Source organism: Salvelinus fontinalis, chromosome 8 (assembly GCF_029448725.1).
Source record: "Salvelinus fontinalis isolate EN_2023a chromosome 8, ASM2944872v1, whole genome shotgun sequence".
NCBI classification, from domain to species: Eukaryota; Metazoa; Chordata; class Actinopteri; order Salmoniformes; family Salmonidae; genus Salvelinus; species Salvelinus fontinalis.
In genome coordinates, this window is record NC_074672.1 from 12,526,691 (window position 1) to 12,648,586 (window position 121,896).

At 41.3% G+C, this 121,896-nt stretch overlaps 7 protein-coding genes across 13 annotated transcripts; all 7 read left to right on the forward strand.

The window, feature by feature from the left end:
• The first annotated feature begins 1,176 nt into the window (after nt 1-1,176).
• Nucleotides 1,177-5,914, forward strand: LOC129860306 (homeobox protein Hox-C10a-like). Its single transcript, XM_055930629.1, has 2 exons — nt 1,177-2,045; nt 4,128-5,914. Exons 1-2 carry the CDS (start codon nt 1,298-1,300, stop codon nt 4,403-4,405), a joined length of 1,026 nt encoding a protein of 341 aa, XP_055786604.1. The 5' UTR covers nt 1,177-1,297; the 3' UTR covers nt 4,406-5,914.
• A 7,967-nt stretch (nt 5,915-13,881) lies between these two features.
• On the forward strand, nt 13,882-16,407 carry hoxc9a (homeobox C9a). The gene is made up of 2 exons (XM_055930631.1): nt 13,882-14,467; nt 15,518-16,407. Exons 1-2 carry the CDS (start codon nt 13,897-13,899, stop codon nt 15,763-15,765), a joined length of 819 nt encoding a protein of 272 aa, XP_055786606.1. The 5' UTR covers nt 13,882-13,896; the 3' UTR covers nt 15,766-16,407.
• A 4,033-nt stretch (nt 16,408-20,440) lies between these two features.
• Nucleotides 20,441-24,044, forward strand: hoxc8a (homeobox C8a). The gene is made up of 2 exons (XM_055930632.1): nt 20,441-21,187; nt 22,348-24,044. Exons 1-2 carry the CDS (start codon nt 20,752-20,754, stop codon nt 22,689-22,691), a joined length of 780 nt encoding a protein of 259 aa, XP_055786607.1. The 5' UTR covers nt 20,441-20,751; the 3' UTR covers nt 22,692-24,044.
• Nucleotides 24,045-39,052: 15,008 nt separating this feature from the next.
• hoxc5a (homeobox C5a) lies at nt 39,053-98,515 on the forward strand. Of its 7 annotated transcripts, none has more exons than XM_055931104.1 (5): nt 39,053-39,517; nt 56,028-56,076; nt 85,670-85,738; nt 94,229-94,916; nt 96,480-98,515. In XM_055931104.1, the coding sequence occupies exons 4-5, from the start codon at nt 94,466-94,468 to the stop codon at nt 97,193-97,195; spliced, it is 1,167 nt and encodes a 388-aa protein (XP_055787079.1). In that variant the 5' UTR covers nt 39,053-39,517; nt 56,028-56,076; nt 85,670-85,738; nt 94,229-94,465; the 3' UTR covers nt 97,196-98,515. The 7 variants fall into 7 exon arrangements, with proteins under 7 accessions (XP_055787079.1, XP_055787078.1, XP_055787082.1 ...); XM_055931102.1 differs by lacking the exon at nt 39,053-39,517 and adding an exon at nt 52,841-52,998; XM_055931106.1 differs by lacking the exons at nt 39,053-39,517; nt 85,670-85,738 and adding an exon at nt 52,841-52,998 and having other exon boundaries at nt 94,229-94,374; nt 94,552-94,916.
• LOC129860579 (homeobox protein Hox-C6a-like) lies at nt 45,506-47,618 on the forward strand. Its single transcript, XM_055931110.1, has 2 exons — nt 45,506-46,152; nt 46,634-47,618. The coding sequence occupies exons 1-2, from the start codon at nt 45,744-45,746 to the stop codon at nt 46,939-46,941; spliced, it is 717 nt and encodes a 238-aa protein (XP_055787085.1). The 5' UTR covers nt 45,506-45,743; the 3' UTR covers nt 46,942-47,618.
• LOC129860578 (homeobox protein Hox-C4-like) lies at nt 60,614-62,758 on the forward strand. Its single transcript, XM_055931109.1, has 2 exons — nt 60,614-61,254; nt 61,795-62,758. The coding sequence occupies exons 1-2, from the start codon at nt 60,813-60,815 to the stop codon at nt 62,160-62,162; spliced, it is 810 nt and encodes a 269-aa protein (XP_055787084.1). The 5' UTR covers nt 60,614-60,812; the 3' UTR covers nt 62,163-62,758.
• Nucleotides 98,516-105,575: 7,060 nt separating the features above from the next.
• LOC129860309 (homeobox protein Hox-A1-like) lies at nt 105,576-109,968 on the forward strand. The gene is made up of 2 exons (XM_055930633.1): nt 105,576-105,873; nt 109,186-109,968. Exon 2 carries the CDS (start codon nt 109,191-109,193, stop codon nt 109,545-109,547), a length of 357 nt encoding a protein of 118 aa, XP_055786608.1. The 5' UTR covers nt 105,576-105,873; nt 109,186-109,190; the 3' UTR covers nt 109,548-109,968.
• Nucleotides 109,969-121,896: the final 11,928 nt, after the last annotated feature.

The following is a 121,896-nucleotide window of genomic DNA, read 5'->3' on the forward strand; positions in this document are numbered from 1 at the left end:
GAAATGTAAAAACGCACACAGAAATGTCTGCTTAATTTGTTAATGACATGGAATTATCTACATTGAATTACACTCGATATTTGTCAGAAAATTGGGAGTAATTGTATCTTCAATAACAACTTACACGAGGCATAGGCCCGTGTATATTTTTCTCCCTCATGTTGAAGTCACGCCTGCATTGATATGAATGAAATAGCCTAATACCCACCAGTTGGAATGGGGAAAAAGGACCCGAACTATAATAGCCTAATCCTTCTTATAATTTTGAACGTAAAGAGAAAGGTATGTTTTCCACCAACCATTCTGTATAGGCCCATGATAAATTGTAGACGCATCTTAGAAACCCTATTCAATTTAATCTTCTAACTTTTGGTGATTGTTTTTTGTAACTAGGTCTAATATATATATATATCCTGAAACGATCTGCTCACATCAACACTGGTTGAACTTAAAAACAAAACACTGAGTAGTAGCCTACAGGCCTTTAATACAGTAAAACATATCAAATAAACTATATGCTGTGTTACTAGAATATACATAAAATGCGTAAAACGCTCTTGAAAAACAAATAATTGAAGTAAAACACACTTTGGCATACTCAAACTGGTTAACCTTTTAAATAGATTTTAGTCAAGCCAATGGTCTTATGCAACTGCTCTTGCCACAACAGCTACAGTGATTTGACAGAGGCCTGTCGGTTGGTCTATGCAAATAGTCTAAAGTTTTACCTCTTATGAAAAACAGTTTGCCAAACAAACGTAGGCCTAACCGAGAGTGGTGCTGATATACTCTACGCGACCATTGGTTTATTCCTGAATCTATTGACGAGTACTTAGAAGTGGCATCTAGCGAGTTCCAATAAATAATCATATTCAGCGAACTATTTTCTCTGTCTTGTTTTAATGTTAGTCTGTCTTAACATTATTATTTTTTTAACTAGATTTCATTCCGGTTTTACCCAAGTAAGTGATTGTAAAATATTTATCTACCCCTTTGTTCACTTCTCCCATGGCTGTCTTTACACAAAGCTCTCCGCTAGAGAGCGCCCTTGCACCGTCTAAAAGCCCCTTTGCTTACCAACTTGACCACGGTGACGTCACCCCAGCCTGGCGCCTCAAGGCCACTTCCACACCGCTATTGGTCTGAAAATCACATGACATGGAGCTCCAAGAATCCATAATTATGTTGCTGATATTTTTGGCCCCCAAAATATGTCAGCTTCCAACTGTCCTTATTCTCATCCAGAAAACCTTTACTACAGGAACAGAAACGGGGGGAAAAAACAACAATACAAATAATGTCATGCCAGGATAACATGGCTGCCGGTCATTTCCTCATGGATTCTTTGATGGGAGGATCATCTTCCTATAGATGCGAAGGCTACTCCAACAGCAACCCTGGAATGTACATCCACCCGGCTGCATCTGAGTATGGATGCTCAATGATGAGACATTTTGGAGTAGTTGGATCGAAAAAAGACGAGGTTCCTCTGAGCAGCCACCCTCTCGGCTCCTACCAAGATGCGCCTTACCTGTCATCCCAACTGGGCACATGGACCTCGGCTTCCAAAACTAACAGGGACGAGCAACCTGTTGCCCAGTCCAGTTTACAACCGTGTTCGTTTCCAACCGATAACGTCAAAGAGGAGGCGTTCTGTTGTCTGTATCAGGGTGACAGTAGCAGCAGGGCTAATAAGGACACTACAGAGTCGGCTACTTACATCCGGCTTGGGAACAATAGTAGCAGCCAGACCGACCAAATCGTTGTCTCGGCGGCGTCCGAATGTTATGGAGGAGAGAAGCAGGTATACCCCAGAGGGAGCAGGGGACAGCGAAAAGAGCAGGTCGGGGCAGGCTTTGCTTCTTTGGACCAGGTGACGACATCTGTTGAATCACCCAGAGAATCAACGGTTAAAATGAGCAAATCTACCCAGGAGACAGTCAGCGAGGAAATGCGCAACGAAGAGGACAAACAGGGAAAGAGCATGAAAGAGGAAAGTGCAAAGACTGACAGTTGTTCTGATAACTCCGACAGCGAATTGAAAGGTAACCCAAAAAGCCCCCCTCTTCTCTCCTGTCTCTCTCTCTCACACACACACACACATACTTAAAAACGTACCATAAAACAGTTGTGAGATACAATGTGGCAATTTAAAAAATGGTGTACTAAAAATGGTGTACTAAAAATGGTCTCCTCTGCATGCATGAGCTAAGCTTCAGTGGGCGTTTTGACATTCTGCAATTGTGTATGCTATATCTACTGTACACTCTTGGAAAAAAAGGTTCTGGGTAAAAAAGGTTTTTATGCTTGTTTCATATATGGCACCCCTTAAGGTTCTATATAGAACCGTAATTGGTTCCATATAGAACCCTATATCGAACCCAAGGATTCTATATGGAACCAATTTTGATTCAGCGAAGAAGAACCCCTGGGGCTCTGATCAAAGCACCCTACAAGAGGGTTCTGTACAGAACCTTAAGGGGTGCCATATATGAAGCAAGCAATATAATCCTTTTTGGTTCCATCCAGAACATTTGGAGACATTCTGAACAAGCATTTAATGGTCTAGCCTAGCTGGGGTTACTGTGGCGACGTCATTTATCACCTTTCTATTAATGTGAGAATGTGAGATGGGCAGTTATCATTGAAGTAAACACGTTCACACACGCTCATAACGCATAACGCGCGTGCAGATCAAACAGATTGACCAGACGAATACACACACACAGACACTACATGGGACATTTAAAATGTAGAAAGAAGGCCTAACCATTTGCAACAACTTAATTTGACTCACCATAACGGTGTAAATATATACGTTAGGCTATATTCTACGTTATATAAAGCAGAATACAGCTTAGGTTATACATCACGTCTTAATTTCGATAATGACTGTTTTTTTGGTAAAATAGTGTACGATAGACGCAGTCTGAAATAGCGTCCACGAAATTGTCTTTCCTTGAATTTTAAACTATTATATCTTGTTTTATTTATATGATAATCATCTTGCATATAAAATACATTTTCTTATAATAACAATGGGGTTTAGCTAGCTTTAACGTCATGCTAGTTAATATATTCCCTTTTCCCCCGGACAATGTTGTGTGTATCCAAAATTATTAAAAAGAAAGGTAAAGGTATTATTAACGAATCATCAACGTGATATTGTTATGAATATTATTCTTGTTATTATTATTAATACTACTAATAATACATTGCTTGGTTACGTTGTGTATTTGTATTAGCTAACGCTATGGAATTCAGTTTCGTAGAGTTCAAGTTTGCCAAAAATGAATTTCTATTTGGGCCAACGTGCATGAAAGAAATGTTTTATTTATGCTGCTGCAAAATGTTAAACTATCCCTCGTTTGTCTTATAAAACCGTTAGTCAGTCCAGTCTCGGCTACATATTTTGGGGTAGAGCTATATTTGTATGCGCCACACAAAATACTACTTTCAACCGCCACAATGTAGCCACCTAACATTTCATATTTGGCCAGCCTTTGGGAAGAAAATAAAACCACCAATAATCGAGAGATGACACTATTATATTCTGCTCAACACACACATCAATCGTTTCAAAATGTTGGAAATATTTACGCCTAAGAAAATCTAAGCTGGGAAGTAACCATGCATGTTATCCGTGTATCCTTGAATATACGTAATCAAGTACGGGCTATGCAGCTATTTCAAATCTCTCTCCAGTTTCCATGTAGGTTAGCCTCAAACCACAATAAGGCTATAATGGCTGTGTTTAGGGCTATAGGAGAGTAATACAAGTGGGTCGGATGTAGAATTGCTGCCAAACGAATAGGCCTATACATTATGCTCCATCATTCATCAAGTCTTTTTTTTGTTGCATCTTCGTTCAAAGCGATCGAAGAAAGTCAACAAAAATAGATGATTTTTGAACCCATGTATTTATAGAGCGCGTGGACATTTGATTCAAGATCAAGAACTTGAATGTGCATTCGAAATAAAGATTATCAAAGACAGTCCAGACATTGCGGTGCGGCAGTGCAGACCTGACGCAGACCAATTGGAACGCAAAAGGCCTGATATAGACTGTCTTGAACATGGAAGTAGTCCTTCAGTATGCTCACCTTTTCCATGTTTTATGTCTACAGATGATTTTACACTGGAAAATGCTCCAGGAAACTGGTTAAAAGCCAAAAGTGGACGGAAGAAGAGATGCCCGTACACAAAGCATCAGACGCTCGAGCTGGAAAAGGAATTCTTATATAACATGTACCTGTCTCGCGAGCGCCGCCTGGAGATCAGTAAGAGTATCGATCTGACCGATAGACAGGTCAAGATCTGGTTCCAGAACCGAAGGATGAAACTCAAGAAACTCAATAAGGAATGTCGTGGACGGGATCATATGGCAGTCCACAACTTCACTTAAAATTATATTATCTATAAAACCATTCCATATACACCCAAACACACGCACACACACACACACACACACACACACACACACACACACACACACACACACACACACACACACACACACACACACACAGTGTGCCTTCATACAAGGACAATATTTCAACGATGCCCAAGAGTACATTACTTTATCAAGGAGGGACTTGGTTTCGGGTCAGCAGTTGAATTTGCCTTTCAACACATGAACATTGAATAGAGGTGCCGGTTGCCCTGCCATATGAAGCAACATAGAACTGCTGGAAGTGCTGGAATGAAAACAGACTTTGTTTGTTTTGGAATGTTCCCTCATTCCGTTGCTTCATCTTGTTGTCTTTAGTTTAGTTGCTTTTGCTATGTAGGCTATGATAGGCTATTCTCACTGTTTGCATGCACATTGTTGCTTGCGTCATATAAGACCCGTTGACGATTCCTAAAGGAAAACCGGTCCAATAGAATAAAGGAGGGGATTTGAAATGAAATATATAACATATAGCTTGTCCTTCCCCTTATTATCATGTTAGCACTCTGAGAAAGGAAAAGACAGAGGGAAAGAGAGAGAGAGGCTGCATATGAGAGTGGGAAGATCATGGCCGTTTTAATAGAAGAGGTTGGTTTAAATGTTATCCAGGTGACCACAGTAAGTCAAGGTCATAAAATTATTATGTCAGGACCGTCTCGTGGTGGAAGCATGAGCTCGGGGTGGATTTTATGATCTGCAAATATAATGTGCTAGCTGGCTGCTGCAGTAAAGATGCATCGTTTAAACGTGTGTGGAGGAGAGGGCTAGGCTAGTCTACACAGTGGAGAGTGTCTGCTATGTACTGGATTCACCAACGCGCTCGACGGGCTCGCTCTGCTATGTAGCCTGCCGCCTACTTATTTGACGATACAGGACTGTTATCTCGTCAAGAAACGAAAGGGATGGATGATAAACAACAATAACAGAAACCTCAAAGACAGCTTGAATAAATAAGGACCACCACGACAGAGTGTCTCCGGGGAAATTCAAGGTAGGACACAAATAGGTACGTATTATTAACTCAGCTGTGATTTTTGAGATGTCACGCCTGTCTGCCGGTTGGTTTGCCAGTGGAGCTTGTTTGACAGCGCTCTCGAGCATGCGAGATGGGATGGGTTGTCTGATTAAACCAATTGATTTGACGTTCTTCTTTTGGGAACATTTTGAGCATTTTGAACCAGACATTGGTTTTGTTATTGCTGTGTTGATATCGATTATGTATAGTATGTCTAAATAGTTTCCCCTTTATTAGTTGGGCAATTTCAGACACGATTTGTTATTATTCTGCGGTTTAACAGTAAGCTATTTCAATGTCCTAATTTGCTGTCGATTCTCAATGTTGTACACAATTAGCCTATTTAGGATGACAGTGACAATGATATAATACATTCGGATGAACGATTCCTATTTGTTTCATTATGCTGGTAATAGCTATGTTATGGTTGACAGACAATAAAATCCTTACCTGGCTTTGAGTGTTTTGCTGTTTGTTTGTCTCCCTTCCCGATGGAACACCCCATCTTGCGCAGCTGAAGCGTGGTTTAGGTAGTTTCATGTTGTTGGGATTCGCTTCCTGGCTCCGCAACAAGAAACTGCCTTGATTACGTCAGTTCGTCTTCATCAAGGGCGACACTTTCCGTTCAATTACACCCTAGACTCTGACTGAAGTCCTCGCAAATGGCATTGTAAATGAACTGGAGCTGTAATAGCCGGGACGGAGATTTTTTCTCTCCGGCTCTCGTGTTTGTGACGGGCTGTAAAACGTACTTTAGATTCTCATAGAGAGAATGGGTTGTAAACAACATGGGGTAGACGTTAGACCTCTTTCGTTGCCTTTTCATTTTGTTACTGGTTTCTTCTTAGGTTTCCCTGATGATGCTTTGTTTGGTTTTCATTTTGTTCATCATAATATGACGAGCATATCCTTCACATATGAAGAGTGAATCGAGCTGTAGGCCAGTTAGCAACATTGCCAAATATTAATTGAATGTGTTTTTTTATTTCCCCTCAAATGTGTACAATGTTATTGGCCTTAAAGTCGATATGAAATCTGGAAATAAGGTATGTTGTCGCCATGTAGGCTATTCAACCCTCTTCTGTATTGAAGTTGAACACAGACCAGTATTTCTCTGATTGTGGCACGTGTGCGATTGGGCTCACTGAACGGACCTTTGAATATCCCTCTAGTTTTGTTGACCTATAATGCATTTGCAACCTCTTCGGATCAAGCGGAAATGGCTCCATCGTCAAATTATATTTCAGATGACACTTTTGATTGTTTCCGTTTCCTTAACTTTCTCAAATGATAACGATCTGATCCATGAAACTAGGTTAACCAAGGTCCACATGGCCCAAATGACAAGACGTGGCCGAGGAAAATCAACTGTTTGTTGTATTTATAGTACACAACACAATTCTTTCACGTTTGGTCAAGAACGTTTTTTAATGTGGCACAGTCAAAGTCCCCTCTCTTCCATTGGAGAGCATGTGTTGATATTTACTCGCCATTTTGCCTTGTTGTTATATCAACCCCCTTCTCACAACAGTCAGTGCATGTAACAGAGACAGTCTGGAATCCAAAGTCATTTTCATTCAGTTCAGTGAAAAGATGTCTCGCTCTGGAATGCAACACTGACAAATAATTTACAGCACTCGAATTGACACCCAGAGGAAACACTCATTGCTTGGACACTGAGACTGTGCGAATTCGTACTAGTGCACAATTACGCACAGCAATTACGCACGAACACGTAACCAGGTATTTTTAATAAAGGTTCACATTACTTGGCTAATTTTGCCTCTTTTGTAGACAGGTTATAATTTATCGTATTATCTAATAGGAATTGCCATTGCAAATAGTATGTTGTCATAAAGTGAAGAATTGCATTTGAACAACGCATTTGACCATCTTAAAAGAGGTGGGGCGCGGAAGAAGAAAAGAAGGGAATGGCTAAGCTATTGGATAAATTTGTCACTTTAACGCAAGGCTTCACAGTCCAGTATCTGTATGTCTGCAGTGTAAACTGAGCTGCTTTATTATCTTCATAAAGGCGAAGTCATTGTCACCACCATCCGGGTGTTTAAGTATATGTATAATGCAGGCAAATATAAATAAGGCTGGTTCATCAAGAAACTGTGTCGCGAGACCGCGCATAGACTACACCCATGTTCCATCCCTGGCTAGCGCTGATAGCTGTGTCATGGTGAAACACAATGTGTGCATGATTACTGCTATATCTAAACAGGCGTGCCCGGAGGTATCTGATACCGGATGCGAGCATTTGCAGAGGGCCTATATTATGACACAACAATCAAATCAAATGTTATTGGTCGAGTACACATATTTTGCAGATATTATCCCAGGTGCAGCAAAAGGATCGTTTCTAGCTCCAACAGCGCAGTAATACATAACAATAGAAAGCAACACACACAAATCCCCCCAAAATGTAAAGAAAGAAATGAAGAAATATCAGAACGAGCAATGTCAGAGTCCGGGATATATAGAGATACACACTATATGAATAGAAAAGGTGTATACAGCAGTAGTTATATTATTATGAGTCTTGACTAGAATACAGGATATACATAAGAAATGGGTAAACAGTATGTAAACATAAATGGTGCAGCACAGTGGCAAGTATACTAGTCTTTGCGTGTGTGTGTCCGTGCATAACCTATAAATTGTACCGTTGCCAGTTGTTCATTTTCTGAATTGTCGCATAGCATCAGCGTTATGAAGAGTTAATACACTATAAAACACAATTAGGCCTGCACTGTAACAAAAACTGTCATTTGTATTATCAACAGTAACAAAACAAACAAAAAAAACATTTTACTGCGGCATACTCTAATTGACGGTGCATTGTGGGAAAATTGCTGTATTTCATATGGTACTGTAATTCTAGCCCACAGAATACAGGACCATATCATATCGTTGCAGCGCAAAAAACGTGTTGACCACTAGTGGGTGCATGGTATTGTTGTTTCTGGATCATTAACATATTTTGAGGCGGGCCTTGTAAGATGCTAGCTATATTTGTTAAACCCCTGATTGAGAATGCGGTATCAATTTAACTTCAATGTGGATGTAGTGCCCCATTATTTTAAATGTATAGGGGACAGATTGGAGAGGCAGCTAGTGTTAAACCTTAAATGGTCAGCCAACCTGCTTACACCAATCGCTTGTAATACAGTAAAATACTGTGAATTTCAATTAATTTCATCCATTCATTAATTTATTCATTCAGATTATGGAAGCATTTACTTTTTTAAGGTATAATACAGTACATTATAGGGTATTGTACTGTGTGTCTATACACAGTACTTGATTTGATACCGTATTTATATTACAGTAGGTGTACTGTAATATTAAATATATTATTTACAGCCACCAAGCTGCCTGTAAATTACGTTCAAATTCATGATAACCCCTCTACAGGCATGGCAGTGTCAAAAGAGGCGTTTCATTTGAATATGCATGAATAGAAACCCCTTCCATAAACTACAAGCAGGCACATTTGATTACTTCAGAAAAAAATATATTCATAATATATCGAACATCACAAAAATCTATAATAATGAACTCCACAATGCTTGTCTTTAAAATGCATTTAAAAATAAGCCATCCAGACCCATAAGCAACCAGTAGCCTATACATACCTCTCTTTCAATAGTATTCGTTTGTTATTTATTTATTTTTGTTGTATTTTGTCTATTTTTATGTGATCTGACACAGAGAGGGAAATTTGCCCAACGAAGCACTTGGCATTTCTACAAGTGGTCTGGATTTCTCGTTAATTAATGATTGAAGTGCTGCGCTGTAACGCTTTATAAACCTTTAGTCATATAAACGGTTTCAGTAAAAGCTCTTAAACTAACGACGGATCATATGATGGACTTAACGATTATAGTGCTATGAAGCTTTTGGGGAGCTCATAGGCCTACCTCATCCGTAATTTGCCTAAATTAGCTGTTGCCTGAACCATATAGCTAGCTACCTACCAGCGTTTGTTTTTGTTGAAAGATTTGCGTCTCTGTTATTTAGCAGAATAACAATATATTGTTGGCTGAATAGTTTCCAAATTTGCACCTTGGTGATTAAACATAAAGTTTTGATGGTAAGATTTTAACCTGGACTGTGTAGGCTAATTCATTTGACGATTCAAATTAGGTTTGGACTGTACAACAGAAAAAATATCCCTTGTTCAAATATGCATCATATATCAAAACAAGTATTTACTTGATGTTCCTTCATGTAGTAGGAGGGCACCGACCTGCTGTAGTAGGAACTCACTGATCACTAGTTTGTAATATGATATTTGCATAATTCGCTCGGGAATAATGTTAATTGTTATACGAGGAGAATGCAATTTTAAGGTAAAACGTCCATCTATCTAGAATTGACATGTTGAATTTAAATATTATGATTTAATATTACAATTCCTAGCTTGCACGTTTACTATTCTCCGGATTTGTATATTATTTTAGCTCCACACATTTGCACCATAGTTTCCAATAATGACCTTGATTCATATAATCTTACATAAGACGTTTAAAACCTGACGAATTATTTAGGAGTATATCGAATTAGATTTCAGATAAACATGCTTCTGCTACGTATGGCTTCTGATTATTTTGATAAACATTCATATATCAGTACTCAATGTTAGGCCTACAGCGAGTCTTCCACTAACATTTCTGAAATCTACTTTTTTGCTATTTCCCTTGGTATTTATTTGAAACTATATCATGAGCTTACGATCTTTATTATGGAGTATAGCTAGTATGTTTTGGGCATACATGTTAAACATTATCTTCGGACAAGATATTGATTGGCTGAAACATGCATGTGCAAAAAAATCTGCATTTCTAATACTCGGCTCTTGTAGCCTTTCTGAATGAAGAATTTAATCTGACTGCTAACAATATATTGCAGTCTGACCCCTCCACTGAGAGGAGAGAATCTTTGGACGCCATTGTTGTCTGCCCTTTCATCTCCTGCAGTCCTCTCCTTATAACCATGTTTGGCCAGTGAATTCCTCTGTCATTGCTCTAGCGAGACAAATATCAAACCAGCAGTTTTATCAGTTTGTAAATGTACCGTTTTAGAGCATTTCCTTATATTGCATCTCAATACCGAGAGACGTTATAAAAATGACTGGAATGTGATAGAATAACGTTGTTAGAGACACGAATAACCCCACCCTAAAGTAGGATAGACATAACATTTTCAGAAAATCTGTCAAATCAGTTAGACTCTCTTATGATTGTCGTCCGTGCACAGGTTGAATTAAACAATTGACCAATCCTAAGAAGCAGATCAAATGATAATCAAATGAATGACTGACAATGATCAAGGTTCATGGTGAAGTGCGGAAGAGTGCATTTGTGTTTTCACAACATACTCACAATAAAAGCATTGTGGCAAAATGCACAGTAAAAACGTAATCATTTGAATGAATCAACATTATAGGGTCTTTAATCAGGAGTTAGGTTAGACTATATCAGTAGGCCGACCTAATACATAGGCTACACTGGTATCATAACAATAGCTTTCGTGATATGGCTTACACGCCAATATACTATTGAAATATTCAGAGGTTTGGAATCACGGTCAGGAGCAAAAACGTAAATAACCAACCACAACTTAATATGAGAAACCAGGATACATAAATTTGATTTTTTTCTTTTTTATTATCAATAATCAACAGCACAATAAATACATCCCAAAAATACAGCAGAATAATAACAAAATAGGATTTTAAACATGCACACATTAGTCAACAATGACATAATAGTGATATTTGTCCTCTGATGTAATCATATTTGTTGTTAAATAATGCATTTCCGTTCAATCACCAATACCAATAGTAATATTTGTAGATTCATTTCATATCTGTGGGGCAAACAATACTAAACAAGACTCAAGCTACTCTGTTTTAGACATAAGTGCATATATTAAGTACATTAATGTAATTTCTACCAATGAAATGGTGAAGGACTCAACAATAGCCTATACCGTTTTCCTATATTTTGACCATAATAAAGGCTATACATGAGGAAGACGTTTGGTCAAAACGCGTTGCAGTATGCCGACCTGCTGTAATAAAACATGCTGATCTGCTCCTACCTGTGTATTTGTTTGTTCATATTATTGTGAATAGTTCCCTATAGTTTCTCTGCATCCTACTGGCCTGCCTTTTTGACTTTTCTGGTCACTTATAAAGTCGCCATATTGCCACATGGGTAAGGCTATAAAGCGTGTATTACGCATTGGTTTGAAATACAGTATTACGGATAGATATATGTGTGTCTAACATTTAATAACAGATCACGTTGTCTGTAATATTTATATTTAGGATTTAATGGGTTTAATATCAAGGGAAACCCCTAGGGGTAAAATAGGCCGATGCCCTCATTGGGTCTGAATGGTAACTGCGTATCTATTGGGAAAAAGCCAACGTTAGCGAGCACAAGGTTTATCCTATTTTATTTGAGCAAAATAGATTCTATTTGACTGTCTTGATATTCAGTTGGATCGTATTGATAATAATATATGGATAACAGTTTTGATTAATCTTAGTTTTGATTAAACATTAGTTATAACACAACCTTAAAATGCTTTTGCCCAACTTTGCAAGTCAAAAAACGCCCTTCGTCCCCACCATCCATTGTTAACTTTTACTACACAATAACTATAATTTAAACCTGCTACAAGTTCCAGACTTATTAGGTGTTTACATTTCATTGTTCAAACGCTAAGGATGCTATACAGACTACCGTACAAGGCCATGTTTTCATTGCAGGAAGTTCAAGTTATGCAATGAAATTCGATAAAGAAATGAAATAAATAATCACAATTTTATATGTCTAAGTTTCCATTCCATGATTGAATTTAACGCGAAAACGAATGACCACCCTTGATATTTTAGGTCACCAACGCAATGACTTCGAGACATCACACTACCAGCTCTTAAATTACAAAACAAGACACGGTCGAAGATGCCACCTTTAACTATTCAATAATACGATTTGAGATAATAGGCTATGTCTATTTTTATTTCGGACAACAACATTGTGGATTAGCGTTCTGTCTTAAATTCGTATTGGACAATAAAAGTTCAAATGTAATATTTTGAATATGAACGTATGTGATCTTACCATAGCATGCATTCGACGAACCATCGTCGTTAAATGTGCTTGTGGGGTCAATAATTGCAAAAACTCTGAATCAACCTTATATAGCGACTTATACAGATAGGCCTGGCTGAGATGAGAAGTACACATTCTGAAATGCACATTTTGTAGGCTATTGTTAGCCGCAGAATATACACAGACTTCTGCTCTATAGGCATAAATGGCAGCAAAAGGCTTATGCTGGGATCAGAGATCAGCTAATACCATATTAGTCGTACAAAGAAGAACGTTTATTCGTCTTGCTTCAAGCCTTCATCTCTAGCCTGATTATTCCTTGAACCAATAGCTCCTCTCCTCTGCAGCATATAGTCCCCCAGTCCCTGTCGTTGATGTCCGTCCTCAGCGTTCCAGTTTGATGGGACTTGTCCCACATGGACGGTGTTGTTTTTATGTTAAGATAGGAACTCGACTGCAGTTTTATTAACGACAAGTTTATGAACAATCAAATGGTCCTCGTAAAAATTTATTGAAGGACATAAAAACATGCACGGCCGGTCACTTGCCGAATATACGGCTGTAGTGTGCAAAGTCTCAAGCATCGTAGTAGTTTCAAGCATCCTCCTTACATCTAAAGCATACGAACTCAATTTTGGGAAAACATATCCCCATAATGCCAATTTGTAGTCCGTGCAAACTTTTTTCTTGTTCATATATTACATGGCCTGAATCACAATATCGTAGACTATCCAATATTATCCATGCGGTTCATTGTAATATAAAAAAAAGTAGAGTAACTATCTTTTCCGGATAAAAAAAAGGAATACCGTTATACAATGAAAAACGCAAAAGAATAAAACGCCTTATGTGTTTGAGAGTGAGTTTAATGATCTATTTTACTACTTAACTATGTCTATACGCGCATAAAACTGGACTGCAAAGATTACGCACACTAGACAGAGATTGATTACATCAACAAATAGTGCCTGCGATTTCAAACCTAGCCAACCTTAGTCTGTTTTACGATATATTTGACTATTTTTACTGATATTTTATCAACGTCAGGATAGAATACTGTTGAATTGACCTCTAATGCATACAGGGGAAAACATCTGAATTCTATAAGACATATATTATGTAATGCTATGATAACTCGCGCATTGATCCACTGTGCAATTTTTGTGGGGCAAAATATAATCACGTGTTGCTGAGGCAGCCAATTGCAGCTGGGGAAGCTTTGAGAAATAATTACCTGCGTTGATTGTTCTATGGGTAGATCAAAAAAAAGTACACACACTCCATATAATAATCGGATGCATGTAAAAGAGAACGGAACCATCGACATGTCGACCACGGGTCCCATAAGTAATTATTATGTGGATTCCTTGATACACCATGAAAGCGAGGATGTTCTTGCGGCTCGATTCTCGGCTCCTGGTTCGCACTCCACCGGCCCTCGTCCAACGTCCCTTATACCGGAGTGTGGTGACTATCCGTCCTGCAGCTTTTCCCCGAAACCACCCGTGTTTACTACCTCTTGGGCCCCTGTTCACTCCCAGTCCTCAGTGGTTTACCACCCATACAGCCACCAACCTCATTTAGGAACGGACTCAAGGTATGTGCGGTCATGGCTAGAGCCGATCTCGGGGACCATGTCTTTCCCTGGCTACCCAGCCAACGGCAGACACTATGGGCTGAAGCCCGACGCCTTCCAGGAGCATCGAGCCGGTGACTGCCTCGCCTCCAACGGACGCAACTACACGGATTATCTCTACTGCACCTCCGCTGACATTCGAGAAAAGAACCAAACGAACATCCCTTCTCCCGAGACCGAGCTTTTGGCTTCCGGAAAGCATAAAGACGAGAAGCCAGAATTAGACCCAAGTAAGTTCAAGCCGCTTGTTTTACAACCGGGAATGGGTGGGTTGTTTGAATGAGATTCTGTCTGTGTTAATTGCATTTGGTTTAGAGCTGGTCTATAGTGTCTCTTTCCCATAATATGCTCTTTCATTCATCTTTTCTCTCCTCAACTGAATCTTCTCTGCTCGGGGGCTACGTTGAGGAATTATAAAGAGACAAACGCTAGTAGGATTGGGCTATAAAACGACGAGCAGGTTATAAAATGGGTCTCAAAAACAAGTCTGATACTGTGGACGTTGTGAATGTATAGGGACACTGAATGTAAAATGCTCGCGTCTAAAGCAAATAGCTAGCCTATTTTATGTGCCAAATATTTCAACATTGACCATCATTTTAATCTATTTTGGTGGTCACCATGGTTTATGCTACTATTTTATGTTATGCTAGTATGCCACTATCTCCAAAAAAAAAAAAACACTACCTTGAATTAACTTTTAAAGATAATCTCAATGGGATATTATGTTGCTATATCAAGCATCAAGTATATCCAGTAAAAGTGGATATTCTCAGAAAAAACACCATGATAAATAACTATCATGGCAACACGGGAACACGTGGTGTAGCCTATGTGTTGGCTATATGTTGTCTGTTGTCATAGGCTAAACGTTTTCCATTTCAAGCCAAATTCAGGTATAACGCCAAAACAACTTGAGGAATGTTAGCAACATATTCGAGGGACTTTCACTACTGACTTGTAAAGGCTTGAACCACAGGCCGTTTTATGGGCCTATAAAGTGAATAAGCCCATTGAGTATTTTACGACGGCATTTCTCAGAAATCCAAGAAAGGGAAAAGCTGGAAGAGCATCACTAAATGTTGTAGATAGGCCTAAATGTAGCGTTTGTTGCCTACAGCATTACATTTGCTGATACACACAACTACTTTATCTGGAGATACACTCGTTTTGTACTGGAGACCCACAGGACAAGGCTATAATCTTGGGCCATTGTATGATTGTTGTTTCATTTGTCATTGCTTCAAGTTTATTGCTCACTGATAATGTGTTATTTGCAGATAACCCAGTGGCAAATTGGATTCACGCGCGTTCTACAAGGAAGAAGAGGTGCCCCTATTCAAAATACCAGACTCTCGAACTTGAAAAGGAGTTTTTGTTCAATATGTACCTTACCAGAGACCGTCGATACGAGGTGGCAAGAGTCCTCAACCTCACTGAGAGGCAGGTCAAAATATGGTTCCAGAACCGGCGGATGAAGATGAAGAAAATGAACAAGGAAAGAACCGACGCCAACAAAGAGCAATAATAAAGGAATGGTTACAAAAACGGCAATGTACAAAAACAAGCATCAGACAACAGTAAAATAACCACTATTGCCATGGACAACAACAAAGATAAACCAAAATACATTATGCTCACTTCTTAATGTTGGATTTTAGGTTGGATTTAGTTTTTGCATTAACCCCACCTTCCATGTTTGTTGCAAAATATTTTTTGTTTTATACGTTCTCCTTTATTGGTCCAGTTTTAAACGAACCCCATTCTATGAAAATAAAACGTTCTGCACTTACTTTGAAGATACATGTATGTGTTTCTTTGTATAAGGGACATTTTAATTCATGATATTTTGGACAAATTAAAAACTGCCCAGAAGTAGGCCTATAAGAAAGAGAATACTTGAATTATTTTAATTTCTTCTCTCCATAATTTATGATGTCCCTGTGAATGTTTCTTCCATGTTTGTTCATTTTCTATGCTATGGGTGTAGTAGCACATTTTATACAGAAAGAGAACATCTGCCGTCTTAACAAAATGTCTGTCTTGCGTCTATGTGGTAACGTAACCGTTTGGTGTACCTATTTGTGCATTTCATATTCAGTTAATTGTATAGGCACGTTTCATTCATTATATACGTGTAGATATAGGCCTACTCAAATATAAACATTATCACGAGGCTCTTGTGTTTTCTGTGTTTCTTTTCAGACATGTCTCCAAGTAAAACAAACGTAAATATGCATGCAATCTTACTACCAATTTAGATCCATATGTAGAAATACATATTGGAACCTAAAGCGCACATTTGTGGCGCGTAAAATAGTCAATGCATCGATAATGATGTCAACACAAAGGCAACACGAACCGCGTTTGTGTTAATCAGGAGAGAAATACCTGTAAGAAATGAAATATCCCAATTTCCCTGCACGTTGTGTGGAATATTGGAAGCAGATGGAAAGTTTCCTAATCCTCTTTCTAGTATTTGCAAGCAAATCAGAATCTTTAGGCTACCACGCTTTAGAGTGTGCCCGTAAGTGGGTTCTTTTTTCTCTCTCGAACAGATTGACGTCAGTTCGCCGACACATCAAGGTTGTTACTAAATATGATTTCACAAAACGTTTGTTTTATATTGCGTTGTTTTGATACGAATTATATTTGAATGCATCAATTTAAGGTTACCACTTGGTATGCAGAGGCCACCACATCTGTCCACAAACTACCACAGCTAGTTCGCATTGCACTGCGTAAACATCAAAGACATAGTCTATAAATCAAAATGTAGCAGTAAAATGTGTAATAGAACAAATAGGAAACAGTCATTACTCATATTTTGGACAAGAAATATACATTTATTTCGTGACAAAAACCGCAGAAGACAACTTCATATAAAAATTTGGCCAATGTGCCTGTGTCGTCACATGCCTAGCCATATGTGTCACGTGTAATAATCTATTTTCCTAAGCAAAAATACTAGCAGCTGCTAATGAAGATATTGTTATATTTTTAACCTTTAACCATGTTTTGAGGCTCCTTTGCGTGTGCGTGAAGCTAAGGAAAAAGTAGTTAGGCTAGCAGGAATTCTGAACAAATCTTGTAGCAAACGCTATAGGCATAGTTTAAACCAACTGCTTCATAAGCGAGAGAGTAATTATAATTAATGAATTGTAAGAAACATATTTCGATCCATTCGTCTTGTTTGAAAGGTAACGAAATGAAAGTTTCCTAATGTGAAAATAAATTCACGTCTGGCATTTGTTTCCTGGGTTATTGGCCTAAATTGCCTTTTTGTGATGTTGAACAATATGGACAGGATGTTGTCATTTCAAAGCCCAATCCAGTGTATTTCCGCACAGGACAAAAACGCTGAGTTTACAGCCCTGTTGGAGCTCGGTTGTTTGTCTCAAATGCAGACGAACAAAGCAAACCCGACTAACTGGCTAGACGTCTGGGCTAAATTACTTTATGGTTTTAATGGTGGGACGTTGGGTGATGGTGGACTCGTTCAAAGGGGACTTGCTACAGCTAGTTTGTCTGTTGGGCCCACCGCAAACAAGCCTGCTGCCTTCCCCCTGGGCAGGTCTCTCTGAGCACGGGAGAGTGGGCTATATGACCGCAAGAAGAGAGAAAAGCCTGTTCGTTATCTTAAAACAATCCATATGAAGAGAATGTCAAAAACTATTCTGAGTGGGTCTACTTAAGTAAAAGCAAATGCAAAATATTGGAGGCCCTATAAGGATATAGTTTATTTGACAGGTCGTAAAATACATTTTCAACACATATTTGTGGTCCTATATTGATTATGTATACGACTGCATATATTTCTCCCTCATGTAAGATACGTCGATTTGATGATAGCATGCGTGGTGCAGATGAATGTTGGTGATCGAACTCAACACTAGATGACACTGTTGACCGACTGTACTGCTATGTGCTGCTGTGCTGTGGCCTTGCGTGGTGCACAAATAGGGAGTAGGCTAGGCCAACGTCTATAGGTCTACTGATGAAATAAATGCAGCTTTCGTCATTCATCACATTTTTAAGAAAAAGGGTTGAAAGATGTTGTGATATAATTGACTGTCTCACTTGTGTAGGGATGGGTACAGAAGACATAGATTAGGACGTCGTTGAACCTTTTTATGCGCTTGTGGGGAGCCTATTGTACGCTATTTGTAGGATGGGTCAAACCAATTTCCCATTCACATATGTTATGACCTTTCACATTAGTAGAACGTATAAGCCTAATATTTGTAGTTGACTAGAGCTGGTTTGTATATATGTCAATTAAATATCATTTATTATGCGTGGCTATAAACTATTAGCAACGCACCAAGCTTTATGAATAGGAGCTAACATTAGCCGAATCGATTAGGTTGGTTCTGCATATTTGCATCAACATTGAAGGCCAATTAACATTTGGACTAACATTTGAAAACCTACCATTTTTTCACCTTAAGCGCAATTGAAATCACTTCCTAGCCACGGTTTTTATGGCAGTTGTGTGGTCTAGTTTTTCTCTGGAGAGGCGTGGACCTTGTACCATAAACCTTGTATCAGCCACCACATACTTAAGAGAGTACCGGACATTTCAGTATAAAAACAATATAGGCCTATCAGAAAAGATCTTCAAACAAGTAAAAATGAACAAACAGAGAGCGGATTTACTTCTACAATTGATTGACAAATAACAATAAAGGTTTGAATAAGCATTACCCCTAATACCGATCTAACACTAATACCAGATCCTAATAATAACTCATGATAATAATAATATGCTAATAGCTATTGTAATAATAATGTTGGCAACAGCATTTATAGGCCTACATCAGAAGCATAGTATTATAGTCCAATTGTTTATTTGTCCTTTTCAGTGCTTTTGTTGTTGAAACAGCAATCAGCATATTTATAGACTGTTGCAAGTCTGTAAATGTTCTCTGTGGGCCTTTCATATTTTACGATGACGTGTAAAAATCGTCAGTAACACCACAAAACCAACACGAGCGTGCATTCAGGGAGAGGCCATGCTACAACTAAGCTATACACAACTGAAATAAACACCGAGCTATCGATATCTCCGCTGAAATAATGAGACATCTAATGTAGTCTAATGTAACATTTTATTAACTGAACGTGGCAGATTTACTACTTTTGCTCATAGGTTTAACAGGGTCAGTAGAGTGAGTCGGGTATACAGGCCTCATTTATGTTTGCTCATGCCGGGGCCATGAAGGCCTTCTATAGTTTAAGTGCGCAAGGGACTGGTAAAGCGCTTATAGTTAGTAGGCGTATAGCTCAAGTACGAAAACTAAGCGCTAATGTTGAGCTACAAGGGTTAGACATTTGAATGGGTTTGTGATTTTGTTAAAGACGCAATTATCATTATTATTTACATTATCATTATTAAAGCCTTACACATTTGTAGTTAGTTATATGTGCTAGGCCTGGCCTACTCGTTTATAGTTATGTAGGCCTTTCTTTTTTGTTACCCTGTCATAAATAGCAGGCAGTATAGTGGGCCCTCAAGCAGTGCTATTGTGTATTTATGGTAGGCTAAGCTAACAGCTAACAGCATCCCTTTTAAACCATTATTTGATATAAGGAATGGCTCTCAAACTATATACACGAGGTTACATATGAGGACTTTAAGAACAAAGCCTTTTTTAATGTATTTGTTATATATGTGTAGCTTTACAGGGGTGGTCTGGACCAAAAATCGGCCCTAGCATTTCTAACAACCCGGACCATTCTTTTCCCTTGAGCCCCCCACATGTCCCATTTTTCTACCAGGCCCCCACACTGGCCATATTATCTTCTTTGAGGCCCCCAGTATTAGCCAGATAATGATTATTCTGCTAAAAAAATCCAAGTTAGACAGGCCCACTGGGCAAAAAAATGGTCCAGCCCATCTGGCATTTGCCTGAAATGCCAGATGGCCAGTCCGCTCTAGTAGCTCTATGTGTCATAGTAATTTGGCCACAAAGATAACTCGAGAGTTTAGCATTTTCACATGGTGATCATAGGCATCATATTGAGCTCCTTTTTCTTGTTGTAGTGGAATGGTTAGTGCAGGTTGTCTATCATGGTGTATGTACACGCTGACCGCTTGGGTAAAAGATGAGTTGGGGGGTTGTTGGGAGGGAGGATTGTGGTGGGGGTGGTTGGTTGGTTGGGTGGGAAGCTAAAAAAAAAAGAAGGAAAAAAAAGAGAAGCGCTTGTGTCTGTGTCGGCGGAGCAAGCCAGATATAACCTTAACACATATCCAAAGCACACGCCATGAGCCGGATTTGAGGCTGAAAAAAGGAAAACTACTGGAGATAGTGAGAAAAATTCGATGAGAAGAGTGTTGGAGCGCGAGAGAGCTGCCTGAGACTGTCTGTCCAAACGGGCAGCGTTTCTCCATCTAGTTCCGGTTTGTCTGTGTTCTGTGTGCGACTGGGAACCTAAACAAAAGGCTGCCACAATCCAGAACGGGGATATTCTACAACGAAGAAACCTTCCCTTGTTTAATGCAAACTAAACAATGAGCTCATATTTTGTTAACCCTCTTTTCTCCAAATACAAAGGAGGCGAATCACTGGAGCCAACTTACTACGACTGCAGATTCCCACAAAGCGTTGCCCGTAGCCACACGCTGGTCTACGGACCCGGGGCAGCTGCATCGGGCTTTCAGCACCCTTCCCATCATGTCCAGGACTTTTTTCACCATGGGACCACGGGGATCTCCAATCCTGGATACCAACAGAACCCCTGCGCGCTGGCTTGCCATGGAGACGCAACAAAATTTTATGGATATGAAGCTCTTCCGAGGCAACCGCTTTATGGTACCCAGCAAGAGGCAAGCCTCGCGCAATACCCAGACTCTAAATCCTCTAACGGCTCTAACCCCGGAGAAGGACAAGGCCACTTAAATCAGAACTCGTCTCCCAGTATTATGTTTCCTTGGATGAGACCTCACGGTTAGAATTATTTTGTGTACTTTATTTCCCATACGTGCGAGTAACTATGTGTGTTTGTGCGCCGTGTGTGTTTGTGTGCGTGTTTGTGCGTGTGCCTGCGTGCGTAAAAACAAAATAAATAATAAGGAATTGAGAATGTAGCCCTTTATATATTGCGTTTTAGTGCAGCAGAATATACAGGTCAATTGATTACATAGCTATAGCGAGTATACACTATAAACATTAGTTATGTAATCTCATATCTTAATATAAGGTAGCCTGTAATATTAACGTATAAGCTTCTAACAAACAACTTAGGTTATCATGTAATAATAACCCCCCCCCCCCCAAAAAAAAAAAAAAAAAGTTGTCTCACTTGACAGAGGTATTGGTGATAAAGATCATGTTTTTCTGGAGTATATCTGTAATGACAAAAATACAGAAATCCAGCTGAATAAAACAGTTATTTGAATGACTTGAAGTACAACTTGTCCCCATCCCCTGCCATCCTATATTAAATAGAAACCTACTATACGGAGTGCCCAAACATTGTATGACCATATTGTTACTGTAACAATAAACGATTTGTAATGCAAATATCCTACTTTGCTTCTAAACTCCACTATTCCACATGCTATTCATCTCTTCACATGTCCTTGCCCTAAACCAAGCTAATAAGATCATGTAGGGTGTGATAGAATTGATCATTTAACACATCATGGACTATCGTTTCAAGTGTTTTTAGTGTTATCTTAGAAAAATATTTTAGGCCTAAGGTACTTCCTCCGCAATCTGCGGAAGAACGTGTATCTATTGTGCGTGTGTGAGCGTGTGTGTGTGAGAGAGAGAGTGTGAGTGTGTGTGTGTGGTTGTGAGTGTGTGAATGTGTGTGTGTTTGTGTGTGTGTGTGTAGTGCAGTTACCAGTTACATAATTGAAAAAGTAAACGTTACTAAACAGATAATATTTAAATTACACTACAAAATAATAGACATATGGGAATATATTAGATTTAGTTGTTTTTCTTTGATTTTAAAATATTAATGCCACCTTCAAATTAACTCAGGAAAGTCCAGTCTGTGTTTTTCCTTAAGATGCTCAAATTACTGTAGTCCTAGTAATAATATGTTAAAGACAATATCTAAGACATATAAGCTAACCATATTTACTATTTCATTTAAGCACCAGGGAGGCGGAATGGAAGGCAAACCTACAGTCGTTACCAAACACTTGAACTGGAGAAGGAGTTTCTCTTCAATCCGTACCTTACACGCAAGCGGCGGATCGAGGTGTCCCATGCCCTGAGTCTCACCGAGAGGCAGGTCAAGATATGGTTTCAAAATCGGCGAATGAAGTGGAAAAAAGAAAACAACAAAGACAAGTTTCCGGGCCAGAGAGGAGAGGCGGATGCCGAGGCTGAGGTTGAGGAGGAGGGCAACGAGGACGGTGAAGGGGAAGAGGGGGAAGAGAAAGAAGCGGAAGAGAAAGAAGCGGAAGAGAAAGAGAAAGAGGAGACCAAGGAGTGATTTTATGGTCTTTTTATGGTTATATGGCAGAAAAAGAGAAAAAAAGAGGAACCATATAGACGATGAAAGGAGAGAAGGAGGCAGAGAGCGTCAACTTTATGGCCACTGTTTTATTAGTCAACAAGGGAAAGGGAGAAAAGATCCCACAGATATTGCTGGAATACTTATGTATGTATTTCTCCCTCTTCACGATGAGTTATATGGATGCAAATTAGTTATTTTGTAGTTTTTTTACTTTTCCTTACAACATTTACATTCGGCAATATTGCATTTAGAAAATGTATCTTTTACGTGATCTCTGTATGGGTTAAGTTTAACGCATGTTTAATGGAGTAGGCTATAGGCCACTTTAGATAATTTATTTGATAAAAATAGGATTTTATGTAATCTCCTAACAAAAGCATAGCCAAACAAATACACATAGGCAGACAGGGCAAGGTCCAACAAAACTTAACCAATGCCAACTAATCCTGTAAATAGAATTCAAATTCACAATGGACAAATAGTTGCCATTTAAAATCGTAAGCAAAATGTAACTAAACAATATTTTTAATGTTCAATGTCATGACACCAGTGTGACTTCCGAGGAAATAACATTGACTAGCAGGCCCATATGTAAAACACATTTTATTTTTCTTTTCAGTTTTTTTGTATTATACTTCATTGTCATTTGTGGTGAATAGCCAAGACAAGGATATTTAGTTCTTACTTCAGATATGATTTTGGTAGGATTACCAAGGACATGCAATCGTTTTAAATCCTTAATGAAGATGCTACCTAAACCTGGGGAAAATGCAATAGAGATTTCTAAATAGAGATTTCATATGATATTGTTTTTATAGTGTTATATTAACGTTATATTATTAAGTTATGTATTATTTACCCAATATATACCTATGCTTGTTTAAGACAATTTGTGAGTCTTAGGAAGACAAAGTTAGCTCAAAGCCAAGTAACCGATTTGGCAATATTGTACCAGGGCACTACCTACTAAAACAGAACTTTGCCTTTTACTGAATTTGTATTCCATAATAACGGCACTGCTATGTTTAGACTAAAACCTATATTTCCCCCAACAACTAAAACTGCCTATAGAAAACGGACATGACTGTGTATGATAATAATACCTGCTACAATTAGCCTACAAGGATTTAAAAAAGTAAGGCGTGTTATTTTAATGTGCTGGTGATAATAGCGTAGTTTTTTTTGCACTGAATATAATCTTTATGTACGTCTTGTTATATTATTGATGTGAACAGTATGCTCGTTTGCTGGTGTTTCTCACGTGAAAGACGGAATTGTGTATCTCCGCCATTGTTGTTAACGTAAAAATACGAATAAACAAGATGGCTCACCATCGTACCTCTTTTTTTATGGCCGTAAGAACTTGTTAACTGAATGACTGAATGACTGAGCATGTCTAGGCTACTGTTTATATGCTGTCTGTCTACGCTACAGGGCGCAACCCACCATGTACATACGGTATCTATGCCCTACAAAAGCATTTTAGATAAATGACACACGATCGATTGTTAGAGTGCCGATATCCATTAGACATTAGATCTGATGCAACTATTGACACTCATGGTAACATTTGACTTGAAGTTGCACTTGCAGCCTAGCATATTATTCTATAGTGTGCGTCGTCGACGACCAGAAGCTTCTCCGTGTCACAGGGCGACTGCAGAAGTTAGGCTATATGGAATGCAATAGGATACCACAGTTGACTTCTTTCACAGTGTAATGGTGGAAACAGACAAATCTGCACCCCATTAGTCACTGATATAATTACGACGTTGTTACATATAGTTACAATGTCATCACCACAGCCATTGAAATGATCAGTTACTATGCAGTTTGTGGCTACTCAATGTGACCCAAGTAATACAAAGATTTGATAGATTCTCAAATTGATTTAGAAATTTGTCATCGTATTTCAAATTGTTTTAAGAGATAGTTTTCCAGTACCATGTACAATCAGATTTGTTGTTTTATAGGTCTGTTGGAGACAGTCAACAATCTCAAAACAATTGTCTAATGTTATTGATATCAGTTGAAGCTGTATCAATGAGTAACGATGTCCTGTTCAAAAGCAATCATACTATTTAATGACAAGTTGACATTTAATCTTTGACGTGACCTTATATAAAGTACATCCCTGAAATGTAATTATGAGGCACAATACTAGCTTTTTTAGGATAAGGAGGGCCTCTCGTATGATTTATATAAATTCTTGTAATGAGTAAATGGTGAAGTTGGCTTCAGGGGGGATTATAATGGGCAAAGGTATGGGCCTGTTTCCCTGCACACCCTTTCTTCCCAGCCATGTTGCAGCTGCAGCAGAACATGTCATATAGTGGTTGACCATTAGGCGGTGCAAGCCAGTAGTTTGGCCAATGATGCCTATTTGTGTACATTAGTACATAACTTAAAAGAAAAGAAGAACACTTATGCTCACTGCACTTACTGAGGTTAAATATCGTCTACAGCCTCAAAGCCTTCGTCAGAGCTTTCAAATAGATAAACATTAGATACATTTACACATTCCTACAGACACTATCTATACAAAAGTATGTGGACAACCCTTCAAATTTGTGGATTCGACTATTTCAGCCACACATGTTGCTGACAGGTGCCTAAAATTGAGTGCACAGCCATGCAATCTCCATAGACAAACATTGACAGTAGAATGGCCTTACTGAAGAGCTCAGTGACTTTCAACGTGGCCCTGTCATAGGATGCCACCTTTCCAACAAGTCAGTTCGTCAAATTCCTGCCCTGCTAGAGCTGTCCGGGTCAACTGTAAGTGTAGTTATTGTGAAGTGGAAATGTCTAGCAGCAACAATGGCTCAGCCGCGAAGTGGTAGGCCACACAAGCTCACAAAACGGGACCAGCAAGTGCTGAAGCGCGTAGCTCGTAAAAATCGTCTGTTTTTGTTTGCAACACTCACTACCGAGTTCTAAACTGCCTCTGGAACAACGTCAGTACAAGAACTGTTAGTCAGGAGCTTCACTAAATGGGTTTCCATGGCCGAGCAGCCGCACACAATCCTAAGATCACCGTGTGCAATGCCAAGCATCGGCAGTAGTGGTGTAAAGTTCGCCACCATTAGACTCTAGAGCAGTGGATACGTGTTTTCTGGAGTGATGAATCCAGTGGCAGTTGGTGCCATTTAAGATGAGGGAGGACAAAAAAAAATTATTGAGCGTGTTTTACAGTACATTACAGTTTTTAATGTCCCGTTGGTAGGATATACAGTACATGCTTGTAGTTAGTCTATATTATTATCCAATGATTATACGTTGGCTAATAGGACTGATGGTAAAGGCAAATTACCCACTCCCTGTTGGTTATCTGGAGTAAATCCCTCACGTCCAACTCGTTAAAGAAAAAAATGTCTTTCAATACGAGGTGAGTAATCACTGTCCTGATTTCTAGAAGCTCTTTTCGGGTCGTTAGTGACGGTGGCAGAAACATTATGTACGAAATAAGTTACAAATAACACGAAATACACACCCATAGCACAATTAGTGAGGAGACCGTAAAACGGCAGCCTTTCTCTCCAGCGCCATCATTATTATTTTGTACATAATGTTTCTGCCACCATCTCTTATGACCGAAAAGAGTTCTATAAATCATGACAGCGATTACTCCAAGCACGCAGGGCCAGACGGATTACCAGGACGTGTACTCCAAGCATGCTCTGACCAACTGGCAAGTGTCTTTACTGACATTTTCAACCTCTCCCTGTCTGAGTCTGTAATACCAACATGTTTCAAACAGACCACCATAGGCCCTGTGCCCAAGAACACTAAGGTAACCTGCCTAAATGACCACCGACCCATAGCACTCACGTCTGTAACCATGAAGTGCTTTGAAAGGCTTGTCATGGCCCACATCAGCACCATTATCCCAGAAACCATAGACCCATATCAATTTGCATACCGCCCCAACAGATCCACAGATGATGCAATCTCTATTGCACTCCACACTGCCCTTTCACACCTGAGCAAAAGGAACACCAATGTGAGAATGCTATTCATTGACTACAGCTCAGTGTTCAATGCCATAGTACCCTCAAAGCTCATCACTAAGCTAAGGACCCTGGGACTAAACACCTCCCTCTGCAACTGGATCCTGGACTTCCTGACAGGCCGCCCCCAGGTGGTAAGGGTAGGTAACAACACATCCACCACGCAGATCCTCAAAACGGGGCCCCTCAGGGGTGCGTGCTCAGTCCCCTGCTGTACTCCATGTTCACTTATGATTGCACGGCAAGGCACGTCTCCAACACCATCATTAAGTTTTCTGATGACACAACAGTGGTAGGCCTGATCACCGACAACGATGAGACAGCCTATAGGGAGGAGGTCAGAGACCTGGCCGTGTGGTGCCAGGACAACAACCTCTCCCTCAATGTGATCAAGACTAAGGAGATGATTGTGGACTACAGGAAAAGGAGGACCGAGCATGCCCCCATTTTCATCGACGGGGCTGTAGTGGAGCAGGTTGAGAGCTTTAAGTTCCTTGGTATCCACACCAACAACAAACTATCATGGTCCAAGCACACCAAGACAATTGTGAAGAGGGCACAACAAAACCTATTCCCCCTCAGGAGACTGAAAAGATTTGGCATTGGTCCTCAGATCTTCAAAAAGTTCTACAGCTGCACCATCGAGAGCATCCTGACTGAATGCATCACTGTCTCTCAAACATCTCAAGGATGATCAATGGAAACAAGATGCAACTGAACTCAATTTCGAGTGTCATAACAAAGGGCCTGAATACTTATGTAAATGTGATATTTCATTTTTTCATGTTTAATGCATTTGCAAAAATGTCTAAAAAACTGTTTTTGCTTTTACATTATGGGTATTGTGTGCAGATTGCTGAGGAGTTGTTTTTATTTAATCAGCTTTAGAATATGGATGTAATGTAACAAAATGTGGAAAAAGGAATGTGGTCTGAATACTTTCCGAAGGCACTGTACATAAACAAACAATCGAGTTGCAGGAGATGTATCGCCACTCTCTACCCTCAGAAAAGGTCAGGTTTACAGACTGCTTCTCACCTTATGGTTATACAGACTTGTTTCTCAGAGACAGCAGTGACTTACTTCAGATTTATGTGTGACCACGTGTGGAACATTGGAATTTAGATACTAACTCTGCGTTTGGACCATTGGGTTATGGACAGGGGTGAACTGGCCTTCTGGCATTTCAGGCAAATGCCATATGGGCTGGTCCGTTTTTAGCCCAGTGGGCCTGTCAAACTTTATTTGCTGTTGTGCAAAATTATCATTAACTGGATAATAAGGGGGGCTTCAAGGAAATAATTTGGCAAGTTTTGGGGCCTTAAAGGAAAAATGGGACGGTGTGGTAGATTTTTGGTCCCAGTTCGCCCCTGGTTATGGATGACGGTCTACATGGTTCTATGAATACAGGGACCGAAGGTCCAACAGTAGGAAAGTAGTCATCTTTGGTCATCAGTGGTTCAGTACATAGAATCATAGAAAACAATAGTACTGGTTCATCAGAAACGGAAATTCTTTTTTTGCTCTGTTCCCACCCCCCCACAGACACAAACACAGACACACGCACACTACAAATTGAGAAGAGCACAGGGTCAGCCGCAGTGTAGCATGCCAGGAGCTATGTACTCCCAGGACTCAAACCTTCGGGCTACCAGCATTGTGTATGCATGGGGTGAATGGGTCATACAAACTCAGAAAAAAAAAATCCTCTCACTGTCAACTGCGTTTATTTTCAGCAAACTTAACATGTGTAAATATTTCTATGAACATAACAAGACTCAACAACTGAGACATAAGCTGATCAAGTTCCACAGACATGTGACTAACAGAAATGGAATAATGTGTCCCTGAACAAAGGGGGTCAAAATCAAAGTAACAGTAAGTATCTGGTGTGGCCACCAGCTGCATTAAGTACTGCAGTGCATCTCCTCCTCATGGATTTGCCAGTTCTTGCTGTGAGATGTTACCCCACTCTTTCACCAAGGCACCTGCAAGCTCCCGGACATTTCTGGGGGGAATGGTCCAAGCCCTCACCCTCTGATCCAACAGGTCCCAGACATACTCAATGGGATTGAGATCCGGGCTCTTCGCTGGCCATGGCAGAACACTGACATTCCTTTCTTGCAGGAAATCACGCACAGAACGAGCAGTATGGCTGGTGGCATTGTCATGCTGCAGTCATGTCAGGATGAGCCTGCAGGAAGGGTACCACATGAGGGAGGAGGATGTCTTCCCTGTAACGCACAACGTTGAGATTGCCTGCAATGACAACAAGCTCAGTCCGATGATGCTGTGACACACCGCACCAGACCATGACGGACCCTCCACCTCCAAATCGATCCCGCTCCAGAGTACAGGCCTTGGTGTAACGCTCATTCCTCCGACGATAAACGCGAATCCGCATTCCTTTTTCCACAAGCCTACAAGCCCTCAGTCCAGCCTCTCTCAGTCTGAGCACTGATGGAGGGGTTGTGCGTTCCTGGTGTAACTCGGGCAGTTGTTGTTGCCATCCTGTACCTGTCCCGCAGGTGTGATGTTCGGATGTACCGATCCTGTGCAGGTGTTGTTACATGTGGTCTGCCACCTCGAGGACGATCAGCTTTCCATCCTGTCTCCCTGTAGCGCTGTCTTAGGTGTCTTACAGTACGGACATTGCAATTTATTTCCCTGGCCACATCTGCAGTCCTCATGCCTCCTTGCAGCATGCATAAGGCACGTTCACGCAGATGAGCAGGGACCCTGGGCATCTTTCTTTTGGTGTTTTTCAGAGTCAGTAGAAAGGCCTCTTTATTGTCCTAAGTTTTCATAACTGTGACCTTAATTGTTGCCTACTAAGCTGTTAGTGTCTTAACGACCGTTCCACAGGTGCATGTTCATTAATTGTTCATGGTTCATTGAACAAGCATGGGAAACAGTGTTTAAATCCTTTACAATGAAGATCTGATAAGTTATTTGGATTTTAACGAATGATCTTTGAAAGACAGGTGTCACGATCGTGTGGCGGATTAACGGACCAAAATGCAGCTCTTGGAAAATAAGCCATCTTCTTTTATTAAACAACACGAAGATGAACACGACACAAAAACACTTTAACAAAACAACAAAACGACCGTGAAGCTACAAACGTTGTGCACAAACTTACAGGCTACTAACGTTCTTACATAGACAATTACCCACAATCAATGAGAGCCTATGGCTACCCTAAATAAGGCTCCCAATCAGAGACAACCGAAATCAGCTGTCTCTAATTGGGAACTCATTCAGGTAACCATAGACTCTCCTAGATAACTAACCAACATAGACAACTCTAGACATATACACTCAACACAAAACCATCTACTACACCCCATAACCCCTTTACCAAATAAACACCCAAAACCAACAAAACATAAACATTCCCCATGTCACACCCTGACCTAACTAAAATAATAAAGAAAACAAAGAATAATAAGGCCAGGGCGTGACATAACCCCCCCCTTGAGGCGTGAACTCCGGGCGCACCATACACAGTCTAGGGGAGGGTCTGGGTGGGCTTCCATCCACGGTGGCGGCTCCGGCTCTGGTCGCGGTCCCCACGTCACCACAGTACCTAAACACCTCCTAGGCTTCCTCCAAACGACCCCCCTCCACCTTAACCCCATTGCATTCAGGGGCAGTTCCGGACTAAGGGGCAGTACCAGGGTAGGAGGCAGTACCAGGGTCAGGGGCAGTACTAGGGTCAGGGACAGTACCAGGGTCAGGGGCAGTACCAGGGTAAGGGGCAGCTCCAGGGTAAGGGGCAGCTCCAGGGTAAGGGGCAGCTCCGGACTGAGGAATGGCAGCTCCGGACTGAGGGACTGCAGCTCCGGACTGAGGGACTGCAGCTCCGGACTGAGGGACGGCCCATGGCTGGCTGACAGATCTGGCTGCTCATGGCTGGCTAACGGATCTGGCTGCTCATAGCTGGCTAACGGATCTGGCTGCTCATGGCTGGCTGACGGATCTGGCTGCTCATGGCTGGCTGACGGATCTGGCTGCTCATGGCTAGCTGACGGATCTGGCTGCTCATGGCTAGCTGACGGATCTGGCTGCTCATGGCTAGCTGACGGATCTGGCTGCTCATGGCTAGCTGACGGATCTGGCTGCTCATGGCTAGCTGACGGATCTGGCTGCTCATGGCTAGCTGACGGATCTGGCTGCTCATGGCTAGCTGACGGATCTGGCTGCTCATGGCTGGCTGACGGATCTGGCTGCTCATGGCTGGCTGACGGATCTGGCTGCTCATGGCTGGCTGACTGATCTGGCAGATCCTGTCTGGTTGGCGACTCTGGCAGATCCTGTCTGGTTGGCGGCTCTGGCAGATCCTGTCTGGTTGGCGGCTCTGGCAGATCCTGTCTGGTTGGCGGCTCTGGCAGATCCTGTCTGACGGACGGCTCTAGCGGCTCCTGTCTGGCTGGCGGCTCTAGCGGCTCCTGTCTGGCGGACGGCTCAGTAGGCTCATGGCAGACGGGCGGCTTTGCAGGCTCATGGCAGACGGGCGGCTTTGCAGGCTCATTGCAGACGGATGGCTCAGATGGCGCTGGGGAGACGGATGGCTCAGATGGCGCTGGGGAGACGGATGGCTCAGATGGCGCTAGGGAGACGGATGGCTCAGATGGCGCTGGGGAGACGGATGGCTCAGATGGCGCTTGGCAGACGGGCAGTTCAGTCATCGCTGTGCAGACGGCAGACTCCTGCCGACTGAGGCGCACTGTAGGCCTGGTGCGTGGTGCCGGGACTGGTGGCACCGGACTGGGGACACGCATCTCAGGGCTAATGCGGGGAGCAGGAACAGGGCATACTGGACCCTGGGAGCGCACATTAGGCCTAGTGCGTGGTGCCGGAACTGGTGGTACCGGGCTGGGGACACGCATCTCAGGGCTAGTGCGGGGAGCAGGAACAGGGCATACTGGACCCTGGGGACGCACATTAGGCCTAGTGCGTGGGGCCGGAACTGGTGGTACCGGACTGGGGACACGCATCTCAGGGCTAATGCGGGGAGCAGCAACAGGACGCACAGGACTCTGGGTACACACAGGAGGCTTGGTGCGTAATTTAGGCACTGGTGGTAAAGGGCTGGAGACACGCACCATAAGGCTAGTGCGTGGAGGAGGCACTGGTTGTACTGGGCTGGGGACCGTCACAGGAGAGTTAGTACATAGGGCTAATATAGGAGGTGCAGGACTAGGGAGGCGTACAGGAGGCCTGGTTCGTGGGACTGTCCTTTCCAGACGGGTAGCACGCACATCAGGACGAGCATGGAGAGCTGACTCAGGTAACCTCACATCCCGCACACGCTCTGTCGGGCGGATCTTGTGCCTCACGCACCAACACAGCAGCTCCCTCATCTCACTCTCTTCCAACCTCCCCAATAAATCCTTAACAGTCTCTGCATCATTCCCATTGCTCCCCTCCAATCTCAGCCCGACTGGCTCAGGTTCCCTCTTAGAGGAAGCACGGGAAGCACGGGAAGTTGACGCAGTTCTCCCATCAGGACTCGCCACATTCCTCATGAGCCCCTCCCCAAGAAATTTTTGGGTATTACTCACGGGTCTCCAGCCTTGCTTCCTTGCTGCCTCCTCATATCGCCTCCTCTCGGCTTTCGCTGCCTCCAGCTCTTCACGAGGGAGGCGATATTCTCCAGGTTGAGCCCAAAGTCCCTTTCCTTCCAATTCGTCCTCCCATCTCCAGAAATCCTGTGTAGGTAGGTCCTGTTGCCGCCTTCCATGCCGCTTGGTCCTAGGGTGGGTAATTCTGTCACGATCGTGTGGCGGATTAACGGACCAAAATGCAGCTCTTGGAAAATAAGCCATCTTCTTTTATTAAACAACACGAAGATGAACACGACACAAAAACACTTTAACAAAACAACAAAACGACCGTGAAGCTACAAACGTTGTGCACAAACTTACAGGCTACTAACGTTCTTACATAGACAATTACCCACAATCAATGAGAGCCTATGGCTACCCTAAATAAGGCTCCCAATCAGAGACAACCGAAATCAGCTGTCTCTAATTGGGAACTCATTCAGGTAACCATAGACTCTCCTAGATAACTAACCAACATAGACAACTCTAGACATATACACTCAACACAAAACCATCTACTACACCCCATAACCCCTTTACCAAATAAACACCCAAAACCAACAAAACATAAACATTCCCCATGTCACACCCTGACCTAACTAAAATAATAAAGAAAACAAAGAATAATAAGGCCAGGGCGTGACAACAGGGTCCTGAAGAAGGGATGTTTATTTTTTTGCTGAGTTTAATACTGCAGCGTTGGAGACAACAACAACAACAACAGGAGAAGTCTGTTTCTCCCATATCTTGAAGGGAGATTTGATAAATATAATTTTTGTTTACTATGAGCAAATCTGTTAAGGTGTCTAATATCTTTGCTATCATACACTGTTGTTCACCTGCCTTAATCTAATTTTCTAAAAGAAAGATAAAAGCACTTTAGCAGAGCTAGGTTTTCAATTTTCTTAGCAATCTCCCCAGGCAATCGTAGGTGGTGTGACTAGAACACACACACGTACACAGACACATACACTACCGTTCAAAAGTTTGGTGTCACTTAGAAATTTCCTTGTTTTTGAAAGAAAACCACATTTTTTGTCCATTAAAATAACATCTAATTGATCAGAAATACAGTGTAGACATTGTTAATGTTGTAAATGACTATTGTAGCTGTAAACGGCTGATTTTTAATGCAATATCTACATAGGCGTATTGAGGTCCATTATCAGCAACCATCCCTCATGTGTTCCAATGGCACGTTGTGTTAGCTAATCCAAGTGTATCATTTTAAAAGGCTAATTGATCATTAGAAATTCCTTTTGCAATTATGTTAGCACAGCTGAAAACTGTTGTTTTGATTAAAGAAGCAATAAAACTGGCCTTCTTTAGACTAGTTGAGTATCTGGAGCATCAGCATTTGTGGGTTCAATTACAGGCTCAAAATGGCCAGAAACAAAGAAGTTTCTTCTGAAAGTCATCAGTCTATTCTTGTTCTGAGAAATGAAGGCTAATCCATGCAAAAAAATGCCAAGAAACTGAAGATCTCGTACAACGCTGTGTACCTCTCCCTTCACAGAACAGCGCAAACAGGCTCTAGAATATAAAGAGTAGTGGGAGGCCCCAGTGCACAACTGAGCAAGAGGACAAGTACATTGGAGTGTCTAGTTTGAGAAAGAGACTCCTCACAAGTCCTCAACTGGCAGCTTCATTAAATAGTACCTGCGCAGACACTGGACAGAAGAACTCTGCCTAGAAGGCCAGCATCCCGGAGCCCCCTCTTCACTGTTGACGTTGAGACACACACACACATCCTTTTAAAATAAAACTTTATTGTATATGTAACCAAATAACTGATTAAAACACACTGTTTTGCAATGAAGGTCTACAGTAACCTAAACAGCACCATGTGTATCCAGAGAACAATTATTTCACATCTTCCTCTGGTTATATGGACTTCAATACAAAACATAGGAGGCTTGTGATTCTCACCCCCTTTCATACCCTCACAGATTAATTATGACAACTTCCGGAGGACGTCCTCCAACCTATCCGAGCTCTTGCAGTATGAACTAACATCTGGTCCATTTAGTACTGAAAGTATAAGCTACAGCTAGCTAGCACTGCATTGCATAAAGCAGTGTTTCCCAAACTCTGTCCTGGGGACCCCAAGGGGTGCACTTTTTTGTTTTTTGCCCTGCACTACACAGCTGATTCAAATGATCAAAGCTTAATGTTGAGTTGATTATTTCAATCAGCTGTGTGGTGCTAGGGCTAAATACAAACCGATTTTGGGAAACACTGGTATAAAATGTGTTGAATAGTTGACTCAAAGAGAGAGAAAGACAATAGTTGAACAGATTTGAACAAAATAATTTGTGCCGAAATAAAGGAGATGCAGAGAGAGAGAGAAAGAGAGAGAGAGAGAGAGAGAGAGAGAGAGAGAGAGAGAAAAAGAGCTAGCTATATTTTGTTGTATTTTTATATTTTTATCTTTTTATCTTAGTTTACCATTCAATTACTTAACTAAAACAGCTCATTTAGCCTACGAATCAGTCTGATTCAAACAGAGGAATGCTATTTCTGTTAGCTAGCTTTCTATGGCTAACCAACAGGCCAACTCTTCCGAGTCAAGGTAAGCTTTCAATTTTATTAATGTATTGACATCGGGGCCCGCCGGTGTAACTGCTAAACTGCTTGCTGCACACTTACTGCGTGATTGTACACATGGATTGGATTGTGGGTTTACTAACACCAGAGATGTGCAGTATTCCTGTTACATGTATTTGAAATACGTATTTTATTTACTTTTGAGTATTTTTTATGTTGTATTACACTGGGCTAAACTACACTCAACTGTATTTTGTAACAAGATACTTTCGAAAGCTGTAATTTGAATTTTTGATATACAAATTCTTTATAGCATTTCACAGTTTTGTGGCCCCCTTTCACCCTACATTGGTCTCAAAAATCTGATGGCCCTATGGTGTGATAAGAGCTTCTACTAAATGACCTAAATGCAAATGTGCATGTAAAAATTAACAATTGCAAAGCATGCTGAGTATTACTTTAATGAGCTCTGCCCTGAAACAAGGGCAATGACAATACCCAGTGTGCTTTGCAATTGTTCATATTCACATACATTTACATTTTGGTAATATTAAAATGCAAATTACATGTATTTGAATTAAAAACAATACTTTGAAAAAGCATTTTAGATTTTATTTTGATACTCTTTAGGGTATTTTGTAGTTCTATTTTGTAATTGTAATTTGTAATCTATGCCCGTCCCTGACTAAAGCGTTAGTTCTAGTTCATTGGCCAAAAAGTTAATATGGTCACAACGATGTAGGTTGTGTAGTCGTTAGCGGTTATGGTATGAAGGTTTGGCTTGGAGAGATTTATGCGCCTGATCACAGACAGCTAGTTTGTTGTGCACTGAAGTCCACAAGCGAAGGGAAAAGGTGAGAGGAGGAGAGCACGTGGCTGCGTTGAAAGTGAACCGTGTGTGCGGTGTATTCATTCTGCTGATTCTGTTGCAAAACATTTTTTAAACAGAGGCACATGAAACGAAACGGGACCTACTTGAATTTGTCCAATAGAAACTCTTGTTTAATGATTGCACTCCAGATCAGCTAGATGCAGGCAAGAGTATGAAGGGCGGTATTGAATGGGTTACTGTCTGTCACCTTTATTACTTCAAGTTGTCTCTTGACCTGTGCACCTACGTTTTAAACTTTAATTCATAGGCTAGGTTGCAGAAACGTCATGATGGGTATAGGGAAAATGTGAGTATCATGTAGTAGCCTAAACCTATCGATGTTACATTGATCTGGGTGAATGGAATATGAATGACAGTCATCCAACATGCTGTAATAGAAAAAAGGCTCCTAAAAAATCATCTTCCCACGAACTGTCACTGACACACACACACACAAACACAGGGGTTAGTTTGGAGCTTGGGGTTTTGGCCCTTTGCTATTGTCACTTCCGTATTCCCTATTCTGCACACCCCATTGGCACACAGCTCTGCCTATGACTGTTCCACTGCAGCTTTGGTACTGTCTGCGAGGAATAGGAACCGCCCCTCTCACCAAAATGTGTTTAAGGTTTACTTTTCATAACAGAAGTACTGTTATAAGAGGTATTTGGGCATATCCTGTGGACGAGAAACCTGTCTATCTTGAACTATATGTTATATGTGGTATTTAGTTCGTCACTGTGAAGTCATAGCAGCTTTTTATTGTGACTGGAACGCTTGCTATTGGAGCAGAATACAGCCCATTAAAGTCGGCATTTCACATTGATGTAAACAAACCCCTTACACACTACACCACAGTAAATATGCAATGTGAGTCATTGGATCTATAAAATGATACAAGTTATGACTTGTTTGACATGGTTTGGAGACAATGAATTGCTTATTCCAATTAGCCATATGTTTAAATATTCGGTTCAGGTTTTTCGTTAGGGGTCAAGAAACAGGCCACAATCCTCAAAATCTATGACAGGATTTTGTAGATTTGAACTGGGGAAGTAAACCACAACCTCGATGATAGCTATTGAATCACATAAGATTACATTTTGTTTACCTTAATTAAGCGCATGTATATGCGTCAGCTCAAGAAATATTGGGTCTGAAACAGACAAAAACAACTGTTCAAAACACAAATTTTGTTCTAAAAGTTGTTCAGTCATTCAAAATACCTTTTAAACATTCTAAATGGATACTTTACGATGTATTTGCTGTGTTGATATGCTTCTGTAAATCGAAATCAACTGAAGAAGGAGGATTATATTTTAAAGTGGGCCTATAGAGTAGACTATTCTTTTTAAAGAAGATGTTTACAAAGCTGTTGCATTTCTTTCTAAGATCAAATAAAATTCTCGAATGAAACAGCTATTGATTAAACTTACACACATTTGAATTTTGAATCTATTCTCTCAAATCAGTGTCAAATCTTCTGGATTGTCCATTCCAAAAATATCACAAAAATATAGGCCTATTGGTGTCTGAATTTTTAATATCCTACTGCCTAAATGGCTAGTCCTTACGTGAAGTTATTTTAAAACTATTATTGCCTCCTTGTAGCTTATTACAAAATACAGAAAGTTTCCGTGCAATGAACAATTATCCCGAAAGCGTTGACTGACCGTGGGGCTTGTGTGTATACTTTTAACAGAGGGTTGACATTCTCGTTTAGGTTTTAGGTACCTGCTGTAAACTTTATTGGTGGTATAAACGGAGCTAGCCGTTTCCGGAAACACAGTGTTTCTCTTTTTATAGTGTGCAATGTCGACTCATCCTGCTACACGGGTACACCCAGCCCAAACTGCTACACCCAGTATGCATGGACAAGATGCAACTTGCCTCGGTGTATGTATATCATTTATTTATATCTTAATCATAGCTGTGGAATTCAAAATATGATCTATCTTTATCATATCTCATAGAGAGACTAAATGATTGCCTACTTTGTCTATGCTCAAAGACAGGATTCGACCTATTTGGAATGACAATAGGAGGACAGCACATTTGCGCATGAACTAAGCTATTACAACAGAAACATGGAAAATGTCGTAGGGCTAAAACATTGAATCGAATATTTTTCTTTTTCAAAAGGAATAGGCCTAGTAGACCTACAAAACAAACATGTTTTTCTCCGATATCAAGGCGTATTATTTTGAATAGCGCTAGTAATTTAATTGAAATGTCACAACGTCTGGGCTCGATCTCCCCTCGTCGCTCATCTTAATTCGAAACTTTTTTAAATGACAGTATCCTAATAAAAGAGATTTGGCGACACTTCTTTTGCTGAAATGTTTCTAGCCCTGTCGGATTTGCAGTTGTGCGATTTTTTGCAACGTTCTGTCTAACTTTTTCTGTTTAACTTTTGTAATTAATCTTTAAAGCTTTACCACTCATATATTATGTGTGTTGTTGGTGAATGAAAGGCTTAAATCAAACTCTTGGTGAGGGAAATCTGTAACATTTAGCCTGCTTTAAGTAGTCCTGAGAATATTAAAAACGATAGCTATTGTTTTCACACTACATAGGTCGTTGTCGAATAGCGTGGTTTCTTTCACGGTATGACGCCTATCGTTTCTCAAAGTTGCTGACAATAACTGAAGGTGAACTGTATCTATAACCACATAATTTCTATACGTTTTTTTTTCAACCGAACTCTAATAGAAATGTCCGCATGACATGAATTATAGTGTCGTCACGGTGTCCTTTCTGTAAATTAGAAGTATTGTAGGCCTGCTCATATCTTTGAAAAAATAGAGGAATCGAAAGAATTGAACATGAGCATACACATTAATTCTAGTAGGCCTATATTCTTAGTATATTGAAGATGATGATGATTGAGGCGCAAATGGACTCAAATAATCTCTCCTCACCTATTGGGATGTGTGCGTGTGTGTGCGTGCGTGCGTGTGTGTGTGTTTGTGTGTGTTATTCATGGCCAACAGTCATATTGGTGGATCGATTGAGATATTGATAGATAAAGTAACATATGCGTATGCTGTCATATCATTGCTTTCGTTTTGTTCTTTATAAAAAACAATATTTAGGCCTAGAGAATTGTATCCTCAAGAAGGAGAGAGAAATTCTAGGGTGTGCAACACATTCCTAGTTGTTTAGGGGAGAAATTTACAGCTGAGTAATAAAAGTTTACGACTCAATCCATTCAGGGATTGGTTGCAGCGAGCCACGTGGCACACCCGCTCTGTGAACATGAACTTTATGCCTTTGTCTATTCCTCGGACCTGACGTAATATCAGCAGCTCTCTCAGCAGGGGCATAGAAATGATTTCGCCAATAGTGTATTTTCCTTCAGTATAGATTATACAATAGTTTAGTTTTTAGATATGGAACGCGTTTCGTCAAGGCTCCATCCCCTTCCCGACGTGCTCCTGCATGCTTCGCGGTCAGAAATGGCTTCACCACAGTCACCGCCTATACCAGCCCCTGTCTAGAGTATACCCCAGAGGAAGAACAACCCTACGGTTGCAGAAAGAGAGATAGAGAAAGAGAAAGCAGCGGACAGTAAATGACGCGGTGTTTACATAATTGTTAAATTCAGCTTTTTGCTTTTCCATCCATTGGCAGATTTGGGGACGTTTGCTACGCTGGGTGTAGCGGTGTAGAGGTCTATTCCTCAGCATCACCCCCATACCTTTCCGATGGGCCAGCGAGCTTGCGTCACCGTCACTATAGACAACCGGGAGAACGCAGACGCGGGTAAGAAAGCGGTTCCTTCCGTGATCCTTCCTCACTGACTTGACTGTTAATGAACTGAACCGTATCTGTGAGAAGGGGGATTTGAGATGTTATGCCATACATGTTATATGGTGTCAGATATCCTAAGTGAGGGTAAAGACATTGAATATGAATGCTATTGATCAAATCAAAGTTTATTTGTCACGTGCGCCGAATACAACAGGTGTAGTAGACCTTACAGTGAAAAGCTTGATTTTGTGTAGTTTGTATGTTCGTGACCTGACCTGTAGGCTATTGTAACCTCCGTTATTTCCATAGGCCTATAGTGGGCTACTTCCAAACTTTGATAGTGCGCTGTTCAGAAAATCACTGACACACCATCTAGAATTAGATGTAATCATCAATTATTCTAAGGTGTGGTTTGTTTATCGAAGGTAGCTTGCCTTGAGTGGCTTAATAGTGTGAGATTATCCACTGGGGGCCCGCGTTGGTTTGTGCTACAGTTTTAATCTTTATTTTCCAGTCTTTCAGATTATGTATATATTACATTGAACCGTGTTTTGGGCCCTCCCCATGAGTCTAAGTGACCTTTCTTCTATGATCTATTCTAATTGCTGACTGCATATGTAATTATCTATAGGCAACATTAGTTGCAAAGAAAGATGGGTGAAAGTATATATATCTAATCAATGTGAAAAGTCAATGTTAGATCTTGTAGTATTGTACTATGTTACACGCACACGCACACACACACACAAACACACACACACACACACACACACACACACACACACACACACACACACACACACACACACACACACACACACACACACACACACACACACACACACACACACACACACACACACACACACACACACACACAAACACAATACTGTTGTTCACTGATACTAACAGTGCCCCCTTGTGCCCACCTCTTGAGAGGTTGTGTGGGGGGAGTGATGGGGTTGGTGACCGTTGGTCGGTGGTTGGTAGTTATGCAGGCTATATGCCACATTAGTGCGGAAACATTTTAATACATAAATGAAATATGCCGATAGAAAAATGTCTGAACATGTCATCGGGCTCCCGAGTGGCGCAGCATTCTAAGGCACTGCCAGAGGCGTCACTACAGACCCTGGTTCGATTCCAGGCTGTATCACAACCGGCCGTGATTGGGAGTCCCATAGGGCAGCGCACAATTGGCCCAGCGTCGTCCGGGTTCGGGTTTGGCCGGAGTAGACCGTAATTGTGAACAATCATTTGTTTTTAACTGACTTCCTTAGTTAAATAAAAATAAAAATAGTCAGGCACAAAGCTTGGAACATCGTCTGAAGTATTTCAACCTTCACGTGTGGCATGGGAACCATTTTGAATTGATGTCTGTATTGTGAGACGGCTTAAACCTGTAATTTTCTCATACAATAATGAAAACAGCTTTACACAACAAATGTAAAAAATGTAATTATATTTATTGGAGGAACACCAGCAACAGCAAACATGGTCAAAATCATAATACTAATATAACTATAAATCATAATCACAATAATCATCATGATCATATTTCACAACAACAATAATTTGCACACATAGGTCATGATCTCTACTTCAGAAATCCATGACTAACTAGCCTAGAACTTGCGCCACGATCGGATTGCTAAGGTTTACTCACGAGCTTTGTTACGCTTTATACTCGATCTTTTACGCATGAACATCATCATTGTTGGATTCGCCAATTGTGTACACTGTGGTCAATGGAACGTAGGCCCTTTCCTGTGCATATTTTGTTGAATATGGCAGACACTTGTACATCAATTTACACAGAATTAACATTGAATGCATGTGTAGTGATGGCAAAGCTGTGAAAGTGTGTGTCTGTCTGTGGGGGCGGGGTACATATTGTGTATTTAACTACTTTTTTCACTATAAGTTAGGCTATAGCCTAAAGTAAAAACATTAGCTGGCAAAAATGCATATTTGATTTTTCCAAATCACTTCAGATATTGTGTGAGGCTAATTGAAATTAGACAAAGTGAATAGGCCTGTCGCAGGTGCGTTTGAGTCGTACCAGCACCTCAACGAGATTTTGCTGCAGGTCATTGTGCGGGAACCTTTTTCCAATGGTTTCCTTTTGCACTTTGTCGTGTGGGGTGCACCTTTTGCAGCTCTTCAGGTTATCCTTGAATGAGAGAGAGAGAAAGAGATCAGTAAAATGAAACACAGAAGTCATCTACTGCCAATATGCGAAACATGTTTCACCAATCCATCGTAACTAACTTTGCACTTCAAAACCGTCGTACAATAACGAGTGACCCAACTCAATCGTAAAAATGCTACGAATTTAGGATTTTCCAGATGTAAGTTTGCAGATACATAGGCCTCTACAGACACGCAAATGAAGAAGGTAATAAATGATGATTTTTATGCTATATTGATACACATGAAAATAATGGGCATACCAAATGCCTGCGGTGTATTTTTTCCTGGGGTTTTGAAACTTGCAATAGGGCCAAGCGCTGTTCATTCAAACTTTTTAATGTCTAATAAACATTGCTATTGAATCATAAATCAATTTTACAAGAAGATATTTGCCAATTAACATGATTTACGATGTGTTATTTTTTGTTGGTCTCCTTAAACAGCCTCTGATTAGTGTAGTGCGTAACATGCATGAAGCATAGCGCCTAGACCTAATTTGTAAATTGTCCGGAAAAGGTGAACGTTATTTTATAAAAGTTTGTTCAGAGCCAGCAATGAGTATGAATTCCTCATGGTCAAGTAAGAGAAAGCTGATACGAAAAACATTGCTTCCCGACCCAGATGATCAACACATGTCCATCTCTGCTTCAAATTGTTAAACGTGGCAATCTGAACACTGTAGGCTAATGTAGCCTAGATACTATGTGTTAGCCTATGTTGTTACAGCTTCAGATATACACAAATTATAATTCAACCCAGTGCAGTGAGGGGTTAGGCTACCATTATTAGGCTTAATTGGATTGTTCTGGAATTTCTACAACTCCTGATAATAATAATATAGTGTTTGGTCAAAAATAGTCTTATTGTTAGTAGTAGTAGCAGTAGTAGTAGGCCTAGTAGTAGTAGTAGTCGTCGTAGTAGTATTCTAGTAAGCTACACGCATAGAGGTAGTCATAAAGTGCAACAGTGCAGATGTTCGTCTTCAAAGAAATTAAAGAAATACGTGCCAAACGGGCTCTTTCCTCTCTGCTTCAAAAGCTGAGATGAGCCCACGTCATTTGTCTTGAGGGCTGCCAAAACACTTATGTCTACAGCTCTTTCTCCCAGCTCGCATCACTATACCGCATACCAACAGCTCTTGTGCATTATGCAATGGAACTACCACAAACTCCACGATATGAAAGTACAAATAGTCCATAGTGGCTTTATAAACAACCATGTCAAATAAGGAATCAAACTAAGATGTTGTAGCCTACAGAGAGGCATAAAACGTGAAATACCAAATAGAGCATATAGCGTATAGTCAAATAGTCACTGTGGTTCGCTCTCAGTCATCTCATCCGTCACAGTTGACAACACGTTGAAGTACGTGATGATGATACGTTATGAATATTGCTGATTTCAGAAGCGCGCTCGGCTATATGGTTCTCATCAAGTGCTAGAAACCCATACTTATTTTTGGCTTAGTTGAGTGTCGGAGGAGAATCATAATTCTATTCGCAGAATGGGGATACAATTTATGTAGGCTGGTGAAATGTAATGTTGTGAGCATAAGGAAAGCATCTTCACTACATAGAACATTTCAAGTGAAGGATATAGGCATGGGCCTATATACCTAGTTTCTGAGAGTTATGACGCACTTTCAACTGACTTAAATGTTGTCAAATGGTTAACACCATAACACACATCTAATAATGTTTACAATTAGGCCTAGAGATTTTTAACAAATATTCCTTCTTGGTTTTCCTATTTGTGTCATTTTTGTCAGTCTGCGGATGTCACATATGGCGGCTAATCCAGTGGGGAACATTTATTGCACAACAGACGTCCTCGTCTTTCTTTCCTTCCTAACTTTTATTGCCTGTTTTAGAACCGACAACAGAAGCCCAGCAAAATAGACCTACTATGTGCAAGTTAAAGATTAGTTTTATTGTAGGCTGTATAGGCCTACGCGAAGACATCCCCTTGTCAAATACATACGTATGTCCTACATTTGTGGTTTCAATAATGTGAATTATGTAATTGTTTTCAATACTATACGTTATTACTATAGATTATTGAGAAAAAATTCAGATCTTTAGCTAATATCGTTCTCTAACCAACGTGTTGTTATCGAATAGCTTGAAGGTTGTTTGAACAATCAAATGAATCCATCTGAATTGATTTACATGTAGCTGTGTGTTGAAGCGGAAGCTAGTGGAAAAGGGTTTGCAGTAGGCTATTGTTGACTGACTTTTTCCACACATGGAGAACAAAAGCATTCAATGTGGAATATTCATTTTTGGAATAACAGTTTGGTCGAGTTTGTACCTCAAATTGAGTAGCCTACCTTATAGAAAGGAGCCCACTTTTTTTATTCAGGTTTCCATTCATTGATAAATTACTCTTGTCAGTCATTTTAGACAATAGGATATCTAACGTTTCCACAGCTGACTCACGCACGAGCATATGTCCCAGGCCTGCATAACACAACATTATAGATGTATAGCTAAAGCACTGGGTTATTTCTAAAATATCTACCTCTGTGTACGATGTACAGCATACCGTCGACACTAAAATTCCAGTACTACCATTAATCGATGTAATCATTTTGTGAAGCCAACTCACATAACTTATATTTTACGCAATTTGGCACTGATATTAAAAGTATTAGGTGAGAGTGGTCAGGTAAACAAATACCTAACTCTACATTTATAAGATGTGTTTGTATCCGTAAAGGTGTCGCCTACAATCTCAATAACAGTGCTTTGTGGATACATATCCTCTGACGTAGCCTGATCAATTCTCTACTCACGGTTGACTGCTGGGTTTTCAGGAAAAGTGTTCTAAACGGTTACCACTTAGGCTAGTAACTTCAAATACAATTGAACACTATTCTCTTTTTTTTTTTTCTTCTTCTTGCGTTTATAGTCCAACGCATTCGTTTCAGAGGCTCGGGATTTTGTCGTTATGTAGGCTATACACAGTTATTTGTTGGTGAGCTGAGAAACTTCACTTGGTTTTATTGCCCTTCACAGAAGAGACCCTAAACGCATTCTTATCACCACCGCCCTTCCCCCTAGCAATCGGAATTACCCGTTAAGAGCAGAGGCACGATAATTACCTTCAAGTCATGTAATGCTAATTCATACACGATGTAAAACATGGAAAGAATGTGAAAAATTCTTGCCCAGCAAAAACACAAGAACCAACAGAGCACGCGAGGTTTATGAGAGCCCACCACTGCATACACATCTTATACAACCTACACTGAATATGTACATAGCGGTACATTATCTTACATATTACATTGTACTCTTTATTGGCTTTCAGAATTTTCAAATATGTGCCTGCGAACTACATCGTCCTTGTGTGTAAATGTGTTATATATTTACACACACACACGCGCACACACACACACACACACGCGCACACACACACACACACACACGCCATGCCAAATAAGCAGGTAAAACAGATTTAGAGGTATCAATTTATTTATCCCATTTATAAACTTACATTAAAAAAACTAAAATGCCAATCCAGTGACAGGATTATTCTGGTTCTGGACAGCAGTTTGATATTGCAGACATATACACGTCGCTTATATATTTATATTGTCTTGTTTTCTTGCTCAGTGTGGAACGTCCAACTAACTTCATGCATGCGTTGCAATGCCCCACTAACTTAATGCATTCGTTTTCTGGCTGCATTTTTAGAGCTATAGCTGGTTAGCTAAAGCTACAGTTTCCTTGCTCTCAATTGGTGGAGAATAGTCAGCTGACATTGTCATATTGCCTCTCTCTAGCTAAGCGATCAGCTATAACACTCGGGTTTGTGAGTCTTACCGGAGATTGGAAATTAATAATATTGAAACCTCAAGCAACCGTCTATTTATACAAGCAGCGAAAGGGTGAAAGGAAGGTTTTGCAAAGGTGTGTGAGCAGCCAGCAACATATCCAGAATAAGAGAGAGGGAAAGGGGGAGCTACTGAGAGGGGAAAGTGGAGAAAAAAAGACTGATAAAGAAGTGCGGAGAGTTGAAGAAGAAGGGTTACAGGCAAGGTATGAATTCGTATTTCGCAAACCCGTCACTCTCCTGCCATTTATCCGGTGGTCAAGATGTTTTGCCAAGCGTGCCGCTAAATTCCACCACTTATGACACAGTGAGACATTTTTCGTCGTATGGGGCTGCTGTGACCCAGAATCGGATATACGCAAATCCTTTCTATTCTCCCCAAGACAATGTTGTTTTTGGGCCGAGCCGGGCATCCTATGAGTATCATGGATCTAATGTGTTTCTTCAAGACAAGGATGGGGGTCTTGCCAGTTGCAGACAAACAACAAGCATGGGACTGAATGCGCAAAACCACATTGCTCAGGAGTACAGTTTGGATCAAGCCAGAGGTGGATCGCAGGAGCAGAAAGCTAACGTCCAGATTTACCCGTGGATGCAGCGAATGAACTCTCACAGCGGTGAGTTTTACTACAACAAATAAATTAAGTAAATGAGCCAGTTTTACGATATTTCTTAGCAACAGAGCATCTTGTTTTTTATGGCCCCATAAAACATCATTGTATCGTCTCGCCCTATAGAAGGCCTCTTTTCTGAGTGTGCGTAACTATTCCAACAGTTTCCCAAAATAACTATTATATATTTAACTATTATATATTTAGTTTAAACAATTTACATAGGCTACGTATATTTTACAAACAGATTAAGTCTCATGCATGGTTTGGAGAATTGTGTTTATTTTACTGCATGCCATATGCGTTTCTACCCTGACCAGAGATAGGCTATTTTGTACACGAATTGCTCCCATCACATTGTCAGTATCTTTGTCGTGATGTCTAATCTAGATTATGGCAATTGCATCAATTTATGTCAGAACAATTCACATAATGGCTTGATATAGAAATGTAATCCAGTACATTATGATTTATTTTCTCCGCACAGGAGTTGGGTATGGGTCAGACAGACGCAGAGGACGCCAGATATACTCCCGTTACCAAACACTGGAACTGGAGAAGGAGTTCCATTTCAACCGCTATCTAACCAGACGTAGACGTATCGAAATAGCAAATGCTCTCTGTTTGACCGAACGTCAGATCAAAATTTGGTTCCAGAATCGTCGTATGAAATGGAAGAAAGAGAGCAACCTAACGTCGACGGTGACGGGAAGTGAATCGACAGGGGCCACGTTGGAGAAGGAACGAGACGGCGTGGAAGAGGAGAAAGAGGAGGGAAAGAAAGAGAAAGAATGAAAGACATTTCAAACGAAATCATGAAACTCCACTAAACTACCTAGCCATTCAAAGACCACAAACTCCCCTGCATGATATTATTCTGCTATTTGTCCCTCTCTCACAAACTCGTAGCCTTCGCGCGCGTAAAAACATGCAATATTCTAACATTCACATCATTTTCGGCTGGAAAAAGCATATAGTTAACTGATAGCTCTTTACTTCTGGTGGCATAATGTCCTTTGTCATAGTCATGCTGTTTGTGTTGTGAAATGTGAAACATTTATAATTTCCCTCCAGAATTGCCCCATTTACACTGTAAAATATATCGTTCGGATCACTTCAGTCAACTCACATAGGTCAGTGTTGGGGATGGTTTACAAACACAATAGGGCATAAGCATTCCAAATGTGAAGGAAATGCTAAGGGATACTTATTTCGTTTGTGTTAATGTACTTGAATCTTTACATTCTCATGAATCCCATCGCAATATGACTCCTGCAAATATCCTGAAAGCTCTCACGGGGTGAACTACACTACCTAAATTGTAGATATGCCTGTATATATTCTATGTATTCCCATATATACTCTGTGAGGGCTTTGTGTGCATTATGCTGCTTTAAACGGATGTTCTCTTAACGTTGCACTTACCACTGTTTAGCATAATAACCGTTTATGGTTACCCAAGACTACCTAATGAAGGGGGGGGGGGGGGGGATAATACAAGAGAAATCAATCACTTTGTTTAAGGTTGTGAATTTATGTTTTGTGTATCATTGAATAAAATGTTTTCAAAGCAGTTCCGTCCTCGTGGTATGTAATCTACAAATGACCAAGTGGACATCTGAGTGACTTTACATCATACCAATATAATCCAGGGAAGACCTACGGTCTTTTGCACAATTTGTGTGTTTGATATGTCATTTGTCAAGGTATCTCGTGTATCACAGGTAGCATACAAACCATTTACTGAATGGTTCTTGCCATGTATGAATAACCTGTTACTTGACACATTACTGTTTAAGAAAGCACCCGTATTGTTTTCAGTCATATAGCCTATCCAATTTCCAAATGAAGTTGCCACTGAAACAAATTTGTCATACAAAATAAACGTAACCACAAGCCAGGAAAGTATGATATTGTGCTATGAAGCTGATAGCTAGTAAAACATTTAGGCTATCGGCTTTGGTGACCGTTAATTCTGCGCAATACATTTTCATATAGACAATTTGGGCACGTGGACCTATATGGACTCCTGGGATGACTATAAAACTACATTTAAACCGAATTAAGACAAAGCTAAATAAAATAATGGCTCCTCGAATAGCACACAATTCTATTCTTGTTATTATTATTATTACTATTATTATTATTACTGTTATAGCCTACTATAGAGCATTTTACGTTTTTTTTTGCTTAACAATCGCGTTATGCTCAATCAGTGTTGCTCTTCATAGTGCGTCTATGGTGCACCCCGCACCCACCCTCAGCAGAGGCTGATATGCTATGTGATGCAGCAAGGCAAGGGCAGTATGGAGGGGGCATAGATGAGATGACCGCCCTGGCCTGCCCTATATCAGACACCAGATGACGCTCTTGTCTTAGAGTCTCGCCCTTTTCCTCACAAAGACCCCACCAATGTCCCCAACAGCCCACAGCACAAAGTTTACCGGACACGTTCCTCCTATTCATCAATATACCCCCGGGGTATCAAGCCAATGTATGACTGGCCAACATCAGCACGTGATCCTATTCAGATGCCCCATATTTGGGCAGTGCGCGTCGAATCAAGAAAAAACACCATTCCCCCACCTATAAATCGTGCTTATTTTTTTTTAAGGAAAGATACCCCTTGAACTTCCAAAGAGCTTCATAGAAAAAGCAATAACCAATAAAAACAACAATACAAGATTAAAATATCTAGCCCAGGCTACTCTCAGATATAATATTTAGGCTATAGGCTATTGCAGTTTTTACTTCATGAATCTCTTCTGCACCGTTTTTGTGTGTTTTGTTTTTCGTATAAGATGAGTTCCTATGTAGCAAACTCAATTTTTAAGCAGCAAACGCACGAGGCATCCTCCTGTAACGCCATGAATAGTTTAGGCAGTTATGGCTCTCTCTCTGACTTCGATCAAGCCAATTATGCCTATAACGGAGGTCTTCATGATTTCAACGGAACATTCACCTCCTCTGATGCCACTGTAAACTCTCTAAAACGAGAAGAGATGAACTCTAGCCTGCGAGGCAATACGGACACTCAATCTCCACCACGACAGTCATACTCAGCCTTGAGCTCCCGGAACTCCGTGCAGAACTGCCTCAGTGACGGTATACTGAGCAAAGGGACTGAAATGCAAATGGAGGTGGTCGAAAACCCCAGAACTACGACCGAAGAAAGCGCGATCAAAGTCGAAACTATGCAACCTGTAAAACATCAAATCCATTCGAAGAAGCACCAAGACAATCAACAGCAACCGCAGATTTTTCCCTGGATGACAAAACTACACATGATCCACGGTAAACTTATTTGTAAAATGTATTTAGCCTACTACTATTTCCCTCACTCACTCTCTCGCCTGCTATCCTGCTTTTGTCCATTCACAGTTTTTCCTCTTGAGTTTTATTGGCCAAACGCAGGAAATAATAAAACTGGCGGTCATAAATTTTGACAAAGGCATCTATTGCTCGTAAACCTGTTCTGTTACTGTGAAGAGATGATCTGCGGTTAGATTGATGGCTGCATAATTGGATAAGAGAAACAAACAATTGAAGAAAACGATGAACGAGTATTAATGTGAGTTCTGTTGGGCTGAAAGTACTTTTCGTTTCCTAACAGGTTATTTTAGTCTAAAATGAGAGTATAGGCTAGTCTAGTTGAACTCTCGGGGGGAAACCAGTGCCCTGACCTCCGTGTGAACTTTTCACCCTGGAAGCTCCAGATATAACTGCGGAAAGGTATTCATGTTGCCATGTCCAACATCCACTAGCTTCCCATTGGGATTTAGCCACTAAATATTAGCACTGCATTTAGTGCTGTGTTAAATACTTAAATTATAGTTCTGCAAGTGTTTTTGTAACAATGATCTGGATTTCTCTTAACTAGGGCAACTATTTATTTTGCCAAGAGGTATTTGAAATGAACAAGTGCCAGAATATAAACGTTTTTGCTTTCAATGAAAGCAAAAAGAGATAATTAGATAATTAGAAGAAAATTGGTTGTCATCCAGAGATGTTATCCCTTGATTTCAATTCTATTATAAAAGTTAAAAAAAGCAAAAACGAATTTAACTTGAATTTAAATCGTTTCACTTTTGGGGGTTTAGTCACAAGGCCATTTTACCATTTGTTCATTATTTGAATAGTTTTGCATTCTGTAACTCACAGGAGTCTTCATTCTCAGGTCATCCAAACCGTTTGACCTCAGGCCATTTTTTTTTAAAGTATAAGATGTATATAATGTTCGACAACTCTGGATTTTTTTCTTCAAATGTAGGCTAACACCTATTTTTTTTCTAATGCCACTTCAGAATCATCTGACGGTAAACGCTCTCGAACCAGTTACACCCGCTACCAGACTCTGGAGTTGGAGAAAGAGTTCCATTTCAACCGTTACCTCGCCCGTCGCAGGCGCATTGAGATCGCCAATACCCTCTGTCTGAACGAGAGGCAAATTAAAATTTGGTTCCAGAATCGACGTATGAAGTGGAAGAAGGATTCGAAACTGAAATCAAAGGATTCAATATAAACATGGAGTTTATGACTGATCTGGAGACGAACTGCTAAAAGAAGTGGGGCCTAAGCCTACCCTAAATAGAGAGAGAGACCATGATTTGAAACGTGAAGGCCGTGTTCAGAATCAGACCCTATTATGTGTTATGGACTATTACATTATTTGCATATTTCGTGTTTGGCACTTTATATGTGGACTTGTATTCTTTGCTTAATGGTTGTACAACATTTAAGATTAAAAAAAGATATAATAATAAAGTAATGTGTTGTCTTAATGTAAAGATTGTGTAAGGACCTTTGGAAGAATTAGGGAGAGCTGTGGACTATAAGGCCACTCCCTCTTTCATGTTAAACTCATAAATGGAATAGATACCAAATAAACATTCTATAGCCTATACCCTTAGCATTGAGATAATAATTATGATAATTTAAATGACCGATAAGCCTACTGAGGGGTACCAATGAGAACGAGGAGACTTTATCACGAAAATATTTGATTTTTCTAAATGTTTTAAAATTCATATTTGGCCAGAGTATTACACATGAAGAAGAAAAACAGACGATGTAAACAAACGGTTTACCTTTTCAATAGCAAATAGATTGTCTACACGTATAGACCAGCAAGGTCAGGGATCTGCTTGTGTTATGTCCAACCACATATTTAAGAGTTTCGTGATGGTGTTTGAGAACAGCACCCATACCAATAGGCCTAAGATTTCCATGTCCATACCCCTCAACTGAAGAACCATCGACATGCGTTTCGCAATTTCAGATGCTTGCTGATTTTGTATCTTATTGTTCACTGTAATGTCCAGAGTTGTCAACAGACGTGGAAATGTGTTGTACATGTTGTCTATTCATAGTCTCTATGTAATATCAAGACTTTGGATGATTCTACAGAACTATAGAACTACAAATATACCCTAACACTAACATTTTCCACAACGGAGATAGCAACCGTGTAGGCTACATGTTGGATTATCTGCCATATTTAGGTGCACAATAACTACAAGACCGGTTGTATAATTCATTGTCTGTTAAAGTTTGTGATTCAATCAAAACGCATACAGGTGTTGAGAGACCTATTGAATAAACTTCCCATAGCATATACCACAACATTCGTGTCGCTTTTTTTTATATCATTACATGTGTAGGCACACTTGGTATTGAAAAACAGATTCGAGTCCCCGCACCGTCTATTTAAACAATTTACAGTATCCCTGTCAAACAAACGCATGCACATAAAAGTTTAAGGCCCCAATAAAACGTTATTACTAGGTTTCCACCTTTCCACCACAGATAGGGAAATGGTCCCTGTTTTAACAGGATATAGAGGCACATAGCCAGCTGATACTAAATTCTTATGGGTTGAAATGCAGACGAACTTTCTTCTCTATAGAGGCTGGCGACCGACATACTTTGATGTTTCTATGGCCTTCTGGATCAAATGTAAAAGCTATGGTTGTGAAATGTAGGATCTTAATTTGAGCCAGTTTGCTACCGAATGAAAATAGTCCTGCGGCAACAGGAAATGTGAATTATTATGTGGAATATAATGAATGGACATTTTTGTTCAAAGTGGAAAAACAATGAACGGTTGACTTAATGTCTTTATCTCTTGTGCTTTGAGTAGATATTCATTTGATCATGTGGGTCAATATTGTAAGCTATATTGGAGCTGCAGGCTGTGTATATAGACAAAACCATACATTGAAACAAAACTATGCATTGACCTGAATTTGACCCACTGCTGGCCTAGTGACACGTGGAACTGTAATTTTAACAATAGCTTAATTAAATGTCTTAACCAAAACAATCAGGTTAACAGGGACAACAATTGTTCAGATGCCATGTCCTGTCGCAAATATCGTCTCAAATGAAAAAATTATAATTTTCACTCACCTCGCAGACAGGTAGCCTTTTTACTGCTAGGTCTATAAATGCAGCAGAGCATGGGCTGCTTTCTCAATGGCACTGTCGGGCCTAACCGTGCTACGTTAGCCTATGTAGGGCTATCAAATTCCCCTTTATGGTATCTCTTTCTTTTAGTATTTTAAAGTTTGGAAGGTTATTTATGCCAATTGCCTCTAGCGGGGCCTGTGAATGGTGCATACGGAGCACGTGGTGCCATTAAAGTGGGTTTTATGGCCTGGAAGAGCTGACAAACCCTCGATATATACACATCATATATAATCTTAACTGTCCGGAATCGCAGCTGCTGGCTCCTCTTATCCGAGGAAGAAAGGGCTGCGTGGCAGTTAGTGTGGATTACCTTGGCCCGGACTAGGCTGCCTGTAATGGCGGTGCTGTGCTCTCTCAGTCACAAATGGATCCTTAAACGCTCCAGTAAGTTTACAATATTTTTTACTTTCCAGCATGTTGTGTCAATCTATAGCGTTTCGTTTGTATTTGGTGCTGTGGTTGGGTTTGCTTGATGTTGACGCAACAGGATTTGTTTTAAAATGGTTGTGATATTCATCCCTTATTATTTGTATAGGCAATCGTTATTTTATATATCTGACTCTGTTTTCTGTTTGTTGGTCCTTAGAGGCAAAATGTATTCCAATAGATTACAAACTTGTGTCATCCATGCATGTTCCCCTTACCACTGGCAAAATGAAGCTATGAGAGTAGAGTTAGGAAAGAGAGTTCTGTTCCACTTGAGTGTGTTCTACTTATGCTACTCTTATTCATTAGGCACACACCTTTATACAGAACGGAGTATACATTTCTTTAGATAAAGGCCTACTTCACTTTGCTGCACAATGGTCAGATGCTTTATGTGTTATGTTACATAGTTGTCAGAGACTCAAGAGAGAGACTCTGTAGGTGTGTGTGTGTGTGTGTGTGTGTGTGTGTGTGTGTGTGTGTGTGTGTGTGTGTGTGTGTGTGTGTGTGTGTGTGTGTGTGTGTGTGACTGCGACTGTGCGTGTGTGTATGTGTGTGTGTGTCTGTGTTGATGTCAATAGCCTATACATAGGCAACAGCTGCTATCCAAACCATTGCAGTCAGGTTCCAGAGCTTGGTCATGTGCATAAATAACTAGTTTCTACTTGAATAAATATAACAACCCGCCTTGCAGGTTTGGCTTGTTTGGGATAGGGAAGGAGGTACTGCTGAAGCAATCATACTGATGACTCAGAGACTGAAGAGTGTGTCATCATCGTCCCTGCTCAATGCTTCCTCTGTCTTTAATATCTTTGCAGGGGGCAGCCCAATTGATGCCTGTGACGGTAGAAGTCCAGTGGATAAACGTCATCCATCCCTTAATCAATGCATGTTTGTGATTTTATATTTGTTTTTGTAGTTGAGGAATGGATTAGGTGTGGAAGGTGTGGAAAACGTTTCTGAAGCCAAACTTGATGTAGCAGAGCAACAAGTTTAGTCCCAATTGTAATATTGTATTTCCATCACTATTTACTTGGGAAAGTTGTGTGGTTGATATTGGTAAGATCCTCTGCGGCCTTGAGTTTTCCATGTTCGTGTGACCTGCCAATGAACTCTGGACCCCATGTTGTAGCTTGTAATTATGGCCCAGAGTATTTCCTGGTCAGTTCACAGAAGGGTCAAGGAGGAACTCCGGGCCCTGATGATGCAGTGAGTTGATGGGTTCATGTTGAGTATTATCCCAATAATTCCTGTTAGATGAAGAGAGGGGAAGCCAATAGGGGGTGCTATTTAACATGCTCCACCTCCATAAAGCGAATAAGGATGTTAAAGAGGGGATTCACCTGCATTATATTCATTGGAATGGAGTTCAGTTCTTCACTGTTCTTAAGCTCAGTTATTCTTTACTGTTCCGGTTCCGGTTGACTGTATTCCATCTATGATTTCACAGTGATTGGCAAATACTCATCCAATAAGAAAACCACTGTCTAGTTTAGATAATGTAAGAGTTATGAGGCATTGAGAACGTTGCCTCATTTTATTTTTTAGAGGAACCCACCTCCAGAAGCCAACAAATATGTCTCGATGAACAGAAAACTATATTATTCTTTTGTATTTGTTTGCGTACTTGACTTAATGGTTTGTTATATTGTAATATTTTCACATTATATTAATCTCACTTTATGAAATGAATTTGTTTCATTATGAGGTTGAATTAAACACAATTGAGCATGCAGGCCTATGCCATTAATTGGATTTCTTAGTGTGTTCATTTCAGTGCCAAAAACTGCCCAATGCAAGACAGATACAAAACAGACAAAAACGGGGGGGGGGGGGGGTTCAACAAAGGGTCCGAATTCCATTTGTAGAGGTTGCAAGTTCTATGATGTACAATCAAATTCGTTTATGCTTCAGGCTTGAATATACCCAATACGGTGACAAAATATTCATTTTGACAATTGAACATTATTCAGCATGGTCTGAATCGAAGTCGAGGGATTTCTATAAATAGAACTTTTGCCCAAGGAAATGCCAAAAGTATAAATCCAGTTTAACGACCCCAAACCGACCTGTCCTTAATATCTCTCCTCGGCCCCAATTCTAGAAGATCACACACTTGTTATAGCTTTTTCTGGGACATCTCACCTCAATTAGAAAATAACTGGAAGGAGGGGGATGTGAGAGAAGGGGTTGGGAGGATAAAGTGGCAATGAAAATAAAAAATGATACAACAAACAATGCAAAGTCAGGGGGATAACATTGTTGTTATTAATGGGGAAAGTTAAAGCCTAGGCCTATGTGGCTATTTAAAAAAAATATATATATATATATTGGACATTTCAGGGAGATTTCAGAGAGAAGAGAAATTGTCGTTAGAAAAAGGGGATTTATGACATATGACTTAATTCGTATCGATTGCTTTTCGATGACAAAAAAGATTGTATTTCACAGTATTTTAGCCTTTTCAAACCAGCTAATTTATTAGATAATTCCCTTTTTTTTTATTGCGACAAAGATCATTTCTAAACGAAAATGTCCATTTTGTTTTTTAGTTATGAAATTTGAAAATACTGAATGAAGGCTATCTTGACCGTCCAATGATATTACCTTCTGTTGTTTTTCAGGACTTCATAGGCTACACTTTTTTAGGGCTGTTATTAAAACCATTCCGAATAATTTGGGATGAAATAATATATATACTTTTACAGGTTTTTTATTTAGCTAGGCAAGCCAGTTAAGACCAAATTCTTATTTACAATGACGGCCTACCCCGGTCAAACCCTAATGACGCTGGACCAATTGTGCGCTGCCAAATGGGACTCCCCATCACGGCCGGTTGTGACACAGCCTGGAATCGAACCAGGGTCTGTAGTGACGCCTCTAGCACTGAAATGCAGTGCCTTAGACCACCGCGCAAATCGGGGGTTTGAACTCTAATATCTCATCCCGCTCATCATCTTGTTTCTTATTGTTATTTTATTTTGCAGACAACGAAATGAGGACCGATACAGAATGAAGGGGAGATGTACAGTATCGGTAAGTTGTTTATTATTTTTGCACAAACAATAGGCTACCTGCCCCATTCGGTCCCTTCCTGCAGAGCCAACAGAGAGGGCAGTGTTCCCTGATAATAGCCAAGCCAGTGAAATGCACTGGGCGAGGTGATATTAGCAAAAAGATGCTATTTGCTTTCATGCAAAGAAATTCGTTTTAACTAGACCTAGGCCTATGTACCCAAATTCCATTGTACAACAATTACTCTTTATTACACTATATAAACATCATAAAGATTATTTCACACGTTGGGTTCTAATTTTCTGAAAGATATCTATTTAAAACAATCATTCAGTGAAAGAACAAAGAATCTTATGTTATCCTACTATCAATGTTGTAGCCTACAGATTTGTGTTGCATGCATATCATGTGTTACAGATATGCACTATAAAAAGGGTTATTATGAATTTGACAGTAGTTTACAGGAATCTAGGTGGAAAGTACAATTCTGTATGTAATATTACAGTACACCTACTATAATATAAACAAAGTATCAAAGCAAGTACTGTGTAATGACACACAGTACATTACCGTAAAAAGTATACTGTAAAAAAGAAAATGCTACTATAATCGAAATTAATGAATGGATGAATGAATGAAATGAATTGAGGGGAGGAGATTGTATTTCACAGTATTTTACTGTAATTACAAGGGATTGGTACAAGCAGGTTGGCTGCTAAGTAAAGTGTCTACACATTACAGTAGACTAATTAATATTTTGGTTTTTATATTACGTACACTTCTAGAGGCCTTAACAACGGTTTCTAAACTGGCAGCAACTACATGGACAACAGATCAAAATGACATGGCTTAATGCTCAACCATTTAAGGTGTAAGACTGACTGCCTCTGGGGCCCTATAACCACATTGGAGTTAAATTGGTACCGCATTCTCACTCCTGGCCGCAACAAATATAGCCTCTTACAATGCACGCCTCAAAATATGGAAATGAGAAAGAAACTACATTACCATGCAACCAGACTAGTGGTCAAAAGGTTTTTAGTGCTCCAAAGATACGGTATGGTATACTGTATTCTGTGCGGTGGAATTACAGTGCCACTCGAAATACTGCAATTCTTTCCCCACCTACAACAGTTTCCCAAAATGCACCATAATTCACAGTATGCTGCAGTAAAACGTTTCAGAATATATTACTGTTGATAATACCCACAGTTACAGTATCATTTACAGTTTTCTGTTACAGTGTGCAGCCTATGTTTGTGAAAGAGAACATGCTGCAAGGTGTTCGTGTGAAGAAAAAGAAAGGTTCACAATTGTTCCCATGAACAAATGAAACATCAAATGAGTTTGCCTAAGGGCCTCATTTTTCTGTAGTTCTACATTATAACTAGTTATTGAACTAGGGGAGAGATCTGAAATCCATTTGTGGGGAGAAAGAATTCATTGCTTTTCGCTCATCAATAATCCTTGGCAGTGAACTATTGGAAGTCAAACGTGAGGGGTGAAACGCAGGTCAGGCTGTCTAACGAATATTAAAATGCGTCCACAACACTGGAGCTGGGGTGAGATGGGACCTGGGGGCGTGCACGGGCCTGTGAAGGCGGGGGCGGGGTGGTAAGAGGGAGTGCGAAAACTCTAATTTTAAACTGAGTGGTTCGAACCCTAAATGCTGATTGGCTGAAAGCTGGTATATCAGACCGTATACCATGGGTATGGCAAAACATGTATTTTTACTGCTCTAATTGTGTTGGTAAGCAGTTTAGAATAGCAATAAGGCTCTTCGGGGGTTTGTGATATGTGTCAAAGCACTCTGCGTCGCGTCGTGGGTTGAATGAATTGGCCATGTACCACACCCCCTCGGGCCTTATTGCTTAATCATATGCCGAGATTTGCCGATGCTAATGTTAGATGAGCAAGAAAGTGTCTATGTTTCTTCTTCTCTTGTCTATCCTACATGGTTACCAAGGTGATTGACGTCTTTGTAGGCCTACTTGCACCTATTCCATTCCATTTATGATATTATATTATATCTATACCATTATCCTGTTCACAAGTCATCTGAATATGTTCATCTTTTAATTGTGCATCAGTAAAAACGTGAAGATTAAATTGGCGTTTTCCAGGCTATTCGGTTGAACATACCTATTCACCATTTTAGTAGACTATTAGATTCTTGAAACAGGTCACACTCACGATACATTTTTCATCTCCGTCTTCTCATTAACTTCTAGGATGGCAGCCAGAGAGGTTACCGAGCGGTCAGTATGGTAATAGCGAGGCAGGCGAGCACAAGAAATCGTTGGGGACAATAGAAACTTATTTTTCATCTGTGCTGTCACGCCGGCGCTTTGCAGGCTACCCACCGTGCACCGTGTTTGTGTCTGAATATTCATAGTTTAGAGGAGCGACTAACCTCAAAGGCAGGCTACTCTTTTCGTGTGTGCGTGTGTGCATGTGTGTGTGTGTGTGTGTGTGTGTGTGTGTGTGTGTGTGTGTGTGTGTGTGTGTGTGTGTGTGTGTGTGTGTGTGTGTGTGTGTGTGTGTGTGTGTGTGTGTGTGTGTGTGCGTGCGTGTGTAAGCGAGAGAGAGAGAGAGATAGAGAGACAGAGAGGGCGAGAGAGAGAGACAGAGAGAGAGAGAATAGCTACTGCAAATATTTTATTGACATATTTTCACCTAACAGAATTCTGTCAGTTCAATATTTTCTTTTCATGCTACAATGGAAAATACTCATTAGTTGTCTATATGTACCCTGTAGAACCGAATTTGTGTTAATATATTACAATCGCAAGTACGTCTCTACAGGAATACATGGGCTACTGAAATCCCACGTCTGTCAAGATAATCGTCTGCTTCAACTGTCGCTTCTATTCAGTAGGTTATAGCTGCGTTGTATCACGTGTTGGCATGAATAATAGGGCACGAATAGCCATAAATCTCAGAAGAAGTCTGTGCAAAATATGTGTCTAACCTACAAACAATCTAAGATTGTCTAGAGGAAGCCCAGGCCAAGGCATTGTAAGGACGTTCAAAGGCATATATTTTGTACAGTAGGCTATCTGGAAGCAAAGGTATACTACTACAAGTCTGCCTGTACTAGTAAAACATGTAAGCAACCAGCGATCGTTTAAAGTGGACTGATTTAGGCCTACTGCGTTCTATAGCCCTATAAAACGCCTCAAACATCGTTGCCAAAAGTAATAAAAATGGCGGGCGCGCTCTCTACATAAACAAACCATAAACATCTGCCCTGCTATGTTATTTTCACCAGATCATGTTGACAAATGACTAAAAGAAGACCACTGCCTCGAATTTAGACGCTGATTAGCAAGCAGGGGATTGACCTCGTGTTCTGATCCTTCTTATGTTCTTATAATCCATCCCTGTCGTAGTAGGCTAGATTTATTCCAGATTTATTTTAAATTATTATTATTAGTTATTATTATTATTAGTCTATTAAGCCATAAAGTTCCCAGACTGATTATGTGTAGGCCTACTGTCCTGTGATTTGTGGTCTCGTGCATAATTGAAAGGATGGACTAAAAAACACTAATACATTTGGTCAACAGTTAATTACAGTATAATTGCGCCTGTAACGCATCTGTGGCAAGTGATACCACTCAAAATTGACAGCTTTATCTGCAATGATTTACTTTTCTGAACACAAAAGTGTATGGGGGTTTGTAATGGATGATGTTATTTGCTCCGCATGCTAGGGCTGATGTCAAATGAATCACCTATACACGTGCACTTAGACAGCCACTTGTGTTGAAGAAGATGAAGCCACGATGGACAAACACGTCCCTGAGACTCATTTCAGAGTAACGTAATACTGATTTGTTTACTAGTATGATCCCCATTTCATACTTGTGTAGTTTCTTATTCAAATGTATGGACCTACACATATCCAGAGAGAGAAAGAGAATGCGACGGAGAACGGTATACATTCATACTGCAATATTCAACCATAATGTCAGTGATATTGCATTATCATTAGCATCTACATAATACTATTTTAAAGCAGTGAAATGTGTTTGACAGTTTTTGAAAGTATTCAAATGCAAAGTATTGTATTTTTACTTGTACTTCAGTACACTTCGTGATGTTGTTACCTAAAAAGCGAATGTATACTGGTATACTAATATGTGTACCTCTAGTGTCCTCTGTCTTCTGATATAGATCCAGGTCTAATTTCAAAAACTCTCGCTTAATTGGAACTCGAACGTATGTACGATTTACGCGAACGTTCATGGACTGTTTGAAGGCAGCATCCGGATATTCATAGACCGGGTTGCCTTTCTTTTTGTGAATAAGGTAATCCTGCCGCTGTTTTACTTGCAGTAAGCAACCCAATTGTTATTGAGATTTTGCGTGCGATTATCCATTCACATATGTCCCTCTACCTCCATTTCTATTTCTGGATCATAATGATAATGATGATAACAATAATAATAATAGAACTATAATGACAGGGTACACTTCACATAAGAAGTGTTTGTTTTGATCAATTGCATTGGCAACACAAATGGCGTGAGAGAGAGACAGAGAGAGAGAGAGAGAGAGATGATGCCCACAATGGCGACCGAAGGTACGTTCGAAAACCTTTGGTTCCTTATCCGGGGACTACCTCTCACTCTGCTATTGGGCCGTGGGGTCACGTGGTAAAAGTAACTTTACAGGGCTGCTCGCAAGTAGGAGGGCTTTATGGAGCAGAAAAACGACAAAGCTAGAAAAATTATTTTCCACTCCAGAAATTAATGATCATGAGCTCGTATTTGATGGACTCTACCTACATTGATCCGAAATTTCCTCCATGCGAGGAATATTCACAAAACAGCTACATTCCCGACCACAGCCCCGAATATTACAGCCGCGCAAGGGACCCTGGCTCTGGTTACCAGCATCACCATCAGGAGTTATACCCTCCGCGGGCGAGCTACCAAGAGCGCCAATATAACTGTGCAAGCATCCCTGAACCTGACACGCAAAGGGGACATGGACTACCCCATACTGCGCACCTGCTTGCAGGGAAAGGGCAGCCAGCCTCATGTGAGACCCCACAGCTACCCATGTCCCCCACCACCCCACCGGCTGCATCCTCCGCCTGCAACCAAGCTACACCGGAGCATCCAAACAGCTCAGCCTCCTCCAAGCAGCCCGTGGTATACCCATGGATGAAGAAAATTCACATCAGCACTGGTAGGCAACTTGTCTCTGTGTTTGTCATTTCTCTCTCTCCACTCTCTACTCCTCTCTCCTCCTTTCCCTCCCTTTATCAGTGCCTCTAACTCCCATCTCCTTCCCAGCCCCTGCTACGATAGGGGAGAAGCTTTTGAAATGGCACAATTGAGGCGGATTTACGACTCAGCGTCGGTAATTACACCCACCATAAATTTTATAGCCGAGGTATACTCTTGGCAGCCGTATCACCATGTGGCTTCTGCTGTTATGTAGCCTATGTGCGCGATGGAGAGAAGAGGGGGAGAGATTAAACGAAAGAAAAAAGACTGCGCTTTGTAATCTTGCATTAATAATTTAGCGCATACTTGGATGTGAGTGTCCCCTAATTACAGGGAGATAGACAAGTTCTTAACTTCCCATTTAGATTATTTCTCACACCAGAACTACCATATCTAGCCATTTATTCTGCCCATTCCCATCATATATCTCAATTGAGGACACTCTTGTTTACCCCCTCCTTCCCTGCTTTTCTTTCTATTTACTTCTCCCCTTTTCCAGCGAACCCGAATTACAATGGAGCGGATTCCAAGCGGTCTAGGACAGCCTACACTCGACAGCAGGTCTTAGAATTGGAGAAGGAGTTCCACTATAACCGCTATTTAACTCGGCGGAGGCGCATTGAGATAGCTCATACATTGGTTCTCTCCGAACGACAAATCAAAATTTGGTTTCAGAACCGCAGGATGAAGTGGAAAAAAGACCATAGGCTTCCTAACACCAAAGTGAGATCCTCCACCACGGGCGTATCCTCCGGGTCCAACACAACCTCATCAACCGGCGCTGTCGCCACTTCCTCGGTCACTGGTGCCATTATTCCAAATGAACTTTCCGGAGGAGAGGATGGCGAGGATATTACAACGTTATAAGGCGAACAAAACAAACACAAAAAAACACTTCAAGAAGGGAGATAGAGAAATGACTGATTATTTATAGAATAAAAGAATCAGTCATATAGAATATATTTTGTTTTCGTAGCTATTTGTGTGGTTTCATTTAAGTCCAAAGTTATATGAAATGCATGTTGTATAGCATGGATTTCTGTGAATACCGATGGATTCTTTTTACTCGACACAGGGTTTAAGTTATTTAATGCTGAATCAAAATGATGTTTTTATGAGAAAATGTTTTGAATGAAGGGGAAAAAATGTAGGCCTACATTTGATGTAAATGTTATTGTGGGCCATTCGTTTGCCCTGCTGCCCAAGGTGAAATGCACAATTTATTTATTTCAAGCGCAACACTGGAAGAATATTATTACTATCATAGTTATTTTTGGTAAAAATGCTGGGAACATCGATCTTGCAAGGTGAATTACCTCGCGTATTTCAAAAACTGGATTTTGAATTCCAATTTAGTTTGTGGTGTTGACGTTGTGTTTAGCAGGTTATTGTAACATGCAATAAACAGAGTTTAGTGTATTTGTGATAATCATATTGGTCAATAAAACAGTGAGTGTCTACTAGTTTTTTTCTTCATGTTTGGATGGATTTCATTCATGACCAATCGAGGTCAAGTGTAATTTATTTTGATAACAGAAGCTCATCCTATGATGTGGTGGACGTTATTTCAAAATTTGATGAAAGTCACAATTGACCAAGTACTGTATTTATTTTATAGTTCAGCCTAACATAGCATTATACATTTGTTTGGAAAAGTTGTCCGTTTGCAACGTTCTCGAGGTTGGCATGTGTATCAGATTCGCCATTCATATTCCTCCTTAATTCCTAATAATCCACAATAGACCTAATCCCATAATAATCAATGATTCTATTCCAAGTAAAGGGTTATAGCCTGGCTGCATGCGTCCTATCCTACATGCTAGCTCATTAGTCTCAAGGACATTCAATTAACATGGCAAGCCATTCAACCAGGCCCTCAACCAGACTCCATCTGTAGAATAGCCTGACTTTCTGGAGCCCTGTTTCCTGCTCATTACTGAACCTAGAGCTGCACATAACTCTGCAAATCATTGTCATATTGCCAAAATATGACCAATAATAATTTGTGTTGATGGTATGGGTTGCTATTCATTCCCCTTTTGCCCCAATTACAGGTTGTTTTTCTTGTCTTCTAATAAAGTCAATAACTTGAAGTCAGATTATGAGGCCTTATCGTGGACAATAAATTATACTATAGTTTACACAATATCGTACTAGGTTCATATCTACGAGCATTGCCTCAGATTTTTCTAGAATATCTTGTAAAAAAACAAACATTAATTTGATAATAGTTTTTTATATGCATGCACATAGGCCTTCTCGATATGCAATCATTTCTACAGATATAAAATGGAATGTTAGTTTTCTGAGATTGTCATTCTAAAAATAGCCAATGTCTGTTGGGCCCTGAGACCTCCTCAGTCAAAGTGAAGAGTGTGCTTTTAAAAAGTGGCGCTCGAGCAACGTCATCGTCACCTCTGCGCTTGGTAAGTAGTCTACACTACAAAAGTATCGTGGCGCGATTTTCCATAGGCCTATATGGCAGTGTTGTGTATTTATTGTCACCATGCAACTGTAATAATACATAGGCTACTCATATTGTGCAATTGCTCTCCTGTAACCATGTCTTACACGATGAAAAAGACCGTTCAGTTAACATTTCTCCAAAAATAATTTAATTTGTGGAATAACTTTTTCTTATCCTGCTCAAAATGTGGTGTAAAAACATGCCACGTTTGAAAAGAGTGCAAGCATTTGATAGATTATTAAAATGTGTGACTTGAATAGAAATTATAAAACGGCTTGCTAGATGGGGGGCAGAAGATCACAAAGGGGAGAGGTAGTCTATTCTGAACCATCAATCTTAACGCCGCATAGTAAAATGATTTGGGACTGAATATATTAATTTGGCAACAGCCTCTCTCACAAAGAAATAAACCCAAGTCACTAACTAGCAACTTTACGAAATAAAACTATCAGGGACAAAAATGAAACTTAACACCATGCCGAATTCCAGGAGCCTTTATGCAGCTGCCAGGGCCCGTTTTCCCAAAAGCATCTTAAGGATAATTATGAACTTAGCCTTAAGATGCTTTGGGAAAACGGGCTCTTGACAGTTGAGAGAATGTGTAGCTACTCCATAGTCTCAGCATCCCTCCAATCTCTTTCTAAAACCTGTCGCCTCCATGTCGCGAGGCTGAAAAGGTACTTTATTGAAGTTTGGGACGAACCGCGAGAAGGCTGAGTTCAGTCGGAGGGCACATTTTCTGTCCCATTAGGTCCGTTTCAGCCGGGATGGCCGACCTTTGCAACCTCTGTGACCTGACTGGCTCTCTATACGTGTACCTTCTGTGTGTGCCCTCGTAGGTGGTACCCCGTCCTTACGTGGCTTCGTCAGTGCGCTGGCCTTTGTGGGTTTTTCTGCTCCGGGCCTATTGAGGGGCCGGTGGAAGGGCACCTCTGAATGTGTTGCTCTTTTGTTGCTCTCAGTGGTGACCCGAGAGTGCGGTGAACTGTCGGCCACTTCTCTTCCATTGTGTAGGACCTAGCCCTCTTGGACATCTTACACATTTGAGGGACTTCCAAGTGGTGACTTTGGAGCTTCTGATCCGATTGCATGTGAGTGTTAGGCCTACTCATGTCGAATGCATTATTAAAATGTATAGGATTCTGCATAGGAACACATTTTATATTTGTGAAAATGCATCCATCTTGGTGCGTAACAGCTTCAATATCATTACGGGTAAATGTTACTTTTGGAATAAATATTATATAGAAAAATATATAGGCTACGTTTATGTGGACATTTGCTCTTGCATTGTAGGCCTAAATTAACCATTTCATGTATTTCAATCCAAGTCATGTATTTGATTCATGCTCCCAAAAATAAAAAACGTTCTCAGGTCAGTTAATCACAAAATTAAATACATATGTTAACAGTGTGAGGCTATGAACAACCACGAACGAAAGCATTGATTTACAAAACTGATTCTGCAAGAGATCAGTCCAGACATCTAGCCTAATTTGAGCCTATATTATTTCATCTACATTTTAACACTTACCTTGATAAAGCTCAAATAATGACAATATTATACAAAAATGCACGTCTTCAACTTGTGGGCATTCATGGAGACAATGATAGGATGCTCCACCAGGATAGGACTGAATCCCCTAATATATACGATGGACGACGGTCTGAAGTGAATGGTGTCGCAGTGCACTGTGCAGGTGTGTGAAGTTATACAGGCATATGGTGAATTTTATTAGAAGCTTTTGTACCTCATGTACCTCTCTCTACAGTTCACTGATTTACTATGTACTGGTCTGTTACGATCTGTCGTCGAAGTGGGCCTATACGAATACATGAATTCAACCCTCTCACACCACGACAGCACGCATCACACTCGGTAGAGATTCTTCAACCTGTGCTGGTTAGATGTGATGTGTGTGTGAATGGGTTAAATGTAGATGTGTACATATGATCGAGAGTGGTGACTTGTAATTACACCGTTTGTAACAATATTTAGATAATTGAGGTTCAGTCGGACCTCTTAGAATTATTCGACACTGAAACAGTTTTAAAATGACTTGTGATCACAACATGTAATTAACGATTTTAGATATATGCCTATGCCTTGATTTGCCCCTAAAACATATATAAAACCTGTGCAGTTGTTGTGGTCCATGGCACAAATATGTTGTAGCAAACAGGACGCTTACACACAACAGTTCTGTAAGCGATGAACAGCTTCCACGTGCTATAGAACAGTAATTGTACCATTTATCAGCATCTACGTATAGCCACCTCACCTGACATTTTGTGCCCTGAAGATATTTGAGAATAGGGGTTGCACAGAGGTTATGTGTGACAATACGTGTATTTTCACATTGTTCAATATTATTTGAGTAAACACAAGCAGCAAAAAAAAACAACGGTATATCTGATTGTAATTTCCATTAATCGGACATAGCCCATAGGGTACTCCAATAGGCGGAGGACGTAAACATGTACAGTACACGGGCATTGAAATCAAATAGTATTGATACAGCACAGAAATTATGGAGGAAATTAACTTTTTCAAGTTATTTTCTTGTGACTTCAACAATCGAAGTTGTCCCTTCACAGACCGTAGCTGCAACCTAATGTATTTTCAACTTGATTTGAAAGCTTACTTACGAGTTGCAGCTTTCAATCAAATCTACATGTTTATGTAATTACGAAGAATGCTAGTCTGAAAGTAGATTATATAGCCAGATACTGGTAATATAAATCATTCTGAAAGTATATTATACACTATGGGTTTAAATGTAAAGCAATTACGCACTAGTTCAAATGTAATGTTTTATTTGTAGCTACAGGCTAAGACCTGTCTTTTCAGAATTTTTTTGTGTTTGTTTAATTGTTTAGCTTCGTGTATTTCAATTGGTGTGATGAATTCCCAAAAAGTAAATAAAGAATATGTTGCATTTTGTACAAATGTAGCTTATATTTTTGGAGTGTAGGCCTAATTATTTGATAACATTCCTGCAAAAGCTAAGCCACTGTGAATCTTGTCTCTTCAAAGTCTTTAGAGAATATTGAGAATGTTTCTCTCTATATGATTCCGCGGAATGCAGGCGAACATTCCACTTTGCAACATTGATTTATGGCAGGCCTCTGGCGAGGCATCTTTCTCTCTCACACTCTCTTGGCGGACGGAACCACGAAAATAAACTTGTTAAAAGAAGTGGAAATGATATATCCGACCCCCCCCGCCCCCCCCCCCTAAAAAAACAGTTATGATGATCTTTGTGGTAATATTTGTAGAATTATATTAGTAAATTACTATGGCTACAAAAACATCTCTCCCTTGTTCAAGATGAGTGTCTTCTTCAAATAATTTGTTTTTTAACGAAAGGTCTGACTCCAAACTATTGTGATGGGAATGGTGTAGTCTGCAGAGGCGTAAAGTATTTAAGTAAAAAATACTTTAAAGTACTACTTAAGTAGTTTTTTTTGTATTTGTACTTTACTATTTATATTTTTTGACAACTTTTATCTTTACTTCACTACATTCCTAAAGAAAATAATGTTATTTTTATACCATATATTCTCCCTGACACCCAAAAGTACTATTTACATTTTGAATGCTTAGCAGGACAGAAAATGGTCCAATTCTTACACTTATCAAGAGAACATCCCTAGTCATCCCTACTGCCTCTGATCTGGCGGACTCACTAATAACAAATGCTTTGTTTTTAAATGATGTCTTAGTGTTGGAGTGAGAAAATTGCGCATCAGGTTTGCTTAATATAATGCATTTTTACTTATTCCTACTTTTACTTTTACTTTTGATACTTAAGTATATTTTAGCAACTACATTTACTTTTGATACTTAAGTATATTTAAAACCAAATACTTTTAGACTTTTACTCAAGTAGTATTTTACTGGGTGACTTTCACTTTTACTTGAGTCATTTTCTATTAAGGTATCTTTACTTTTACTCAAGTATGAAAACGGAGTACTTTTTCCACCCCTGGTAGTCTGTTTATACAGCAGTCATGGCAGCTGCATAAAGGCGCTGAGTTGAAACAGGGGTCAAATCTCATGTTCCAGGGATAGGGGAAATAAGGCTGCTCACTCTCACATTGACCAGACTTAATTAAGGAGTGTGTGTCATAAACCTGTAAATCTAGTCGGTCCGTTCACCCCCAGAGGGGCAGATGCACCATGTCTGGCCTGTGTGTGTGTGTGTGTGTGTGTGTGTGTGTGTGTGTGTGTGTGTGTGTGTGTGTGTGTGTGTGTGTGTGTGTGTGTGTGTGTGTGTGTGTGTGTGTGTGTGTGTGTGTGTGTGTGTGTGTGTGTGTGTGGTGAATTGATTCTCGAATCTATTATTAATCAATTATTTACAAGTAGAAAAGTTGCCATCCAAGGCTCAATATTTAAAAAGTATAGGCACTTAAAAGTTGTCAATACAATTATGGTTATTCCTTTATAAACAACATAACATATGCTACATTTAACAGTTGTAATTAGGCCTACTGCAGTTACTTATAAAGCATTTATAGATATTAGTGTAACGTAATATAGCATTTTACCTAAGTTTCAGTCCCTGGTAGACAAGTGTCCGAGTATTGGTCTATATGAGACATGGATCAATGTCAGAGCTGGACTGAATGCACTGGACTGCTGCCTAAATGATAAGGGGAGAGTGATTAGTTGCAATAGCAAGTGAGCTACTCATAACTTCTTGTCTTCACTAGTATACCCAACAGACGTTTAATATGAATTTGATTAAACTTATTTCTCTGGACAAGTAACATACATTTCCAAGGTATTGTATAATTCTCAGCAGCCATCTGTTCTTGTCACCTCTCCAAGTCTATGCAGGTCCATTAAATGAGGTGAGAGGTTGAGGCTTTGGATAGGGTTAAAACATTCCGAATGGTTAAGTTAAGGGTTAAGGTTTGATATAGGTTTAAAATAAATCAAATAAAATGATTGTCTACCAATGGGATTGGACACACGACCATCTGATCCGAAGTCATTGGATTATGCCCATCCACCACACCTGTCCATAACACCAAGCCTATGGTAATAGCGCTCCGTGTTGCCCCTAGTGGTCGGTTTAGAAGGCATTTACCGACGTCTTCAGGACAAGTCCATCTTGAACAATCTGCCTGGGTGGACTACAAGGTTGCATTTGCTGAGTGTAGGCAAAAATGTATTTCTGTAGGATCAAAACTATGGCATTATTGCAGAACTCGATGGGTCCAGTCGCATTGTAGCAGATACAGGAATCATGAAAATATTCCAAAACAAATGTAGTCATTATTGACGCAGAGTATATTGCCCCACCTGGACATTTTAGGGAATAATGAGATTGTGATGCTCAGATGCAAAATTGTAACAGTTCACTGCAGTATACTGTGTAGGTATCATGTGTTTTGAGAAATGGAACATAACAGTTTTAGAAGTTATTTTAGCCTACTGTTGGAACGTATTGACAGAGAATAAATCCAAAAATACTACGCAAAGTAGAACTTCCATCCGTGCTAGAGATTGGAGATCATTTGGCCATGGCCCATATCCAAGTGCAGGGTGTTATTGTAACAATATCTCACTCCCAGAAGCACTCTTCTGAAAGAACTGGTTGTTCAGTTTATGGTATAGGCCCTAGAGGGAGATACAACTGAAAAGTAGTGTTTTATGTCTATATTGGACACAAACCAACATGTTAATTTACTCAAATGTTCAAGGAAATATGGGATATATGTTGGCCAAGAAAGACAAAATAGCTAGTTTCACTTTTAATCTGTCATTTTAATGGGTTATTATTGTTAGGAGTTGAAGCCAATAGCTATGGTTCAGCCTACAGCCTAAGAAAAAGCTTTTTTGGGGGTACTATATAGAACCTTTTGGACAAGATAAAAGAACCCTTTACGAAAAAAGGTTCTACAGTCCCTTACGGTAAAAGGTTCTACAGTGCCTTCAGAAAGTATTCAAACCCCTTGACTTATTCTATATTTTGTTGTGTTTCACACTGAATAAAACATTTATTCAATTGATTTTTTCCTCCCCCACTCTACAAACAATACCCCATAATGAGAAAGTGAAAACATGTTAAAGAAATATGGATTTATTCATTTACATAAGTATTCACACCCCTGAGTCAATGCATGTTAGAATCACCTTTGGTAGGACCTACAGCTGTAGGTCTTTCTGGATAAGTCTATAAGATCTTTGCACATTATTATTTTTATAATTCTTCAAGCTCTCCCTCGCCCTCCATTTGACAAATCTGACCATAATTCTATCCTCCTGATTCCTGCTTACAAGCAAAAATGAAAGGAGGAAGCACCAGTGACTCGGTCAATAAAAAAGTGGTCAGCTGAAGCAGATCCTATGCAACAGGACTGTTTTACTAGCACAGACTGGAATATGTTCTGGGATTCTTCCGATGGCATTGAGGAGTACACCACATCAGTCACTGGCTTCATCAATAAGTGCATCGATCACATCATCCCCACAGTGACTGTACGTACATACCCCAACCAGAAGCCATGGATTACAGGCAACATCCACGCTGAGCTAAAGGGTAGAGTTGCCGCTTTCAAGGAGCGGGACTCTAACCCGGAAGCTTATAAGAAATCCCGCTATGCCTTTGACGAACCATCAAACAGGCAAAGTGTCAATACAGGACTAAGATCTAATCGTACTACACTGACTCTGACGCTCGTCGGATGTGGCAGGGCTTACAAACTATTACAGACTACAAAGGGAAGCGCAGCCAAGAGCTGCCCAGTGACATGAGCCTACCAGACAAACTAAATTACTTCTATGCTCGCTTCGAGTCAAGTAACACTGAAACATGCATGAGAGCATCAGCTGTTCCGGACGACTGTGTGATCACACTCTCCGCAGCCGATGTCAGTAAGACCTTTATACATTCACAAGATTAGCAGGACGTGTACTCCAAGCATGCGCTGACCAACTGGCAAGTGTCTTCACCGACATGTTTAACCTCTCCCTGTCTGAGTCTGTAATACCAACATGTCTCAAGCAGACCACCATAGTCCCTGTGCCCAATAACACTAAGGTACAGTGGCTTACGAAAGTATTCACCCCCCTTGGCATTTTTCCTTTTTTGTTGCCTTACAACCTGGAATTAAAATAGATTTTTTGGGGGTTTGTATCATTTGATTTACACAACATGCCTACCACTTTGAAGATGCAAAATATTTTTATTGTGAAACAAAAAATAAATAAAAAATAAAAAATAATAGAAAAAACAGAAAACTTGAGCGTGCATAACTATTTAACCCCCCCCCCCCCCCCCCAAATAAATACTTGGTAGAGCTATCTTTCTCAGCAATTACAGCTGCTGGTGTACAGCAATCTTTAACCTGTCTAGGATCAGCGTGGCGCTAGCGGCACACACCCCCCCCCCCACTGAAAAACCAGTGCCGCGAAATTCAAAAAAAATATTTTTTTAAAATATTTTACTTTCACACATTAAAGTCCAATACAGCTAATGAAAGACTGTCACGTTCCTGACCTATTTATGTTAGTTGTTATGTGTGTTAGTTGGTCAGGACGTGAGGTTGGGTGGGCATTCTATGTTTTCTGTTTCTGTGTTGGTTTTGGGTTGCCTGGTATGGCTCTTAATTAGAGGCAGGTGTTTGGCGTTCCTCTAATTAAGAGTCATATTTAGGTAGGCGTTGTCACAGTGTTCGTTGGTGGTGATTGTCTCCTGTGTCAGTATGTATGTTCGTGCCACACGGGACTGTAGCGTTTGTTTGTTTCGTTTCGTTTCGATGTCGTCTGTTTCCTGTACGTGAGTTTATGTTTAGTTATGTAAGTTTATGTTCAGGTTTCGTCAACGTCGTTTTCTTGTTTTGTAGTTTTGAAAGTGTTTTGTTTCGTTTCGTGTTGCCATCGTATTTATAATAAAGATGGCTTATTTCCCAAATGCTGCGTTTTGGTCTGAAGATCCTTCTCTCCTCACCTCAACCGAGGATGAGGAGAGCGACAGCCGTTACAGAATCACCCACCACGCTAAGACCAAGCGGCAAGGGAAAACTAAACGGAGTAAGGGACAGGAGAGAAAGGAGCAATGGACATGGGATGATGTATTGGACGGAAAGGGTTGCTACACTTGGGAGGAGATCCTGGCTGGTAGGGATCGCCTCCCATGGGAACAGGTGGAGGCACTGAGGAGAGCAGAGGCTACCGGGGAGAGGAACCGGAGCTATGAGGGAACGCGTCTGGCACGGAAGCCAAAAAAGCCCGTAAGTAATTCCCAAAAATTTCTTGGGGGGGGGCTAGGAGGTAGTGGGCCAAGGGCAGGTAGGAGACCTGCGCCCACTTCTCAGGCTTATCGTGGAGAGCGGGAGTACGGGCAGGCGCCGTGTTACGCAGTAGAGCGCACGGTGTCTCCTGTACGAGTGCATAGCCCAGTGCGGGTTATTCCACCTCCCCGCACTGGTAGGGCTAGATTGGGTATTGAGCCAGGTGTCATGAGGCCGGCTCAACGCGTCTGGTCTCCAGTGCGTCTCCTCGGGCCGGCATACATGGCACCTGCCTTACGCATGGTTTCCCCGGTTCGCCTACATAGCCCGGTGCGGGTTATTCCACCTCCCCGCACTGGTCGGGCAACCGGGAGCATTCAACCAGGTAAGGTTGGGCAGGCTCAATGCTCAAGAGAGCCAGTACGCCTCCACGGTCCGGTATTTCCGGCACCACCTCCCCGCCCCAGCCTAGTACCTACAGTGTCTACACTACGCACTAGGCTACCAGTGCGTATCCTGAGCCCTGTTCCTCCTCCACGCACTCTCCCTGTAGTGCGTGTATCTAGCCCGGTGCCTCCAGTTCCGGCCCCACGCACTAAGCTACCAGTGCGTCTCCAGAGCCCTGTACAAACTGTATCTTCTCCCCCTACTAATCCTGATGTGCTTGTCCTCAGCCCGGCGTCACCAGTGCCGGTACCACGCATCGGTTATAGAGTGGGCTTTGAGAATACAGTGTGCCCTGTCCCTGCTCCCCGCACTAGTAGGAAGGTGCTTATCATTAGCACGGTGCCTCCAGTTCCGGCACCACGCACCAGGTCTACAGTGCACCGTATCCGGCCAGAGCCATCCGTCTCCCCAGCGCCATCTGAGCCATCCGTCTCCCCAGCGCCATCTGAGCCATCCGTCTCCCCAGCGCCATCTGAGCCATCCGTCTCCCCAGCGCCGTCTGAGCCATCCGTCTGCCAGGAGCCTGCAAAGCCGCCCGTCTGCCATGAGCCTGCAAAGCCGCCCGTCTGCCATGAGCCTACAGAGCCATCCGCCAGACAGGAGCCGCTAGAGCCGTCAGCCAGACAGGAGCCGCTAGAGCCGTCAGCCAGACAGGATCTGCCAGAGCCGCCAACCAGACAGGATCTGCCAGAGCCGCCAACCAGACAGGATCTGCCAGAGCCGCCAACCAGACAGGATCTGCCAGAGCCGCCAACCAGACAGGATCAGCCAGAGCCGCCAGCGAGCCATGAGCAGCCAGAGCCGTCAGAGAGCCATGAGCAGCCAGAGCCGTCAGAGAGCCATGAGCAGCCAGAGCCGTCAGAGAGCCATGAGCAGCCAGAGCCGTCAGAGAGCCATGAGCAGCCAGAGCCGTCAGAGCGCCATGAGCAGCCAGAGCCGTCAGAGCGCCATGAGCGTCGAGAGCCGTCAGCCTGCCATGAGCGTCGAGAGCCGTCAGCCTGCCATGAGCGTCGAGAGCCGTCAGCCTGCCATGAGCGTCGAGAGCCGTCAGCCTGCCATGAGCGTCGAGAGCCGTCAGCCAGCCATGAGCGTCGAGAGCCGTCAGCCAGCCATGAGCGTCGAGAGCCGTCAGCCAGCCATGAGCGTCGAGAGCCGTCAGCCAGCCATGAGCGTCGAGATTCGTCAGTCAGCCATGAGCTGCCCTTCAGCCTGAAACGGCTAGATACCCAGAACTGCCCATCAGTCCAGAGCTGTCTCTCTGTCCGGAGCTGCCTTTCAGTCCGGAGTTGCCCCTCTATCCTGATCTCCCTCTCTATCTTAATCTACCTCTATATTCTTATCTATCCCTCTGTCTTGATTTATCTCTCTGTCCCGGTGTTGTCCTTAGTAGTGATGTTATTAAGAGGATTTTGTGGGGATAAAAAGAGGGTGGACATTCTTAGAGGGAGGAAGCTAGGATGGATTATGGTGGGGTGGGGACCTCGCCCGGAGCCTGAGCCACCACCGTGGTTAGATGCCCACCCAGACCCTCCCCTAGACTTTGTGCTGGTGCGTCCGGAGTTCGCACCTTGTGGGGGGGGTAATGTCACGTTCCTGACCTATTTATGTTAGTTGTTATGTGTGTTAGTTGGTCAGGACGTGAGGTTGGGTGGGCATTCTATGTTTTCTGTTTCTGTGTTGGTTTTGGGTTGCCTGGTATGGCTCTTAATTAGAGGCAGGTGTTTGGCGTTCCTCTAATTAAGAGTCATATTTAGGTAGGCGTTGTCACAGTGTTCGTTGGTGGTGATTGTCTCCTGTGTCAGTATGTATGTTCGTGCCACACGGGACTGTAGCGTTTGTTTGTTTCGTTTCGTTTCGATGTCGTCTGTTTCCTGTACGTGAGTTTATGTTTAGTTATGTAAGTTTATGTTCAGGTTTCTGTAACGGCTGTCGCTCTCCTCATCCTCGGTTGAGGTGAGGAGAGAAGGATCTTCAGACCAAAACGCAGCATTTGGGAAATAAGCCATCTTTATTATAAATACGATGGCAACACGAAACGAAACAAAACACTTTCAAAACTACAAAACAAGAAAACGACGTTGACGAAACCTGAACATAAACTTACATAACTAAACATAAACTCACGTACAGGAAACAGACGACATCAAAACGAAACGAACGCTACAGTCCCGTGTGGCACGAACATACATACTGACACAGGAGACAATCACCACCAACGAACACTGTGACAACGCCTACCTAAATATGACTCTTAATTAGAGGAACGCCAAACACCTGCCTCTAATTAAGAGCCATACCAGGCAACCCAAAACCAACACAGAAACAGAAAACATAGAATGCCCACCCAACCTCACGTCCTGACCAACTAACACACATAACAACTAACATAAATAGGTCAGGAACGTGACAAAGACACAGATCTTGTGAATCCAGTCAACATGTCCGATTTTTAAAATGTTTTACAGGGAAGACACAATATGTAAAGATGTACATCTATTACCTAAAAACACATTAGCATAATCCACCATCTTTTATTTGTCCACCAACACCAGTAGCCATCACCAATTCGGCTAAACTAAGATATTTATAGCCCCTAACCAACAAAAAAACTCATTAGATGACAGTCTGATAACATATTTATGGTATGGGATAGGTTTTGTTAGAAAAAAGTGCATATTTCAGGTAGATGGCATAGGTTACAATTGCACCCACCGTCACAAATGGAATAGAAAAACTACTTAGAGCAACGTGTTTACCTACTTACTAATCATCAAACATTTCGTAAAAATACACAGCATACACGAATCGAAAGACACAGATCCTGTGAATACAGACAATATTTCAGATTTTCTAAGTGTCTTACAGCGAAAACACAATAAATCGTTATATTAGCATAGCACATAGCACATAGCAGCCCAGCATTGATTCTAGCCAAAGTGAGCGATAAAAGTCAACATCGCCAAAAGATATTAATTTTTTCACTAACCTTCTCAGAATTCTTCCGAGGACACTCCAGTAACATCATATTACACAATCCATATAGAGTTTGATCGCAAATGTTTATATTTAGCCACCAAAATCATGGTTAGACAATGTGAAATGTAGACAAGCTGGTCAGAAAATGTCCTTGCGCCACTTAGACAGTGATCTACTCTTATACATAAATACTCATAAACGTGACTAAAAAATATAGGGTGGACAGGGATTGATAGACAATTTAATTCTTAATACAATTGCGGAATTACATTTTTTAATTTATCCTTACTTTTCAATACAGTTTGCGCCAAGCGAAGCTACGTCAAAAAACATGGCGTCCTAAGCCACTAAAATGTTTCGACAGAAACACGATTTATCATAATAAAAATGTCCTACCTTGAGCTGTTCTTCCATCAGTATCTTGGGCAAAGGATCCTTTCTTGGGAGTAATCGTCTTTTGGTGGAAAGCTGTCCTCTTGCCATGTGGAAATGCCAACTGCGTTCGGGATGAACTGAAAAGCGTGCCCAGCTATTCACATCGTTTCAAAAATAAATGTCCCAAAATCGCACTAAACGGATATAAATTGCTATAAAACGCTTTAAATTAACTACCTTATGATGTTTTTAACTCCTATAACGAGTGAAAAGATGACCGGAGAAATATAACAGGCTAAACTAACGCTTGGAACAGGAGCGGGTCGGTGTCCAGCACGCGCGTTACGCACCAAGGAAAGACTTGCTAGCTACAGGGTTTTTTAATTTATAGGGCCTGTGAACGCGCAATCGACCCCATTGGAATCGTCATCACGTAAAGGCATCCAGGGGAAGACGTAAGAAGTGTCCGTATAGTCATAGCAATAACAGTGCCCTTTTAACTGACTTCAGAACAGTGGCCAACATTTCTGAAATCTGACTCCATGTCAGGGAAATTGCTGTAGAATGGGCTCTGTTCCACTTAGAGACAAAATTTCAACTCCTATAGAAACTATAGACTGTTTTCTATCCAATAATAATAATAATATGCATATTGTACGATCAAGGATTTTGTGGGAAGCCGTTTCAAAAATTACCCAATTAGCATAAATAGTCTAAACAGCGCCCCCATCCCCAACAGGTTAAGTCATACCACAGATTCTCAATTGGATTGAGGTCTGGGCTTTGACTAGGCCATTCCAAGACATTTAAATGTTTCCCCTTAAACCACTCAAGTGTTGCTTTACCAGTATGCTTAGGGTCATTGTCCTGCTGGAAGGTGAACCTCCATCCCAGTCTCAAATCTCTGGGAGACTGAAACAGGTTCCCCTCATGGATTTCCCTGTATTTAGCGCCATCCATCATTTCAATTCTGACCAGTTTCCCAGTCACTACTGATGGAAATGATGCTGCCACCACCATGCTTCACTGTGGGGATGAGGCTCTCGGGGTGATGAGAGGTGTTGGGTTTGCGCCAGACATAGTGTTATCCTTGATGGCCAAAAAGCTCCATTTTAGTCTCATCTGACCAGAGTACCTTCTTCCATATGTTTTGGGGGTCTCCCACATGGCTTTTGGCAAACACCAAACATGTTTGCAATTTTTTTTCTTTAAGCAATGGCTTTTTTTCTGGCTATTCTTCCGTAAAGCCCAGCTCTGTGGAGTGTACGGCTTAAAGTGGTCCTATGGACAGATGTTCCAATCTCCGCTGTGGAGCTTTACAGTTGTCTTTGGCCTCTTTGTTGCCTCTCTGATTAATGCCCTCCTTGCCTGGTTCGTGAGTTTTGGTGGGAGGCCTTCTCTTGGCAGGTTTGTTGTGGTGCCAGATACTTTCCATTTTTTAATAATGGATTTAATGGTGCTCTGTGGGATGTTTAAAGTTTCGGATATTTTCCCCGGCCTGTTTGGAGAGCTCCTTGGTCTTCATGGTGTCGCTTGCTTGGTGTTGCCCCTTGCTTAATGGTGTTGCAGACTCTGGGGCCTTTCAGAACAGGTATATATATATTGAGATCATGTGACACTTAGATTGCACACAGGTGGACTTTACTTAACTAATTATGTGACTTGTGAAGGTAATTGGTTGCACCATATCTTATTTAGGGACTTCATAGCAAAGGAGGTGAATACATACAGTGGGGAGAACAAGTATTTGATACACTGCCGATTTTGCAGGTTTTCCTACTTACAAAGCATGTAGAGGTCTGTAATTTTTATCATAGGTACACTTCACTGTGAGAGACGGAATCTAAAACAAAAATCCAGAAAATCACATTGTATGATTTTAAAGTAATTAATTTGCATTTTATTGCATAACATAAGTATTTGATACATCAGAAAAGCAGAACTTAATATTTGGTACAGAAACCTTTTTTTGCAATTACAGAGATCATACATTTCCTGTAGTTCTTGACCAGGTTTGCACACACTGCAGCAGGGATTTTGGCCCACTCCTCCATACAGACCTTCTCCAGATCCTTCAGGTTTCTGGGCTGTCACTGGACAATACGGACTTTCAGCTCCCTCCAAAGATTTTCTATTGGGTTCAGGTCTGGAGACTGGCTAGGCCACTCCAGGACCTTGAGATGCTTCTTACGGAGCCACTCCTTAGTTGCCCTGGCTGTGTGTTTCGGGTTGTTGTCATGCTGGAAGACCCAGCCATGACCCATCTTCAATGCTCTTACTGAGGGAAGGAGGTTGTTGGCCAAGATCTCGCAATACATGGCCCCATCCATCCTCCCCTCAATACGGTGCAGTCGTCCTGTCCCCTTTGCAGAAAAGCATCCCCAAAGAATGATGTTTCCACCTCCATGCTTCACGGTTGTGATGGTGTTCTTGGGATTGTACTCATCCTTCTTCTTCCTCCAAAAACGGCGAGTGGAGTTTAGACCAAAAAGCTCTATTTTTGTCTCATCAGACCACATGACCTTCTCCCATTCCTCCTCTGGATCATCCATATGGTCATTGGCAAACTTCAGACGGGCCTGGACATGCGCTGGCTTGAGCAGGGGGACCTTGCATGCGCTGCAGGATTTTAATCCATGACAGCGTAGTGTGTTACTAATGGTTTTCTTTGAGACTGTGGTCCCAGCTCCCTTCAGGTCATTGACCAGGTCCTGCCGTGTAGTTCTGGGCTGATCCCTCACCTTCCTCATGATCATTGATGCCCCACGAGGTGAAATCTTGCATGGAGCCCCAGACCGAGGATGATTGACCGTCATCTTGAACTTCTTCCATTTTCTAATAATTGCGCCAACAATTGTTGCCTTCTCACCAAGCTGCTTGCCTATTGTCCTGTAGCCCATCCCAGCCTTGTGCAGGTCTACAATTTTATCCCTGATGTCCTTACACAGCTCTCTGGTCTTGGCCATTGTGGAGAGGTTGGAGTCTGTTTTGATTGAGTGTGTGGACAGGTGTCTTTTTAAACAGGTAACGAGTTCAAACAGGTGCAGTTAATACAGGAAATGAGTGGAGAACAGGAGGGCTTCTTAAAGAAAAACTAACAGGTCTGTGAGAGCCGGAATTCTTACTGGTTGGTACGTGATCAAATACTTATGTCATGCAATAAAATGCAAATTAATTACTTAAAAATCATACAATGTGATTTTCTGGAGTTTTGTTTTAGATTCCGTCTCTCACAGTTGAAGTGTACCTATGATAAAAATTACAGACCTCTACATGCTTTGTGAGTAGGAAAACCTGCAAAATCGGCAGTGTATCAAATACTTGTTCTCCCCACTGTATGCACAAACCACTTTTCCATTTAGAATTTTTTAGAAGATTTTGAAACCAGTTATAATTTTCATTTCACTTCACCAATTTGGACTATTTTGTGTATGTCCATTACATGAAATACAAATACAAATCCATTTAAATGACAGGTTGTAATGCAAAAAATAGGGGGATGAATACTTTTGCAAGGCACTGTAACCTGCCTAAATGACCACTGATCCATACACTCATGCCTGTAGGCATGAAGAGCTTTGAAAGGCTGGTCATGGCTCACATCAACACCATTATCCCAGAAGCCAGAGACCCACTCCAACTTGCATACCACCCCAACAGATTCACAGATGATGCAATCTCTAGTGCACTCCACACTGCCTTTTCACACCTGGAAAAAAGGAACACCTATGTGAGAATGCTATACCATTGACGACAGCTCAGCGATCAACACCATAGTGCCCTCAAAGCTCATCACTAAGCTAAGGACCCTTGGACTAAGCACCTCCCTCTGCAACTGGATACTGGACTTCCTGGCAGGCCGCCCCCAGGTGGTAAGGGTAGGTAACAACACATCTGCCACGCTGATCCTCAACACGTGGGCCCCTCAGGAGTGCGTGTTCAGTCCCCTCCTGTACTCCCTGTTCACTCGTGAATGCACAACCAGGCATGACTCCAACACCATCATTAAGTTTGCCGATGACACAACAGTGGTAGGCCTGGTCATCAACAACGACGAGACAGCATATAGGGAGGAGGACAGAGATCTGACTGTGTGGTGCCAGGACAAAAACCTCTCCCTCAACGTGATTAAGACTAAGGTGATGATTGTGGACTACAGGAAAAGGAGGACCGAGCAAGCCCCCATTCTCATCGACAGGGCTGTAGTGGAGCAGGTGGAGAGCTTCAAGTTCCTTGGTGTCCACATCACCAAGACAGTCGTTAAGAGGCCACGACAAATCCCCTCAGGAGACTGAAAAGATTTGGCATGGGTACTCAGATCCTCAAAAGGTTCTAGCTGCACCATCGAGGGCATCCAGGCTGGTTGCATCACTGCCTGGTAAGGCAACTGCTCGGCCTCCGAATGCAAGGCACTACAGAGGGTAGTGCGTACAGTCCAGTACATCACTGGGGCCAAGCTTCCTGCCATCCAGGACCTCTATACCAGGTGGTGTCAGAGGAAGGCCCTAAAACTTGTCAAAGACTCCAGCCACCCTAGTCATAGACTGTTCTCTCTGCTACCACACGGCAAGCGGTACTGGAGCGTCAAGTCTAAGTCCAAGAGGCTTCTAAACAGCTTCTACCCCCAAGCCATAAGACTACTGAACTTCTAATCAAATTACATTTACATTACATTTACGTCATTTAGCAGACGCTCTTATCCAGAGCGACTTACAAATTGGAAAGTTCATACATATTCATCCTGGTCCCCCCGTGGGTATTGAACCCTGGTCCCCCCGTGGGAATTGAACCCACAACCCTGGCGTTGCAAGCGCCATGCTCTACCAACTGAGCCACACGGGACCACGGCTATCGGCAAATGGCTATCCAGACTATTTGCATTGCCTCCCACCCTCTTTTACTCTGCTGCTACTCTCTGTTATTATCTATGCTTAAGTCACTTCAATAACTCTACCTACATGTACAGTATATACAGTCTAACTCTGAAGTTTACATACACCTTAGCCAAATACATTTCAACTCAGTTTTTCACAATTCCTGACATTTAATTCTAGTAAAAATTCCCTGTCTTAGGTCAGTTAGGATCACCACTTTATTTTAAGAATGTCAAATGTCAGAATAATAGTAGAGAGAATGATTTATTTCAGTTTTTATTTCTTTCATCACATTCCCAGTGGGTCAGAAGTTTACATACACGCAAATAGTATGTGGTAGCATTGCCTTTAAATTGTTAAGTTGGGTCAAACATTTTGGGTAGCCTTCCACAAGCTTCTCACAATAAGTTGGGTGAATTTTGGCCCATTCCTCCTGACATAGCTGGTGTAACTGAATCAGGTTTGTAGACATCCTTGCTCGCACACACTTTTTCAGTTCTGCCCACAAATTTTCTATAGGATTGAGGTCAGGGCTTTGTGATGGCCACTTCAATACCTTGACTTTGTTGTCCTTAAGCCATTTTGCCATAACTCTGGAAATAAGCTTGGGGTCATTGTCCATTTGGAAGACCCATTTGAGACCAAGCTTTAACTTCCTGACTGATGTCTTGAGATGTTGCTTCAATATATCCACATAATTTTCCTCCCTCATGATGCCATCTATTTTGTGAAGTGCACCAGTCCCTCCTGCAGCAAACACCCCCACAACATGATGCTGCCACCCCTGTGCTTCACGGTTGGGATAGTGTTCTCCGGCTTGCAAGCCTCCCCCTTTTCCCCTCCAAACATAACAATGGTCATTACGGCCAAACAGTTCTATTTTGTTTCATCAGACCAGAGGAAATTTCTCCAAAAAGTGCAATTTTCGTCCCCCATGTGCATTTGCAAACCGTAGTCTGGCTTTTTTCTGGTGGTTTTGGAGCAGTGGCTTCTTCCTTGCTGAGCGGCCTTTCAGGTTATGTTGATATAGGACTAGTTTTACTGTAGATATAGATACTTTTGTATCTGTTTCCTCCAGCATCTTCACAAGGTCCTTTGCTGTTGTTCTGGGATAGATTTGCACTTTTCGGCCCACAGTACGTTCATCTCTAGGAGACAGAATGTGTCTCCTTCCTCAGCGGTATGACAGCTGCATGGTCCCATGGTGTTTATACTTGCATACTATTGTTTGTACAGATGAACGTGGTACCTTCAGGCTTTTGGAAATTTCTCCCAAGGATAAACCAGACTTGTCTACAATTTTTCTTCTGAGAACTTGGGCAGATTTCTTTAGATTTTCCCATGATGTCAAGCAGAAAGGCACTGAGTTTGAAGGTAGGCCTTGCAATACATTCACAGGTACACCTCCAATTGACTCAAATGATGTCAATTAGCCTATCAGAAGCTTCTAAAGCCATGACATCATTTTCTGGAATTTTCCAAGCTGTTTAAAGGCACAGTCAACTTAGAGTATGTAAACTTTTGACCCACTGGAATTGTGATACAGTGAATTATAAGTGAAATAATCTGTCTGTAAACAATTGTTGGAAAAATTCCTTGTGTCATGCACAAAGTAGATGTCCTAACCGACTTGTCAAAACTATAGTTTGTTAACATGAACTTTGTGGAGTGGTTGAAAAACGAGTTTTAGTGACTCCAACCTAAGTGTATGTAAACTTCCGACTTCAACTGTACTACCTCAATAACCTCGAATGACCGGTGTCCCCGCACATTGACTCTGTACCGGTACCTGTATATAGCCTCGCTATTGTTATTTTCCTGCTGCTCTTTAATTATTTGTTACGTTTATTTCTTAATTTTCTGTAGGTATTTTTCTTAAAACTGCATTGTTGGTTAAGGGCTTGTAGGTAAGCATTTCACTGTAAGGTCTATACCTGTTGTTTTCTGTGCATGTGACAAATACAATTTAATTTGATATTGTGGAGTAACTACAATGTTGTTGATCCATCCTCAGTTTTCTCCTATCACAACCATTCAACTCTGTAACTGTTTTAAAGTCACCATTGGCCTCATGTTGAAATCCCTGATAAGTTTCTTTCCTCTCTGGCAACTGAGTTTGGAAAGACGCCTGTATCTTTCTAGTGACTGGGTGTGTTAATACACCATCCACAGTGTAATTAATAACTTTACCATGCTCAAAAGGATATTCAATGTCTGTTTTCTATTTTTTTTACCCATTTACTAATTGGTGCGCTTCTTTGCGAGGCATTGGAAAACCTCCCTGGTCTTTGTGGTTGAATCTGTGTTTGAAACTCACTGCTCGACTGAGGGACCTTAAAGATAATTATATGTGTGGGGTACAGAGATGAGGTAGTCATAAAAATCTTGTTCAACTAAATTTTGGCCCAGAGTGAGTCCATGCAACCTATTATGTGACTTGTTAAGCAAACGTTTACTCCTGACAAATGGGTTGAATACTTATTGACTCATGACATTTCAGCTTTTAATTTTTAATTAATTTGCAAACATTTCTATAAACATTATTCTGCTTTGACATTATGGGATATTGCATGTAGGCCAGTGACCCATACATTTACATTTAATCCATTTTAAATTCAGCCTGTGACACAACATAATGTGGAAAAAGTCAAGGGGTGTAAACAGTTTCTGAAGCCGCTGTTGAAGGCAAGAATCTTGAGGGTTCTATCCCTACCCTAGAGTGTAATGGGGAGTTTTAGAAATGAACAGCTACCTAAAGCTAATCCAGTCACATAAAACTCTGAAATGATAGCCCTTTTAATTCCTTTTCCATTGACATGTATATCCATATTAATGATGCAGCTGCATGACTTCACCTGGTCAGAAAAATAGCTAGCTGACGTCTGACATGTTTGCTCTCTATCTATGGCAAGGGGAAGATAATCTATTTTATTCCTTGCAACATTGTTGCCGAGGTCTGAGTGGCTAACAGCAAGGTTAATACAGCCCCGTGCTGTTGCAAAATAAATGCTAGATAGAAAACAAGAGGAGATAATGTGTTTAATTAAAGCATACGCATACAAAGTTACAAACGCACAAATATCATAGCCTCACCTGTTATTGTAATGGTGAGAAGTTAGCATGTCTTGGGGTATGATATTTGTGCATCTGTAACTTTCTCACTCATAATTATTCACGATTCATTCAGGACTATCCGTAATCATGGTAGCATCCACATGAATGTAGAACTGTTTAGAAACATATTATATTCTTATTTACAATAAAAGTGACTCCAAAATGACATGAAGGGATAATCAACAACAGGCTATACGTTCTTTATACAATGGGTGGGTCTAATCCTGAATGCTGATTGGTTAAAACCGCATTCCAGCGGATGTCTATTCCACAAGTTACCTTCGGCTAAATCTATGACATTAAAATGCTTTCTCATCAGCCCAGTCAAGCTATTTATAAACTTGATCTCCATTATACAAAGCATTTAGAGACATTATCTCACATTTCTTTTTGACTAACATTTAGTTTTCAACAGCGGAGATTTGTATAAACCTTGCTGTTAGACTCTCCGACATTTGCAACATTGTTTCAATATTCAAATTCATCTCTAGCTGTCCCACAGTAATGAAGGTTTCAGGAGTCGGGATGAGACAGACAGGCAGCGTTTCTCAGCCAGTCAAAATCAGCTGGCATCATTTTTATGGATATATACTAAGAAATGTCAATTGAAAAAAGGTAAAACGAAGTACAGCTAGTTTGCAGTCTTTCCAGCTTCAGTTTGAGGTGATTGTGTTAGCTGTGTTGTTGGCTAGCTCCTCTGGACAACAGTGTCCTGATTGAGTGAGCACTTTTTCTATGCCTGGCGAAATCGCGCCTCATTAGCTCATTGTTATGGACGTATCCAAATAAATGTAACTAGAAAACAGCTGAAACAAATGCTAATGTGGCTACTTTGCTGTTATTCTGGCTGCACTTTTTGACGTGGCTAACGAGCAAGCAAGGGATAAATAAGAACGTTGCCAGCCAGTATGGCAATGAAACACTTAGAACGAATGACTGGGTCGCGTCCATAGATACAGAACAAAAAGACTGAGTGACTGGGTCGAGTCTCTAGCAACCAAACCGATAGAACGAACGACCAGTCGGCTTGGGTAGCAACCCTAGATTTGTGTCGGGACTATATTTTGTAGAAGGATGAAAAAGTATGAATACATTCCTCAAAATAACGTTTTCAATGAAAATATGTCAATCGTTATTTGAATGTCCTGGGCCTTTACTTATTTATCATTAATTTCTATTGGGCACAAAATAATCTGAAACACAACCAAAACAAAACAAAATTGCGTGCTAGGAATACGGGACCAAATACTAAACGTTTGACTACTGTAATACCTGTATGGGGGGACTATGAACAGAAAGTGCTGTAATTTCGAAACAATTCACCTGATATGGTTGAAAATACCATCAAATGAAAGCTGACAGTCTGCACTTTAACCTCAGTCATTGTATCATTTAAAATCCAAAGTGCTGGAGTACAGAGACAAAACAACAACAAAAAATGGTATTGTCATATGCACACTGTATATAAAGCCAAAGTCATATGATAAACTATAGTCTATAGTTTTATTAGAATTTGAGCACGTTTATAATCTAGCTAGCTAACTAACATAAAAAAACTAGGCTACTTTAATTAGTCCCTTTACAAGCTAGCCAGCTAACTCTTTCAAATAAAATACATTTTCGTATGCCAAATAGAGCTACGGACCCAGCCTGACATTAGCAATTAGCTAAATGTTTCTTTTAGTTCACTATTTCAGTGTGGAGTCAATTGAAGGGGCTAGCCTGTGTTTCATGAAGCCATTAGAAAGAAGACTGTTGCTGACTGAGAGGAGGCATGTATAAATTATTTAAAATAAATTATGTATAATAAGTCCTGCTTATTCAATAGCCTCGTTAATCATAAATTACTTTTAACACACTATCTGTGTTTTGCTCAGTCTGACAGTAACCCAGAACTGTCAGATCCAGAGGATCTCTCTTGTGGCTGCTGCTGACAACAACTGCAGGTAAGTTGTTCTTCCATAACATCAAAATAATTATACAGTACCAGTGAAAAGTTTGGACACACCTACTCATTAAAGGGTTTTTCTTTATTTTTACTATTTTTTACAATGTAGAATAATACTGAAGACATCTAAACTATGAAATAACACATATGGAATCATGTAGTAACCAAAAAAGTGTTAAACAAATCAAAATCTATTTTATATTTGAGATTGTTCAAAGTAGCCATCCTTTGCCTTGATTGCAGCCTTGCACAAGCTTGGAATTCTCTCAACCAGGTTGATGAGGTAATCACCTGGAATGCCTTTCAATTAACAGGTGTGCCTTGTTAACTTCTTGAGAATACAGGGGGTGCTATTTCGCATTAGCATAATTGCCTCTACAGACTAAACTGCCTCTTATTCAATTATTGCTGTTACTATATGCATATAACCATATAGCATTGGATAGAAAACAAGCTATGGTTTCTAAAACCGTTCCAATTGAGTCTCTGAGTCAAACACAGGTCATTTCACAGCACTTTCCCTGAGCCTGAAAAAGATTGCAAGATGTGTATGCTCGCTTCAAAGCTCTGCCTATATATGGTCACGCCACCTATGACCCGAATGACACTTCCTACTTCTTCCTATGGGTGTTTGGAAGACGTCAGAGGAGAAATTTTTTGTTTATCTTGTACTGACGTGAAATAAGACTTATTTCTTTAGCGTGACCGACAACTTCCGGTTTCTGAGATGCGCGTTTTCAGAGGTGGCATTGTCTTTTGTTATGCTGACGTTATGGATGAAAACTATCTCCGTGTCGAAGTTTGTTTGCTACATGTGACCATATCACCGTAATGTATGTTTTTTCAATATAGTTTAATCAGATTATTAGAATTTTTTCGGGAGTTTTGCCGTGTTCCGTTCTTTGAGTTTTTTAACTTTGGGAATTGACCGTGCCAGTCGACCAGTACCCAGGCTGAATGAAGAGGGGAGGTTGCCATTGTGAATGGATTGAACGACTCATCAGGACTAAGGACACCTTGATCAACATTCTGATGAAAGACCAGCAATAGTAAGACCCAATTTACGATGTTATTTCATATATCTGTCGTGCATGTGAACTGGTCGCGCGCGTCCAGCTGGTTTTGGCTGGCCTGGTTATGCTAATTAGCGATACATTTTGTTTTCGCTATAAAACATTTAAAAAATCTGAAATATTGTTTGGATTCACCAGATGTTGGGCTTTCAATGTCTGTACGCTGTGTATTTTTTCTGAAATGTTTTAAGACAAGTAATTAGTTATATAACGTTGGTCTCTGTAATTGTTCTAGCTGCATCAGCACTATATCAGATTGCAGCTGCAATGTAGAACTGTGATTTATACCTGAAAAATGCACATTTAAAAAAAAAAAACTATGCTATACCATAAATATGTTATCAGACTGTCATCTTATAAATTTGTTTGTTGGTTTGTGGCTATCAATATCTTAGTTTAGCCGAATTGGTGATAGCACCTGATGGAGTAAGAAACTGTTGGAGTAAGAAAATGGTGTCTTTTGCTAACGTGTTTAGCTAATAGATTTACATATTTTGTCTTCCCTGTAAAACATTTAAAAAATCTGAAATGGTGGTTTTATTCACAAGATCTGTGTCTTTCATTGGGTGTCTTGGACTTGTGATTTAATGATATTTAGATGCTACTATTTAATTGTGACGCTATGCTAGCGATGCTAATCAGTGTGTGGGGGGGGGGGGGTGCTCCCGGATCCGGGTTAGGTACTCTGTAGAGGTTAAAAGTTAATTTGTGGAATTTCTTTCCTTCTTAGCGTGTTTGAGCCAATTAGTTGTATGTGACAAGGTCGAGGTGGTATACAGAAGATAGCCCTAAAACAGCTCAAATAAGAAAAGAGAAACGACAGTCCATCGTTACTTGAAGACATAAAGGTCAGTCAATCCGGAACATTTCAAGAACTTTTAACATTTATTCAAGTACAGTCGCAAACCATCAAGCGCTATGCTGAAACTGGCTCTCATGAGAACCGCTACAGGAAAGGAGTTACCTCTGCTGAAGAGGATAAGTTCAGATAGGTAGCCTAGGTAGCCTAGTGGTTAGAGCATTTGACTTTTAACCAAAAGGTTACAAGATCAAATCCCTGAGCTGAGAAGGTAAAAAGTCTGTCGTTCTGTCCCTGAACAAGGCAGTTAACCCACTGTTGCTAGACCGTCATTGAAAATAAGAATTTGTTCTTAACTGACTTGCCTAGTTAAATAAAGGTTAAAAAATTAGAGTTACCAGCCTCAGAAATTGTAGCCCAAATAAATGCTTCACAGAGTTCAAGTAACAGACACATCTCAACATCAACTGTTCAGAGGAGTCTGTGTGAATCAGGTGTTAATGGTTGAATTTCTGCAAAGAAACCACTACTAAAGGACACCAATAAGAAAAAGAGACTTGCTTGGGCCAAGAACCAAGAGCAATGGACTTTGGGACTGGTGAAAATCTGTCCTTTGGTCTAATGAGTCCAAATTTGAGATTTTTGGTTCCAACCACCGTGTCTTTGTGAGACGCAGAGTAGGTCAACGGATGATCTCTGCATGTGTAGTTACCACCGTGAAGCATGGAGGAGGTATGATGGTGTGGGGGTGCTTTGCTGGTGACACTCTCTGTGATTTATATAGAATTCAAGGCATACTTGACCAGCATGTGGCTACCACAGCATTCTGCAGCAATACGCCATCCCATCTGGTTTGCGCTTAGTGAGACAGGACAATGACCCAACACACCTCCAGGCTGTGTAAGGGCTATTTTACCAAGAACTAGAGTGATGGAGTGCTGCATCAGATTACCTGGCCTCCACAATTACCCGACCTCAACCCAATTGAGATGGTTTGGGATGAGTTGGACGGAAAGGAAACGTGTGAAGGAAAAACAGCCAACAAGTGCTCAGCATATGTGGGAGCTCCTTCAAGACTGTTGGAAAAGCATTTAAGGTGAAGCTGGTCGAGAGTATGCCAAGAGTGTGCAAAGCTGTCATCAAGGCAAAGAGTTGCTACTTTGAAGAAGCCAAAATATAAAATATATTCTGGTTTGTTTAACACTTTTTTGGTTACTACATGATTCCATATGTGTTATTTCATAGTTTGATGTCTTCACTATTATTCTACAATGTAGAAAATGGTCAAATCTAAGAAAAACCCTTGAGTGTGTAGATGTGTCTAAACTTTTGACTGGTACTGTATGTCTGCATAGCATTTTGGCTTAATTTTGGCAGATGAACTCATGTTTTAGCTCCTTTTTTCTTCTTCTCTGTAATGAGTCATGAAGATAACCCAGTGGCTAAGGAGTTGGACCTATGGCAGGAGCTGGACCTGTGGCACGAAAGGTGGCCGGCTCGAATCCTGGGCTGGGCGCTGATTTGAAAAACGGCAGAATTTATCTGACAACTGGAGGGCTGCTGGGTTCACAGCCTCAAAACAATACCCTACTGTTGTGCCCCACACTATGCTCTCTGTCAAGGGGAGCTGCGTAAACCTGTGTTTATCTCCACTGTACAGTTGAAGTCGGAAGTTTACATACACCTTAGCCAAATACATTTAAACTCAGTTATTCACAAATAAAGACATTTAATCCTAGTAAAAATTCCCTGTCTTATGTCAGTTAGGATCACCACAGCTTCCCACAATCAGTTGGGTGGTTTTTGGCCCATTCCTCCTGACAGAGCTGTTGTAACTAAGTCAGGTTTGTAGGCCTACTTGCTTGCACACGCTTTTCAGGTCTGCCCACAAATGTTCAATACCTTGACTTTGTTGTCCTTAAGCCATTTTGCCACAACTTTGGAAATATGCTTGGGGTCATTGTTCATTTGGAAGACCCATTTGCGACCAAGCTTTAACTTCCTGACTGATGTCTTGAGATGTTGCTTCAATATATCCACATAATTTCCCTTCCTCTTGATGCCATCCATTTTGTGAAGTGCACCGGTCCCTCCTGCAGCAAAGCACCCCCACAACATAATGCTGCCACCCTCGTGCTTCACAGTTGGGATGATGTTCTTCGGCTTGCAAGCCTCCCCCTTTTTCCTCCAAACTGAACGATGGTCATTACGGCCAAACAGTTCTATTTTTGTTTCATCAGACCAGAGGACATTTCTCCAAAAAGTACGATCTTTGTCCCCATGTGCATTTGCAAACCGTAGTCTGGCTTTTTTCTGGCGGTTTTGGAGCAGTGGCTTCTTCCTTGCTGAGCGGCCTTTCAGGTTATGTCGATACAGAACTCGTTTTACTATGGATATAGATACTTTTGTACCTGTTTCCTCCAGCATCTTCACAAGGTCCTTTGCTGTTGTTCTGGGATTGATTTGCACTTTTTGCACCAAAGTACGTTCATCTCTAGGAGACAGAACGCGTCTCCTTCCTGAGTGATATTGCGGCTGCGTGATCCCATGGTGTTTATACTTGCGTACTATTGTTTGTACAGATGAACGTGGTACCTTCGGGCTTTTGGAAATTTCTCCCAAGGATAAACCAGACTTGTGGAGGTCTACAATTTTTCTTCTGAGAACTTGGGCAGATTTCTTTAGATTTTCCCATGATGTCAAGCAAAAAGGCACTGAGTTTGAAGGTAGGCCTTGCAATACATCCACAGGTACACCTCCAATTGACTCAAATGATGTCAATTAGCCTATCTGAAGCTTCTAAAGCCATGACATAATTTTCTGGAATTTTCCAAGCTGTTTAAAGGCACAGTCAATTTAGTGTATGTAAACTTCTGATCCACTGGAATTGTGATACAGTGAATTATAAGTGAAATAATCTGTCTGTAAACAATTGTTGGAAAAATTACTTGTGTCATGCACAAAGTAGATGTCCTAACTGACTTGCCAAAACTATAGTTTATTAACAAGAAATTTGTGGAGTGGTTGAAAAACGAGTTTTAATGACTCCAACCTAAGTGTATGTTAACTTCCGACTTCAACTGTATGTGTGAGGTTTGGGGGTTGAGAAGGGAGCAGGCGACACATTTTTTATGTTCACTCTAACTAATGGATATTTTATTGTATTGTATTGTAAAGAAGTCAGCCAGAGTTGACTTAGGCCATCATTCAAACGAAGTGATACCTGCCTGGCCACCAATGCATCTTTCCAAACTATGTTTGCAAATAATGACAATACATTCTAAAAACTATGCTGGTATACTTTTGTGCTTTATTTAATTGTTTATTATATTATATTCTTAGCTCAAAATATTGCAGTTTAATGGTAGTAGCCATAATTCATAAATGACACCAATGCAGGGTTCTATAAGGAACCGTTTTTTCTACGTGTATTGCATGTAAATGGCCTATTCATATAGGTCAAGACATTAGCACATGTTTTGGAAATTGACAATGTGTGTCTTCTACTTTTCCTCATGTGTGAAGTGTGCAGTGCTCAGCAAAGTCTCCGGTCCTTTCATTTCACTCTGAATTGTTTACAGAAATGTAGGGCACCGGGCCAATAAATCTCCCGCGTGCTCTGCCGAGACAGGTCCATTTGTATACACCGTTTTAACCGACAACATCCTCTGCCCATTAACGTCCTTCCACGAGCTCTCTGTCTCCTCTTCTCTGCCCGACTCGAGCTCTGTCCGCCGAAAATACATCATTGGCATGGATGCTTTTTTGTTGAGAAGAGCAGTGTAGAGAACAGTGTTTTTGGAACAAAGGGGTTAGGAATTTTGCTGCAAGTGCTAGGCCTACATGGTAGCCATGTGCTATATGCTGTGAGTTAAGATATATTGTATGTTAAAATCCTCAATCGTTACGAAACTTGTTCAATGTTTCCTCGGCTGTTTGTGTCAGCCACCAAGCCAAGAAGAAGGGCTTGACACGCAGAGGGACTGGCGCGCGCTTTTGTGCAGACAGAGAAAAATGATTTATTGCCACTTGGGCGGTTCAACCAGAGTTCACGGAGAATCGTGGTGTATGCGCACGGAGGAGCTAAATTATGTTCTTGCTGAGATAGTATATCACAGATTTTATTCTATATCCAACACAGCCCAGTGTTCAACGATTTGAAACAAAGAAAACAAACGGAATTGAATTCCTTTACTCTCGATTCTCATTTCCAGCTAAATTTAGTGCCTGACGTTACAGGTACACAATATGATGATGGTAATAATAATAATAATAATAATAATCATCATCATCATGTTATCCTTATAATTTTCCTGATCCTAATACTGTACTGAGTATGTGTAGCCTATATATCGAAATTGATCATGGGTGAGGGAAATTAAAAAGTGGATTAAATGCACATGAAGCTCAAATAGGCCTGTTGAGTTCCTTTATTACTATCTGTATCTCAGGTTGGAATGAATCGTCTCTCATTCACCGCACTCTCCAACCAAGTCATATTACATGTCGCCTAAATGGCACCAATGCGAACCCTGCTATGTGCCCACTGAATGCCTCTATCTGACAAGCTCTGTGACAGCAATTCACTGTACTCTAAATAACAAATCGTTCTTAAAACAAGAATGATTTGGGGAAAACTATTGGAAAGGTTAATTAAGGGAATGAGGAGTGTCTTCTGATAAGCTCCCTCTAATAAACGCAGTATAACTTGCCTGTTTAATTGTGCACAGTATACTAGGCATACCAGTTTCAAATGAAATGGCTAGAGGTAGCTTATTTTAATGTAGGCCTAATATTGTAAATAAATGCAAGTATGTGTTATTTTTTGTATGTGCACACGTCTTATTGTTAACGTTTAAGAGATGGTCTTCTTATTTGTCCCAATCTCCTTAATTATTCTGGAAAGGCTCTCATTCCTATGAGGCTGTGCACATTACTAGGATATGACTATGACCCATAACTCGATTTAGCTGAAATTCAAGTGGAGTATTTTGTTTATCCTGATTATCCTTGCTCTCCATGAACATTTGATGTTGTCGGAAATCCTATCTCTACCCGCGTGCTATTCTTGTTGTTCTATTATTCTAAATGATGTCCTTTAATCGTTTTAGCCTACAATATTGAGAACATGATACGCTCATGTTCATGTTCAAATAACTTATTGGAGTGAGTGTGTGACGTGTGAATGGAGGACATGAATCAGGGAGTGAGGTTACCCTTGTGGCGAGGCTAGAAGGAGGGTAAACGGAAGAGGGATTAAATCAGAGTGGTGCTGTGAAGATGCTGGGTCGTCCCGGCTAGGCGATCCAGAGTGCATCATCCATCACCGTGCTGCTGGAAGGATTCTCCTCAACAGATTTGTTGTATTATATTATAGAAATACTAGTGAAAATATATTATTGTAGGCCTAGAATCGAATCAACATTTTGAGATAATATCATCCTTAGTCCACGTCCACTTTAAAGCCACCAGAGCCCTATCTCTACATGGCTCTGTTGTAGACCATGCTCGTTTGGGTAGGGTATTTAAGGCTAGCTATATAGTCTATTTTTTATAATAATATTTACATGTTGCCTAAATATTAGTGCAACATCACACCTCCAAATTACCCTGAAGTCCACAGGCTATTGCTTTGGTGTTAGCGTTGAGTTCGTATAACGTACAGTAGCCCAGCCAGTCATTTGCCTCCCTCTTTGTCTATCCGTCCATACACACGGGTTTTATCAATCGGGAAATACTCTGTAATATAAATGTTGTTTGGCAGAGCCAAAAACACATCCACGTGGATAGTGATTAGTAATCGCAGGTAGCCAGACATTTGAGGTAAAAAATACTATTATTTTCTATATTCTTCTGTGGTCTTCTCGTTCTCTTTGTGTGGCAGTGATTGTCAAAACCCTTTGTTTGACCACTCCCATTGACTCTATTCGAATCTGTTCTAAGTCCTTTATCTAACTAGATAAGTGCACTACTAACTCGGATAGTTCCCTCGCTGAGTGTATTATCATGCAACCACTATGAACTGAATGCATATTCACAAGCAAATAGAATAAAGTAAATAGACAAAAGTAGATTTTAAGCCCAAGCTTTGAAATATCCAGAGGAATACCATTCACAGTGGTTGGTCCTCTTTTTTAATATAGTAATAACACTTCAACAAACAGCACACTCATGTTACAACAACACATTCACGGAAATTACACATTTAGTCAAATGTAATTTTTTGTATATCTTGCGATAGTATTGATATTATCCAACTAGGCTAACATATCACTTATTCAATTTTTTCCAACAAGGAGCATTTATATAACCTACCAGGAAAGTTTAAAAAACGATGCAACTTTCATTGCGCTGGATTTCCATTCGACTTCTTCCCACATCTGGTACTCTGTAAATAAAAAACTAATAGATATTTAGTTCCAAATGATGCGTTCAGTGCGTGCCTCTTTTTCTCTCTCTCTCTCCCTCTCTCTCTCTCTCTCTCTCTCTCTCTCTCTCTCTCTCTAGCTCACTCTCTCTCCCTCCATCTTCCACTCTCTCGCGTTCTAAAACTGCATACATACACTGCTAGTCCTCTCATACTTTTCATACACTAATTAGTTGTTTTCATCCATAGGTGAAGAAACCCGTGCTTTTTGCAATGCTGCCTGAAGAATCGGAGCGGGTTCCTCCAGCGCGATTAAGTTCCTTTCGGACGGTTTGCAACTCCAGCGCGCGACTATTGGAGGACGGCCCCACGTGACTTCACGGTTTACCCCTCTGGTAATATTATTCAATACAGTCTTAAAGCTTATTCAAAGTCTTTTGCATAAAGCTTTTACATTTACGTTCCTTGTAAAGCTATATATTTAACATGCAAAAGTGCATACCTTCCCAACATTCAGGGCGTACCCATAGTTCTATTTATCAGAGTGAATTTGATGAAGTGCACCCTGCTAGGTCTATGGACCAGCACCAGTCCCTTCTCCCATGTCATCTACAGGACGAACACAACACTGCAACCGAACCTGCTGGATACGGCACCGGACACAGTGAAGGAGGCCACGCGCCACAATTCCGAGAGATTCCACTCTTCCAGCGTTCAGTCACCTCTTCTGCTTGTGTCAGCTGTACGCCGTACCCGACTGACCCGTTATGGGGCACCCTGGACCCGGTGGATACCCGCCATGCCAAGGGCAAAGCAGTCGTCAGAGGCAAGAGGTGCAGTGCATCCACTTACTTCCTCTCACCGAGGCATCTCTTCCCCTGGATGAGAGAAACTCGGCATGACCTAAACCAGAGTGCATCTGACTCCAACGAATTAGGTAAATATAATATCATATTTTAATATAGTACATTGTCATAATGATGAATGTGCATATGACTGCCCATATTACCCTAGCCTATATCTGCATTTACCTAGTCTTCAAACGTATTTTTTCAGAACATGGCACACCTTATAATTTTGGTGCCAAAAGGACATTTGTGAGTTATGACTTGCTCACATATTAACATAGAAATAATAAGTATTAGGCAATAATTCTTGTTTTAACCTTTGTTGACATAATTTAGAGTTTAGATGTGACCAGAATTATGCTAGACCTACACTTTTAGAAAAAAGGGTGCTATTTAGAACCTAAAGGGGTTCTTCAGCTGTCACCACAGGAGAACCCTTTGAAGAACCCTTTTTGGTTCCAGGTAGAACTCTTTTTCACAGAGAGTTCCATGTAGAACCCTTTTTCACAGAGGGTTCTACATGGAACCCAAAAGAGTTCTACCTGTAACCAAAAAGGGTTCTACCTGGAACCAAAAATGGTTCTCCCACCCTCCTTTTCTAAGAGTGTATATACACATATATATATATTTGTGTTACATTTGAAGAAATTTGAATAATACGTTTGAACAACTCCTTATGTTAGTTCTCAATTCTATCACACACGATAATTTCCTCCTAAGTAGGTCAGATATCCAGGTGTAAACTGGGACTTTAAACCCTGAATACAATAGCTACTGACAGAATTGTTGTGGCACATCTGACACTCTGAAGGTGGTTGTTTCCAGTGGTGGTCCCAAGGCACTCTTTAAGTGATTGAGTTGACAGGTACACCACTGCCGTGTGTAGATTTGATTAATGCGTATGTAAGACGATTCCCTTAGACCAACTTTCTCAAAACACCCTCATCTGAGACAAGCTGTAACTGGTGTTATGTCTCAGACACTTGCAGTACATTATCAGCAAGGTATAGATCTGTTTCTCTCTTAGGCCCATGGGACAGGTCTCTCTTGGGTTAGTCATGAACCCAAAGCAATTGATGCAATTAAGGAGAGAAGAAAGCTTTGAAAGAAACACATGTAGCCCTTTCCTGCAGTCAATGATCAAAAGTGCCCTCTTTGGTGACATGAGTGGAATGTTATAAATATTTATCATAATTTCCTCATTAATAAAAAACTTTTTTTTTAAACAACAGAAATCCGGTGGTTTCTATGTCAAATGGTTTTGTTATATTTCAGGCTTCTGTGATGTATATAAAGTGTAATATTGGGATGCAAACTCAAAATGTAATTTATTTCAACTCTATATCTGACATGGTACAGGTGTCTTCTTTTCTTCAGTCCATAACCATGTGTGTGAGGTGTGTACTTTTGTTTCAAAGTAGAAGTGTTTAAGACTATCAAGAAACACTGTGTGACCCTGATTTAGCCCACTGCAGTAAAAGGTTAATTGACTCCAGAAAAAACACTTTATCCCAGGACACTTTACATGATGCCTATTAGGATTCCTAAGTCCCTCAGTTAAGCTTTCCCTTTTTGCGGAAGCTCGCCTGGGTGCCCGCTTGCTGACTTTTAAATGACTGCTCCTTTACATGTTCCTTTTGTCATTTCCCCAGGTGATTCAGTGTGCAGTCGTAACGAGGCTGGTGGTCTCCCAAGTAGAGGAAGAGATGGAGGGCGAGACGGAGACAGAGGTAGAGACGGAGGGAGGCGAGCGAGGACGGCGTTCACCAGTACTCAGCTAGTGGAGCTGGAAAAGGAGTTTCACTTCAGCCCCTACCTATGTCGACCACGCAGGCTGGAGATGGCTGCGGGCCTGAGGCTCACTGACCGGCAGATCAAGATCTGGTTCCAGAACCGACGCATGAAATACAAGAAGGATCATAAGGAGGACAGAGGGACAGCGACTGAGACACCGTCGCCGTCCCTCTCTACCACCACACACATGCCATCCCTCAGCCCAAGGTCCTCTGTTGGAGTTGGGTACTCAGGATTCAGAAGTGCTTGTCTGGTGAGAGGGATTCGATCTCCAAACCTTCTCCTCGTTAATTATGATCGTACCCCTGCGTCGGGTTCTCACAGTAAGGCCAACACCAGTGACTGTTTATGTGTTACTCCCATGGACCTTCCCCAGCTCACCACCGGAACTGCGCCTGCCTCTGATAGTCTGCAGTCAGCCCTTACGGTTGTAGACAGCGGATGTTTGTGCACAGGTCTCTCCAAACTCGCCCCAGGGCACCTATCATCTTATGTTGACAGTGACATCAGTGCATATTTCAGATGTAGAGGATGCCTCTTCGACCTAGAACCCCCTACACTTACTCACCTGTAAGAGCAGGCCTATGCCACAAACCTAAACACCTAGACCTTCAGTAATATGTGTGTGTATAGGTGGTCAATTCAATCAAACCAGCATTGTGGAGGCTAGCTTTCTTTCAATTTTCTGATAGTGGCTCACTGAAGAATGCAGATTTATTACCTATAGGGTTTCCAGTATCCTTATAGGTTTATAGTCCAAAAGCGACCACTACTGCCCCCTCTGTTGCTGTTACACCTTGTGGCAAAATGTTATCTTTTTATCAAAATTGACATGATTTACATTAGCAAAGAAAATCCTCAAAGACATTCTGCTACTGTTTTGCATGTCAAATGCATGTTTTGAACACATTATCAATCAATTTTGTATTTCCATGTGTCATGTAATTGGCTTGTGCTTGTCGTCTATTTAAATCAGAGAGAAAGGAATTTTACTTTGCGGTATAGGTATCACGTGTTATGTTATGATCACGTAAGGATCCTGATGAAGACAGTTTGTCTGTCGAAACGTCGGTTATTCAATTATTGCATCTGAGCTCCTAGAGTGTGAGGCTCTCCTTTTCTTTTTCAAGTGTTCTACTCCGCTAGCCAGCACCTCGCCTAAACAGGTGTGCGTTTCTTTCGCCTCCAGAATGATCCTGTAAGTAGCGTAACGTACTAGCGATCAGTTTTGTTTTTTCAAGAGCTCCTAATGTGTCAAATAATTGTGGCGGCCATATCTGTAAATCAGAGAGAAAGGAATTTGACTTCTGCTGTAGGTGTCATGTGTTAGGCCATGTTTTGTGTTCTTATCATTAAATAGCTGTTCGTTTGTGTAAGTTGTGTAAGTGTGAAAATACAGAAGCATATGTTCATATTGAATGAAGTTCTATTTTTGTTATATATGTGTTTGTGTTGAAGCTAGAATCCTTCGTTAAAACAATATCAACATGTCTCCCTGTCCCTGTTTCGCTAAAAAGCTAAGGGATGAGGCTGGAGAAATGTAACCCCTCTCAAATTCACAGACAGCGCTATGGATGCAAGGACGGACCATCCGTGATTTCAAATGTATAGTTTTAACCATGTTTTGAGGCTATACAGTGTTTGTTTACATTTACATTGTTGACAAACATTGGCGTAAAACAAGCTTATATTTTGTGTTCTGATGGGGTACGACTGTTGAACTAAGCTCATGAGGCATTTATAAGTTATATTCTTCAAGAATCAATGGGTATATGTCATTAATCTATAAATTAAAACTGGATGCAGAAACTAAGGATCATAGCTTTTTTTTAAACGTATTTGATACTTTTCTTGATTAATGAGATGTTTAATAAATGCATTTGTGGAAAATCAATCTCAGTGGAATCATTATCTTTATTCATTTCTTATTAGAATGACTTCATTCTCCAACAGCATTTTATTGAGATTAAAGAGCACATTCTACTTCTGGAAAACAAGTTTTGTAATGAAATTAGCCCATACTGTGGAAGAGATTCAATAAAAACTCTGTGATATTATGTTTTCATGTTACACATTCTCTAGGCACCACTTTCCCTGGCTCCTGCCTCCTATTTACCCTACATTAATCATGGAGACAAGGCAGTGTTTCCAGCCGTCCAACCACAGGCTCTCAACCCACTAGACATCTTGACAAGAGCTGGTGCCGCCTCCCTTTCAGTCTAAACCCTCTCCTTTTCAATTGCTTATCTGCAGCAGGGTTGGAGCCCCTTCATTCTCAGAGGATGTGTTTGTTGCATGGCTCAGCACCCTAGTTTACAGCATCTAGTAGGACTATAAGCCACGCTTTCTACTTGTTATTACAGACAGAGAGAGACAGAGAGAGACACAGAGAGAGAGAAAGAGAGAGAGAGACAGACACACAGAGAGAGAGAGAGACAGACAGAGACAGAGAGACAGAGATTATACAGTAAATGCCAGCAGTGTTATCATCAGATATTTATGACCTGGAACCCTATGGCCTTGACAATGCAGTCTGTCTAAGATCAAAGGTACAGTATGATGAAAACAATTGAATCAGGACACAAAACAGAAGATGCATACTCAATATAAATCAGAGAGAGAGAGAGAGAGAGAGAGAGAGAGAGAGAGAGAGAGAGAGAGAGAAAGAAAGAAATAAAGAGAGACAGAGACAGAGAGACAGACAGAGAATAGATTAGAGAGGAGAGAGGAGAGAGAAAACCAACCGGCGAGAGACAGAGAGAGAGAGAGAGAGAGACTAAATTGCAGGCAGCAGTGTTGGATTCTTTGCATTCTTGTGTGTGCTGTGTGAGCAGACGTGATTTATGGTCGTAATACAGAGCATTAAATGAGGCCTGGCCCGGCATCTGAGGAGCTCTGCTTGTTCTGCTCTGCTCCATCCTAAACAGTCAGGTTTTAGACATTAAAAACCAGACACACCACACTAAACCATGCCACTACAAACACTCTCAGTGTCATTGCAGAATATGAAACAGAATCAAGGGTTGAGAATGCATTACATTATACATTCTGGAACTTGAGGTCAGATCCCAGCAGACTAACAATCCAAACCAGATCATAGATGATGTTTTTTGACAATTGGTGGTCACATAAACAAAGACAGACTGCCCATAAAACGTTTAATGTGAGATCATTCTTGGTGACAATTTCTTGTCTGTGTTGTTATATTTTCATTTGGCTTATTTTAGGCCAACAAGTAGGTATTATAGGTATTATAAATGCATTGTGCTCTATTCCTCCGATGATTAACAAGACACTGAACTTCACAGGTGGCCTTTAGCCAATCAAGTACATTTTACAACTGTCAACCTTATCATCCGCCTTTACACTCTCTTTCGCTCTCTCTCCCCCTCCCCCCTCCCTCTCTCCCTTCATCCCTCCACCCTCAGCAGTACGTCACACCGTTCATGCCCCTTTCCAGCTGCTTTTTTTGTTAAGTATCAATTTCCTGTGTCAGCTTTATGGGTTGTATTTATATGTCCGCTCCGTGGTGTGGGACGGAGCGAGGGAAAGCATCACTCAGGTAGATGGATGACAACTCACCTGGTACTGCTCATCCATCTCAGGAATTTGACTTCCTGGTTAGCTAGACAACTGTTACCGTCATATTAAAGCATGCCACTATAAAGATCAATGACGTTTTAAATACATCCCAGTTAAGGATGATCGGTGACAATGAAAAGGTAAAGCCACCGATAAAAGTGTGGCAGTCGAGGGAAGGACAGAGCAAACTGAGAGAGAGTCACTTACTGTACTTCTGCTCTGGTCCTGTGTGGCTCAGTTGGCACTACAGCAATGTTCAAGTCCTAGATGAATCGCATGCTGTACAAATTGCTTTGGTTAAAAGCGTATTCTAATTGGCATTTACAGTATATCTGCCACTAGAACAAATCTGACCGATTAAATGAAATTGTAATCACACCAATCATCAAGGCTAAATGTCAACACGTTGATGGTCATTGAGCGTTCAGAAAGGACAGGAGATACGATGGACAGACCCAATGGCTTTATTATACAGCTTCAATGCATTCTACGGTAAAACCTGAAATTAAAAACGCAGCCCTTTGTGTCACCAAAATTCTTCACCCTTATTCATGTCCACGATAAACGTTTTAAGCTCTAAAAACGTCTAAATGCCATGTGCTGTCTTCTCATTCTCATTCTATTTCCCTGCATTCCTTGCAGTGTGAGACTGAAGACAGAGGCATATGGCAATGTGCTGCTATGATGAACACACACACGACGCGCTCCCGCTTCATGTTGAACCCTGCTCATCTCCCGCCAGTAAGAACTCCGGAAGGAAACAGAGAAGTGTGCACAGCAGCTGGCGAGGAACGGTGATGACGGATGCTTTGTTGTCATGGTGTTTGGGAGACTGCCTGCTGAGCGCCTTGCTGGGCTCCTAGGATTTGTGAAGCATCATACACACATATTCTGGTGGCACACCAGTATCAATATACTCTTGGGAAGTCTGAGTATGCCAAGCTAGCGCTGTAGGCTGTGTATCGCTCTATTATCCTCTCTGTGGGAATGTGGTTACATGCATCTTAGATGAGCCCCTCCCCCGTCCCCCCAATCTCTCCCTCACTATAACGTGGCTCTGTCCCTTGACCTGGAAAAGACCACAACTGAGGTTATGACTGCTGAGTGATCCCCACTGTACAGAGTGCTGAGGGCCTCACCACGTATATCGCCTAGCTGGCTTTTACTGCTCCTGTTTGTCATCTTGTGGACCCCACAGAGATCCCCGCCACTGTATAGGTCGCCCAGCTTTTACCGCTCAGCCCCACACTGCATTAACGGCCGACCGTGACCTCAGGTTGGTGGTGACAGTCATCTGTCATCGCACGGTTAATTCCCAGCGCTCCCAGGGTCGAGAGATGACAAATAATGAGTCTGTGACGGTGTTCCTGGGTTAGACCAGGGCCTCATCGTGTCAGTGTCAGTGTCAGCACCGTCACCACGCTTCAGCCTGCAGCATCATTACCACCACTGTCAGCAAGGTGTGTGTGTGTGTTTGTGTATGACCACTGTCAGTGTGTGTGTGCGTGCGTGCGTGCGTGCGTGCGTGTGTGTGTGTGTGTTTGTGTGTGTGTGTGTGTGCGCGTGAGTGCGTATGTGTGTGTGCGTGTGTGTCCGTGTCAACAGGTTGAGGGGTCCATGCAAACCTATAGGAGATAATCCCATCCATCCAGGCATGGCCACCATGATCCCTGGGCCTCTGCAGCTCAGCTCCTCTTTTGGCGACAGATCAGAGAGATCAGAGACTGGAACAGAAAACAAATGAGCAGCATCAGTCAATCAATATTCTTTCTACCTGCTGTCTGAGATAGACAACCTCACCAATAGCGTTGTTTACCTCACCTCCAATGACAACTATAGAGACAATGACGCCATCAACAAGAGGATGGAGGTATGTGAAAATGTAATATGCATGTTATAAGGGCACATGAAATGGACTGTCCAGGGTACAACAAGGTATTGTAGGTTACCCATCCAGAACAACACGTGGTGTTTGACTTTATCGACAAAATAGCATCTGAGAAGGGTTTTGTAGGAGTGCATAATTTTAATGAGGCATGTGACGCAAAGTCCAAATCTGACATGCACGCAGGATGTTAAATAATGCAGTGAGTTGGTTCATTTATTTTGCAGAGGGAGAGGTTTAGGATGGTGGTATTGGCTGCTGGTTGGTTTCCTTCCAGCTATAAAAAAAGAAGGAAATGTTCTTTCTCCATTCTTAACATTATCCCAGATTGTTTAGCATCATCTGTCCTGGTAAATGTGTCTGTTTTGGGGATACAAGCTGTTGAGATGGAGACGGAGCCAACTCAAGGTTCAGAGGACTTGTTTTACTTCCTAAGGTCAGCGTGATAATATCACTCCTGTTGCCAGGATGTTTACAACCAGGAGTGTGTTTAACAATCTTATTTAAAATATATGCTAATCAAACATATGCCACTGACTGAATATATGCATGGCTGCATATTTATTTATTTATTTTCTGATTATTTAATTCGTTGGTAACTGGGTTTATTAACTTTTTTTAATTAAAGAAGTACGTGTATTTCCATAAAGGGAGAGGAAAGATTCTCATGCTAGTTGTTTTTTTGTTTTTATTATCACACTGCATACCCCCCCCCCCCACTCCCTCTGCTGAAAGCCATTAGAGAAATACAATTTCTAATACCTCCACACAGGTCTTCGATCGACTGCAAACAAATTTATATTCAGGCGGTAAACAGAACGCTGCGGAGATTTATTTATTGAGTGTAGGGGAGAGAAACAAGCTAGCGCGTGAACCCTGGGTAACCTCGCGAGCTGACAACAAGATGGATAAGTTTAGCATGCAAATGCACGGAGGGAAGGGATATATCGCACTCACTCATTCAGCACATCGCTGCCTGTAGAATTCCATTACCTCCCCCAGCTGCGACCGGCTTTCTGGGCTGTTGCCTATAGAATGTTGTATGCTTTTATAGGCCTAAATTGTTGATTATATATCATTGTTTTGTAATTACTATTGTGGAGTTGTGGATAAATATTGTGATCAGGTTAGTGATATGGTCTTTGATGGAAAATAATGTTAAGATGATGATAATAATTCAAACAAAAATTCAGACGCAAATAGAGGTTAGTTATTAACAATAAAACATTATTCATAACAATTTCTCTCCCCTACAATAATAATAATAGCAAAAATGATATGCCTAATAAAACGAATTAATTTAATAATAATAATAATAACAATAAGAATAATAAATGCACGATATTTACTACAAATAATAATCACACAATTTTAAACGGATTACATTTACGCTTGTGAAAATATATATTTTTGTGTATTGTGATGTTGGTGTACCGGTATATGTAATATTACACTATAATCGTAAAGCAGTCAATACTACCCACAAATGTATTTGAAGAAGAACTAAACCAAAGTTCTTCGGATTCACCACCCACCTCAATATCTGGACTCAACAGACATGCTACTTAATTAATAACGTTGTAATTACCTGTATCTCTAAACACAATTCCTTCAGATAATTCCTAATAAAACTGCACGCCTACCTGTAAATGCTGCTTCTTAAAAAAAATGTATGAGCTAATACTAACATTTTTTTCTCACGTTGTGTTATTTTGTTTCTTAACATGTGGCCTAATCTGAATAGATAAAACTTTAATGTAGGCAATTAAACAGGTTTAGCTCTCCTTAAAGTGTAATAAAACGAGGATGAGTGTATTGGCCTATGCACGTAAATGGGAATTATACCGGTCGAACAAAATGTAATGTAAAGGTTGCTGTTCAATTCGCACTGTCACCATTTCCTATGCCATATAATTAAATATGTGCATACAGTTGAATGGCAAGAAGAAGGCCGGCTGTATATATAATATACATGAAGATGGAAATGTGTATCTGAAATAACATCGCTGAGCCTGCATTTGCAATATTGACATCGTTTGATAATTCATAGTTCTATTAGTGTATCTTCCCATTTCATAAAGCTAACTGTAGGGCTATATAATTGTTGATAAGTGGGTCCCTAAACGTGAACGTCCATGTCCATCTGTCTCTCAAATGCAAAACTTTTGGGTTTTGTCCTCGGAGCTATTTTCCTAGTTGTTCGGAGACTAATTACAGATATGCTGCCAGTGAACAGCTCAACAGCCACTGTCACGACCTTTGAACCCATTAAGTGTGCCTTTCACATGACCCTTAGCCCTGCACTGAACGCGGCCACTGCTGCTGAAGAAACCGTCATCGCAGGATAGTTGCGTAAGACCCCAACGCCAATGAATAGACTGTATCCACTTAAGCCTATAGTCTACCTTCCTACTAGTTATTTTTAGGCGTTTTACATTATGTAGGCCTATACTAATGAACGTCTTAGGCCAATATTGGCAAACATTTCAATCCAGGACCTGCAAACAAGTGTTGTTATGGTATTGGCTTGTACCTTAAAAGCAGTTATTGAATAACAGCTATAGGCCTAATCGTTTTGGTAAATGATAACAACATATCTGGCATGATGTATACAGAGTTACAAAGTTGGTAGATGGAGAAGGCCTGCAGCACTGTGCGCGTAAAGAGGAACACACCAATCTGCCGTCATTTTACCTGTGCCTGTTTGAAATATGAGCGGTGACACTGTGATGAATGCAAGACTTCAGAAGCGTTGGTCCATCGTCTCAGTGAACTTTCCTTAATGTAGGCCTACTTGCTCCTCCATATCCCAGTCCTCCATATCCCAGTCATAAAGTGCCACTTTATGTGTCCATCTTACGCGTAAATATTTAAACGGCCCTGTTTGAGAAAATACAGTGACCACGAATGATGGTCTACACTGGCATTGTCTGCTGTACTGGAGTCCATTCATTTGGCCACCCCAAATGAGTCTACAACTTGCTTGGCTTGGCTAATCAGCGTTGTCCCGGATGGATGACAGAGATGTCCAGCTATTGGCCAAGACCAAGAGGGCACGTCATCTCCATCAGTCAGAGATCGACTTTCTCCAGGGCATGCCCATCTGACTGTCCATGCATGGTCGCTGTCTTGATCCATCCATGCGTTGTTGGGTGTTAGCTATAGCTACCTGTCCATGCGTTCTACGACCGTTTGACCGGTCCAACGATTATTCGTGGGTGAATTCATATCAAGAGTTAGCGTGTAATGGGGAGGGTAGCAGGGGGCTACCGACCTGGGGAGGTCAGGATACGGGACTTGGACCAGATAACTTCTCCTGAAGTTAGGGCTGGCAACTAATGAAAAACTTCAGCAGAGATTGGCAGGGAATATTAATTGCAACACAGTTACCCATCTTTTTCCGAAGCCAGTTCTGAAACAGACTGCACGGAAAGTCAGCTCCGGGTCTGCTCAGGCTCGAGCAGCCCTCCCTTAACACAGAGTCAGGGCTTTTCCACCACGCCACCGGCTTGCCTTCCGCTACTCTCGTCTCCCTCCTGGCTCACGAGCACGACTTCCCGGACTTGGATACTCCTCTTCCACACACAACACCGCGACTGTGGCGCTGGCGCACTCCGAATTCGGGTGTATAAATGCACACGTTCAAATCTACACTCATGGTGGGCCTAAGATTCACTTTGCTGCTGTGAACAGTGGCTCTCACTCGGACCCCAATGTACCTGAACTAAGTCACTCGAGCAAAACTTTTGAGTGGACGAAAGTAAAGAGAAGTCACCCTCGGACGGGTAAGTTTTGGACATGTCGTTCACGTTCCCGTTTGGAAAGACGGCAGCTATCTTATTGACCAAATCATATGTAAAACTTTTCATTTGCTCTTGATAAGAAAACCAATTGCAAGTCTTAAACGATGTGTGAGTACTGTATCATTAGTTATCAATTCGTTTCTACATCTACATTTAACGTTTGGTAAACCGTTATTGATTACTCCTCATATGTTGAAAAGTAGTCTGCAACAGATGTGCCATATTCTCAAATCGGCTACTGTTTGTAGGACAGTGGTGTGCTGTGAGAAGGTATAAGCTAGGCTACTGTTTGTAGGACAGTGCTGTGCTGTGAGAAGGTATAAGCTAGGCTACTGTAGACTAATGCACAACAGGCAAAACAATTTTGACGTGTTTTTGTGCATAGCTGAAGTCGGTCAAAATGATCAACTACAAGACAAGTATTTATTTGCATTCATGTAGCCTATTGCACCAAATGGCTTCAGAAATAAATACATAATTGCGAATGAACTTTTAACACAAGTTAATAGGCTATAAAATATGAATAGTATAACTGAGCACTTATAATTCCTGAATCAATCAACCACAATAACCATACAGTAAGTGACATTTTACCTACGTATTCATCAATTCTACCCAGATTGGAAAAATTGGGATGGACTGGGGAAAAGGCAGAGAACGCTGGGCCAGGTGTAGTGGGGTTATACACAGTATAGGCCTGCCTCTCTGTACCTATTGGGGCACAGAAAAGGATGGAAATATTTCTAGAAAATAATAGAATCGTTTAATTCTATCCACTTGTGCCTTTCTTTAATTTGCATCACTGTGTTCTGGAAAGGCAGTGGGACCTGAGTTCAAGTGTGCACAGGTAAGTTTAGCCAAGCTCACTCCCCAAAAACGTTAGAGCTCTCTGCCTATTGATTATCTGTCGGTATAGTAATGAGAGCCTTGTGTATTGATCTCAATGCCAAGCACCTTTACGTGTTCACCTTTTGACCATGATCATAGTCGCGTATAGTCCACCAACCACACATCGGTCTTTACTGTGCATTCAGCATATACTTTCTGGTTTCGTAGAAATGAGATCGTACTTACTAAAAAGTCCCGTAGAATACTTGCAGTTTCTTGACTTTGCCCATTGAAAGTAATGTATCATGTTTAAAACGACCAATAATCCTTCTGTGTGACCCCGATTTAGCCCACTGCAGTAAATGGTTAATCAAAGATGGCATGCCTTCTTTGTTACCTGTCTCGGAGACATCTACAATACAACAATTTCTCATCCAATATGTCTTGATTTATATTGATTGTTTTTGTTGCTTGCCAGGACTAGTATCCATGTCCTCTAGCCAGCGTTTGTATTTTACTGTCTGATGGCTTTAAGCTATCATACAAACAGCTGGGTAGATATAGTATAGACATAGTATCATAAGAATGATTCTCAGGGTTGGAGCATATCTCATTAGTGCTACATTCTTACCAGTAGTATGATTAGTGAAAGCAGCAGCAACGTTTTTTTCTGGAGGGTGTATTGTCTTGGCACGAAAACAAAGCATCTCTATATTCTCTCATGCATAAAGGCCTCCATACAACCCGTTTGTAAGTTGATCTGCTGGTACAGTGTATATACTCCCAGTGCGTCATTCTTCAATTATGCTCTGACAGCACCTGAATTACTGTGGGCAGGATGCCCAGGTGTCTGAGGCAATGTGTATTGATCCTTTCCCTCTCCCTCTCCCTCTCTCTCTCTCTCTCTCTCTCTCTCTCTCTCTCTCTCTCTCTCTCTCTCTCTCTCTCTCTCTCTCTCTCTCTCTCTCTCTCTCTCTCTCTCTCTCTCTCTCTCTCTCTCTCTCTCTCTCTCTCTCTCTCTCTCTCTCTCTCTCTCTGTCTCGCTCTCTCTCGCTCTCTCTGTCTCGCTCTCTCTCTCTCTCTGTTTCTGTCTCTCCTTGGCTGGGAATACTTTGCCTCAGCGGCTTGCCCTGGCTTTGCTGGCTGGCTATTTTTAAAGCGTGCAAGTCATTCCTCAAATATTTTCAGTTTGATTCTTTATTCCTCCTGGCCAGCATCAATTCTATTATATTAGAAGTCATTCATCAGAATGTACAAGTGATGTTCTATTCCTGAGAGCCCAGGTGCTTCATTACTTACTGTATTGTTTGGTCTGTGTTGGCCTCTTCATAGTCACCATGTATTGTTTGGTCTGTGTTGGCCTCTTCATAGTCACCATGTATTGTTTGGTCTGTGTTGGCCTCTTCAAAGTCACCAAAGGCTCTTTTTTTAGGTTATAGTTTAGGTAAACCGCTTCTTGACATTCTCCTTTGTCTAAAACATGGATGTCAAGACTTATCCTATGAGCTGACGTGTCTAAAAAGCCTCTTTCTTCATAGCCTCTTCATTCCCATACCTTTCCTATGAATTATGATAGAAGTTATTACATCCAATACCTGGCCTTATTGAGTCCATGGTACAGTACGGATACAGTACCAGTCATTTGACTCAATCATGAAGAAATACAGATAGCCACCTATAATGACCATAGACAGATACCATGATGGGGTTGGTATCTCCATCACTGATGGACAACAATGTGTTATAGTGTTCAATTATTTCTGAGGAAATTGTAGACATACTTTTTTTCAAACAATCCAACACCTTTAATCAGTGTTTACAAATACTGGTCCCGGAGACCCAAAGCGGGGCACGTTTTTGTTTTTACTCTAGCTGATTAAAATGATCAAGTCATCATTCATGTTTTATGATTTGAAAAAGGTGTGCAGTGCTAAGGCAAAAAAATATATTGTGCTCTGCATTAGGGCTCCAGGACCAGAATTACGAAACATTCCAGGCTTGGGATATACCTGAATGTACAAAGTAGTCATGCCAATTTCATCACACCTACTCTAGTCCCGAGGTTTTAGTGAGTCAGCTGTTTAAGCCTGGTTTTAGTCCAGTGTTCAGTGTGTGATTAGTGCAAAAGCCATGACGGTTACTTATCCATGTCTCAGAACCATAGCTGAATCTTGGGCACTGCAACATAAATGTGACTATTTAGGGCCACGTTTTTTATTCCTCATTGCCATCCAGTGTATTGATCTCAATACAGATACACATAACCAATTAACTTAATGAATATATTGAATATATGTTTTATAAGTCATTGTGTAATTACTTTAACACCCCTGAAACCTTCATTCATCTCTTTCATTAGCTAAGAATACTTTATGTTGCAGCCAGTGTGTGCTCCATGGTCAGTTTCAGAAACACCTTTATGCTCCTTATAATAATGCTATACTTGTGTTTTAACTGTCTTTTCAGCCAAGATGCACATGGCCTGTGGATTGAGTATAGTTTCACGGGGGTCAGTATGGACAGAGGAGGTGGAGGTAACCACCGATGGGCACCATCTTACTGCTAACCGGGTACCAAGGACAAACTTCACCACAAAACAGCTCACGGAGCTCGAGAAGCATTTCCACTTCAACAAGTACTTGACGCGGGCCAGACGACTGGATATCTCGAACGCCCTGCAGCTGATCGAGACGCAGGTGAAGATTTGGTTCCAGAACCGGCTCATGAAACATAATAAATTAACGCGCGAGGGCCTTCTTCTCCCCGTGGCCCCTTTGGGGTCCTCGAGATGCCCAGAAAGCTCACGCTCCAACAACTTGGACACCTGACCTGACCTCGTGCTCTCCCAAACATCCACTAGCAGAGGACCTGTCTCGTGCGTTACAAAACAAGGTGTGTAGGCCTAAAAATAGTGACACCAACCTTCAGCTGGTTTGATTCTCCGTTTGGAGGAATTTTAGTTAGCCTAACATGTTGTTTTGCACGAAAACCACGAAGCAGGGTAAGTTTTGTGAACTCGAATGATTTATTGTAAATGTTTGACTCGGTGATTCTTAAATGCAGAGGCGCACATATTTATTTTCTGTATTTATTGAACCATTATTTTACGAGGCAATATAAGCCTACCTGAGACCTTTAATTGGAGTAGGCTATTTGACTTGTTCTCCGGTGTCAGCTGTAGTAATATAATGATTAAGGCACTTTATGAGTTTATACCAAATAACATGAGTTTAATCAGACATAACTATTATTATAATATGTATTATATGTATTTGTTTATTTATTGAGTTGTTATTTATTATAAATTAGCATACATGTCATTAAAGCGGCATTACAATCATTTTGTGGCCAGCTCTTTTTTCGGGAACAGCCTACCTGAAATGTTCTTGACTAAAAAGTATGTATATTTCTGTCAGGGGTTGTCACAAATTTGGGATAAATGAACAGTTATTCGAGTTATATTTATTATTCCGTTTAGATTTTTCATGTTCTTGAATATGAAACATTCTTGATTTTATCTTTCCACCTCTATTCAACATTGTTGTGCTCTTCTCTTCATCTTTCTTTATCTCCTGTTTCACTCTTTTTGTTTCTATCCGTTAATGGTTTGAATTATACCGCGAGTGCCAAGGGATTCATTTGGCAATTGACTGATAGATTTATTGACTAACAGGTTTAGTGTATTGATCAACGTTAATCCGACCATTTGAATCAAACATTTGAACCCATTTCAACGGAACTGTAAATGCTAATTAATTGTACAAACCTTTTTCCTTAACGAGTATGCTAATAGCCTCGTCATAAACATACATCAAAAAATAAAAATCCACTTCTGAACACTTCAGTTTCAGCATGTGTTCAACAATAAAACGCTATCTAAACTGTGGTGTTCTCCTGTAAATCAACCAATAAATTGACTGGGCACGACGCCACTATTCCACTGAAATGCGTTCGTTAACGGTTTGTTCACATGCCTCATAAAAACGCTATTGACGGAGTAACAGGTTATCCGTGGTGTTAATATAGAACCTATAGTTTGTCACGTTTAAAGTTAAAACCATGGAAGGGATGAATCTATATTATTTTCGGAAATATCGAATAGCCTAGTTTAGTTGATTAACTTTTTGCGTGTGTTAGGCCTATTTATCACCAATACATATGTCGCAGGGCTGAAAATTACAAAACATTTGGAAGCACGGAATTGCTTCAGTTACTTATGCTCGGAATTACTGCAATTATTTATTGTAAACTATTGGCCTACTACTGACCGATGCCTTCCGTTGAATTAATTACAAGTGTAGAACATTTGACATATTTTGGGATTTTCAATGCATAGTTTTATATGAATGAATATGCCACTATTGTATAGGGTTATGGAAACATGCACTTAAGCTTCTGCAAGTCGTGCTAATGTATGCAGTTACTCCTGAGTTCAACTCTGACCCCGTGACCTTTGTCTTGCCTCCTGACGACGGTGACCGGTCAGTTAGTCAAGGAGAGAAAGATGATCCTTCATCTGTATGACCTTAGACTCACAAGGGCTCTTTGGCTTTTTCAAGCCACTGCGTAACACTTTTGTTCAAAACAATATTTCATCCGGCATTGAAATGGACGGAGAAGAATAGTATTCTATAGCCTGATTGAGTAGGCCTACTAATAATTGTACTCTTATTATTGACCTGTTAACAATGCTTATTATAAAATACAATTTTGCAGGCCTGTATTGTATTTTATTTGTTGTTACATTGTTATGGTCCAATTTCACATGGACATTGTCTTTACCCTGTCTGCTCTTTCATTGCATGTCAACACTTAATCGACAAAATCTTATTGCCTCTGTCTAAAACGTTCGCAAAATTGCATCCTACAGCCATATCTTTTTTTTGTTCATTAGTTCATTCGTTTTCACCTACAGGAACTTAAATAAGCTATAAAATGCACACAGACTTAATTCATACAAAATGAAGTACAATGCCCTTCATGGCTTATGGCCCTGAAAAAGATGAGCTTGATTGAATCAAAGGGAGGATAATTGTAAAAGGCAGTGCACTGTACCCAATGTATTTTTATATTTTGCGCTGTCATTTAAAGTCATTTAAATACACACCATTAGTTCTGCTTCCTGCAATAAAACATGATGACCATATTAGGAACGCTTGACAGCATCTATAAGTGATTTGGTTTTTAGCAAACAATATAACAGGATGTACCCACTACAGTGTGATAATGATGACGCTTCTGATGTACATGATAATGATTATGATTGTGATGGACTGATATTTGACCTAATTAGTTGAGTTTAATCTTGTTAAATATGAACCATTATCTTGTGGACACAGAGGCTCAGCTAGCCATATCTGTTCTTAAGCACCTGTTCTAATATTTGTTCTAGTTGTTCTCTGACAGGTTCAGTATTGGACTGGCTGCCTGTCAATTGATGAGAACACCTTTGCGTTTCTGTCTACACTGACATTTCCAGAGTTTGAAACCATTCTTGTCTAATGGATCTGTACTCCCCGTTCCCCGCTTTTCCCAAGATGCACAGCTCCCTCATCACAGTGACAGCTCTGTCATGCACTGGCACTAGTATTAATACGGGTTCAAAACTATTCAAAACTTGCATTCATAAGGTTGAACCCAATCAAGTGATACTGTATAGCCTTGAGTTTTTCTGGGAACACAAGGCTATACCGAGAGCCTTGAGTTTTTCTGGGAACACAAGGCTATAACGAGAGCCCCGAGTTTTTCTGGGAACACAAGGCTATAACGAGAGCCCCGAGTTTTTCTGGGAACACAAGGCTATAATGAGAGCCCCGAGTTTTTCTGGGAACACAAGGCTATAACGAGAGCCCCGAGTTTTTATGGGAACACAAGGCTATAACGAGAGCCCAGAGTTTATTCTGGTTATAGGAATACGTACAGACATTCTTGTGCTAATGCATCCTGTAGCATGAGATGATTGATTGATTCAGAGATATGTTGCGTTACTTTTGCATTGACACGTGTAAGTGTGATTTTACTGGATTCATTGAAACTCATTCTAAGTCAACCTAGTATTAACGTAACGCATAATGTACATGCCATAGGTGCACCCTGAAATGAAATCAATTGATCAACTTAAACATTTCAGAACTACTAATGAAGTTAAATAAATATGGGGTTTTCCGGGATTACACTCTCTCTTCCATCTTCCTCTTCCATCTTCCTCTTCCTCTTCCATCTTCCTCTTCCTTGCTCTCTCTCTCTCTCTCTCTCTCTCTCTCTTAATTACTCAAGGAGCAGCAATGAACGATAAGTGTTCAACATGCATAATCGCGCTCACGCACGCACGCACGCACACACGCACACACACACACACACACACACACACTTAACAGTCCTTGCTTCTCCTGTCATCCTCTCCTCCTCTCCTCCAGGGACCAGATGCTTGGGGACAGCTTACAGCCTCAGCGCATTTCAGTGTACAAAGCAAAACAGCAGCACTCAGCATTTCTGGCTGCAGGAACAGAGAAGTTTGCTTTTGGACGGGGGGAGGGGAGCTCTGCGATGGAGTCAACACAAGGTAAAGGGGAGAGTGAGGGAGAGAGAGAGAGTAAGCAAGAGAGAGAGGTAGAGAGAAAGAGAAAGAGAGAGAGGGAGCGAGGGTAGGAGAGAGAGAGAGAGAGAGAGAGAGAGAGAGAGAGAGAGAGAGAGAAGGGGTGCACACAAAGGTGAATCTGTGTCAAGGTTGCATGTTTATTGCATAGGAATTCTATTGTTATTTCCCCATACGAATTTTGAATGAATACAGGTTTCTGAGTCTTTGAGACTAAGCAGCACGCTGCAGGTTCAGAAAGGATTTCTCCTCTCTTCTGCAGGAACACATGCATCGTCAGTAATATGAATGCAGGTGGACACCACGGCAGATAGTGTGTGTGGAGCTATTGACCTCTATTCTACAGCTCTGTTTACATTAGCACTTTGCATTGCCCTTTCAAAAGTTGCAGATGAGCATAAAGTGAGGGGGGGACACAAAGCAAAACAATAGGCCTCTATAGGGGTTGCTGATGGTGCATTCAAGATGTCAGCCATACTTGAGTCTGGCTATTGCAATGAAGGAGCCCTATACTTATTTTTCAGTATTAATTTGAATAGAGTTTTGAATTGATGGTTATGTAGGTTGCATTACAATATATCATACAAAATAATGAATATATGGTTTACTCAATTGAGGCAATGACATGTACTACTGCTACCAGTATTTAGTGTATAGACACAACACACACACACACACACACACACACACACACACACACACACACACACACACACACACACACACACACACACACACACACACACACACACACACACACACACACACACACACACACACACTGACACACACATACACACACACATTTTGATCTCTTTATCATCACTTAAAAAAATCATAAATGAGCCCTGCAATGCTTATTTGTCTGGTCTAAAGTCGACAACCCCCCCCCCCCCCCCTCCCTTTTCTGCTGCGCTGGGTGAGGTTGCCATGACAACAGGTTCTTAGACATATGGAGAGAAGAGAGGGGAGCACAGGGGAACAGGGAGGTGGGGTTGGGTGGGGCGGTGGAGAGATGAGGAGAGGAGAAGGGGCGTTTCGAGGGCGCTGTCTGTCTTTCAGATGTGTCTTTGTGCCTCATCCCTCAATCATCCGTGCGTGCTGAATAGGAGCCCAGTTCATGAACCTATCTCAATCAGGTCTGTGCCAGCCGGCAGCCACCAACTTCATTCATTTAGGGTGGAGAAAAACAAACGGATTACCGTACAATCATGTCCCTGAACCTACGTTTTCCTGAGGAAGCGTAAATAAATAGAATTACGGACAAAATCTGTTTGTTTTTTTAATCTTGATAATTTTTTGGTAGATTTTGTATCTAACATCTAACGTAGATATTTTTGTTACATATTCTATATATTCAAGGATAACATCCACACAGGTTAGGCAGATAACTGGAACAGAGGTGTGAGACGGACTGCAGGACTGGCCTGGATGCTATAAAAACACACATTGAACAGTCCCTTTATCCAAAGGGGGAACCCCAGGTGATTTTTCATCTTTACCCCTCCCTTTCCTTATTTACCCATCCTTCTCTTGATGCCTCCCCACTCCCCACTCCTCTCACACCATTCTCTTCTTCTCTGCCATTCATCTTCCCTCTCTCTCTGTCTCTCTGTTCCTTGCCTCCTGCTATGTTCTCCTCCAGATATGAGCGACTGACCCTCAGGCCTTCGGAGGTCAAGTGATACAAGGTCATTGGCAGGTCATCTCCTCTGATTGGCTGACCTCTAAAAGGACTTCTGGCAGCAGCCAATCACATCCATCTCACTCTCACTCCCCCTGCGCACACACACACTCCCAGAAACACAACCTCCCCCCCCACACACACACGCACATACCCCCACACTTCCTATACCCCCCCATCCTCCCATCACAGTTCCACAGCTACACACTCCACTCATGTCACGTGACGAGGGTGAGGTGGGTGTCAGTGAGTGTGAGGATGATGGATGATGCTTTTAGTACCTGTTTAGAATGAAGCTGTCCACACAGCACTGTAATTACCCACTCCCAGGCGGCAGCTGCCCAACATAATTGCTTTTTGTTTGTTGACCTGGTTTAGTGCAGAGAAAGATGGCTTCCTTGGGGTAGTGGGTGAAGAATGCAGTGGTGTGTGTACAGTTACAGTTACAGTGGGTAAAGTCAGTTTGTGTATGCATTGTAGATTTTGGTGAGGATGTGTGTGGGTTGTGGATTTTGGTGAAGGTGTGTGTTGTGGATATTGGTGAAGGTGTGTGTGTGTGCAGTTACAGTATGTGTGGGTGAGAATGGGTGTGTGTACAGTATGAAGATGGGTGTATGTCATGAATTTGGTTGAAGGTGTGTGTGTACTGTATTTGGGGTGTGTATATGTATGTCTGTGTACAGTACAGGTGTTTGGAGGGATCAGATTTATCACAGATTAATTCATGTTTTTCCTTTGATTACAAAGAAATATTACCAGTCCATAGGATTGCTGTTTCACTGTAGCCACAGCTTTTTAAAGTAAAACCAAACCGAGCACTGAAGTCTGGCTGAGGGAATAGCCGTGGACAGCGGTGATATTCAATAAAAGGATTGAGAAATCATGTATTTTTTCCCATGCATTATGTATAACAGCATGTTGCATTTTAAGCACTCGTTCTCTGAGCTGCCCTCAGTATCATCTTACGCTAAGGTCAAGAGGTCAATAGAATTCAGTAAGTACAGTATAGATTTGCCTCGTCTTACGCAGATAGGAAATGTAGATTAACAGCCCCTCGTTTGACCTGTGGAAGGAGCATAAATGCCCCATCCATAAATCCTCCATGCAGTAGTGTTTCAGCTCGGTTTGGCCCGGCTCTCCCAGCCTCAGCCTGGGCTGGCGTGCCTCTCTCTCTACCCAGACACGGAGTGCCGAGCGGCGGGTATCAGCGGTTTGTATGAGCACCTTTCATCCAGACCCTGGTTCTCACATAACTCAATCTCCAAGCCTTTATCACCGCCTCATAAATAACCAGGCTATTGGCTGATAATGTCCACTTAACGCTTAGTCAATAAACCCCACAGTAAGAGAGGACCTTTTCTCGCCCCTCTCTATCCTCTGTACATAAATATAAACAGTGCTGCCGTTAGATTGATGTGATGGGTAGGCCTTGGCTCCGTCAGGACAAAGAGCGGCGGTGTATGGACCCATGTGATACTACCGTGTGTGAATGCATGCGTGTTTCAAATTCGCTCGTGCGTGTGTGTGTGTGTGTGTTTGTGGGCAGCCACTGTATAATACCCCGACCGATGGCTGGGCTGCAGGTGTTAAGGGGAGATAGCAGGGGAAGGTAATGAGGGGATGAAAGGGGGGGTGAGGGGGATGAAGGGCGGTAAGGAGGGGATGACTGGTGGCTTTGACTGATCACCTGAGAGAGACAAGTATCACACACTAATGCTCTAATTAGTTAACCTTGGTGCCACACTGCCAGGGCCACCTCCCATCTCTCCTGTCCTGCATGCATGGTCCGCCCCCTCTCTCCTATTTGACCCATTTAGAAAGCCGATAGAGTGCGATGAAAATGTAGGGGCCTCTCAAATAGACTTGCTCTTATATTTCATCCACATCTACTCAATCAATGGGCAGATTTGTCAGACACTTTACCATGCATTGGTGAAAAGCAAAGAGTTAGTGGATAATATCTCATGAAGCTCCCAAGTGTCACATCGTGGTATGGGAACTATGTCACAGTGTGACAGTGTAAACAAAGGCAGAAGTTCTCTCAAAGGTCGCCGGTCCACTCTCAAGCCCATAGAAGCTGTTGTCTTGGAGAGGCTGGGATCATTGGGGGGGGGGGGGGGGGGGGGGGGGGGAGAGCGAGAGAGAGAGCGAGAGAGAGAGCGAGAGAGCGAGAGAGAGAGCGAGAGAGCGAGAGAGAGAGAGAGAGAGAGAGAGAGAGAGACAGACAGACAGACAGACAGACAGACAGACAGACAAGGATGGTGCTGGACTGAATAAGGGGATTTATTGTGATCCATGAGACGTCAGTCTGGGTGCAGCTGGGCTTGCAGCTGGGTGCAGTGGGGAAACAGGGCAGGAGTGTGTGTGTGCATGCGTGTGTGTGTGTGTGGGGGGAGGGTGTATTATGTAGTGTAGTCATTCTGTCTGTCAGGTGAGGGGGGGTGTTGTGGAATGATGAGGCACAAGGGGTCAAACTGATGGACAGGTAATTTAATACAATTAAGGCATTGAGACTGCTGAATGGGATTGTTGTCTCTCTATCAGATAGCCATTTCATTGCCTGTCAACGTACAAAAAATAAACTGATCAGAAATACTTTTTTAAGGAGTACAACGCTAAAGTACAAAGTGTCAATGCACTGGCTGCAGTCCGGACAAAGATGTCCCTGCAGGTGAAAGATAGACAGAAGTGAGGTGGAGGTAGAGGGCGTAAGATGGGGGGAGGGGGGGGGAAGAGGGTATAAACTGGTAGGCGTTTGTTGAGTCGCTCCAAACTCAGACACACACACACCCACGCTCCGACACACACACACACACACACACACACACACACACACACACACACACACACACACACACACACACACACACACACACAATTCCTCCCACACACACTGCGGCAAATGAATCTCCCTGGGTAATGGAGACAGAAGCATTCTGAAATGAGGAGAGACATTAACTGGGGTATCAATAAATAAACCACTAATTAGGAAAAAAGAACCCATGCTGGAACAGGAGGAGAAGATAGGGAGAGAATATCAACGGCAGGCCTGTTCAGTTACATCTGCATTCAGCCAGCGATTCATAGACTATGTTCCAAATGGCGCCCCTACCACTATATAGTGCACTACTTTTGACCTGCTCTGGTCAAAGGTAGTGCACTTTATAGGGAATAGGGTGCCATTTGGGACACTTTCAGAGCTCTGCTGGCGATGGCTCGTTGGTTCCCTCCATCCCAGCCTCCCCGCCACACATCAAGCCCAGGAGAGAGTGTGCCCACTATTTGACTGTGCAGTGAACCCATCGTCTCCACCACCCAGTACAGCTCGGATCTCCTCTCATCCCTGCTCTCTCCTCTCCTCCTCATCTCCCCGTCTCCCCCTGGCCGCTCCCTCTCTTCTCCCCAGCCTATCTGCTCAGCGCTGAGCTGTGCCTTGAGTGTGCCGCTGTGCTTTGCGACTTCACCATGATTGATTGTGGTGGGGGTCCTCTCCTCCCTTGGTTGGAGAGAGAGAGAGAGAGAGAAAATGGAGGGAGTAAAGAAGAGGAGAAAAGATAGGAGGCAAAGCAGGGAAGCCTGTGGAGACTAGAGAGAGAAACCTGAGAGGTGGAAGAAGAATGGAGGTGTGTGTCTGTGTGTGTGTGTGTGTGTGTGTGTGTGTGTGTGTGTGTGTGTGTGTGTGTGTGTGTGTGTGTGTGTGTGTGTGTGTGTGGGTGTGTGTGTGTGTGTGTGTGTGTGTGTGTGTGTATGTGTGTGTGTGTGTGTGTGTGTGTGTGGTATAACGCATGGCCAACAGGGGGGACATTACAGTCCTGGCGCGGTGCGTCCTAGCTTACCGACGGGATCCACTGACCGCTCCCTGTCTCTCCCTCACTGCTCCTCTCCTCCCCTCCTCTCCTCCCCTCCACTCCACTCCTCCTCTCCGGAGGATAATAAAGACTAATGACACCGATGCCGTGCCATCCGGCTCCCTAGTCTCCTCTTCACACTGCAACGCACACACGCGCACACACACACGCACGCACGTACACACGCACACACATGTACAACCAGCCATTTTCAGCCATCATTTATCCCAGTACTCCCCTCCCCGCTTTAATTCTGATTTAATAACCATAGCGACCATCCATCAGCTTATTGACGTGTGTGACAGGTGCTGCGGAGCACACTCACTCCCTGCCCTTTACTTGCACACCGCCAGGGTCACCCGCAGGTCAACACAGTCAATAATCACACACACGCACATAGCTGGCTTTCACCTTGGAGATGTGTACATGCTCCGCATATTTACATACAGTACTATGCATGTGATTCTCATTGACCAAGACGATTAGTAGGCACAACCACGCAGCATGTAAATGATGTGCTCGTAGTACTGTAAAATATACACATAGGTGCTTGCAAAGTGTACGATATTGCAGTGTAAACGTGCGGTCCCTTTAAGTTTCGTCACTATTGTCATTATCACTACTACTAATTACAAATCAGTGTTTAGATGCTAAATTAGCCTATGCTGTAATGGCTCTCTCTCTGATTTTCACTTCTTCATATGTAAAACGTGTCCCATTGTCCTCCCACAGAAGAACAGAATGGATTGTCCCGGGAGTGTGACTGTGAATCCCTGCTGTCTGTTGCTGTTTCCATCTGCCCTGTGACCTGCCCTGTCTGGAACTGCGAGGAGTAAGAACACAGCCTACGTTGACAAAGACCAAAGCCGGTGGGAGTACCATTGAGGGCAGTGGTGCTTCTCTATCACAGGTGAAGGATTGTTTCAACAAACAAAAAGACTTTTCACCCGTGAGTTTCAAATACAGTATCTCTAATGGTCGGATATATGCGTGATGTCAGAATGCATTCACTGTTTTAAAATGCGATCGTTACAAAACAGGACAGTTACGCTGCCCTCAAACCAAGGCACGCTCCTGCTAATTATCTATAGGCTATGTTTCAACTTGTCAATTTTAAATGATTTTCTAACAAGTTTTATTTACTGACAGTATGAATTGAGGCATGTTCCGCCTCCTCATTAATTCACATAGAAGTTGCCCATTTCACTGTTGTGGACAATTTACATTTGAGGCATTACTGAGTAGGACATACTTCTCTCGTCAACAAGAGCCCAAGCACAAACTTTTTCCTCCCTGGCACATTTTCCAATTGGCCACCGCATTGCCTTCACTACTAATAATAACTTTGGACATATGTGTGTTCCTTATCCCAGCCATGAAAGCTGCCAGAGCGCGTGGGGGACATTGCTTACAGCCGCTTTGACAGGCTCATTGTCCACCTTCCCTCCCAGAAGCCTGGAAGGGATGAGCCAAGCATGTGGGTTTGTAGCTTCAACCCCGCAGCAAAACACACACTCACACACACCAACTGCTTTGTTTCTTCTTTTCCATATTATGTCTATCTCTGATAAGCTACCCAGGAAGGACTAAAAATAACACATATTCATATATGTAGCCTTAGAAATAAGGTTCATGAAATCAATAACTTGCTAAAATCAGATAACATGTATATATTAGCCATTTCTGAGACTCACTTAGATAATTCCTTTGATGATACAGCAGTAGCAATACAAGGATATAAATCCACAGAAGAGACAGGAATGCCAATGGGGGATATATTCAAAGCCATATCCCTGTAATGCTTAGAGAAGAACTCATGTCAAGTGTTAATGAAATGTTGTGGTTGAGGTTCACCTGCTTCATCTAAAGCCTTTTAGGGTTCAGCTATAGGCCACCAAGTGGTAACAAAAGCTTGATAGTGTGTGTGATGTAAACAGAGAGGTCTACTTTCTTGGGGACCTGAATATTGACTGGTTTTCATCAAGCTGTTCGCTCAAGAGGAAGCTTCTCATTGTAACCAGTGCCTGTAATCTGATTCAGGTTATGAATCAACCTACCAGGGTGTTTACAAACACTACAGGAACAAGATCGTTCACGTGTATTGATCACATTTGAACTAATACTGTAGAACTGTGTTCTAAAGCTGTATCCGTACCCATTGGATGCAGTGATCACAACATAGTGGCTATATTCATGAAAGCCAAGGTTCCAAAAGCTGGATTAAAAAATATATTTTTCTGTGACTCTTATGTGGATGATGTTAAAAATATTTGTTGGTCTGATGTGATTAATAAGGAGCATCCAGACGCTGCACTTGATGAATTTATGAAATTGCTTCTTCCAATTATTGATAAACTTGCACCTGTTAAGAAACTGACTGTTAGAACTGTTAAGGCTCCATGGATTGATGAGGAACTGAAAAACTGTATGGTTGAAAGAGATGGGGAAAAAGGAGTGGCTAATAAGTCTGGCTGCACATCTGACTGGCTGACTTATTGAAACTGAGAAAGGATGTGACTAAACTCAACTAAAAGAAGAAGAAACTGTATTATGAAGCCAAGATCAATTATATAAAGAATAATGGAAAACAACTTTGGAGTACTAAATTAAATTAGGGACAGAAAGGCACGTTCTTCTCCGTCTTTCATCGAATCAGATGGCTTATTCATCATAAAACCATTTGATGTTGCCAATTATTTTTATGATTACTTCATTGGCAAAGCATTGTAAATTAGAATTTTGTAAAGTTATTGTGAGAGAGGTGGGAAAATGATTGTTATCGATCAACAATGACAAACCTCCTGGCATTGACAACTTAGATGGAAAGCTACTGAGGATGGTACCTGACTCTATAGTCACTCCTATTTGTCATATCTTTAATCTGAGTCTAGAGAAAAGTCTTTGTTCTCAGACCTGGAGGGAAGCCAAAGTCATTCTGCTATCCGAGAGTGGTAAAGCGGCCTTTACTGGTTCAAACAGCCGACCAATCAGCTTGCTGCCAGCTCTTAGTAAACTGTTGTAGAAAATTGTGTTTGACCAAATACAATGCT

What these genes read in the sequence shown, in the direction of transcription:
- hoxc9a (XM_055930631.1), top strand. Translation starts at nt 13,897, where the DNA reads ATGCATGTAAAAGAGAACGGAACCATCGACATGTCGACCACGGGTCCC. An exon ending in GAAGCCAGAATTAGACCCAA is followed by an intron (nt 14,468 to 15,517) that starts GTAAGTTCAAGC and finishes TGTTATTTGCAG; the next exon opens with ATAACCCAGTGGCAAATTGG.
- hoxc5a (XM_055931104.1), top strand. Translation starts at nt 94,466, where the DNA reads ATGCAAAAGTGCATACCTTCCCAACATTCAGGGCGTACCCATAGTTCT. An exon ending in ATCTGACTCCAACGAATTAG is followed by an intron (nt 94,917 to 96,479) that starts GTAAATATAATA and finishes TCATTTCCCCAG; the next exon opens with GTGATTCAGTGTGCAGTCGT.
- LOC129860309 (XM_055930633.1), top strand. Translation starts at nt 109,191, where the DNA reads ATGCACATGGCCTGTGGATTGAGTATAGTTTCACGGGGGTCAGTATGG.
- hoxc8a (XM_055930632.1), top strand. Translation starts at nt 20,752, where the DNA reads ATGAGCTCATATTTTGTTAACCCTCTTTTCTCCAAATACAAAGGAGGC. An exon ending in TCCTTGGATGAGACCTCACG is followed by an intron (nt 21,188 to 22,347) that starts GTTAGAATTATT and finishes ATTTCATTTAAG; the next exon opens with CACCAGGGAGGCGGAATGGA.
- LOC129860579 (XM_055931110.1), top strand. Translation starts at nt 45,744, where the DNA reads ATGAATTCGTATTTCGCAAACCCGTCACTCTCCTGCCATTTATCCGGT. An exon ending in GCGAATGAACTCTCACAGCG is followed by an intron (nt 46,153 to 46,633) that starts GTGAGTTTTACT and finishes TTCTCCGCACAG; the next exon opens with GAGTTGGGTATGGGTCAGAC.
- LOC129860578 (XM_055931109.1), top strand. Translation starts at nt 60,813, where the DNA reads ATGATCATGAGCTCGTATTTGATGGACTCTACCTACATTGATCCGAAA. An exon ending in GAAAATTCACATCAGCACTG is followed by an intron (nt 61,255 to 61,794) that starts GTAGGCAACTTG and finishes CCCCTTTTCCAG; the next exon opens with CGAACCCGAATTACAATGGA.
- LOC129860306 (XM_055930629.1), top strand. Translation starts at nt 1,298, where the DNA reads ATGTCATGCCAGGATAACATGGCTGCCGGTCATTTCCTCATGGATTCT. An exon ending in CTCCGACAGCGAATTGAAAG is followed by an intron (nt 2,046 to 4,127) that starts GTAACCCAAAAA and finishes TTATGTCTACAG; the next exon opens with ATGATTTTACACTGGAAAAT.